The sequence below is a fragment of the Peromyscus maniculatus genome, chromosome 3 (genome assembly GCF_049852395.1).
Source record: "Peromyscus maniculatus bairdii isolate BWxNUB_F1_BW_parent chromosome 3, HU_Pman_BW_mat_3.1, whole genome shotgun sequence".
Classification (NCBI taxonomy): domain Eukaryota; kingdom Metazoa; phylum Chordata; class Mammalia; order Rodentia; family Cricetidae; genus Peromyscus; species Peromyscus maniculatus.
The window spans coordinates 53,808,138-53,952,316 of record NC_134854.1 but is presented as its reverse complement, the minus strand read 5'-3'; the positions used below and the strand labels follow the sequence as shown (position 1 = coordinate 53,952,316).

The 144,179-nt window shown below is 46.6% G+C and overlaps 1 protein-coding gene across 1 annotated transcript; it reads right to left on the bottom strand.

The window, feature by feature from the left end:
* Positions 1-23,223: 23,223 nt before the first annotated feature.
* On the bottom strand, positions 23,224-139,247 carry Creb3l2 (cAMP responsive element binding protein 3 like 2). The gene is made up of 12 exons (XM_006996657.4): positions 138,768-139,247; positions 74,154-74,370; positions 56,224-56,399; positions 54,630-54,717; positions 51,544-51,728; positions 48,735-48,881; positions 47,826-47,884; positions 46,595-46,663; positions 32,586-32,685; positions 32,180-32,306; positions 30,774-30,990; positions 23,224-28,754 (listed from the first exon to the last, which is right to left on the bottom strand). Exons 1-12 carry the CDS (start codon positions 138,867-138,869, stop codon positions 28,679-28,681), a joined length of 1,563 nt encoding a protein of 520 aa, XP_006996719.2. The 5' UTR covers positions 138,870-139,247; the 3' UTR covers positions 23,224-28,678.
* Positions 139,248-144,179: the final 4,932 nt, after the last annotated feature.

Here is a 144,179-nt window from a genome sequence, read left to right as displayed (position 1 = left end):
ATAGAACATCATGACCAAAGTAACTTGGGAAAGAGAGGGTTAATTTCAGCTTACAACTCTTAGGTCACTGAGGTAAGGACAGGAAGTGATGCAAGGGCCATGGAGGAGTGCTGCTTACTGGCTTGCTCCTTGTGGTTTTCTCAGCCTGCTTTCTTATAGCACCCAGGGCCACCAGCTCAGGGGTGGCCCCACCTACAATGGGCTGAGCTTTCCTGCATCTGCCATTAACCAAGAAAATCCCCCACAGGCCAGTCTGGTGGTGGCATGTTCTCGATTGAGTTTCCCTCTTCCAAAATGACTCTAATTTGTGTCAAGCTGATATAAAAGCAGCCAGCACAATTAAATCCTTGTCATTTTGATATGCACAAACACATAATTACTACTACATAACTTTTCCTTTCTTGTTCATTCCCCCAAATCTCATATTAGTATCAAAATTACAATATAAAACAGTGGAGAATTACAAATTTAGAACTCAGAAATGCAGGGACAAGGAAAGTGTACTTATCTGTGCTGCATTATTATGACTAAATACCCAAAGTAGGCAAATGTAATAGAGAACATGGCTTATTTTACTCATAGTTCTGAAGTTTCAAAGGCATGATGGATTCAGGTGAGGACCCCATGGATGATGGCAACATAATTGTGAGAACACGGGCAAGAGGGAATAAGAACTGCAAACAGGAAACAGCAAGATAGGAAGACCCAAGTTGCACTCTTTTGTTGTTGTTGTTGTTGTTGTTGTTGTTGTTATTGTTGTTTTGTTTTGTTTTTTTCAAATAGGGTTTCTCTGTGTAGTTTTGGTGCCTTTCCTGGAACTCACTCTGTAGACCAGGCTGGCCTCGAACTCACAGAGATCCACCTGCCTCTGCCTCCCATGTGCTGGGATTAAAGGCGTGCACCACCACCTCCCAGCTAAATTGTACTCTTTCTATCATGTTGTCTAAACAGTGTATTCAGCCTGTGCCTTGCCCATTTTACAAACAGCTTTTGAATCCACGTTGAGGGAGAGAGATGACTACAGCCCCTGGGTAGACCTATGAACCACACCTTCTGTCTGGAACCACCCAGGCAGCACAGACTGATTCATGATTTGTTCTTAAGCAAAGGGAGCCACCCTAAGTTTATCAGGGTGCAATGAGACTGTAGGGGCACGCAAACATATTCAAATCAATCAGAGAAACCAAGAGCTTACCACACTCACCGGACCAAGGAAAGAGTGTGACTTCCTCACCTGGACCCCATAAAGTGGTAGACACTTAGCATTGTGACGGTGTGACCCCACGGACCTGATATCCAGTGTACATCAAAGACACGAAGGCAGAGAACACCTGATGGTCCCTGGAGCTTCAGCTAGGCTGAGTACCCTGCTGTTGGGACTGCCTGCCCATCTGCCTGTTGGTCCCCTTCTTTCACATCACAGCTGGACTCTACCCTGCAGCTTCAATTTGAGCCCTGACCCAGGAGCTCAGTAACAGTCACTCCCAGCACTGGTCTTGGGTTTTTATCTTATCAATACAGATTCTATTAACATCAGTCTGCTACTGAAATCTTATGCACTCTACTGCCTCTTTGAAGTTGTATTCATTCTGTAAACCAGAGAGAGAGAGAGAGAGAGAGAGAGAGAGAGAGAGAGAGAGAGAGAGAGAGATTGTGTGCTTTGTGGTGTGTGCTATGAGAATTAATATTAGTAATTAAGAAGAAGCTGCACTTGCCTCGCCCAGTCTACCAACACAGGCAGCATTATCTGGCAAATTGCTGCCATAAAAACTGTTGAGCCTTGTGAACTCATTGTTATTCCATGAATTCCAATATTGTAGAAAGACACACGTTTGTCTATGTTTCCATCATAGAGTTCACAGCAAGAACGCACATTTCTCTACTTTCATATAAAGTTCAATCAAGAGTTCTTCCTGTGCATCTCCCGAAACCCTATCAAAGAAATGAAGCCAGTCTCACTTTTTAATTAATCCACCCTAATTTTCAGGGGTCACACGCTGAACTTTTCTTTTTATTACAAACTTTCCTTGGGTCTCTTCTCTATGAACATGATGCTAAGGATTCAAAGATGAACAAAATTTGATAGCTTTTTTGCATTGCCATGTAATTATAATAAGTCAAAACCATTTCCTTCCTATTTCATTTAAGCTTTGAAGTCATGCAGCAAATATGGCAGCCTTTTAAATTAACAATCAGTCACATCCCTTTACTTCCCCGTCATTCTGGGCAACAGAGACATACATGGGAAAAAACCCTCATACCCACTTTAAGTGAACTGTGAGAATGTGAATGATGAACTCAAAGTCAGACTACTTAAATGGGGCTTCCTGGGATAGATTTTGATCAGAACATAGAAATAGCATAGACCCCAGCCTTTCCTCTAATTCCCACATCAAGCTTAGAGAGCCAGTTCAATGTATGGAGATGTGGTAGTTACGAAGCTAGATACCATGTACTAGGATGGAAAACTCAGAAGTGTGCCCTTGGTCTTCAGTGACTTTCTTGTGTATTTCCCGGTGCAGGACACCCACTCCACAAGACTTTTTAATTATATGAGAAAATTAAACTCTGATCTGTTTAGCTACCTGCTGATTGTGTTTTAACTTGTTATTTACTAATTGCTGAAAGCATTCCTGTTACATGGCACAAATAAATTTATAGAGGTATTGAAGATAAAAATTCACATATTCACAAAAAATGTATCATATGGGATATTTGGACTTTATTCCAATAAGATTGTACTTTGTGGATATGTTCCAAAGTTAACTACAAAATTGTCAATATTACTATTGAACTAAATCATCCTACATCTACAAACACGTCCTGAGAAGACAACTGCTGGATAAACAAGGCAGTCAAAGAGGTCAGCAATAGGAAAATAAGTACAGTTGTATCAGCACAGAACCAATACAAATTGCTGCTGGGATGCTATGTAAAATTATGGGCACATAAAATTAAGTGAGTCCATTAAAACTATAAAATAAGGATAAAGACAGAAAAGGAATACCCAAATAAGAAGAATTGGTTTTTAGATACTAGCTTGTTTTCTAAAATTATTCACAGCATAAATTATAAGACACTTTAAGGGCTGGAGAGATGGCTCAGAGGTTAAGAGCACTGACTGCTCTTCCAGAGGTCCTGAGTTCAATTCCCAGCAACCACATGGTGGCTCACAACCATCTGTAATGAGATCTGGTGCCCTCTTCTGGTCATACATGCTGTATACAAAATAAATAAATAAATCTTTAAAAAAAAGACACTTTAAATCTTAAATATTATTTTAATAAGCACTGTGTTCCTTCAAAATGCCTTGTTGTGTCTCTAGGGGGGACCGAAGTATCACAGACTATGGTTTGAAACATTGGGAGTAAAAGTAGAGCAAACAAGTGGCAAAAAGCATTTGCTTCAGTATAAGGGTGAATTTTCAGTATCAGAAAAGCTCATAATGAGCAAAATGGTTTCTCTCAGGAATGACCATGCAAGTAGGGCAGTGGTGGCACACACCTTTAATCCCAGCACTCAAGAGGCAAAGACAGGCAGATCTCTGAGTTCAAGTCCAGCCTCGTCTACAGAATGAGATCCAGGACAGGCACCAAAACTACACAGAGAAACCCTGTCTTGTATAAAAAAGAATGACCATGGAGTAAAGAGCCAAACTCATTAGATGCATTTGGGTTTGTTTCTGATTTCCTTGCATATTTCAGACAGTGAGTTTATCTTAATAACTGCAGTTGTCTTTTGCACAAATAAGATGTCAAAGATAAGAGGGAGCTTGGAGATCATCTGCCATCGCCATTTATTTCACAAATGAAGAACCAGAGATCTAAAGAAGTTAGGTGCCTGCCCAAGGTCACCCAGGCAGTTGATGGAGAATGCAGAGTGGCGTTCAGCTCGTCTGCCAGGCTATTTACTTCCCAGAACAAGGAATCACTGAATGAGCATTTACTTAGTAGGCTTGGTACCATTGTATTTGGACAGTATTATGCATATGATGTAAAGAGGTGCATATTCTCCCCTTCAGGGATGAGAGCCTAGTGTGCTGAATAGTAGTACAGTGAGAATTATAAGACATGTTGGCATCAATACTTGTGTGGTAAGTTCCAAGAGCCTTGGAACACAATCTTGCAAGACCTAGCAAGGCTGAATAACCAAAACAATCTTGGAAGAGCACAAAGTTGGGGTATTATATTTCTTAATTTTAAAACTTACTATAAACATCTGGTTATAAAAACAGTATGGGCCCTGCTGAACTTTACTGGCTGTGGATGGATTCTGAGTAAGGGGGGAAGAATAGTCTCTGTCCTCAGCTATGTATCCACCCGTGAGCCAGGCACCAGCAGACAGTTCCAAGCCCATGGCCACACAGATGGCTCTGCTTAAAGTCAGTGGGTTACAGCAGAGAATTTCGTCCCTGCTAGCTAGATTTCACAGTGCTGGAAGGTACAATGCAGGCTGGGGAGAAAAGTTACAATGGTCTTACCCATTGGTGAACTGTGCCTGCTACAATACCAACCTACCAGGCAAGATATGCTCACTGTTGCAATAGAAGCATGGTTGTTATGGGGGCAACCAATATCTTTCTGATTGGATATGAGGCCTGCTCCACAGGAGGCAATTCATACCTGGTACAGTAAACCTGATCTAAATCCCTTTGCTTGAGTCATAGGCCATAGAAGTGGTATTACTGATATTTTGCTAAATGGACATCTTGTCAAACTACCTTCTAATACTAAAGGACGTACATGTGTAAAAAGGACCTGTAGGGAGGTGGAGATGACATCGTGGGAGGGCAATAAGAATGGATAGAATTATAAATGTGCATGAAGTTGCCAAAGAACAAATTTAATAAAAAAAAAACCTCGAATGAGGCATATCAAATAAAAAAAATTTAAAAACCTTCCTGTCTCCATCCCTTTAAGTCCACTCACATTTTACTTCAGCCATCATGTTCCCATCACAATGCTGTTCCTAAGGGAAACTTGACTTGACTTCAGTTTTAAAACATCAGTGTGGGACTTGCCCAGAGATAGACATACAAATCAGTCAAGTATTTCTGAGAAGTAGACCATGGCAGAGAGGGTCAGAGGATCTTTGACAGCCACAAGAAAAGCACAGTGTGGCAGGAGGAGGAGGAGAAAGAGGAAGAAGAAGAGGAAGAAGCAGCATTGTGCTTCAGCAACTTTACTTCTGCATACACATCAGAAGACCCCAAAGTAGGATTTCAAAGGGATGAGCACACACCATGTTCACAAGAGTGGTCAGTATTTACAAAAAAGAGTCAACAGGTGGGAGCAACCCAAATACCTATGGATGGATAAATGGATAAGCACAGTGTGGTACATCCATTCAAGAGAGTACTGCTCTGTCTTCAAAAGGAAAGAAATTCTGATGTGTGCTACAATGTGGAAAGTAACTTTAAAATGTTATATTATTATATTATTACATCAGATTAGCATGTCTTAAAATATGGAATTTCGGGCTGGAGAGATGGCTCAGTGGTTAAGAGCAGTGACTACTCTTCCAGAGGACCTGAGTTCAATTCCCAGCAACCACATGGTGGTTCACAACCATCAATGAGATCTGGTGCCCTCTTCTGGCCTGCAAAGACACATGCAGGCAGAACACTGTATACATAATAAATTAAAAAAAAAAAATATGGAATTTCACTTAAATGAGGTACCTAAAGCAAATTCATGCTTTGGAAAGCCTCTGAAACAGAGATTTAAAAAGAACTGGGCACCGGGAAATTATGAAAATAAATTCTCACCAAGAACAGGTATTACTGACACCTGTCTCTGGCTCTAATGTCTCAGTCCATGAGCAAGGACACTCTATCCTCTGGAGGAGGTGAGTCCAAACAACCAGGAGCCTGGCGAGGGCCATCACAAGGCAAAGAAAGAAAGAATTTCTTGGTGGAGTTGTCTGAGCCACGATGCCAATCTCTGAACCAGACTCTCCACTGCAGTCTGCTCATCCCTCTTTGTTAATCAAAGACAATGCAGCATTACAAGGTAGACTTCTTCTTCCGTGTTGCCGAAGAGTTTTGCACGTTCTGCTTCTGTGCCGCTGCTCCCTGAGGACAAATGTCCATGTTCTCAGGACCAGTGTTGGCTTGCAGCAAAAACAGAATGTTCGGGACCCACCTCTGTTATTCTCTCCCACTCCCTCTGATTGCCCAGTGCAAGCAACAAAGCACACCCAGGCCAGGCAACCATTAGGGAGACACAGAAAAGAACCTCTCCTGCTTTGGTTTCAAACAAGCGTGCTCATTAATTGAACTGGAGTCATTTAGCCCTCTTAGTCCAGCATTGCATCTCTTGCCAATGGGCCTTGTAACATTTGTTTGAACTTCTTCTCAGTTGGTCCACCGTCTACCCTGCAGTTGCTCAGTTTGCACACACTGACCTCTCTCAAAAGAGCACAAGAATTCTTTGGAAGTCTCAGAGAGTCATTTAAATTCTTTCTATTATCACTAATACACTTTTTTTTTTTTTGCAAACAAACCATTGGTTATATAACAATGAAATCTAAGTAGTTCTCAAATGGCATAGAAAAGTATAAAACCCAGATAAGTCATCTGAACCCACAATGTCAGTGCTGAGTGATGATGGATGACGTTGTTGACAAACTGGATCCCTTCGTTAAGTCACAGCTCCGTTTGCTGACAGAGACGAGTCTTTGGAGACAGGTGCTGTGAAACACCCTCTGTTGTCTGGTCATATCTCTAGGCAGCAATCACAGTGACCCCTCTGCTCCTGACCTGCAGGGGTGTCATTTGCCTGCGCTTAGCAAAACACCATCTTGTCATAATAATTCTGTCTCCCTTCTTTACTCATTAGTTCACAATCATGAAACTGTGCCACTTGGTGATCAGTGCCCAGGGGGCCCTGTATTCTCACAACAATGACTAAAGAATGGTCTAGCTGGTGCCGAGTGTATGTGCCCTGCATTAATTTTTAATTGACCATAAGCATGAAAATAAAAGGTTTAATATTGAAGAGAAATAATAGAAGCTCAGCAGTCTGCTGAGGAACATTATTCAACACTCCAATCCACTCATCAACTATGGAAAGTTCTCCACTGTTTGCTCTTCATCTGTCAGTGCTAACTCCTCCGGGGCAGTAAGCCCATGGTTCTAGCACATGGCCTGGGGTACACCTTACAGTTATGCCCATGATCCTGACTGTCACTGATTGCTTACTTGCTTTGGTGACTGCTCAACTGAATGACTAAATCTCCCTGAATTTTACCGCATGGGAGTTTGTAGCAGCCGGTTCACTCGATTAGAGAAGACAGCGTTATTAAAAATTACAGCAATCAGGCTCTGTCTGGGTTAGCCATTTGAAGGCTTATGCTGACCATTGTTCTACCCACCTCACCCCCAACATGCTTTTAGACCAAGCCATGAGCACTCAGCCCTCTCTACTGTCATTCAGCTGGAGCCCTGAGCTAGAACATGGATCCTGGATTTAAAGTAACGCAAAGTGAACACAGAAAATCCTGGAGTAAACCCCCACCCCAAGAGGCTGTCTCAGGAGGACTGGTTAGTAGAAAGGGTAAGGAAGCTAGAGCTCTGGATCCTACCTTATCACCAAGCAGCCATTTGGCTTCAGGCCCATAGCCTACCATCACTAATTCATAGTTCTCCAATTGGTTAAAAGACTGAAACAGGGATTCTCTAAGATCCTTTCTTGCTCCAAGAGTCTACACCCGTGCAAGCAGCTTTTACTAAGCTGGGTGGATGCACACCACACACAACATGAGAAGAATTAGGGGGTTTCAATGGGAGCAGAGGAAGATTAAAGACGGCTGAAAAATGACTGCAATACATTATATACCTGTATGAAATTGTCAAAGAATAAGCTTTATAAATAAAAACAGAAGTAATCTAATCCATATGAGCAAGGTGGACCCCTGGCCTTGGAGACAAAAGGCTACTTTGGCATATACTTTGCTGTTCTAAAAGAGAAAGGCTGTTAGCACTCAGTTGCACCTCCCTTCTCTGCCTTTCCCCTCTTATTCCTCTCCTTCCACAAATGGAGACCTCCATGCAGGAAGAAAAGGCCGGAGGCAGCATTGAGAAGAGTGCCCTCAGAGGGCGTGACTGCACAGTTCCTTAAAGACACAGGAGTCTTCCCCGTCTCTCAGGAGCAGATATGGATCCTTCAGTCGTTTTCTGGGTTGGTTTGTTCATTTATTTTATTTTTTTTTTCATCTCACAAAGCAGTATCCAGAGTGAGTGTGCTACTTTGAACTATTTCCAGAAGATCTCCTCATCAAAGCTAATGGATGACTGGAGTCTGGTCATCAAGAGCTTGCAGATGTGTTTCCTGCCCCTTTACTTAATGAACATTAAAGGCCAATGGCTGAAAAGACACTGAAAACAAGCCCTCCAGGGTGAACGCTGTGAGGTGGAAGGAGGTCTCAGGAAGGAGAAGACACGCGCAGAGCTCTGGAATCCGGGGAAAGGCCCGTTTCTCCAGCACTGGGATTGCCCCCATGGACCTGGGTTTGCTTTGCCTGAGTCGGTGCTAACTTTGGAGGGTTCCACTGACAGCTGGGGAGATGGGCCTCTCTGCCCTTGTTATTTGTCCACACACACAACACAGTGGCTCAGCTGGTTAAATTGTTTGTAGTTTTTAAAAATATTTAAAGAGGTTTAAGAGTTCAGAAGCAGGTAATGAAGATTACTGGGGGGAAAAAAGATTAAAGTCCGGGAAAGGAAAGGAATTAGAGAATGGGTGACGTAATTACTATCTTATGGGATTGTCAAATTTGTGAGAACATGCACATGTGTGCACATGCACACACACACACACACACACTTTCTGCATTTCATAATAAAATTTTAAATTCAGAATTTCTTTTGGTTCTAGAAACACTAATTTGTTCTTTAAGCACATATCCTTAAGAGCCCTCATTATGTTTTTATTAAGATTGTCTTCAGTTCCTACATTAGCCCTGATTCCAAAGAAAACTAATCTGATTATTCAGCCTGAGCTCCCCTCTCAGACATCCCTGTCTCCCTGGATGTCTGATGATGTTTCTGTGCCTGCCTGCCTACCCGAGGTAGGATCCTCAGCACTGGGGCGCTAAGATTGTTGGCTTCCTCAGAAGTGAGTAGTCAAGAGGAGGTCATCTCTTCCTCCTACTGACCTGCAGCAAAACCTCCGGTCAAGAGAGGAGAATTCTCAGCTTCCATCTCTCTGGTGCCAAGAGGTCTGCTGGAATAGGCTTTAAAAGGCAGCTTCTCTTCCAGGCAGCAGACTTCTTCAGCACCTGCTCCATAAACTCCTCCTGCTCCAGCCTTCACCTAAACAGATTCTAGTGTCCATCCTCTATCACTGAACAAGGGCCTGGCCTCCTTTGTCGCTTCTTGCTTAAGGGATTATTCTGTCTAGAGCATGGCTTTCCACTCCAATGGACAATGCTATAGAATACTATCTTCTGGGCATAGGATGTTCACTGTGTCTTATGATCTGAGCATGATCTATGATCTATGATCACCCCATAAGACCCTCATAAGACTGGGACTACCAACTTTACCTTGTGGTAGGAGAAGTGAGTGGCCCTGAGGTGTATGTACCAAGCAGCTCATGGGGCTGTCTATTTCTGGGGGCGACAAATGTGGCTAACAGTTGCTGTAGGAGGGAGTTCCCACAAGTGGGTAGACAATGCTTTTGTAAATAACCTCAGTTAAACTCACAGGCAGAATTGATTTCTTTTTTTTCCCCCCGTGTTGTCATGGATACTAGACAATTGTTCACAACTCTTCCGAAAACTCAACCATAGTTTACATGGTGGCTGTCCATCAACTTCCAGGTTTGGGGTTTGTCCCACGGGGACTGCCCACCAATTGCCACAATTGCCGACAACTGGTCCATGGTAGCTTTAATTGCTGAGTTGCACATTAAGAAAAAGAATCATTTGGGAACTTGAAATCTGTGCCTAACTTAAATCCTTTAAGTCCCTCAATGACGATTATTTAACCTGAAGCTTAAGAAAATGTAAATATCAAAATCGAGGAATTCTTGGGTGCTGTTCTTTATTTGATGATTCCTCTCTCGTTCTCTTCTTTCAATTTTACACACCCATTTCCATTTGGTGGTTACTTGTGCCTTTTAACTGTCTATTCAACTAATCATTTTATACTCCTGTCTCACCCCTTAGCAGTACTGGGGATGGAACCATAGGCTTTCCACACGCTCAGCAAGTGTTCTACCCCTGCCCGAGCTATGGCCAACCTTCTCCCAATTCTGTTTGGTTGGTTGGTTGGTTGGTTGGTTGGTTGGTTGGTTGGTTGGTTGGTTTTGGGTTTTTTGTTTTTGTTTTTTGTTTTTTGTTTTTTTTTTTTGTTTTTTTTTTTTTTTTTTTTTTTAGTTTTTTGTACATGTAGAGCCATTAACTGCATAGCAATATAACTTGCTCAGTGGACTCCTGTAATAAGTACCTATGCATGAACTTTACCCCTGACCAAGTTAATCAGACACTCTTAGAATGGGGCCCAGCGGTTAGTATTCTAAAAAGTTTTCCAGATAATTCTAATGAGCTGCCAGGTTATGCATCACTAGTCTGGAAGCTTGCTGGTTTCTCCTGTGTACAACTCACTGAGTACTTGTCACAGAATATTGACCTCTGACAAAGCAGGACAGTTCCCCCCAGGCCCTTATTACAATATTACATATAAGAACACTCCCTGAGAACATATTAACCCTGTAAAGTAGATGCTACTTTTATTCCCCTTTTACATACAAAGGAACTAACGTAGAGAAGTCAAGAGACTTTCTGGAGGAAGTAAAAGTTTGAACCCTGGCTGTCTGGGTTCAGGGTTGGTGCCCTGAACACTTGACTAGAGTTTCTCTGTCTTTGAGTTCTAACCTTGACTTTGAAAATAAATCTGTTTCTTTGGGTCAGGGATATGTGTATATAAGAGTTAGAGCTGGAAAGGGTGTCACGAATCAACTGCATTGCCGACTGCATTTCTAGAGGTATTTCCAACTTCGTCATCTACTTGTGATGCTACCTAATCTGTTGTGTCACTAGTTGTCTTCTTCAGAGGCAGATGCTGGGCAAAGAAATCAAGATGAAATAGAGTCCCAACAAAACCCTGAGTGGCCCAACAGGGAGCTTTGAAACGTGTGTTTCCTAAGCTATTTGTCACGCACTGAGATGAAACACTAAGGTTATTTTCACCTGTCACAGTTCAATCACCGGATAGTGGCTATGACTGCTCCAGTTACCTTAGGAAAGGTAGCTGGTGACCTCTGAAGTGGAACCAGAAGCTGTAAGCAACAGAGGCTGTCTGTTGGTCATCTGACTTGCAGTTGGATAGGTAGGGAGTGACAGCCAATAGAGAAACAAATGTGAGAGTTAATATTATAAATAAAATGAGTTCTGGAATAAAAGAACTTGGCATTCCACATGAGTTAACAGAAGGAGAGGGGAGTAGAAACTATTTTCAAAAGATAATGTCAGAGAATTTCTAAAATCAGTGAAATGAACAGTCACCAGATAAAGGAAACACAGTGAATATCAAATCAAGTTAATAAACACATTATTGCGTTTGCTATTAGCCAAGGAGATTACAAAGTTGTCGGAAGAAAACGGCCAGATTACTGTCAGATAACTAAGTACCAGGAAAATAGTTCTTCTACAGGTAAAACTAGAACCCTGAAGACAATGGAATCAAGAATCAAGTGGAAATAACTGAATAACTGCTCATCTAAAATTATATACCCAGCAAAACTATCTTTTTTAAGAGTTAGGAAGAGGGCCAAGAAGATGATTCATTAATTAGGTAAAGGTGCCTACTACCAAGACTGACAACCTGATTTCAGTCATGAAAAGCCCACATGATAGGAGAGAATCAACATCCACAAGTTGTCCTCTTACCTACACACACACACACACACACACACACACACACACACACACACACACACACACACACGCAGAAATATTTAAATTTCTTTTGAATAATTAGGAAAAGTAGAAGACAGTAGTAGACAAATTAAAGCTTTAAGGAGAATGTTCACTTAACCTTTTCCTATACAACTTCAGAAGATACGTCAAAAGTCCATCCACAGCCTCCTGAACTACTGCAATGCCTTCTTTGTCTACAAGTTCAAACCCTCTCTCTCTCTCTCTCTCTCTCTCTCTCTGTCTGTCTCTCTTTCTCTCTCTCTCCCTCTCTCTCTCTCTCTCTCTCTCTCTCTCTCTCAGAGGTAGTTTAAAAAGATATTTTAACATAGGCTTAAGCACAAGAAATCAGAAATAGAGAGGCACTCAGAAGAAAATGAAATATGCCTGAAAGCATGTGGGCCCACACTCCTCTAGGACAGGGTTACAGCAAGAAAGTTATACCCAAGTATGGGTACAGGCTCCTCAAGGGCTAGTAGCCAAGTCCAACAATTGGCATGGCTTGTAAGCTTTTGAACTGTGAGAGATAGCCAGGTAGCTGTGATTGACCTTAACATTGTCCTTACCCTATGTAAGGAAACCTTTAAGACTTCCTTGGTCTCCAGTCATATAACAATGTGCTCCACTAAGTGAGTTTTTTTTCCTCCTGCTCTTCTTCTTCTTCCTCCTCCTCCTCCCCTCCTCCCCTCCTGTTTCAAAAGTCAGCATCTTACAAATTCACACGCTTAACCACTTTTCCATCACTTGCTGTAGATGTTACTTGAGCACTTTGTCCAGAGTGGTCTCAACCATAGATTGCTACTACTTCTTCCCTTGTTTGGATGGGGAGTGCTCTGTGTTCCCGACTCAACAGTGTTACACTAATGACCAACAGCTCAGTAACACATGTGAAAAGGTTGCTAAATTTTCAACGGAAGTTCTCGCCCTTAATTGTAAATAATATTCATTCTCCAGAGATGCTGAGCTGCTTTACCTTTGTGCACCATCTCAAGAAGCTCTAGAACAGTGCAAAAAGTACCTAAGACCACTGTAGGCCAAGCCATGAAAGTGAGATGGAGTTTGGGCAGTTAGAGAGAAACTCGCACACTGCGCTGTTGCGATCAGCTAAACATGTTCCGTTCCGGCCACTTTCCACCACCAAGCGCTTCAGTTTCACAGCAGGCTTGCCAGTACTAGTTACTGGGTTTAAACTGCTGCCTACTTGATGGAAATAAAACGATGCCTATGGTTGTTACTGTGTGTGGTGCAATGCACACTTTTTTTTCTCTATTGACACACGTGATCTGTTTTATTCTTTTAGTGTTTATGTAGTCTAGACATCTAAAATAAGACTGTATTTTCACTCTCCCCTTCCACAACGTAAGGACCTTGCAATCTCTTGATTGTAAGCAGCCTTCTCATTTTTTTGTGCAATTTCTGACTAATATTTCAGCTGCACAATCAATCCTCATTATTCACAGCTACCATACTTGTGATCTCACCTACTCTCTTAAATTTACTTGTAACAATCTGTAACCTCCAAATCAGTCAGGCAATGGGGAGGTGAGAGCAAATGCTGAGTCACCTTGGAAATTCTTGGAGGTTCTTTGAGGAAGGAATCAAAATAGAACACAGTGGAAGCCACCAGAGGTAAGTAAGCGGAACTGGAGCAGGAGACAGAAATAAAGAACAGAGTCGAGTCCAGGTTAAACGGCTAGGTTCTTCCCAGCTCCCCTGACCACTCACCCCAGAATGCCAGCACACAGTTAAGCTCCTATTCTGGCGTTTTCCATTTTCTTCCATACAATACCACTCCACCTTACTTTATTTCACTTCTTTTTTTGAATAGTTGCCTACCTGGTTAAACTTTTCACTCTCACTTTTAATAGGACTAATGGAAATGAACACCTACCTACCAAACACATATTTTAATAAAACAAATAATTGTCTGTCATTAATGCTCTTTGATACATGTGAATGAACAGCAATATCCATTCAGTTATTTAAGGAAGAATGGAAAAAATGAAAGGCCAAAATAAACGAATGGGAAAATGAAAGTAGAACAAAGCAGACAAGAAAAATTAAATTTTAAAGTATTATATTTAATACACTTGGAATACTGCTCTATAAGGTAGGGTAGAATTCTAGGCCCAATGAAATAGTGTAAAATAAAAGCAGAGCTTTGAGCTTTAAAACTATAATGGCTTGCAAGGTTATAGTAGAAGAATTGGAAGTTAAGGGAGAAGTATAATTATAAACCAAAAGGTATCAGGAGAAAATATTTAACAATTAAGGACTCAGGCCATTGACAATGAAAATGAAAGGATATTAAGCAAATAAACATTCAATAGTATTCTAAGAACAAAACTGCAAGAGTCATAAGATAATATTTAATATGCTAAACAAACAAGCCTTTTCTAAGAAATGTCATTTTGAGACTTTTGAGACAACAAATATAGGTGAAAAGGAAGCCATCGTGAACAATAATCAAACTAGCACTGGAAGTTAGAAGCTGATAGGGTAATGCCTACAAAACGCTGAAAGAAGGGTCTCCTACTCAGAACTCTAGCGGCAGCCAAATCCTCACTTACATAAGAACACAGACTAAGATATGATGAGCCTCACAAAACCAAGTAATTAACCACCAACCAACCTTTTCTCAGGCAACTACTAAAGAATGCGCTTTCGCTAACTAAGGCAATGAGCCAAGAGAAAAGACATACGATCTGGAACACACAAACTCCAAGAGAGCAAAATGGGAAGAAGAGGGCTGGAGAGATGGCCCCGTGGTTAAGAGCACTTGTTGCTCTTCCAAGGGACCGAGTTTGAGTCACAGCCCTTTACTCCAGGGAATCCAATACATTTTGATGCACATACAAGCATGCAGGCAGAATACTCATATATAGGTAAAATAGAAAAAATACCTAAAACAAATAAAAAACAATAATATAAATCTTTTTTAATGGGTTAAAAAATAGACACAGAAAATAAAATAAAAAGCAAATGGATTGAAGCAGGCGATTTAGAGGAATGTCACGAAGGAAAAAGGAGAATGTTAATAGATTATCCAACTCATTTGAGTATTATGAATATAATATTGATAGACACTAAAACTGATGAAACAGCCTGGGTATTTTCTGCTTATTATTTATATTATCATTGTAAAGATTGCATGATGAATACTTTTAGTATTACATATTTGTATGAGATACACACACATAGGCACACTAGAAAAATTAGGCAATATTTCCCCTGCTCTGGGTTGCCCACCAGAACTAGATAATAAAAACCTATGGCTGAAGACAGTTCATGCTTTCATTGCAGAAAACAGAGATGTCAAACTGGAACTAATCTGGGTGCTTCTTCCTCCCTGCTGGTTAGCTTTCAACGTTTCAGAAGATGTTATGCAGGCTGCTAGGGGGAGAAAGAGCATCCATGGTGTTACCCAGCTATGAACACTACATGCTATACAACTGAACCACCAAGTGGGATGCACCCACAGATGCAGTAGCGGCATGACTGTTACAGGACTAACCAACCACTTTGTGTTTGGATTTGAGGCCTGCTCTGCAAGAGAAAATGCTTAGTATCATAAACCTGGACAAAAGCTCCAACTGGGAATATCATAGACTGAAAGGGGAAGACACTACTGTTGTTTTGTTAGTAGACCTGTTATGTCCATCTAACTGTCTTCTAAATATTCATGTCTATACATAAGGGCTGTTCTCAGACTTGGTTAGAGAAGGCTTATTTTGCTGTGAACAGCAGTCCCTTTAGAGACTCATAACTGGTCAAAGTGCAGAGAATATTTGATCATTGAGAACCCAGTCCTAAGTGGGACATCTGTATCACCTCCTCCAAGCTTTAAGGAACATTGCAGGAGAGGGGTCAGAAAGAAAGGAGGATGGGAAGCAGTGCTGTGACAAATGGCCTGATGCACATAGCATGGCCCTCATGAACTCAGAGCAGCTGTGATGACCTGCACAAGGCATGTATAATGGAGCCTGTCAACGTTCTATCACAGATGGGGTTGGGGCCCATGAGACCCTACTTCTTTCTGGGGGCTGTTGGAAGCTAATGGTTTCTAGAGGGAGAGAATATATATTCTTCAGCGGTATATACTCTTCAGTCACTGGTAAGTGTGGTAATATTGTGTTCCCCAAAATATTGTGCACCCTAATAAACTTATCTGGGGTTAGAGAACAGAATAGCCACAATATTAAACATAGAGGTTAGGCAGTGGTAGCACATGCCTTTAATCCTAGCATTCTAGAGGCAGAGATCCATCTGGATCTCTGTGAGTTCAAAGCCACACTGGAAACAGCCAGACATGGTAACAAGAGCCTTTAATCCCAGGAAGTGATAGCAGAAAGCAGAAAGGTATAAAAGGCATGAAAACCAGGAACTAGAGCTTTGTTAAGCTCTTAGGCTTTTGAGCAGCAGTTCTGCTGAGACCCATTCGGATGAGGACACAGAGGCTTCCAGTCTGAGGAAACAGGGTCAGCTGAGGAATTGGCAAGGTGAGGTGGCTGTGGCTTGTTCTGCTTCTCTGATCTTTCAGCATTCACCCCAATACCTGGCTCCAGGTTTGTTTTCATTAATAGGACTTTTTAAGATTCGTGCTACAGGTAAGTTACTCATGCTTCAGTAAATAACTCCCCACTGTAGGTCATGCAGGAAGTCCTCGATAAACTCAGTGTGTTACCAAAGCAAAACAAAAGTGACATCAAAGTAGAAAGGGGACTTGATGGGAAGAAGAGGGACAACGTGAATGGGAGGAGAGTAAGATGGTCATGGGTGTGACTATGATCACAATGCATATATACATATATGAAATTATTAAGGAAATAAACCACTTAATAAAAGAGTGTCAAAAAAGAAAGGAAGAAAAATAAGGCAATTATTAGTCCCAGGAAAGAGATTTATACACAGAAGAAAATCTCATCTTAAAATGCTACAAGGCCCAGAAGAAAACATCTCCATCATTATATATGAATGCAAACACTAGTGGGAAATCAAGAGGCGATATATGGGTATGTTTCTCTGTTGGAAATGGTCAAATTCTTACATATTGTAATATGCAAATACAAGACTTCAAAATTGGTATTTCAAGTAATTTTTAGAAATGTAGATGCATGATTCAAACATATAAACACAAGAAACTGAAATTAGTAACTTCTAAGTGGGGCTTGTTTGGAAGGGGAACAATGGACTGTTATTTTTCTGACAAAAGCTTTTTAAGGCTCTATTATTTTAAAGCTGTGTGTAATATCACATTAATGTTTTAAATTTAATTGTTTTGGAGGGATTCTTCCATTGCTTCTAGCACACTCTCCCTAGCTCTTTTTCTCTACTTGGTTGGCCATCCATGCTCTCCCTACCTGGTTTTCTCTGTACTCTCTCTCTAGTTCAGCTTGGGTCCCCGATCAAGGACTGGGGTGCAAATGCACAGTATTTTCCATGTGACTTGGCAAATACAATCTCCACTGTACTTTCTTAGCTTAGCTGTGTCTATTTGCACTTTAAACCACTTTAAATCGTGCTTAAAAACTGTAGTTCAGGCATCGAAAGAATTTAAATGACTGAACCAAGCCCCCCCTCAAAAAAAAAAAAAAGGAACCATTATGGGGATGTAGTCTACCTTTTCTTTCCCTGAGATCCCTAACTATACAGATAGCTTTTCATTTACAATTTGACTTTAGAAGGCTTTTTTTTTTTTTTTTTTTTTTTTTTTTTACCCCAGGCATGTGGAAGTCCTCATGCATCCATCAGGACCTGAACTTGACTTCTGTTTTGTAGAAGTACTGACGAGGGTATTAGTTACTGGTGGCATGGGTGCCCAAATACTTTTCGGTTAAGAAACATTAAACATTTTGAAACAGACTTCTCAGAGAACAGCACAGCAGCGCCCTGGCAGCGCTCATGGTATTCCTCAATGGGTATTTTTATCCCTCCATCTGAAAACAACAGCCTAAAGGGAGGAGGAGAACACATGGCCTCCTCTTGAGGCCAAAACTCTGCTTGAATATTGCCAAGTGATCTGCAACAGCTGCGCCCGTCGGGGGACAACATCAACTTGTGCCATCTGCCCGTCCCACCAAAGGTGAGGGATCGAGTGTCATCAGCTCCCCAAGTGACAGCGTGGATAATTCTACGGGAAGTGGCGCAAGTGTTCCTCCTTCCTTCTTTTTCTCTGTCCACAAAGGTGGGCACCATGGGGAGGTTCCCAAATCCTGGGTTAAAACTCAGTTCTGAAAATATTAAGAAAAAACACATGGCAGAGGTATCATCCAAAGAAGTTTTGCTTCCTGGATATACCTGGATATCCAGTAGTCCCACTGGAGGCTTTTGGGCAGCTAGCTTTTCCCCTGCCCAAGTGAGATGTGGCTGATGGAAACTGTTCCAGGGAGAAGTCGGAACAGTTGGCCCATGACTAGGCTCTGTGCACATCTGCTCATAACCTAATAGGGATCACTCACACGTTGATGAACCTATTTCTAAGCTATCAACCCAGATTACATAGAAAACTGCCCAGTACACACACAACAGGCTCTCAGAGACCAGCAGTTACCGAAAGACCTGCGGGTAAGGCACTTGCTCCTAATGGCACAGGAATCATTCAGATTGTATTTATTTCACTTTTGTGACAGGGTCAGGGTCTCATGAATCCCAGTCTGATCTTGAATTTATTATGGAGCAAAGGTTGACCTGAACTTCTGATTCTCCTGCTTCTACCTCCCAAGCACTGGGATTACAGCCATGCACCACCAGGCCCAGTTTTCAGATTTTTCAAATACAATTTTTAAGATTCATGAAGGTTTTATCCCTGGAAAGAGGAAGAAAAGGCTCCAGATTGCAATTCCATTGAAGTGTCATGAAAAGAGAGACAAAGACAGTGTAGATATCTTTATATTTCATTTTTTGTCAGGCAGGATAAAACTAACCACCCACCACACCTCCTTGTCCTCCACCAATCCAGTTTCTTTCCCTTCGTTTTCATTCTCCTGATCCCTACCCCCAGCCAACCATCACTTAGCCCAGAGGCCATGCATTCAGATGACAGATGAACTATGGAAGTAACAGGCAAGAAGGAGTCACCCTGGCTGTGCGCCACCCAGCTCACTTAGGAGGTATGGGGCTCCATACATGGCAGGCCAGCGCTCTACCAACTGAGAGAGACCCCAGTCTGTACTCCTTTAGTCTTAAAAAGAAAAGTCTACAAGCGACTAAGCCCAGAATGGAAGAGTTAAAAACCCATACATCTAGAGTCAGGAAAAGCCAGGGCTCAAACCTCCAATTTATTGTATGTCCTTCCTTCTCTAAATCCCAGTTTCCTCCACTGTAAAAAGGGGGGGGGCAATTATACATCCTTCATGAAGCTTTGGAATGAATCAAATAATATAACAGATAATAAGTGTACACACACACACAATCACACAACCACACATATACATACAACCACATACACACACACCACACACATACACATACCACACACCGCACACACACACATACATACATACACACCACACACATACACACACACCACACACATACACACACACAAACCACATACATATACACACACATACACATACACCACACACTGCACACATACACATACTCAAACACACACCACATGCATACACACACATACACATACATACAGACCACACACCACGCACACACACCACATGCATACACACACACCACACACACATACCACACACTGCACATGCACATACACACACACACACACACACACACACACACACACACACACACATACACGCACTCCATAAATACACCTCCGGTGTGCAACAGGCACTCAATAAGGACCTCCTTTTTACTCAAGGCCAGAGAGTTAATAGTGACCAGTGTTAGAAGCCACAAACATTGCTGTTCTGAACCCCACCTAACATTTCCTCTCACTAGGTCCCTGTTTCCCAGTCTATGTCCCATCTTCAGAAGGGTCTGGTCTGGTTTATTCTGGAACCTGAACACTGAACTGGGAACTGAGACCTGGGGACCTGCTTTCTTCATCCAGGAACCAGCCAGGATTTTCCCTGTAGGTCCCACTCTTCCTCTTGGCACTAAAACAACCACCAGTGTGAAATGAGATAACAAAAATCTGAACTACAGCCACTGGAATCACAGCAGGCCACTGTGAGATCCCCATAGGTCTGGAACCAGTCTCTAATTTGCTACAGAAATGCCCAAGGAATATGTTCTAACAAACTATAAAATGATTCCAGAAAATACAGCCTTGAGGGTATGCTTTTAAAATACAAGTTTTATTATTTTTTGAGTATGGGGAAGCCAACAGATCAGAGGACTGTAGCCACTGGAAAGCAAAGATTGCTTGCTATCCTTGGTTCCTAGATGAGGCTGCATGGAGAAACATGAGAGCCAGCCAGCAAGCATGGGAAGTAAGGCTAAAATGTGGGCAAAGCCTCAACTGTGCTTCAGAAAGGAACAACCGAGGTGAGCAGACTTACAACTGGCAACTTTGAATGATTTCAAAAAGGTCTGGGGTAAAGGACCATCTCTAGTTGCTAGTACCTAACCCTGTGGTACATGGGCCAGAGGGATGATGTCCAGCATGTCAGAAACTTGTGAGAGTCCATGAAGGTGGTAGATGTGATGTAGGCTATGACTGGGCTGATTTGTATATGAAAGGTATGGTGGTTTGAAAGAAAATGGCCTGTGGTGGTATTTTATTTGTACTGAAATGTGATTTTAATTGTATGTTAATAAATAAAGCTGCCCGGGGGTCAGAGCTATTAGAGCCATAGCAAGAGCGTGGAGGTGGTGGTGCACGCCTTTAATCCCAGTGCTTGGTAGACAGAGCCAGGTAGATCTCTGTGTGTTCAGGGATACAGCCAGCATTGGAGACATATGCCTTTAAGACCTGGAGGGCTGTACTTACAGGCAGTGACGAGGCAGTCATGTGTTTGGCTTTACAATCAATGAGAAGGCAGAACAGAAAGACTATGAAAAGACATACACACAGGAAGTAGCTCTCTTTCGGAGCACCGCAGGAGGAAGGGTAAGATTTTAGCTCTGAGCTCTGACCTCTTGGCTTTCTCTTTTACACTGGTTCTGTGTTTCTTATTTAATAAGACGGTTGATTACATCTACAATGGCCCCCATAGGGAGTGGCACTATCAGAAGGTGTGGCTTTGCTAGAGGAAGTGTGTCACTGTGGGGGTGGGCTTTGAGGTCTCCCAGCCTCAAGCTACGCCCAGTGTGGAAGTCAGTTCACTTCCTGTTGCCTGTAGATCAAGATGTAGAACTCTCAGCTCCTTCTCCAGCACTATGTCTGCCTACAGACCGCCATGTCCCATCATGATGATAATGGACTGAACCTCTAAAACTGTAAGCCAGCCCCAATCAAATGTTTTTCTTTATAAGAGTTGCTGTGGTCATGGTGTCTCTTCTCAGCAATAGAACCCTAACTGAGACAAAAGGTTTGCACATAGGTAGGGATGGCAAGGATGGTAGAAGCAGCACCTCCAGAACCAGCAAGACCCGCGGTGTCAAAGCATCATGTATACCCCAAATGTAGAGGCCTGTTTAAGACATAATGTTCAATTTTATTATCTTTAGAGCTGAATAATATTCAATGCACACACATGTATATGCAAAGATACACATGCATATATATTAATATATATTTTTTCACTATCCATTCATCTATTAATAGACATCTAGGTTGGTGCCAGTTCCTTGCTGTAGTAAATACAGTGGCAGGTAAACATGTATGTGCCATTATCTCTATGGCAAGAGAGGGTAATAAGAGATAATCAGTGAGGATGGCATGCAGAAAAAAGGGCACATGAGCCCTAAGAGGACATCAAGCTAATTATCTCTCCAGCTTCAACTCCATCGTGGCTGTTTCTGTTTTGTGTGGTGGGTGGGTGTATAGAAGTGTAACTGACAGTACAAGTGTAAAGAGAAGCTTCATAGCTTTAGAATGGCTGTTCAGTCCGTGTAGTTCATCGAGATGTATAGAGTGTGGGACTGGGTAAGCGTTTGAGTGACTGCGATAATCTAGCAGTGTGGTATATTTTTGTAAGTTCAATATAGTAAAGTGACTTCTATCTTAAAGGATTCTCAGTCTGTATTAAAACATTTTATATTTTTTAAAAAAGAAGAAGTCAAAAAGCAAACAAGAAGACCCATCCCATTATGTTCTCAAAGCAGAATGGTATGTGGGCCAGGAAACTTGCGTAACCAGGCAGTGAGGGTAAGGCCTCTCTGTAAGAGCAGAAGGAGGCCGAGTTGCTCAAGGCGAAGGATAAGGGAGATTGTTGTACACCCAAGCAGGAAGAAGGGCGAGGCATGACACTAAGAGAATGAAAATAAACTTTTTTTTTCCTCCAGGTAAACATGGTCCATGACCTTAGAGTGCATGGTAATCAGTTTTCACTGTCAGCCATGAGGGGGATTAGAATCACCTCGGAAGCACATCCAGGTGTCTGTGGGTGTTTTCACAAAGGTGTAACCGAATAGGGAAGACCCACGTTATTGTGAGTTACATAGTTTCCTGGGCTTGGATTCCTTCCTAGGCTGAACGAAGGTGAGAATCTGGGGTGGGCAGCAGCATCCGTCCCTCGCTGACTACAGATGCGATGTGACAGCTGCCTGGCATCGACTCCCCCACCGTGCTGGACTGTACCCTAACCTGGGAGCTAAAGCCAGCCCTCCCTCCCTTAAACTGCTTTTGTGGGGCGCTCCTTCTGGGGTTCAGTGAAACCCCGGCTCTCTGAGTAGAGAAAAACGATGTGGAGAGCGCAAGGCCATGAAGATCGTTGCGCTTGCAGGCGCTGACCTTTGCCAGCCATTTCATCAGCATTTCTGGAGCACAAGTCTGCGAGGCCTCCTCCGCAACTGCACCTAGGAAGAAGGCCAGTTCCTTCTTGGCTCAGGTCCGACGCATCCGTCTCAAGCCTCCAGACTGGGGCAGAGCAAAATCCAACCCATAGATTCTGGAAATGTAGTTAGGGAATAGCTGGAGGAGACAACAAACAGAGCAGCGGGGCGGCATGAACCCCAGGAGAAAACTGATTCTCTGCCAGTGACTGAAAAAACAATTACGGTTTTCAATATTCCTCCAGTGGAGACTCAGATTTAGCACCACAGAACGTAAAAATGGCTGGCCTGAGCCTCCCTTTTCATTTTGTCTTGGTAATCAGGAGAAATGGTTAGACACACACACACACACACACACACACACACACACACACACACACACACACACAGAGAGAGAGAGAGACAAATGCCTTTGAAACCAGGTTACCAGGATTTAATGACTGGACAACATTTGACTAAGAAAAATATTTATTTGCAAGAAATGGAAATACAAATGCATTACAATTTCATTTTTTTTCCCAAACTAAGTACAAGTATACTACAAAGCTTTTTTATTATTATTTTTTTTTGGTATTTAATTCGCTATGATGAAGGATAAGAAGTCATAAAACAGTGCAACAGGTCAGGTGACAGACTTGCAATGTACTTGGATTTAAACAACGCTGATTTAAGTGTTTCAAAAGAGAGCAACAGTCGGTTGCCAGTCCAGGCAAGGAAAGCTGACCGATGACTCCACCACCACCTGGGCTCTGCTCTCTCCTGTATAGGAAGGGTCACCCACAGTGTGTCCGAGGGCTGGTGTTTCCCATAGACTCATAATGGGCTTTATCAGAGAGGGACAGTCTCTAGGCTGTGCGGGCCGTGAGTGCCACCCTGCTGCTGAGAAGCAGAGAAATGGAGTCTGAACCCCTGGGTTCCCTTCACCCAGATGCAAAGCCTATGAGCTGTGCTCTCCAAAGGTAGGATGGGAAGGGCAGAAGACAGACCTGCAGATGGCATCTCTGAGGCTGAGGGCTGAGCACTGAACAGTGCTGAGTGCGGCCACTGCAGCGGGTGAGCTGCTTCTGCCCAGAGAGCCAGACACAGTCTGTGTGTCCTCAGAAACAGCTCCACAAACTACCATGCCTCCTGCTGCTCCTCATGGCAACAAGCCACCCTTGCTCTCCGTGTCAATCAAGTTCAGAGGCTCAAAGCTTACTTAGCACAACACTCAACACTTCAGTAAACACTCAGGAAATAATATCTCCTTCCTTCTAGAAACCACGACAAAGTAAGGCAGTCCGGGATTTTATGATGCTACAAACAATAGTTAATGTTTTTCTCCCTAGCGCTGAGTGCCGACCTTTTGGCCCAGAGGCACAGAGCATTAATCTTCAAATGGGCTAGTGCCTTTGCGTCCAGAAAATGCTCTGTGGTGAGGATTTAGAATACCTTTAATCCTGGCTGGCCACATTTTTGATGTGATTGCACCTCCATCTACATTCTCCTAATGGATATAACCCCATTTCTTCTCCCCTGATAGGCAAATCTAATAGTGGCTCATTTGTAGGGAACCATCTCTGAGTCTCTGGAGAAAGAGCCCATCCCCAACTTCAACCTAATACTATATAGTAAGTAACATGTGACACTTTCCAGGGACAGGAGATTCCTGCCATCCTGGTTTCAGATGTAAGGCACATTGGAGGCATAAGAATCTAGGAGAGGAGTGTGTGTGTGTGTGTGTGTGTGTGTGTGTGTGTGTGTGTGTGGAGAGAGAGAGAGAGAGAGAGAGAGAGAGAGAGAGAGAGAGAGAGAGAGAGAGAACGAGAACTAGCATTAGTAGTACTTGGGTCTTCCGAATGGCTATTGACAAACTGGTTTTCCAAGTCCCTCTTATTCTCCAACATATCCTAGGTCTCAGGAAGCCTGCTCTTCCTTAGTAAAACTGCAAAGTCGAAGGAGTGAACAAATGGATGGATGAATGAATGAATCAATGAATGAATGAATGAATGAATGAATGAACGAATGAGCATCTGACTCCTTCCAGCCCCACCTTACTGTTCTCTCCACTCTGCCTTTGGTGGGTGGGAGCGTAACGTATCCTGTCACCCTGTGCTAACTGCTTCTGTCTCGAGTTTTCACATAAAGTGGCTCTCACTAAGACCCCACCAGGCTGCAGGCGGGAGTGCCGAGCTCATCCATGTTTCTCCAACCCACGGCTCAACAGAAACAAATCACCAACTAAAAGCGTCTTCTCCCATTTCCATGCCTCCACGTTGGCAAGGATCAGGCAGATGTCCACTCCTCACGTGGGGACAAGATGTCTCCATTTCTCTGCTGGGCTCACATACACACCTCACAAGGCACCTATGTCTACAGGAGCTGGTGAGAGACACTTCTAATTCTGTTCTGCTGCTTTCTCTGGGCCTGGACACATGGGATGGAGGGGATGGGAAGTGCTGGAAAGAATTTTAACAAAATGCCTGTGGTAAAAATGATGGATGTGGCCTCTGTACCAGCATGAAGAGGAGTCGGTCTAATATCCCTACTGTATGTAGACGTAAGATTCACAGCCACAGAACTGGTGATTGAAAGGGAGTACCTATTAACCTGGTATGTGTAGCTTGTAAGTAATGTGGCCCCAAAGCTGTTTTCCCAATCCACAAAATCACGTCCATGGACCGAAAGGTTATCTAATTGCCTGTACTGATGCCAGATCCCACCCCCACCTTCTGCCAGGAAGGAGCAACTGAGTTCAGCTGTCAGATTCTTATAGAATGCTTTCTTTCTGTGAGCTACACTCCAGAGTCCTGACACTTTAGACTTTAGAGGCTCTCCCTCAATGCTGGTGCTGACTCCTCTCATTTGCAAGATCCATTTCCCAGTGTGAAGCTGGGGGCTGTGAAAAGACCCGAGGGAGGGAGGGGCAACTGGGTTACTCAGGTCTCATCTACAGGAAAAAAAAAGAGAGAGAGAGAGACTTGTTCTCTAAATCTTTGCAAGACATCTCCATCACTAAAGTGATTTTAAAGTGTGTGTGTGTGGGGGGGGGGGGGGGTGTTTATAGAATAGAAAATCAACCAGCAGACTAATTGCTCTGGCTTCTCTAAGAGTCTAGCAGTCTTGGGTATTTTCAAAATTTTAATTCAAGGTGTTAAAGTCTGCCACTATTCAAAACCTTCAGATACATCCATAAGTTATTGACTAGTCTGGGGCCCAGCTCAGTTGGTGGGGAAAACTGATACTCTAGCCTTGAACTTTGAGCACACATCCATTAATGACTTGCCACGCACCCTGTCTGATGCCACTCTGGGTCCCCTGACTGCACTGAGTATCCCAGAGGGATCACCGCTTGGTCCCCTCTCCTCACCACGCCAGGAGCAGAGGGCAGAGGTTTCTCTCAATAGAGTGGCAGTGTTGGCTGCTGAGGGCTCCTTTAAAGGGCTGTTTGAGTTCTCTGGCTAATGTCCCACGTCTCTAGTTACAGACTCGATTCTGGAAGGCCCATCTCCCACAGACAAGGGCCCTGCTGTCTGGAGACAGTGGCATCCAAAAGAGCAGGTAGAGAAGAAAATAAAGTCCTCAGAGAAGCAGATAGGACTGAACAGTTCCTTCGCCCTCCTCATCCACACACGGGGTCTCCACCCTGGCTCTCCAGGCACATTAAAAAAAAAGAGGTTCAGTTCAGCAGATGTATACAACAGCCTAAAACTCCACGTCAGCCCTTTACTGCAAACTCTCCCGTTCTCATCACACAAATACCACCTCATCCTGTTTTTTCCCCCCCTTCTTAGGCTCTCATCAGCATTTTTTATGTTTACTGTGCATAAACATCTGGCCCTGTAGAGAACAGGATGGGCCAGGCCCAGAAAGAGGGAAGGAAGAGAAAAGACCCAAAGGAGGCAGAAGCAGGTCACCAGCCACTCTCCTCTCTGTACAGTCCAGGCATCAGAGTGTAAGGGACAGGGACAGCCCTGTGGGCAGCAGGGCTGCCAGGATCACAGTGGCCTCGAGGTGGGTCTCACACACCACAAGTGAGAGTGGATATCTGCCAGCTAGGAACCCACTGCAGAAGGGAGGGAGGGAGGGAGGGAGGGAGGGAGGGAGGGAAGGAGGGAGGGAGGGAGAGGGAGGGAGGGGGAGGGAGGGAACACTCGCTATGATGACCTGAGCAGACCAAACAGGAAGCTGCTCATGGGACATGACAGCAAACACTAACGACACCGAATCCTGTATGTGACATAGAACGCAAGGGCCAGTGTGGTCATAATCCCTCTTATACAGGCTCTAACGGTCACATAGATGACAGAGGAAAAAATGAGAGAGAGAGAGAGAGAGAGAGAGAGAGAGAGAGAGAGAGAGAGAGAGAGAGAGAGAGAGAGAGAGACCAAAACTAAAGGCCCTTTAGCTGCTGCTAAAAATAAAATACAAAGTGTAAGCACATTTCTTACATAAAATCTTTTACAAGCCAGGGAGAAAAACACTTAAAAAGAGTGTTCTATCTTATACAATAAAAGAGTAATTTCCATTTCTTATTTGTATGAAAGAGAAAAGGGCTTTTTTTTTTTTAACTACAAATTTTACGTTTTAATCATAAAAAAAAGGAAAGGAGTTTGGGGGTCCGTTGTATCTCTTTGGGTGAGCTGCAAAGTAGCCAAACCTGACTGTAAAAGGTATGACTGTGGGGGCACATGTACCACCAACTCCAGCCCCCCTAGTTAAGGCAGGTGGAGAGAGGGCAGAGGGAGGGAGGGCGCGCAGGATGCAGGACCAGCTAGCAAGGTTGTCAGCAATGCCTATTGTCAGGGCGTGGCTTCCCATCTCTGATCCAGCAACACAGAGAGAGAAAACGCGCGGCCATAGAGCCCGGCGCCCAAACAAGAAGACAGTGTCCCATCACTCCCCGTGAGTTCATCCAAAAGGGGACACGTGCTTAAGGGGAACCTCCCAGCAGTGATTATCTTATAGGTCCCCGATTTAAAAAAGAAAGGAAAAGGAGAAAATAAGGCATCAACTAGAAATACTAGGGGTCCCAGATCCTGGGGACTCTCCTGTTCCAAAGGCCAGCAGAAGACTTTGCTTGTTGCAAGGGGTCGTGGAATTTCTTTGCTATGGTCAGCGGGGAGCTTCAGCAAGCTAATAAATACTATTTACAAATAGGAAAGGGGAGGCCAGGGAGACAGAGCTACTGTCCCGTGGGGATGCAGGCTCTGTGTGTGTGTGTTTGTGTGTGTGTGTGTGTGTGTGTGTGTGTGTGTGTGTGTGTGTGTGTGTGTGTGGTGGGGGTATCCTACAAGCAACACAGTGGGCAGGGTGGCCTGGAGGAGAAGAGCCTGATGCCTTCAGGAATTGCACTTGCGGCCTGAAAAATATGGTGGGAGTCCCGTCTGCCTGTGCCGGCAGCCAATAAGGGCTCCAGGGTGCAGAACGGAGGGAGGGAGAAGAGACTGGAATGACACTTTGGTACTCTCAGTGGGGGCAGGGTCACACTGGAGTCCCAGTGAGCAGGAGGGGTCAGGAGTCAGTGCTTCGCCACCCCCACCCCCGGCGCGTGGGTGGCATATTTGTGGCCAGAGTCTGGGGGTCTCAACTGGACACGAGGTCTGTCTCCTTCGCAAGAGTCAGACCTCCCCGGGAAGGATCAGGCAGTACCTTCTGGGTACTGGTGGAAACAAGCCTGCTCGTCCCACCCCTCCCTCACCCCTAAAACAATTTCCTATGTCAGTAAGAGAAAGGGATGGAGAGGTGCCGGCTCCCTTCTGGGTAGAGCCACTGGGGGCAGACGTAAAGCAGAAACCCCCAGGCTGGCACTAGTCCACATCCTCCTCCTCAAGATCCAGGGGTGAAGGGGAAGGGTATGGGCAAGGCGGTCTGCGGATGCGTGCGGCTGGAGTTAGGGGAAGAGGAGGGCGGAGAAGGCGGCGCCTCAGAAGGTGGCGTTCACTCTCCTCTCCAGCTCTACGACTTTGAGCGTTTCGTTCCCTTCCAGTTTGCTGCTGACCCTGTGGAGGCATCGGACGGAGAAAGAAGTGTTAGCCACTGGATTCTGCTACAGTTCTCAGACTCTGTACCATGATTCGGTCAGCTTTGTGGGCTGACCCTGGCAGACTCTGTCAAACCCCTAGTGTTTTCCTTGGCTCCCCAAATCTCCCACTAGTCACATGCCCACCTCCACATTCCCAACCTCATCTGGGCCCAGAGGAGACCCACAGAAGTTGTTTTTGTGTTTTTGTTTTTGGAGATAGGGTTTCTCTGTGTAGTTTTGGTGCCTGTCCTGGGTCTAGCTCTGTAGTCCAGGCTGGCCTCGAACTCACAGAGATCCCCCTGCCTCTGTCTCCCGAGTGCTGGGATTAAAGGAGTGCACCACCACAGTAGTTTGATGCTGACTTATTTCACATTCATAGCTGTTCCCTGTTTATGAATGGCCTCAATGCTTTCAGTTTTGGGAAGGAGAACCCAGGAGAAGAAGGGCTGACATCTGCTCTAGAATTAAGAGTCCAGACAAGGACTTTTTTGTTTTTTAAATGAATCAACTTAAAATAATACACAATATATACCATAAAGTAGATACATGATCAAAGTCTCCAGCATTATGAAAGGAGTCAGGGAGGCTTTATGATTTGGGAGACATCACGGTAAACTGAGAGATCTGAATGGGGCTTCCAAACACTGAGCTAGGGGAGCAGACTGCTATGAGCTGTGTTATCCTACAGCTCAGTCTCCCAGGGCTTCCAGTGCTGGCTCCAGGTTCTCTCCGTAATGGGAATAAGGTTAGGGCTGTATGTCTTGGGATACTGACAAGGTTTATGATGACACACACAGGTGGTGGTTAGTACTCATAAGTGTTAAACATGCGCATGTCATGTATACATACAAAAGTACACAGGATTATGAACTCTGCTGCACAGAGTTAGGAAGAAGTGAAGAATCCCAAGTGAAATCTTTGCTACTGATCCTGGAGCAGCCCTATTTCTGGGCCATCGAGGAGCACAGATTAGCTAATTCATCAGTTTCACTACACGTCACCCAGAGGGTAGAGGGTGCACACGTGCTCCCCATGCTGATCAGCGTCCCCAAGTGCCGCCACGCACAACAGTACCTTAAGATCACATCATCCATGATGTTTTCAAAAGGGTCCTCACCCCCAGATATGTGAGCGGAACAATGTGTGGAGAATTGGAGCCATATATGGATGATTTTCAATGTGGGAAAAATACAGTGTTTCATCTGCACTGTCCCTCAATATAAAAGTATAAATGTATACAGGCTGAGCATCCCCAGCCCCCAAACTGCTCTAGGAATGGAAACTTTCTAACCTAACATAGATAAACTGCATGTTTAGACTTGGGTCTCATGCCCAGGATACCTCATGATGTATATGCAAATATTTCAACACCTGGAAACTATTCCAAAAACTTTGTGGTCCCAAGCATTTCACACAAAGGGCATTCCATCTGCAGTTACAGCTAATTCCTGTGCACTGACATGTAATCAATACATTAATCAATCATTAATTATATTGATACCCAGCATGACATTCTTTTCCTCTCTAGTTAGAAGGAAACTATAGAATTGGATCAAAAGTGCATTTGCAGAACAAGCTCTCTGATGTCACCAGGCTTTTTTTTTTTTTTTTTTGAAACAGGATCTCATGTAGCTCTATGAACTAACCATGAACTCACTATGAAGCTGAGGCTGGCCTTGAATTACTGACTTTCCCGAACGCTAGGATTAAAGGTATGAGCTACCACATCTGGCCACTCCGAGAGAAAAATTGAGATCGTGACTGAAAGAACTCACATCCCCTCCTGCTCTGCGGGGTCATCGCTGCCAGCTCTGGGTTGATGATGTGGTTACTAGATTAGCTCAACCTAGACCTTTTCCCTGCTAGCAGCCACAGCTGACTGTCCCCAGTGCTAGCGCTTGAGACGGGTCCTGAGAGAGCTCTGGGAGAGTGTGCCCCCTGCCAGGGCTGACTCCGACTCCAACATCAGTCACCAGGTCTGCACTGCGCGACTCACAGGTGTTGCTGAAGCTCCATCAGCACTGACTTCTCCAAGCTGGTCTCGTTGGAGATGATGAAGTGGGGAAGATCCACCTCCGGCAGGGCCTCAAGCCCCGACGCCCTGAGCAGGGAGGAGCCTCTGTCCCAGCTCCCAAACTCTCCAGCTGAGGCTGGACTGGATGACTCCTCCACGGGAGAATGTTCCTCATAGATTAGCAGGTTCCTGGATTTCACTGAAGAAAGAACAGAGCCACAGATCTTAGCAAAATAACACAGGATGCCCACACATGCCCTTCACTCTAAATGCCCAAGGCCAGCGGCAGATGACAACATGCTCCCATCTTCTGGGATGGGGAGTGCCAGCTGGGTTTGGCTTTCTGTAATAGCTTCAGGTTTCAGGGTTTATGCATCAAAAATTATAGCAATTATACAGGATGGAAGAACAACATAAAGCAAACCAATGCAAAGCCAAATTCCCCCATCACTGGCATTAAGGACAACTTCTCTCATCCCTTCCCATAACTGTCTCAGGGAAAACAATTCATGGAAAATGTGGGTCAAACGCTTGGAGCTGTCAAAACCCAGCTGAATGAGGAGGCATCCCCAGAAAGCAGGTCTTAGAATCTGCAGAGACAGCCCAAAGCCAGCCCGGCAAGTCAGAGGAAGACAATCTCTGCTGCATTATGGGACAGTCACACAGCTAGATGGCTCTGTAGGCATTTCCTGGACATAGAAACTATGTGCCCATTAGCTTCCGAAATTTAGAGCTATTTCCCTCAGGAAAGAAACTTTCCAACAAGCCACTGAAATTATCTTAATGGAATCCATTTTATCATGTATGTGGCCTTGATATACCTAACTGCTGAAATCTACAGGCATTTTGGGGATGGCAAAAATTGTCCCTTCCCCAAATCCTATGTCTCCTAACTCTGTGTGTGTTGTTACTAACACAGCTGTGCCAATCTGTGGATAGTCCTTCTTTGTCATCCTTCTATTCTCTAAATACTCCAGAGACATCACTGGCCAAGGGGAGAACAGGATACGCTGCCTACGAGAACACCAGAGCCTCCGACTTCTCTAAATCTCCGGGATGAGACAGACCAATTCTTTAATTTTGCTGTAAACTCTTACTACAATAGTATATAATTCCGCTCGGGGAGTCAGAGACACAAGAGTGACCACGGGAGGTCAGAAAAACTAAACGTCCTCCTTACTCTCCAGTCTTCCAAAACCACACCCCCCAAATCAGAGCTCAATGGTGGAGGCAGGTCAGGGCTTTCCTGGTGCTACACAAGGGAGGCCAGGGGGCACTCTCAGAACACCCCACCTACAGATGGAGAAGCTCCACTTCTATACATCGGGCTTCCCGATGAGATTCCTTGCAGAAAGCCAGGAAAGCCACAGAAAGAAGCTGAGACTTACCCACGGAGGCTGTGTACGGCTCGGACAGGCGATGCTGGCTGGGCAGGGCCATCTTGGTGGCAGAAGGATAGGGCCCGTAGCCCTGGAAGAAGCTGCCGAATGCAACGGCGAAGCACAGCACAACGACCTGGAGGCGAGGAGAGAACACGGGGAGCTATAGACCCCAGACTGTGGGGAGCGGACCTGCAAAGACAAGCGATCCACCTGGGAGCACTTGGAGAAGGAAGAACACCCCTCTGTCAGAGGACAGACCATACCCTCAGTCATGTCCCTGCAATGACACGCAGAGGGGAAGCCCGGGAATGGGATATATGGTCTCTCTGGCTTCCTTCACTCTTAGCATTATCAAGGTAGGGGAATCTGGAAACAGGGAGCTGGCTGGAGGGAGTCCCTCCGGGAAACTCACCATGAGGCAGGTGCTGGTCTGCGTGCCGGCTAACTTGCAGGTCCGAGAGACCTTCCCCATCACCAGAGTCTGAAGCTTCTGAAGTTGCTGGAGGAGAGTCCTGCCAAGGTGACAAATGAAAACCAGGACAGGGCATGTGAGATAGCGATGCTCTGAATGACCCTCCTGCCGAAGTCACGGTGGCTTCGCGTCTGCATCTGAGCAGGGTCCGGAGGTGCTGTTTCCTTGGGGGAGAGATACTGCCTGAGGACTACACCTGCTGGTACCATTACTGCCGAACCCTCTGGAGCTTCAACATCAGCCTCAGTGACAGCACTACAGCCAGTCCCTTCTTTAGCTCCTCTGAGGAAGAGGGGAGCCCCCAAATAACCCCCTGACATGCAGAAGCTGGTCTGTCAGCTAATTAGCAAAGAAGAAGGGCACTCTGATTGGATGGTTACCATACTTTAAAGTTTCTGTGTGCCCTCTCTCCAAGTCCACATATTTACAGTGACCCTGCAATATGGTGTTAATAGGCGGGGGCATGGTGGAGGTGACTAGGCCTTGACGGTTCAGTCTTCATAACAAGATTGGTACCCATATAAGGGGCTGAAAGTAGACATCTTCCCTTCTACTACCCAAGAACACAGTGAGGAGCTACCTTCCTTCCATGCACCAAAAGGCATCCCTCACAAGACACCACATCTGCCAGCACCTTGATCTTGGCTGCCTCAGCCTCCGGAACAGTAAGAAATAAATTTCTGTTGTTTCTAAGCCACACCATTTATGGTATTGTGTTACAGCAGTCTGAGCAGACTGGGGCAGTGGTAATTGCAAGGAGACTCATTTCACCAAGAGATGAGAAACACTGATCTATAAAAACAAAAACGCGAGAAGGAGAAAAACAAAGGCCAGCTGAGAACAATTGAAGGAGTGGCCTTGGGTGCTGGCTGTGACTGGAAATGGCCCGTGCATCACTGAGTAAGAGTATACAGCGCACACTGCAAGTGAAGGGAGGAAGAAGAAGAGAGGGAGAGAGAGGAAGAAGGGAGAGGTTTTTATTCCCCAAATAGGACAACAGTGATGGTTCAGAGATGAGCACAGCAGTGTATGCTCTGTGTAATATCAAGATGTAGTCAGCGAACTGCTCTGCAAATCCTGAACCAAAATGGCAAGACATGGCAGGGACCTGGCAGCACACCCTCCGGGATTACAGTGTCCCCCAGGAACCCCGTGTGACCAGCATGAGGCACCGGAGCTCCTCCTCACCCTTATCTCCTCAAAGCCAGCTTACATGACAGATGGAAAGGCTTTATGAGAAAATGTGGTCTCCTGAGCATCAAAGATTTTCAGAAAAATGCTCACCATGACGTGAGGCGTCAGAGCCAAGCAAGAAGAATTCTGGAATATCCTCGAGGGCTTGCTGCCCATCAAAGCTATCTCCCCGCAAATGGCTTTCAAATGCTGGACACACTCACAGGCTTTCCTAAGGTTTGTAATCCTTCCCTGGCCAGTATCAAAGACTTGAGTTCTCTCGGTTTAAGGCGGCGTTAAGGAGAGTTTTGCCTTCTGCAGCGTAAGTAGTGGTGGGATTGGTCGGTGAATCGAAACAGCCCTCAGAACACATGGTAGAAACTTTCTGAACTCAAAAGAAAAACCCCCCATGATCCCACCTACTCCATGTTTTTTCTTTGCGGGATAATTTATAGATAGTGAAATGATATTTACTACAGAAGGCTATTGTACTAAATCATACTTTTCACTTTGGTTATATAAAAGCATGGCCAGATAGACGTGGTTAGACATGACCTGTATTTATTTATCAAAGTAGGATACGCTTTAAAAGCACACTGTATGTTGCTCAAGGCCACGAAATCCTGACCGAGCATCTATTTAAATTCTACTTTAGAAGTTCATAACCAAGAGCTGCTGTGCTGTACAGCCTTCTTCTGTCACTGAATTTATTCCCTCCTCTACCCAAGCTTCTTCAGAACAACTTTGCACTGCCGAACAGCACAAAGCCCCACCACAGCATCTAAGACTGAGCGCTTTCCTGCCTGGCCACTGGCCGAGCAGACCTCCTTCTGCTGACTTGAGAGTCTGCGAGCCAGAGCGTGTGTGGGACAGACTGCCATCTGTAGTGCCAGCCCCCAGTCCCTTGTGAGGTTCTCCCCGAAGTTCTGGGACATCGATACAAGCAAGTACACAGGCAGGACCACATCTCCCGAGGCACCAGTTCCTAGGGTCATGGCAAGTACACAGGCAGGACCACATCTCCCGAGGCACCAGTTCCTAGGGTCATGGCAAGTACACAGACAGGACCACATCTCCCGAGGCACCAGTTCCTAGGGTCATGGCAAGTTCACAGACAGGACCACATCTCCCGAGGCACCAGTTCCTAGGGTCATGGCTGCCTATTAAGCCACAGCGGTGGCCTCGCTGCTGCCAGTGTTGCCTGACACTTTCACTGGGTGCCTCAGCTCTGCCTTGAGCACGCGGGAGCCAGGATGCAGCCTCGGCTGCGCCCTGCACAGGCGCAGGTGTCCTCTCTCCACCCAGCCTTCGGCTAGACAGACCCTTCCCAAGCTGTACCAACGCCATCTACTTTGCTCCAGTGTCCTCTGGTGTTTTGGAAGCAAAACTGTCCTGGCTATTTTTTTTTTCCAACAATCCCTGTTTACCATCAAACATTCCATACTTCTACTCCACCCACCCCACGGTCCTTGCCCAGCTTCCATATTGCTTTTTTAAATTTTTTTTTTATTAACTGACTAATTAATTCATGTCTTCCCAGCCTGGTCACAGCCCCCCTCCCCTTTCTGCAGTCCCTCCCCTACCCCCATCCACTCCCTCTCCCCCAGCCACAGAAAAGTGCAGTCTTCCCATGTACATCAGCCAGCCATGGCACACCAAGCCCCGGCAAGACTAGGCACCCCCCCTCACACACACACACACCAAGGCTGGATGAGGCAACCCAGTATGAGGAATAGGGTCCCCCAAAAAAATAACAGAGTCAGAGACAGCCCCTGCTCCCACCGTTAGGAGTCCCACAAGAAGACCACGTTACACACTGTAACATATGTGCAGATGGCCTAGGTGAGCCCCATGCAAGGTTTCTGGTTGGCGGGTCAGTCTTTCCATATTCGTGTGAGCTGCTGAGAAAACAGATTTCCCGGGACAGTAGAAATGCCCCTCCCTTCCAGTTTCTGGCTGAGATGACTGGAGTTAGTATCCCCTTCCCTAATTTCTCACAGAGGACACCAGGTCTCCCCCTGAAAAAGGACTTCTAGCGAGGCGGAATCTCCTAAAGCTCCTTGAGAGAATAAATCCACAGGTTCTAAGCCAGTGCTCCATCCCACCCTCCTGGTCACAGGCGCCAAGCACTGTAAGTTTGGGGGAATCGCCGCAAACTCGCTGGAGGACGCCAGGAGGGCTGAGCTCACTACCCGGAGGGGCTTCACTTGGGGTCCATCAGCTCATCCTTCCCAGACTCAACGCTGATCACACACTGAGTCAGCTGCAGTGAAAACAGCCATTTAATGGGTCCCGATTCCTAACAGTTTATAATCCAGATCCTGAAGATGAGCAAACACGTAGATTCAAATACATACTTCTAGTCTGGCATTCTGGCAGAACGCAGCAGCTTGATGACGTGTGGTTTGCTGCTGCTTTTCCTGCTGGGGTTGGCGGGGTGAAACGAAATGATGGTGCGTGTATGTGCATGTGTGTACATGTGTGCAGCACTCCAGAGGCCCTGCCAGTCGGCACCCCTGAAGCATCCTGACAGGGAAAAACAGAGTAATTCATCCGCCTCAGGCTTTCACATAGGTTCCTGAGAGCAAACAAGGTCTGGGGAATTCACGTATAATGTCCGGGAGCTGACAGGCTGGGGTAATGAGTCGTCGCCTCAGGGAAGTGTGACCAGTGAGCCCCGGGGCCACGGCGTCAGTCCAAACCACCCGACTCCACAGCTTGCATGCCTTCTGATACGTACCACAGAGTCCCTTCCTCAACACCCTAATGAAATTCACAGTAAAACTCGTCTCAATTACATTCTTTTAACATCCAGTCACGTTAACGTGACAGTAATGTGGCTGGAGTATCGTGTGCGCTGTTAGACATGAAACGTCACTATGACAAATGACCACAGAATGGAGAACTGTAACGAAACTCGGGCGAAATTAAAGGGCTATGGTAACAGCCAGTCTAATGGCAGTGAGGTGTGTGCCACTAACATTCAGTTAATAATGACACAAATATATGTGTGGGGGTGCATTTTTATATGTGAGTATGCATGTATGTGATTGTGTGCTCAAGTGTACCTGTGTGTACAAATGTGTATATGTATGCGTGTATGCGTGTGTGTGTGTGTGTGTGTGTGTGTGTGTGTGTGTGTGTGTGTGTGTGTGATAAAAGCAGAAAGGGGACCATGAGAGAGTTGTAATGAACACAGGTGACTGGGACACAGAAGAGAGACAGAAGCAAACAAATAAGCAATATGAGAATGCCATAATGGAACCCATTCTTCCTATGCTAACTTTAAAACATTCATAAACATAGAGGAAAATAAGCCCCATGGAACCGCTAGAGGTGTATTAAAGACAGTGCACGTGACAGACAGACAGACGGGCTCCGATGAGGCCTGCACAAGCTTCGGGGTCAGGAAGTCAAACTCAGGATTGATTGACTGATTTATATAACTTATTTATTTAGATAAATGGAAAAGATGAGACCTGTTCCTCTGTCAGACGCCGAGGAGACGGATTGCCCGAGTGATGCTGAGCAGGTGCATGGATGGCAGGATGGGAAGGCTGGCTCTGAGTGCGGGGGAGCCCAGTTTAGACCTCACCATGACAACTCCGAGCCTCTCATCAAGTCACGGAAGCTGTGCTTCAGCAGCTAGGCAAAGCTAGTTTCCCTCACCACATCAGCTAGCGGGATCACAGAAGGATCGCTCTGCCTGGAAAGCTGATCCGCTGAATGATGCGTCTCTGAAAAGCACTCGCTACCTCTTCATGGCTAGCAGAAGAGCAAGCTTCCTTCTCTGGAAAGCCTCAGAATGGATATGATATTCCGGGGTGATGAGGGGCATCCTGTGATGCACCAGGACGGGCATCACCACCCGCAGCACTGAAAACCTGGATGACAAAAGCCGGTCAACCAGCCTGGAGGACTTGATGTAAGGAAGGCAGCTATCAGGTGAAACGGAAATACTATTTTAAAACTATGAAAAACAGATCTAAGACCCCAGCGGTCCCCCAAAGCGCCATACACACTTCCCCATATTACCGTATTTTGAATCATCAGTGAGTATGGCCAATTATGGCTTAATGAATTCTTGGGCTTCGGGGATCAAGGTCTTAGTTTAGAGGGAAAGACACTCTTAAATTTTTATCTGGGCCAACAGATTTTTCACAACTTGTTAAATTGGCATGTCCCGTGCTTGATTGAAAATGTAGATTCTTGTTGGATGGTGAAGTGTGATAATAAACCTAGTGGCATCTTCATGCATGTCCTTGCGGAAGAGCAGTCAAAGGGAGCTGCAATCTTGCCCCAAATAAAGCATCACGCTGTACCCTACCCAGCACATCAGAGAAAACCAGGCAAAGCACCAAAAGCATCCAAGAGAACGAGACGCAAACACGCAGGGGCTGGAAACAACGTCAGGGATCCGGTTTGTTATCTTTATATTTGGCTTAGTTTTGTTTTCCTCGATATCCTTTATTTCCAAGATGGAGAGGGGGCAGTAGACAGTGCAAAGGATACACAGCTAGTGTAGGCAAGCTTTTGAACAGTGAAGGAATTCATCCCCTACTGGAGTCAGAAACCAGGAGAAAGAATACGCAGATGGATCCCAGTTACGGACTGGGAAGTTCACCCAACACCCTCTCCATGGACATGCCTTCCGGTAAATCCCACATCACACCTTCCTAGAAACTGAATTAGGTTGTGCTGTGTGTGGAGTGTGTGTGTGTGTGTGTGTGTGTGTGTGTGTGTGTGTGTGTGTGTGCGCGCGCATATAAGCCACTCTGTAGGTGAATCAGCCTCCTTCAGAAGACGATGAAACCTTTTTCTTCTCTTTCTTTTTTGTTTTAACATTCTTACCTAGAGCAATACTTTCCATATGCCGGATCATGAACCTTCAGTGAGACATGAGATCAGTTGGGGTTTAACTGGTGTATTATTTGAATAAAATGAAATCAAACAGAAAACATAGCATCAGGGAACAACAGACAGTGACAAATAATAATGAATACAAGATACACATTAGTTAGTTACAGCATATACAAATCTGTTTTGGGTTATGTCAGCTGTGGGTAATACAAAATGTGAAGTGATTTCCAAAGAAAAGGTCTCAGTGTAACTTAACCATTGTGTGCGTGTGCTCATGCACACACACACACACACACACACACACACACACACACACACACACACACTATACCCACTATACCAATGAATCAGAGACTCAGTGGACTAGATAAGCACTTGTGTCCCTCTGAAGCAAACCCACCCGCATCCCCACTTTGGCTCCCTCCCCACGCTACCGCTGCGCAGTCGTACAAAGCTGTGTCTGGCAAATTCTGAGCCCCCGGGGAGTGCAAAGGCCCGAATATCCACCCCAGTGGGTGGCGGAATGCAATATTCACAATTAGAAATTCCAACCAGGTCTTTCAGAAGGAACAGGAACCATCTCAATACCTTAAAGTGGGACACCTGCAAAAGGCAACGACAGCTAGCACACTAAAACTCTAATTCCCGCCATTTATATTCTTTTGCTCTCTGAGAGTCATTTATGGGGCTCTGGCCTAACTACAAAAGAGGAAGTGGTGTGGGGGGAGGGGAAGCACGGTGAGTACTGTCTCCTTTTTCTGAGTGAACTATTTTCTTAAATTTTTATTTTTATTTCATGGGTATGGATCTTTTTTCGTCTCTATTATATCTGTTCATCACATATGTGCAGCGTCTGTGGAAGCCAGAAGAGGACACTGGATCCCCTGAAATTGGACTTATAGACAGTTGTGAACCATCGTGTGGGTGCTGGGAATCAAACCTGTGACCTCTGGAAGAGCATCTCTCCAGCCTCCTTTCTGAGGGGTTTCTATATTATAGGACATTTATTTTAAAAGTACCAGAAAGCATTTCTGAATTACTATATTACCTACTGCCCTAGAATATTTACCAGGTCTGAGAGATTTCTAAATTCACTACTAAGGCACACTAAAATGCTTTTCTGATCTTTCTGGGGGCTCTACGATAGAGCTCTCAATACCTCTTTGAAGTTTGAGCTATTTCCATATGAAAAGAAAACACACTGCATATACAACAGAGGGTGTGGATACTGGAGAAACGAGAAATGAGTTAAACCAAGACGAAAATCTAGAGAAACGTAATATGAGTCATTTCTCCATCCTCTATGGCTCCTCTGTCTATGGCGGAGGGTGGGCTCAGCCAGTAACTGGTCCAAAAGAGACGAGACGAACTCACACACAGAAGACACAACAGTGTGTGTGGAGGAATGTACAAAGAGAGTGCAAACGAACACGGCTTTGTAGGCTCAGAGGACAGCCCAGGAGAGCCAGGACACAGGCAGAGCCCAGCAGACTTAACTGGGAAGAGCTGCGATAGGAATTCTCACACAGGGTTTAAAGACTAAGAAGAGCAGACCTGAGAGAGGACTCGGTCACAGAAAGGTCAAAGAGCGACATGGGGTGATTTTTCACTGCTAATCAAATGCATATCCCCAGCCCCCGTGGTCTCAGGAAAGGCTTTTCCTCACACCCTCGACGCTGGGTTGCTCTGTCTATAAGGCACTATCAACTCCTATCCCTTGCAGTTTTCTCTACACGGCGTTTGGCTTTGAAATTCTTAGACTCCCAGACGTCTTCATCGCAGTCTTACGCCTGGATCCAGGCTGAGCCTGTGTCTCTTCTCTTTCCACCTCTGGCTCCACCCCACAGCACAGGGTGGCAGAGGACAGTACTCGCTGCTGTCTTGAAGAGACATCAGAAGTCTGACAGTCAACCTCCAGGGTCAACGTGAGGAGGTTTAGAATTGCTTAGGAGACACACCTCTAGGAGCGTCGGGAAGTCTTTCCAGAGAGGGTCTACTCAGGTGAGATGATCCACCCTGGATGTGGGTGGTACCAGCCCACAAGCTGCAGTCCAAGACCAAACGAAAAGCAGAAAAGGAGGAAGCGAGCAGAGCGCCACCACCACAGTGTGACCACCTGCCTCCCCCTCCCACCACGTCTTCTTCCGATTAGACTGTTGCCTCAGACCACGAGCCAGAATAAACCCTCCTTTCTCAAAAAGTTTCCGTCAGATGTTCTGTCACAGCCAAGGAAGTAACTGCTTCCAGAAGGGAGCAGGTATTGTCCTCTGGGCATGCCAGGGCTGAAAGGCCTATCTGCCCTTTCACGTGGGCCCATTCCCAGGGCTGATGAACAAAGCTGGCAACCTAGAGGGAGGAAGTGATATCTACCCCTGGGCAGAAAAGCAGGCTTATTTACAACCTGCTAAAAAAACCAGGGAGTCCTCAAGCCCATGGCCTTCTTAGCCCTAGCCACTGGGAGGGCAATGCCCACCTGGACCTTTTCTGGAATGTGGTGGCAAAGAGAACTAAGACAAACATGTCAGGGGTCACACTGCCTGCTGTGCTGGGCATCACAAAGCCCTCTGTCTCGGACTCCGCAACCTCAGATCTTCTGCAGTAAGGCCAAATGAGACCCCAGGCCTGACACTGTGAAGGGACACACTCTCACTCTCTCCCCGCTTCCCTGACCCCCCTACACCCGTCTCAGCTCCAATCACACAAACAACCTTCACAAAGAACAATCTCTGGTACCCGACTGACCTCAGGGGCCCATGGGTCCCCTGGTTTACCCTTCAGAGAACAGACATGGGGTAGAAGTCCACACAGACCCTGGAAACGGGTGAAGAGCATCTGGACAGAGAATTCCGGGATCCTGGACACCAGCGCAGAGTGCAAGTTCTGGGGAGACACATCCTTGTGGTCTTGCTGACGATCCCTCCCAGGGTCCTCTCTAAAGGCTCTCTTGGCCAGGTCTGTCCCAGGCTGGGGAGAGTGAGGGGGCAGCAGTACAGCATGGGGGGGGGAGGTACATAAAGATCAGGGCCACAGCCAGGGGGCTGCGTTCCAGTCCCTTCCACCTCCCACTACTGTTATGACTTTAACCTCCCTGGGCCTTTCTGGGACTAGCAGGGAGACGAGTTATCTAAGATGCATTTTAAGACCGAGTTCCGGAGAATCTAAAAAGTCAAGGCAGGAGGAGAGGGCCTGGCGCCCACAGCCTTTTAGAGGCAGAACAAAACAAGAGATGAACGTGGTCCAAACTGCACCCCAAACCCTTTCTCGTGATGGGCTGGGTGGGATGTGCCTCGCTTACGCGAAGTGGCCAGAGGGCTAGAGAACAGGATGTCTCAGGAGTGAGTCAAGGGTGGGGCCTTCCTGAGAGCTCCTGTCCTGAGAGGCCAGTGGTAAGCTCAGAGAAGCAGAGGAGTCTCCAGCAGCCCCGACGGGCACCGCTAAGTGCGAATGTACTTGGCTGATTGAGCTGAGGAGAAAGGGTCCCCTGGGACACCATCTCACTCCGCTCTCTGCCTCCTTGATGGCATGCAATTAGCGGATCATCTTAGGGAAGACGGCACGAAGGTGCGTTCACACCGTGTGCCAGCTCTGGAGAGAGAGAGGACACAGGGACACACAGACACACACCCCATGCCTGGGTGGCCTCCATCCAGTGTCTCGAGCTCAGAAAAAGGAGTCCTTTCCCCTAGAAACCAACATGCCAGGAGTCTTTGCTGAATTTGGGGCAAACAGGATCCAGATTGGCTCACCTCAGTACTCTTCATCTGCATATCTTAGCTACGAGAGGCGTTATTTTCCTCTAGTGATGAAACAGTCACTCACCGTGCCCATGGCACGTGAAACCGATGCCACTCTGTGTCTCCCACCCACTTCTTGCAATCGTGTTGCCATCAACGTTTGTCATGCTTCTACTTCCGTCCAGCTGCCTCCAGAGGACAGCGACGGGAGAAGCGTCAACAGCATCGCAAACACAGCTGTGTGTTCATTCCGCCCAGGTCTGTGCTCAGTTCAAACAGCATGTGATGTGACCAGGGGTCCAGAAGCCTTCCCTGCCACCTGCTTCCCGGCAGCTGGTGTTGGGGCACAGGGTCAGCGGTGTTTACACCATAGTCGTTTTGGTCACTGTGGCCTTCCGAGCAAGGGGAGGCCCTTGCGAGAAACAGGAGGAGGGCAGGAGAGACGAGGTGGGGCAGCAGGCCCCACCAGAGACCATGCTTCAGCAGGAACAGCTCTTTTATGTATTTGCCTTTTAAGCCAAAATACATGAACTATGGGTCCTGGATATGATGACCGGAGGAACTCCTGGGTAAAATTATCTGCAGGAATGTTATACGGAATCAAGTTCCAGCCATCACCACCATACAGGTTGTCCACCGGAAGTTAAGTCTGAACCAGGAGAAGTGGAAGAGAGCAGACAGAGACTCGGGAGGGAGCCACAGGGAGGCTCTTGGCACTCAAGAGGCTGGCTAAGTGGGGGTAACCAGAAAGGCTCCCTGTTTGTGAAGCGAAAGAACCCAGGCAGAAACAGAAAAACACTGGGGCCCTGCTTATGTACAGAATGGTTTCTAAAACTCAGAAACAAGGATGTGCAATTGGTTCAGAGGACTCGGGGGCTGGGGGAGCAGGGAGACGTTCGTTAAAGGCTTTGAGGTGACGGACAGCAGGTCACTGCTAATTCTTATTTTGACCTAAAGCATTTGCATGACAGAAAAAGAGAGCTAACCACATGCGTGTGTGGCGGGGTGTAATTTACTCCACTGTGGGAATCATTTTACAGTGCACACCTATATTAAATGACGACACTCAAAAATGCACAGCTTTATCCGTCAGTCACACCCAGGTAAAGGTAAAGACACAGCGAAACAAGCAGACCCGTTCCCTGCTTTGGCCGGTGCCCATATACCAGTCCTGACTGCATTCACTGGCAGCCACTGGCAGGGAAGGGCCAAACGCCAAGGTCCTGAGGCAGAGGGATGAAACAGTTTCAGATGAGGATTCAGTGGAAACACATCCGTGGAGAATGACTCCAGTGTTTGTTGCTCAATGAAAAAAATTTTAACAAGGAAATATGAATTATCCTAAGAAGTCATGATCAATCCAATGTTTGGGGTTTACGTATGTATTCTACATAAACGTTATTGGATTTGTGTGTATCTGGGGTGGGCAGAGGTGTCATCCTCAGGAGGTGTCCACCTTGCCGCACACCAGTTAGGCTAAGCTGACTGGGCAGTGAGCCCCAGAGAGCACTCTAGCCTGAAGAATTTGGATAGCCAGTACTCCTTCAAAAGACGGGTGTGGGAGCATGCTCTAGTTACCCCCAGCACTGGGGTTTGGGGAGTTATGGGGAATGGAGACAGGCATATCCTGGGGGCTCTCTGGATAGCCAGGCCATAGAAATGGCAAGCCCCAGGTTCAGTAAGAGACCCTGTCTCAAAAAACAAGGTGGAGAGTGATAGACAAAGATATGGATTTCAATAGCTGGCCTCCACTCCCTCCCTAGCCACACGCACATGCATGCATAGATCCCCCACAACATTATTAAATAGAAATGCCCTGCCAATAACTGAAGAAGAAATGATTGGAGTCTATAAAGCTGTTTCTAAATGCCTTACACACTTACCTATCTAGGTAATTACTAGAAACTGCTGATAACCAGGAAATGCGTGTTCACATACCTCCCGGGGAGGGTGAGAGGAACCTAGGAGGAATTCATACTTAACTTCAAAGCAAAGCAGTCCACAGTGAACACGGGACTGTCTAGAGGGCACCACAGGCATGCAAGACTTGGGGAGGCCATGGCATGACTGGCTGGGCTCTGTATTAAGCAAATATGGACACGGAAGAGAATCTGCAGTTAAAGATGGGAAACACACAATGGATGCCTACACCAATTCGAACCTTCGGATGTGTGGATACCTGATTTAAGCCAGCAAACAACAAACAAAAAAAAGTTCAAGCCTGGATGTGGGGGTGCACCCCTGTAATCCCGGCGCTTGGGGGGAGGGATGTGTGTGTGTGTGTGTGAAAAGCATAGAGAAATAAACAAGCAAAGCAAAGTGTAGCCAGATGGAGAGGGCCAGAGACCCCATGCCAGGCCAGGTGGCTTGTGGGTCCTTCTCCTCAACAGGCTCCTTCTTGGTCCTCACACAGCCCTGCTGAGGCTTTGCTGCACCCGTGTGGCCAATGGGAGGCCTAACAGCTGAGTCCCGACGCCCCAGGAAGAAAACAGCAAGTTGATGGACTTCCTCCTGGCCCTTCCCCAGCCCAGAGCCAAATCTGCTCTGAGCAGCAAGGACAGGCAGGAGACAGGATGCTAAAGTAATGGCTGAGGTGCAGGATCCAGAGGACCAGAAAAGCCTGGACGTCACCTCTGCTGGAAAGAGGGGGGCCAGAGGGAGATGGGGACTCAGAAGATGGGGCCAGAGAGGAGCAGCAGTGAAGACGTTCCACCAGGTTGGTGGGAGGGAGGGGAAGGGGTGATCCTGCCTCAGGCAGTCTGAGGGCACAGGGGTCAGATAGAGGGCACCTGACCCCCTCTGTGAGTGCCCTTCGGGATAACCAAGAGGGGAGCGAGGGGACTCCCACTGAGAAGAGTTCATCTTCGCAGCCTACGGTTATAGCAAAAACCAAGAGACACTGGACATGGCCTTCAAACGCAAAGCGGCCGTGGAAAGCACCACGTCACTGCTGAAGACTTACCCGACCCCTTGGCCCTTGAAGTCTTATTATTAGGCATCAATGCTGAACCCCATATTGACTAATCCCTATTTCCTTAGCTCTCAATGAATTTTTCTCTGCTTTATTGATTGGACCTATAATGTCACTAAGGGTAACAGGACTCTGACCAACGCACGACATTTTCAGAGCATGAGTAAACACCCTGCATGTCCAGGAACACACACTGACTCAAACATGATTCAGTCTTACCCATCCTAACCCCTGTGTGTGAGCCACAGTTAAACCCAACAGGATCCTTCTATATTGAAATTCGCAGAACTGCTGGGTGATGCTGGGCAAATCACCAACCTTCTGCGCCCCAGACTTCATCTGTATAATGGGGGTAACCTCACCCCACCTCACCAGGATGAGTGAGTCACTATCTATAATGTGTCCAAAACAGCAACTGACATAAAAAATGTCAAAAGAAATAAGCAACTCAGAGCCACAGCTAATTTCTCAAAATGGGACTGAAATATAAGTCATTAATTTTTTGAAAACAGGCTTACAAAACCATTGAGTCTCTTTTTAAACTGATAGACATGATTATTGCTGTAATTAACTGTAATTAAATCTCTGTGTCTCCTTGTCCACCTCTAAAACTGAGTGTCATTTTCAGGAGACTCAGACTTAGGGACTCCATTCTGCTCTAAGGTCCCTTTTTTTTTTTTTTTTTTTTTTTTTTGGTTTTTCGAGACAGGGTTTCTCTGTGTAGCTTTGTGCCTTTCCTGGAACTCACTTGGTAGCCCAGGCTGGCCTCGAACTCACAGAGATCTGCCTGCCTCTGCCTCCCGAGTGCTGGGATTAAAGGCGTGCGCCACCACCGCCCGGCTCTAAGGTCCCTTTTAAGATTTCTTTATTAATTTGGTTTTTTTGTGGCACTCGGGACTGAACTGAGGGCTTTGTGCATGGTAGGCAAGCATTCTATGACTGAGGCACACTCCCAGCCCACTCCCTTTTAACTCCCTTATAGAGTCCTCACTATGATCATCCTCCCACCAAACACTCAGAAGACCATGTATGTGTTATGTGTGCACGTGCATTTGTGTATATGCCTGTGTGCATGTGGGGAGTCCATGAAGCAGAACCAGTAAGTGGAGCCCAGCTACTTGAGCATCCAGGTACAGCCCCATTTTCAGCGGAATGCCTCCCGCTCTGGTCTTGCACTATGACCCCTCCCACCATCTTCCGGCCACACCCACCTATTGGTGTTCTCCAGCACCTCCACCTTCTTCCGAAGTTCCAAGTTCTCAGTTGAACAAGACTCCACTCTGGGGAGAGAGAGCAAAGACACTCCGTCACTCTCCAGCGGGCAACTGCTCAGCCAGGGGCTAGGGTTGAGGTGAGTGGCACCTCAGAGAGAGACGTAGCGGTGGCCAGTGAGGAAGAGCTGAGAGCGCCTGGGTGGAGAAGAGAACGAGAGTCCAGAGGGACAACCCAGCGGGCCAGCTCTCCTCAGGAAGGAGTGCGCGCGGGACACACGCAAGCCCCGTCAGGCATCTCAGTCTGGTTCTCACCTCTTCCTGTTGCTCTCATCCATCACTACACTACAGGATGGAGAGCCACCAGCGAGCTGCACTCCTGGCCAGGTCTGATAGAAAGCTGAGAGCTGTGTGAAAGGCAGGGAGGACCAGAACCCAGGACAGTGATGTGCTGGAGCCCACGTGCCCAGAGAGGCAGAGAAGAGGGATCCACAGAAATAATCTTGGGTATGAATGCCTTCAGAACACAGCAAAACAGAATGGGCTTCCTTAATGCTACTTTACCAACACCTAACTCAGGTCATAGACACACTACTTCCCATAGAAACTTCTAGAACCAGTTAGAAGTCGGCCAGGGTCTTATCTCACATGCACAAATGAGAAAGATTCAGTTATGGGTCTTCAAGCGTCTCCTTCCTATCTCAAAATCACCCCAACTGGTCAGCTGGAGAACTACTTTCTAGGGTCGGTAGAGATGGAACTTAATTCACACTTCTCTTGGAGCCCTTGGGGGGCATTCCAGGGCTTTCTCAAAAGAACAAAGGGTGCCTTCATGTATTTTTGCAAAAAAAAAAAAAAAAAAAAAAAATTTTTTTTTTTTGTCTGCCCACAGAGTACAGGAAATACCAGAGTCTGATTTGTGTCATTCAAGGCCAATAGGACCTGGGTCAGCAACACTGCTCCTGTAGGCTGAAGCCAGGCATCTCAGAGGAGTTTCAGGAATGTCACTATCTAATGCTTGCTCAAGGAGCCTAGAAGCAAAGACTCAATCAAGACCATGGCCAGAAAGCTGTGATTCACACACCATAGTTATAAGCAGTTCCCTCACATGACCACCAGGGGGCAGGAAAACACTGCTGATGCACGGGGGATCAAAGACGCCAACCTGAGCCCCTCAGCCTGTTTGGTGGACTATTTCCTAAAAACACAAGCAGTCAGTGAGCAGGCCTACTTTTTCTCCAGGCTGTCCATGTATTCTTTCTTCTTTCTCCTGCTTTCTTGGGCAGAAATCTGTGAAAGAGGAGAGGGGAATGAATTTCCATTTTTATAAGTAAAACAGGGTGCATGGAAAACAGGAGGCCACCTGCACAACTTAGGTGGCCAGCTCCCCTTTGTTTAAACTGTGGACTCTCATCTATTTATTACCAACTCTGTTTCTGGCCCCAGCAGATCCTCCCAACCCGCCATCAGTCCTGGGTCACAGACTGATTGTTGAAATAGCTCAGAAAGATGATGTCAGCTCTCTGGGCCTCAGCTGACTCAATTATATATAAAATCAGCCAGCTGGGCTTGGATGTGTATAAACCGTCTGCTGGCTCTGCATGAGGGTACAGAGGTGTAACTCTGGTTCTCTCTCTGCCTTCCTTTCCTGCTCTTTGCCTGGGTCACAGGCCTGGGCCTCACCAGCCCCCTTCAGGCCTAGAGGCAACAGATGAGCCCAGACAGAGACCAGGTGGCTACTGAAAGTTTGTTTTTAATCACAGACCACTACCAAGAAAAACAAACCTTTAAGTAACCTAGCATAAAACTACAGTTGTTTATAAATTACACATAGGGCAACTAGAAGAAAATATTACATACATCGTAAAAATCGGAAGGCTGAGATATATAAAAAGCCACGTAAAGGGAGATTCTTGTATGTCCTCCTGCTTCTGAAAGGCTATCATGCACCAAGGAGTCTATGTACCAGTGTGAGAGCTCACACCCAGTGGGCGGAAAGACCTGGAAAGGATGGGCAGATGGTGTCTACGCTCCTGACCTGGCTACCAGAAGTCCCGCTATGGACTTTGGGGGGGTGGGGAGGGGCGCTGCTCAGTTCTTCCTTTTCTATCACAGAAATGCCTAGCGTGGAACAGCTCACCTTATTCTTGATTTTTCTCCGGATTTTCTTCAGGGCCTTCTCCTCAGATTTTGTCAGGGGCAGTTTGGTGGGAATCGGATAGCCCTCAGCAATCAAGGTCCTCTTCTCTTCCTCCGTCAGGACCAGTGGGCCAGACCCCTGCAGCTTCTGCACAGACAGGGAGCAGAGACAGGTCAGAGAGGCGTGGCTGAAAAGGACCTCAACACCGGGTGTGGAGAACCTGTCACAATGGGTCGCTAACAGCGGGCGCTCCGAAGAAAAAGACAAGAGAGAGAAGAGGTGCCTGTGTGGGTGACTCATTTATTTACGTGTGTGTGTGTGTGTGTGTGTGTGTGTGTGTGTGTGTGTGTGTGTGTGTGTAGTATGTGTTGTTATATGTGTGTGTGGTGCATGCATGTAGAGTACATGTGTGTGTGTGCCCATGTGTGTGCATGTGGGGGCCAGAACAGGACACCGGGCATCTTCTCAACTGTAGTGAGACAGAGTCTCTCAATGAACCGGAAGTTTGATGTTCTCACCTAGGTTGGCCGGCCAGTGAGTTCTCGGGATCTACCTGTCCCAGCCGCAGGGCTGGTGTTACACAAGGTGGCACATGGCTGGCAGCCATGCCTGGCTTTTTTAAGTGGGTGCTCGTGATTCAAACTCAAAGTCCTCGCGCTTGCCGAGCAAGTGCCCTGCATTACCTCCCCAGCCTCCCACGAGGGGACTTTAAACCCAAGAGTTCTAAATCAAAGGGAAGGCTGGAGAGGCCTCCATCCACCTTTCCCAGGAAACACCCCACTATGTAGCACACACACACAAAGTAACGGTGTAGAATTCGCACCCCACATCCCCGGAGGCTTAGGGGTAATGGGAAATCCCCTTGGAGTGCAGCTTCATTCAAGACTTGTATTGCTCGCCCACTGAAGGGCTAATTTTATAACTAGCTCTATCCACACCACACTTGCTCTTCCCCTCCACTGACAGCTAAGGGGCCTGAAGTCCCAGAGACACCCCAGGAGGCATTTTCCCAGGAAGTTCTGGTTTCCGGAGTCCTACACTGCCCATCAGCAATGAGCATGAGAACCACAGCTCATCGCATTTAGCCCAGGACACAGTGATGTGTGTATATTAGTCACACAAGCTGACGCACTGGTGCCTAATCTCCATGCTCCCTGCCACAGAGGACATCTCTGAAGTGGCTTAGGATCAAGACTCGGAGCTGAAGGGACACCCGTAAAATCTCGAGAGCCGTTCAGTGCCCGGCTGGAATGTTGACTAAAGGAGCATTCAGCTTTCAGAGAAAAATAATCCTTGTGAGTTTACGGGATGAGAAAAGGCTTAGAGGAGAAGATGAGGCTTGGACGCTGCTTTCTGGAGAAGTGATGCCTTCTAAGGACAGAGGTGGTGTTCTGAGCAGAGGGCAGTGCTCTATACTCAGAAAAGTAACGGGAGATGCCTCTGCCCAGAGCAGGTGGGCCCATGAGGCTGAGACAGCAAAGGATGAGCTGTTTAATACAAGTAGAGGTATTAGGGCCCCACGGGGCATTTAGAGAGCAGGAAACACTGCCTGGCTGCTAGCAAGAGTAGGCGGGTGGGGGCTTCCCTCAAAAGTGTGCAAAGTAGGTAAATCTTGGAGGGAGATGCAGACAGACAGGATGAAAGGAATTCCAACAATCTAAAGCCAGGTTCAAGCAGAAAAGGCAAAGAAGGGGACATGAATTCCTTTGTTCTCAGTAACGGTGACATGTTGTTAACATCTAAAACTTATGGGGACAAATGAATCTCAAACTTTCAACATTATCCTGACAGTTGGTTCCCACACCTTCTTAAAATATTTCATTTATATTTGTTAGTCATAAACATTGCAGGCATGTATGAAATTCTCAAAGAATAGAATATTATCTTTAAAAGGTGTTATTCATTATAGTTTAATTTTAAAAATCTGACTGCAAATTTTAAGACCTCATAGAAATCAGAGTCCCTCTTTAGAACAACAAAATGAGAGTTCTCTACCCCTCCTTTTACATGTGTGTGGGATGAATGATGACCTGTGATTTTTGTCCCAGGACCCTGGGTTAAGAGCCCCCAACACACACAAAGATTAAACTATGATTTTGAGCTCTTGACATCAAAGAACTTGATCTCAGAGAGACTTTCTTTTCAAATTTCACCCAAGAACGCTTATCTAAAAGATGAAAGGCATTCCCTAGTGCACACTAAGTAAGCATCCTCTCCATTAATGGCAAGTGTTCATGGTGGAACTTGGAGAGAGGAAAAGAACAGAAATGGTATGCCTTAGGCTTCTGGGCCTGGAAAACAAACAAATAAGTAAGGACTAGAGATGTGTGTACGAAAAAAGAATTACTGAGATTTGTAGGCAAGTCTTTACAAACATGTTTTTTGGGGTTCCTAAGTTCCCTGGTGACTCGGTCCCCAGTGGAGTGCCATTGAGAAGTGTGGATGTGAAGAACATGCTGATGTCTTTTTGCAGGAGTGAGTTGGGTGTCACTGGACTGGATTTGGTTACCATGGAGGTGTGCTGCTGCAGAGGGTCCCTGTCCTTCCCCCTCCCTGTTTCCTCTGTCTATCTTTCTGCTATGCACGGAGCACCCTCCCCAGAAGCTAAGTAAATATAGGCACCATGCTTTTGGAATTCACCACCTCCAGGACTGTGCACCAAAACAAACATCTTTCCTAACTTCCTCAGTCTTGGTTATTTTGTTATAGCAACATCGCATGGACAAAGACTTCTAACCATTAAACAAAAATTTCATTACAAGAATGAAAAATCATTCTGAGAGGATTCCTGGCCACCCAAGATACTTACGTGTGGAGCTGTGAGGAGAGGAGATGTGGACAAGGCAGAGGGGCCCCGGGGCATGGCTCTGGCGGGGCTGTGGGCCTGAGACAGGCTGAAGGGATGCAGGCGTGGATTAGGGCTCAGGCTGCCCTCTGAGTCACTGCTGTGGCTACTGGGTGGTGTCGGTGGTAAGTGCAGCTGATCCACGGAGGCTGAGGACGAAGAAAGCGCATTTCATCCATCATAGAAGAGGAACACGAGACTGGGGGGGGGGGGGCAGTTACACACGTGTGTGTTTCCACACTAGGAGCTTGGGGTAGGTGCACAGAGTGGTGACTCTCTAGGCTGACCTGGAAAGTTCTTTAAGATGTGATGTAGCGAGAAGGTGGGGGGTGGGGGGTGGGGGGTGGGAAGGCACAGAATAGTGTATCCAGTTGTCCTCTCTTTGTAGGAAAAGGGAAAGTGAACATAGAGTCATACTTCCCGGTCTTAGCACAAACCTACCCTGGGCAAGCATGCATGAGACACAAACAAAGGGGTGACCCTGGGGGGTAGCCTGGGAGGGGGGGGTGCCCCTGACAGGGTGTTGACAAGACTTTTCATGATGTTCCTTTGTCATTTTATTTTTGCAACATATTTTGAGACAGGTACTCCTCTACCCCAGTCTGGCCTTGAATTCTGGATAGCTGAAGAGGACCTTGAACTTCTGATCCTCTTGCCCCCCTCCCCCACCTCTGGAGTGCTGAGATAGAAAGTGTGCTTCACCATGCCTGGTTTTGTGTGGTACTGGGGGTGGAATTAACGGCTTCCTGCACGCTCTGCAAGCATTCTATCAACTGAGCTACATGCCCAGCCACTCTGTATTCTTCTTAGACAGTTTACACAGGTTGATGGGCAAGTCGTGTTAGTAGTAGGCAGTTTTTAAAACAATCTTTTAGGAAACTGCCAACCCGAGAGTGCTGTGGACGCCTTGGAGAAAAGCCCCTTTGTTTCTGGAGGAATGTGCCTGGTGGGGCCTGCGGGCAGGAGGCCAGGCATTCTTCATTCAGAAACCCTGCATTGACCATTAGATAAGTAGTCACAGGAAAAAGAAACAGGGTGCAAGGTACCCTCTCCCCTAAAGCCTTTCTTCAGGGCACATTACCAGGGGTGAGAGCACCCCATAGGTGTTGGGCCAGCACCCCCAGGGCAGTTGGAATGAGCTTCTGAATGGAGAGCATCACCTGGGGTCCACCCCCAGCTCCCTCCCTCTTTTTTTTTCTGAACAAGATTTTTCTGTTCTGCCAGCCACGGTTGCTGAGGGAGATTACATTTGAGGGCCCCTCACCCCAAGCCCCTCCTGGGGGCCTGGCTCCATGCAGCATCTCTGTATCTGCAGAGCACTTGCATGCTTGACACACCTGAGCAGCTCAGGGGAGGGCTGAGTATGCCCTTTCAACACATCACATGCCTGGCTAGAAAGTAGGCGTGGCATAAGTATTAGCCAGGGTTGCCAAGGTTTCACCCATGCCAGGAATATGTGACACTGTATGTTTAAAAAAAGAAAAAAGCAGGGATCGCATTAATCTACCAGCAACTCCAGCTGAACTCCCAAGGACACCAAGAGTTCTTCTGCCCCCTGGCCCAGCACCGGCTAAGCTCCAAAGCTCCGCGTTTTTCCTTTCTGAGCAGTGAGTAGTCCACAAAGGAAAGAAGCAGGCTGACAGGAAAAGCCTGCCCATCTGGACACAGGTGCCTCAGGATCAGATTTCTAAACATCATTTGAAATGCTGCTCCCAGGCTGCAGAGGGAGCTGGGGACAGCAAGCTATTCTGCCTAGAAACTTTGATGTACGCCAGGATATTCAATTTCTTTATCTCTTTATCCAGGATAACGAGGGAGGATTGCCATGTCTCCTCCACTGACCCCAGATCCTGACGCCACCACCGGGATCTATTGTTCAGGTTGTGACACTTTCTGAGCCATATCACAACATAGTGAAAAGAACAAGATACGTTGGGTGGTGGTGAGCAGCCAAAAAGATGAAAGAAATTGCTTGAAAGCAGACACTGGGGCTCAAAGGCATGAATGTGTGCCGCTCAATGCTGAGAAACAAAGGCTTGATACAGATGCAGATGGAAAGTATTAACTTTTTCCTTCTTTACAGGTAGTAAAGGCAGTGATGGCCAATCCTGATTCAGTGGTCTCAAATACAGTCCTGAGTGGAGTCCTAACGGTAAGGAAGGTAAATTGTATACAATGCTCATATACAATGTGGACACTGTAGCACACACACCTTCTCTGTAATCGTGGATACTGACTCCTTTGTTGACCATGCAACAAACTGTACATCTAAACATATGTTGACCATGTAAATAAAAGGAAGGTGCGGCACCAACAGACACAGAATTTTAGGAAGAGTGGGCTCCATGCTGTGTATAAATGAGGTGCTGAGAGCTTCCTGTGCCCGCCTGAGGCGGAGGGTCTGCATCCAGGATCCCAACTCAGCCTCATACGAGAACAGAGTCAGGAAAAAAAAAATGATGTAGAGAACTAACAAAAAATAAACAATTCCAAGGCATGATTGGGTTCAAAATGAATGACAAGAGGCCCAAAGAGGTACACCATCGGGACCATGGACATTACCAAGCAGGAAAGGGGTGCACCACAACTGTTACCCAAACAGGACAGCTAAAGCCCCACCCTGATTGTGCAGACACATTCCGACTTCATTTACAGAGGGTTAAAACTCAAGCTTCAGCTGAGCCACTCAGAACTGCTGTGTACCCGTGGGGTGCTAGTGGGTTCCGACAGGGGGTCTCATCAACCGCATGCAAGTCACAGCAGTTGATAATGGGTCTAAAAACCCATCCTTGGTAAGCGTCAAACCACACTAATGCTTAGCTGAAAATAAAGGACGTAAAGAGAAATGACCTTATTATAGAAATGTTTCGCTTTCAAAATATTTCTTTGGAATCAAGATTCTTAAGAACAGGACTACTCCGTACAGCCAGCTACCTCTGTAACCCTCTACTGCACAGTGCTCCCTTCCCTTTAGAATGGGCACCTAGGGTGTGGGAGGAAGGGGTGGGGAAGGAAGGGGTGAGGGAGAAATGAAGGGGTGAGGAGCATACCTTCTTTAGGAGAGAAGTTTAAGAACTGATCCACTTCATGAGGCTCCAGTTTAATCTTAGGAATAACTGTCTGGCACGAGGATTCCACCTGGAAAAGGAATTTCAAACGTGAGTTTTCAACTTAGTTACAGACTTTCCAGAACAGGGGCTGTTTGTCAACTGTGTCTTATTATGAGGCCAGCACAGAAAGGCATGGGCCTCATCTTACCTCCTCCCAGCCAGACCTGGGAACTGACAACTCTAGTGAAAATCCAAGGCTCGTTATATTACTATTATTACTATCATATCATCACCGTTGTTGTTATTATTGTTATTACTAGTGGTGGTGACAATGGTGTTATGATAAAGACATTTATGGTAAAATACTCTGGTAAAACTTCAGAGTCACAGGCTTCCAGTTTGTCCTACCCCTCCGGACTCCTCGATGATGGATGACAATATCTAACTATAAAATACCCACCAGGGAAAGGCGAGAGGGAGCCAGAGGACAGGATCCTGAACCGTTAGTTACATACATACTTCAAAACCAACTAAGGCCGGAAGAGGTGACTCAGTAGCTAAGAGTGCTTGCTGCTCTTACAGCCCTGGGTTCAGTTCCCAGCACCCACACAGTGGCTCACAACCACCTGTAACTCCAGTTCCAGGGGATGCAATGCCCTCTTCTGACCTCGGTGATTTCATGTATACATGTGGTACATACATACACAATACACACACACACGTATAAATCAACTGGGCAAATCTTCTGGAGCAAAGATCTCAGGATGCAGATCTCTGGAGCCCACCCAGCGTCTAGATAGGCAGTAAGAAAGGAATCCTGGGTCAACTGCAACCCAGATCTCCTCAACAAGGAGGCTGTGATGGGTCTGTGGCTCTCCCAATATGTTACCTTTTCAGGACCAGACATTACATCCTGCGGATAGGAGATGTGACTACATGGAGATTTCTGGAGACACTATAACTGGGGCTCTGAACTTAGAACTGGAAGATATACAAGCGTGATTCTGGTCCATCATCAGACACTGGAAAACACTCAGGGAGATGTGGAGTACAATTAAATTCTACTTCCCGCAGCCAGGGGCTTCAGCAAGAGGGAACTCCTGCCTTCCTATAATCTCCACTAGTAACATGGCATGCGTGAATCAGCAGGTGGGAGGTTCCTGGATTGGGAAAGAGCAACTCAGCAGCGTTCTAGCAAAAGAGAAGTCTATGTAGAACTGGCATTCACAGTCACCCTGTTGCTGAACGGCGTGGACTGTACCATAACCTCAACCATTCCTCTCCCACCAGGATGAAAGTCAATGTCATGGACAACTCTTCTCCTTCTACTATGTTTTTAATTTCATAATGGCAATTAAGTAAAAAAAAAAAATGGAATCATCTTTGCTACTGATTTTTCTATACAACACCTTCAAAAGTTGCCATAATCAACGTGGATAACATATTCTTGATACACTCGTGCATACAAACACCCATGAATGCATGCATACATTCTCCCTCAAACACATGCGTCTCCTAGGATAAGTGCTTTACTGGAGACCAAAGATCTCTACCTTTTGATAGCTATATTTATAAGGAAGAAAACTGGATATACCCCAGCACTCATATCCAGAGGGGACTCTTCTTTCTCAAAAGGAGTAGAAATGGCTGTGATGGTCAGAGTGACTGAGGGAACGAGCCCTGGGGGTTGCTCCTCCGTGATTGGCTCTGTCTTGATGGTGGCCGAAGGGAAGTCTGCAGACAGGTACCACTTCTCACTCTCCACTTCCTCTGTGGGAAAAGGACAAGCCACACATGAGCGCATCTGGGCAGCGGGTATAAATGAGACACGGGACCACTGACGACTCTGCAATCACAGCTCCGACCGAGAGGAGACTAAAGGGAGACAAGTTTGTGAGAGGAGAGGTACATGGATGAGGAGATGGGCAGCAAGAAAAAGATCTCCATTTGCGTATGCCCAGACATGATAAACAAGCCTGAAGAAGCATTGGAAGGGTTACATGGAAAAGATAGAAACCGGGTGTGGTGGTCCACATAAGAATGTCCTCCAGAGGCTCACATGTCTGAACACCTGATTTCCAGTTGGTGTTGCTGCTTGAAGCTGAGGGGGTGTGGCCTTGCTAAAAGAAGTGTGTGACTGGGGGCGTGGATGTTGAGGTTTCCAAAGCCCATGCACGCCATTTCCAGGGCACTCTCTGTCTTCCTACAGCTCCAGATGTGAGCTCTCAGCTCCCATCTGCTCTTGACGCCATCTCTAACACTTGCGGCCTGGATTCCTTGCCCCGGGGGACTCTAACCCTCTGGAAACACTCATCCAAGGAAACCCTTTCTTCTATAGGTCATCTTGGTCACGGTGTGTCATCACAGCCGTAGGGAAGGAGCTGGTGCGCTGGACTTCCTGGTCACAGCAGGAGGGGCCTGAGTACACAGAGAGTAGGATGGAGGGAAGGTTTTTAACCGCGTAACATGTTATACATTTGGTTTTCAAACCAAGTGAGCATGCTATCTATTTAAGAATAAATTAGTATAGTCAGAAGAAGGAAAAGAGAGGTTAATGGTCGGCAAGCAAGGCCTCAGGACAGAGGACTTCTCCACAGTGATTGGTCTCCTTTCTTCCTTCTTTCCTTCCTTTCTTTTTTCGGTTCCCACTCCCTAGTTTTTGCCCTCTTCTGTGTCCCCGCCTACATCTCAAATTTAACCAGACTTCCAGAGATGCTGCACAGACCCCTGGGAAAGTTCTGGGTTTACTTGGCTGAAATGGATAAAATACTCATCTAGGGAGGTGGGCAGGGTCTTGGTGAGCCTGGGTTCTGTCTTGTTACCGAGGCTTTCGTGGTGATCACTGGGCCTGGGGAGAGGTAACGACTAAGCAGCAAGATGGAGCCAGTGGGGCTCCTCGGCCACTGGACACATGTTGCCCTGGAGTTTAAGCAGTACCAAATTGCTTTAGAGCAAATTACTCAGCCCGACCCTGCCGAACAGAGGGTGGAGAAAGGAAGGAGAGCCAAGACTCTGGAAACATGCAGAGAAAAAGGAAAGACCAGCAGTTCCCAAAATCCACAGCCCTCAACGGACGGACACCAGCTTTAATAAAGGGGCGCACACAAAGCAGACCTGTTCCTCTGCTATTTGAAAACAAGCCCCGCCTGCTTGGCGACCTATAAAATGGTTCAGGGGTGCAAAGCAGTTCCCACCATGAACATACACTCAAGAATTTGGCTCCAGTTTTAGACAAAAAGGGGGTTGCATGAAAAATCGTACAGAGAAGCTTGGGAATAGCGACAAAAAGTGGAAGTTCACAGAGATAAACTTGAACTCCATAAGCTGCTTCCTTTGAACACAGAAAAGGCTAGGCTCCTGCTCACAAGGCGGCATTCTGCTTTCAGAGTGAGTCCTATAATCTGCCGAGTGTCTGTCTAGTGCGATGGGGGGATTTCCGTCAAAGGGTGTGGGCGACATCCTGGACCAGGAGGGGCTCCTTGGGAACAAAGGGCCTTTTAATGGCTGCCAGAGGAGGGAGACCACACTGTACTTGACACATAGTTCTGCTGGCCAGATGGGCACCCTGCTCAGCTTATAGAAACAACCAAACCACGAGCCGAAGGAAGACTACTGACTCTCCACAAGGAGGCTCAGATCTAGAAGGCTGTCCTCAGGAAGGAAGACGCGGGGAAGGCACGCTGAGGACAGAATGGGGAAGGGAGGGAGAGGCAGAGAGAGTGTCCAGATCACTTAGGACAGAACGGGGACTGGGGGGGGGGACCCCTTTCTTCACTCAGCAGTGAGATGCTGCAGCTGATGCCTGTAGAAATCACACTGACAGCCCAAACTGAACACTATTTGCCACCAGAAGAGGATGGAAGAGATACAGTAAGGAGAAATTTAGCCCTAGGTATAATAAAATGAAGAGGAAGGGGCACTCCTGGGAAAATGGCCCCACGCAATGACCAGCAAATGGTGAGGTAAGGCCACATGTCCGATTGTTATAATCTAAGTGACTGTGTCCCAATTTAATTCACAATACACGCACCAGACAAAATTAAGTGCAGAAAGCACACTTGAACTTGAAGCCCGAAAGGAAGATGAAATTGGTTCTTCTATTGGAGTAAAACTGTTGTCAACAGACAAGAGCATGTAGGACACAGGAAAGGACAGTGTCTGCTCTTCATGCTCAGCCCCGTGGTCCTATCTGAAAACATAATCACTGCTGTCTTGGGAGCAGAGGCTACAGAGCCAGCAATGGTACCTGACTGCAGAAGGAGGCATCCTCTCCTATAGACTATAGGAGTTGTGACTCCAAGCTCTGCTCCCCTAGCTTAGATGAGGAAAAACAACTGGCGTTGCCACCATGCTTCCAATCCAGTACTGCAGTTTAGTCCTCCATGCTGACGATGCTTTGGGTTAAAATGAAGCCCACGCTCAAAGGCATCATCTCTGCAGACGAGGAAACTGGCATATGTAAATCTCCTTCACACTGCCATCTGAGGTTGGACCCAGATCGCTGCGTTCCTACTAGCATTCTTGCCATGAAGGAAACAAGTCAACACATGGATGAAGATTTATGCATAAATATGCTCACTACACTCTGATTTAGAAGGACAAAATGTGGGAAACAACCAATCCACGAAGAAGGTGAAGATGATGAGGTGAATTATGGTATATCTATACAGTGAAATGTTTACAGACATTGACATATTTACAAAGCCTTTTCAATAATAAAGGAAAGTTCCATAGTACACTAGGGAAAGCCTTGGTGTAATAATATACGGTTGATGAAGAAAGGAGACTGTGGTAATTTGAATGAAAATGCCCCCCATAGACTCTTAGGGAGTGGCATTATTGGAGGTGTGGCCTCGTAGGAGGAAGTGTGTCTCTGGGGTGGGGGGTGGGGGTGGGCGTTGAGGTTTCAGAACCTCAAGCCAGGCCCAGTGGCTCATTCTTCCTTCCTGCTCCTTTGGGTCGGGATGTAGAACTCTCAGCTACCTCTACAGGACTGTCTGCCTGTGTGCCGCCACGCTTCCCACCATGACGACAATGGACTAAACCTTTGAACTGTAAGCCAGACCCAGTTAAATGATTTCCTTTGTAAGAGTTGCTGTGGTCACGGTGTCTCTTCAAACAACAAAACACGGACTAAGACACTAAGAAGCAAAGGAAACTCGCCTGAACATTAAATACAGATCAAGATAATTGATCACTCAGAACATTGTGGCCTTTTTCTTATTCTGTAACCTTTTTATAGTATTTCTAAAAGCCTATATTTGAAACTATTAATATTATTCCCAGTTGTCACACATGGACATGCCTGCCCTGCCTCCTCTGTTGATTTGGGATTACCAGACGGAAGCTGGAGTAGCTGACAGGGCCCACAGCTGACTCCAGTCGGGTCCCACTTTGTATTAGTTACTTCTGCTATTTCTGTGATAAAACATCCCTGACATAGACAACCTGAGAGAGAAAAGGATTTGGGCGGTTACAGTTTGAGGGAAGTCCATCAGGGCGGGGAAGACATGGCAGTTAGAATGTGAGGCAGACGGTCACACTGTATCCATGAAGTAGAGAGTGAATGGTGGCGCCCAGCCAGCTTTCCCCTTTTTAGGCAGTCTAGGACCCCAACCCAAGGGGATGGTGCCACCCGTATTTAGGGAAGTATTTTGCCTGAATTAACCTAATCAAGACCATTCCTCACGCATGCCCCGTGGCTCCTTTCCTAGGGGAATCTTGGTCTAGCCAAGCTATCCCGAGATCAGCCATCACACCCTCCAATGGTGCCTTTTGCTATATGAGTTTTCAATACCCCCAGCTTTGCCCTGTGACTTAACCTAACCCATGGCACGTTAGCTTCTTCATACAGCAGAATCTTGAAATGTGTTAGCTAAGATTGGGCTTACGCTCTTATGGATTTTACTATCACATAAGAAGGATGTGCCAGGGTAACTGATCTCTTGATCCTAAAGGAAGGAACCCAGCCTCACAGATCAAAGGCATGCCGAGAAGAGCTGAGCCGAGCCATCCAACTCTAGCCTTAAGAGGAGAGGGACCACGGCTAGTGCTCACAGTTGCTGAGCCGATCCCGTGTCACCCAGCCAATCCCCAGCAGTAAAAACGCACAAAGTCTAGCAATAAACTGATTTTTACTTCAAGTACTCAAGTTTAGAGCATCAAGTTTGACCCCCAGGACCACATAAACACTGGGAATCCCAGTGCTCAAATTCAAAAGGTAGAGGCAGGAAGATCCAAAGTTCAAGGTCATCCTTTGACTATAGACCAAACTGGAGACCACTGTGGAATAGACTTTGCCCCCACATTCACACAGAAAGTACAAGTATGGGGTTTGAGTTGGCTTCTTAGACAGCATTACTAGCTAATACAACACGGCTGAATTAGGACATCAGAATCTATTGCAATAAGATAACTGCATTGGTTTTTCCAAATAATTCCTCCAAGTCATCAGCTGGAGATTGTGTCAATAAATATTTGTAGGGGCAGGCGAGAGGGCTGAGCAGGTCGGAGCACTTGCCTCACAAGCCTGGTGACCTGAGTTCAACTCCTAGAACCCATATAAAGGTGGAAGGAGAGAATCAACTCCCAAAAGTTGTCCTCTGACTTGTACATGCATGATTAATAAAAATAAATAAATATTTGTAGTTTGGCGAATCGGACCCACCAGACACTTGTAAAAGAACCAATTTCAGATTAAGGAAGTGCAGTCAATATGAAGTTTGATGAGAGCAGCATTCCAGTGTGGTTGAAATTAGAGAAGAGAGCTTGCATTCCCAATTCTTGGCTGTTGGCCTAAATTTTGTCCCCGGTGGAATTAAATATCAAGTTAGAAAAAAGAAAATTGCAAATGTAACATAAAAAGTAGAAGGTTAACAAAGGATAGAACTAGGAAAGAAGTAGGCTCTGCAACTTGCCCAGGGCCTTAGTTTTGTAGTTGAATTTTATTGGCAAAAAGACCACTAAGGCTTAGAATTAGACCCACATCCTCAGCTATTTTATAACTGGTGAGTGAGTGAGTGAGAGAGAGAGAGAGAGAGAGAGAGAGAGAGAGAGAGAGAGAGAGAGAGAGAGAGAGAGAGAGAGAACGAGAACTAAGTGCAAGAAATACTACAGTCTGTAACTTTTCTAAATTCTATAATTCAGACTTTGAACGAAAAAAGGTGTTTTCCTGAATTGTATCTACATACAATGAAATAAGTTTCATTTCAAATGAAAGACATCCTCCCCTAATTTTAATAGTGCATATTCTGGATGATAAGCACCTCATGATAGCATCAGATTTTATTTGCACGGCTTCCCCTAACGGTCAAATTTCAAGGCTGCATCTCCTCAGCATCAGTCTCAGTTATCAGCAAAGATGGAAAGACGCCACTGTCTCATGGTAGAGAACAAGTCCTTCACTGAGCTCAGAATGGAATAACCATCAACACTGTGACGCTAAATGACTAAAACATCAGGTGGCCTTGGAGACCAAAGGACAGAGCTGCTTAAAGCCAACAAAATGACAGCATCAGGAGCAAAGCCTCAGTCATTTCCATGTGCACAGCCAGGTAACACTGCACAAGACTTGTGCACAGACATATGCACAGGCATGAGCGTGAACACACACACACACACACACACATACACACACACACACACACACACACGCACGCTACAGAACACAGAATAGTATTAAATGTACATTAAGAGAAATCACTTGATACAAATAGCATCTATGACATAAAAAGCTCTACATGTATCCACTTATCATCTAAATAGTATATATAAATTGAAGAAAGTATCTAAGTTACATGTCTCCTCTAAACCTTCATTTTATTTGTTTGCTCTTTGAACATGCTTAAAGAAATTGACCAACCTTACTATTTTTTCACATAAAAATCTCCTGTGCCTAAAGAGATGGCTCAGTGGCTAAGAGCACTGGCTATTCTTCCAGAAGACCTCAGTTCAATGCCCAACACTCACATGACAGCCCACAACTCTCTGTAGCTCTGGTTCCAGGAGGACTTGATGTCCTCCACACAAGTGGTGCACAGATGCACATGTAGGCAAAACACCCAGACTAATAAAATAAGAAAAAAAAATAATCTCCTTTAAAAATTCCAAGGCTGAGGTCTAGAAGGCAGGAGGCTGCGGGGCAAGAATTCTGTGAAACATGTCAGAATAATGAAAAAACTACAGCCTGTCTGCCCATGTGCCCTAAATTCTAAATCAACTTCCATATAGAATGGTGTGAAGAGGTGTTCACGATAGGAAAACCAGCAGTAATGTAAGCATTTGCTATGGGCTGGGCATTGTTCTGAGTACTTTGGAAATATTAACTTAGTCCTAAGAGTAACCACAGATGTTAATATAACCATTACTCCCACTTTAAAAACAAGAGAACACCCAAAAGTGTATAGCTTGTGTACAGCAGACATGAGAGTCCCACAGCCTGGGCTCACTCTCACGTGCACACACTGCTTTCCAAGGGAGCAATGGTTCCATATAGCTCTAGCCTAGGAGGATTACATTTTAATAAATGTTCTTTTCTGAGCCCACCAGTAGGCATAGGAAAAAATAAAATACGGATCACTCCTATACTATAGACCACCAATCCATGTTTCTGACATGAAGAAACATCGTTTAAGACCAACTCATAATAGCTAAAACGTGCTGCGCTTCGTCTTTGGCAGACACCCAGCCTGTACTGCACGGACCTCCGAGACCAACACAATCAGCTCTGTCTGTCACTCCATGTTCTTTCTGTGCCTGTGTACACAGACGCTCTCCCCTCAGCTCCTGTCATTCCTATCACAGCCACTTGGTAAATTATGTATTTAATTAGAGAGCAATCCGCAAAGGAACAATAGCAATAATGGCTGATACTTATTTGGCGCTTGCAAAGTGACAGGCACTGTTCTAAGTGCGCAATAAATACTAACTCAGTGAAACCCTCCAGCAGTGCTGTGGGGGTAAACATTATATCTCGTTTTAAAGTTCTGGATGGTGAGATGAAAGAGTAAAGCAACCCACCCAAGATCACGTCATTCATAATCTGGGCAGAGCCCAGACTCAAATCTACACACTATGACTCCAGAGATCCGTGCTGTACTTGACCGGTGGTCTTTTAGACTCACGATTTCTCCTGTTTGTGTTTAGAGCATGAACCACATAAAGATCCAAAGAACAAAGGGCTGATTTGAAAAGATTAATTTAGTACACGGATGTACACAAAACTGTCAATATGTCTTATTTTTCATCAATGATAGAGCTGTTATTTGTGAATAATCAAAGTAGTTTTACTCGATCAGTGGTTGTCAACTTTGCTGTTAACTACACTACTATACTAACTATACTACTCTAGACTGCAATTGGTAATTAAGCAAAGGGATCACTACCTCACTGTTGGAAGGGGAGCACTGTTTTTCACCTGTGTCCCCTGGTTTCTCCTACCCAAACACAAGTAGGCCAAACACCATCCACCCATGGCAGAGGACCCAGTATGGAAGGAGATGATGAACACATCATCCTTTCCTGTCCCTCTGGGATGACTCACACTGATGCTCTTGACACCAGCACAGAGTAAATGTGATTAGCTATTTATCTCATCTCTGTGTACTTTTTTTTCTGGGTCCCACTTCCTGGGAACACGTCAACACCAAGATCCCTCTAAGGCTACAGAGCAGAAACCTAAGTCACCTATGACTCACCCTTGCCCTTTCCACACACACAACCCTGGATGAATCCTGCTGCCTATTGCTCTAAATCTTAAAAAAAAAATAACACTTTCTTTGCCATGCATGTCACACAGCTTCTCATTTCTCCGCAGGTGACTCTCTCTGTGCACCCCTTCCCTGCTCTGGCAACCTCAGCCATGAGCCATCATTACCTCCTCTGACTCTTCAACAACCACGTTTCCCCGTCATCCCACAGTGCTCAGTCCCCGCGTCCTTTCCCCCAGCAGCTTGTCTCACCGTCCCCAGGGACTTCCCGCCAGCACCAGTGACTTCCCTCCAGCTCACCAAGGACCTGCTTTCATTCGTAACAGTGAAAACAGTTCCATAAGTTGAAGGCATCAATACCGAGCCCACCTCAGCTATCTCTAGCTTTTGCAAACCCTAAAAAGCCCCAGTGGATTCATCAGCAGGACAATTGGTCACAAGTGATGTCCCTGGTCTGTCTGTATTTTTTAGACCTGAAACAGCAATAGTCTGTCTTCTTATAAAGATTTATTTTTATTATTAGTTTTTAAATTGGGTGTGTGTGTCTGTGTTGGGGGAATAGGTATGCACACATGAATGCAGTACCTGTGAGGGCCAGAAGAGGGGGCCTGGTCCCCTGGAGCTGGAATTTACAAGTGGTTTTTCAGTTACCTGAGTGCTATGAACCAAACTTGGGTCCTCTGTAAGAAGCAGTGCATGCCCTTAACCACCGCGCCATCTCTTCAGCCCGCTAGTTAGTCTCTGAATCCAGCCCAAATAAAGTTACCTCGGCACAAATGCATTATATATCCCTTCTGATTAACCTGTTGATCATTTATGGACTTTTAAACCCTATTCTTACACAACCTTGGAGGACAGCAGCCACATCAAGTTCTCTCTGAATGCCCCCAGAACAAAACAAATGTGTGCCTTGTGCCATAGTTTTCAGAGTCTTCACCTGCAAGTCACATAACTCAATGTGGGGATCACGACAAGTTAGGTAACAGTAAAAGGCTTCTGGGTGCATAAAAGACAGAAATTAATTAAAAATCAAACTTATACTGTGGTGGTTTGAATGAAAATGGTTCCCATAGGCCCATGGGGAGTGGCACTATTAGGAGGTGTGGCCTTGTTGGAGGAAGTGTGTCACAGGGAGTGGGCTTTGGAGGTTTCAGAAGCTCAAGCCAGGCCCCCTCTTTCTTTCTGCTGCCTTTGGATCTGGATGTAGAGCTCCCAGGGACCTCTCTAGCACCATGCTGTGAGCCTCTGTGTCTGCCTGTGTGCCGCCAGGCTTCCCATGATAATGGACGAAACCTCTGAACTGTAAGCCAGCCCTAATTGAATGTTTTCCCTTATAAGACCCTGAGTGACTTTACTGCAGCTTTGGTTCTGAACACAGTGCATGTACCCCACACTGCGTAGGCTTTTACACCACAATCACCAGCAACTGAAGCCCCAAACTCCTGAGCTCAAATTCAGGGACACCCTATGTCACAGGCTGCAGTGTTTTCAGTGTCCATAAAAAGTTTCTTGCTCTTATAGAGACAGAATGATTTAATTATAGAAAACAAAGGCTTTTAGTATTTTCCAATGTCATTCTTCAGCATGTAAGTATCAAATTAGCGTGGCTTTGGATTCTATTGTGTTAGTATGCTTGATTTTAAAAATTGATGTTATAGTTTCTGACTTGAGTTTCTTTTTCTTTTCTTTTCTTTTTTTTTTTAAATTGGTTAGAGGCTGGAGAGATGGCTCAGTGGTAAAGAGCACTGGCTGCTCTTCCAAAGGTCCTGAGTTCCATTCCCAGCAACCACATGGTGGCTCACAACCATCTGTAGTGGGATCTGATGCCCTCTTCTGGCATAAAGGCGCACATGCAGATAGAGTACTCATATATAAAATAAATAAATTTCTAAAAAAAAAAAAACAAAAAACAAAAAACAAAAAAAAAGGTTAGATGAATTTGACTTGGGATTAGGACAGGATTTCCAGTAATTTCTGAGAAGGCCTAAACATGCTTTTGCCGTGCTGGAGTACATATTCATGCAAAACAGCATTCCTAGCACTGATGATTTTAAAATCAAAATACTTATCAACTCTGAAAACACTGAAGACACACTATACCTTGTGGTGGTTGCCCAAAAGATTATTCTTTATATGATGCTTTATATAAAATATGCTTATGTAAAAATAAACAAGTATGGCCAATTCTCCTTAACTGATTATTGGTTTTTGTCTTTAATAAATGGTAAAATTACATGTATACTAAAGAACTGTTTTAAAATCCATTTATCATTTATTATGGTAAATGTTTGTTTTGTTTGCCTCTCTTATATACCTATGCACCAAGAGTCACACAAAAAGGTGCCATTGAGTGGGAAAAGTTTGAGAAGTCCAGCTATAGTGTGGACCATGTCCTCCAGTGTGTGTGTGCTTCTGTGCCCAGCCTGGCACTAGGAAGAGGGTGAAACTATAGGAAGTGCAGCCCAGGGGGAGGTTTGGGGTCCGTGGACATACATTCTTCAAGGGGCTTATGGGACCCCAGTCTTCCTTTGTTTACCTTCTGGTCCCAAGGAGAGCAGTTTTGTTCCACCATGCATTTCCGCTGTGACATGCTATTTCATCACACCCCTCAGCAACTGAGGACACAATGGAACCTCCAACGCTGTCCAACAAAACTGCTCTCCTTAGGAGGTGACTACACCGGGTATCTGCTGTAGCCACAGAAAACTGACTAACCAACCCAGCATCCCAATCCGAGTACAATGGAGCATGACCCCCAATAGGCACTGATGATGACGACCCCTTGGGGTGGCATACAAGGCTTGCTCACCCCAACATGGTAAGCGTACCCAGGAACATTGTACTGGGGAATTTCTCTTAGTCTCTTCCTTTTTCTCCTTTTTTCCACTTTACATTTTTGATGGACAAGAAGCGCCCTCAGCAACTGGTCACCAGCCTGTCCCCTGAGGAGAGGTGGCTGAATGGGGTGGACACTGCCTCCAATGGCCGTGAAGGTCAGCCACATTCCTGGGCTTGGCTTCTGTGGCCTGAGCCCCATAAAGCTTTGTGGCTCCAGTGTTCCAGAGATGTTTCCAGTCACCTCTGAACTGGATGAGTCATGTGCTGTAGCAGACCAGGGCTTCTTAGCCTTTTATTTTTTGGTCATAGACTCTTTCAAGAAACTAAAGAAAGTTATTGAAGCCCACAATATGGCTCAGTGGGTAAGGGCACTTGCAGCTAAGCCCGGTGGACCTGAGTTTGATCCCCAGAATCCACTTAGTGGAAGGAGAGAACCAACTCCCATCTCAGCATTCGTGGAACATGTAGATGTGTACACCCTTACATGGGCATACACACACACATACATACCATATACACACACACATACCATACACACACCATATACACACATGCACACATACCGTACACACACCACACACACACACCACACACACACACCATATACACACATGTACACACATGCACCATATAACACACATGCCATACATACATACCATATACACATATACACCATATACATACATATACACACATGCACGCACACACACTATATACACACACAAACCATACACACACCATACATACACATGCACACACATGCACCATATATACACATATACACACATATACCACACACACACAAACACATATACAATAAGTGTAAACAATAAACTAAAGAAAGTAATACAGCCTCTTACCAGGAAAGTGTAACAAACGTAAATAGCCCCATATTTTGTGCACAGTTTTAGAGGTCCAGCGTCCACTGGATGGGGTACAAATATCCATTTGCTCTGTATGATTGCCCTGAGACTTGGGAGGGGGGGTGGCAGGAGGAAGGGAAGGTTAGGAGGGACAGGGAGAGAAGACAGAAGGGCTAAGGCAGAGGAGAGAGGGAGATGTATAAACAGGAGACTTTCCAGACGAAGCCTCGACTTAGCTGTATGTCCTGGTGGTGCTGTGAAGTTTAGAGGCAATTACAGCAGAGCAGACTTTGTTCTGAGTCAAACTAGACAAGGAGAGAGGAATCACCGGCTTTCCCAAGGATGAAATTCTCATTACCCACCACTGGAAGTTAGGCCTCCTAGTACGATTTCAGCTCTTGGTTACTAAGAGGCAAGGAATACTGGATTTGGTGCCAACCGCTGTTCTTAAACACTGCACATCTGCATGTTTCCTAAAGAGAAATCGTACTTTACCAGAGCAGTCATGTGCTCTGAACGCTTGAACCTGGAGGGGTTGACTCCTCCTTGGGAGGGATACAAGGTATGGCTCAAGATCATAAAATAACATTGTTACCACACACTTGCTCATTCTCAAACCTCAGCAGCACAACTGAAGCTAAGACCCAGGCGAGGCTGTGCTGGACCAGCCCACCCTCGTCGCCATCACCCTTGTCACCATCACCCTCGCCTCTGACGTCAAACAGCTCCAACAATTCCTACCCCACATTATCATCTCCTACTTATAAACATGAGAGAACAGACCAGAATTTCACAAAGATGAGCTGCGGACTGTACGCCCTTTGCAAAATCCATCTGGACCCCCTCTGCCTCTTTTTAGCACACAGCAGCACAGCCTGGGCCAGCACAAAAGCTACAAACAGAACTGGGTGTCAGCTGGGGGCCCCAACAGTGTGTCCTTTGGGCTCCTGCACAAGATCTACGATTGTTTCTCCCACACTGGGCGCTAGCTTAGGTGCCCGGACAATTCCTTCATCTTACAGGTAAATCAATGAGAACGAGAATGGAAGACCAGTGACTCCTTGGAAAGAGGGTGTCGTCTTGTATTTGTTGTGTTTCTTCACTGTGCTTTGAAAGTCTGTAGGGCTGAATGAGTCTCCTACTTTCAACTCCACCCCCCAGCCCCCAAATCCCCCCCGACACACACTTCCAATTCTGTTTGGTTCTTTGCTCTCTGAGAGTCCTCCAGAGGGATAGCTTCACCATGACTCATTCCCACACTACTAACTCCCCATAATGAAACCCCAAATCTCCAAGATGGCTGAAATGTCCATGATGAATTCAGAGTCCTTCTTTGAACAAGAATTAATGAGTATACAGATGACTCAAATAAGCAGGTGTGCTAAGGAAGTCTATTCCCTGACAGGACAGTCTCCAAAGTGAGCTAAACAGTAAACTGGAGAAGGAAGTTCAAAAACAGAGGGGGAAAAAATCAGCAAGGAAATTGATACACTGAAAATGAACTATGCAGTTCTGTGAGATTCCATCAGTCAAATAAAAACGACATCAAAAAATGTCGACACCAAACTGCACTACACAGAGGAACGGATTTCAGCGACAGAAGACAAAGCAGAGACAATATGACCAGACACAGACAAAGGAAGACAGCTAATGGACGCAACAGGAAGGAACCCTGAACCTTTGGAAACCTGCTTTGTGAACAGTCTTTTTACTGCGGATCTGTTTTCAAAGCACTGGTGTGTCCTGGCCTTCTGCTCTCCATCGGAGGCCCTGGAGCAGGCTCCAGGGGGCTGAGTCCAGGCAGGGAGCCAAGGCCCAGCTGAAATCCTGCTTCATTCAGGCAGCTCTTCCTGACTCCTCAATGGGTGTGCTCTCTCTCCTGGAAACTCCTACAGTTTAATTTCCTCTTGGAACACTGCTCAAATGATGCCTAATATGGTATTAGGTACATAATGTTTGCATCAGACCCTGAATTCCTCCTCACAGGCAGGGTCTACGTTTTACTGCTGGGTTTCGTAAGTATCTATGCTAGAGTCGGACACATAGTAGGTGCACAACCTACATGTGGAACTGAAGCAAAGTTAGTCCACTGAACTTCATTGAGCCCTCTTCAACTTGGGTGTTCTGAACAGCAAACTACAAGTTTGAGAAGTACACCTGGTTCTTTCTCCCTCTTCTACTGGCCCTTGTTTATGTCATCTGTCCATGCCCACTCAAATTTCAGTGCTCTCTCCCTTCCTAGAAGTCCCTTGTCCTTTCATTTTTCCATATGTCACTGATTGGCACCTATCAGGTACAGTACTAAAGAAAAAAACCAATTGCAGCCAGGTGGGGGTGGCGCATGCCTTTAATCCCAGCACACAGGAGACAGAGGCAGGCAGATCTCTGTGAGTTCGAGGCCAGCCTGGTCTACAGAGTGAGTTCCAGGAAAGGCTCCAAAACTATACAGAGAAACTCTGTCTCAAAAAACAAAACAAAATAATTGCTATGATATTAATTTGAAAATGAGCCACCAAGCGTTAACAGCACACCCACTTCTCTTTGGCACCACGCTTAACCCTGCAAAGGAAACCTGCTGTCCGCGGGAGCTAACACTGGTGGAATCCTGCTTCTGCAGTGTGAGCAGAGAGGCAATGAGAGAAACAGCAATGGCCTCCACCGTATTACCCCACAGGTCTGAGATGGATGCTCCATCTCTCGTATCTTCTTTTTTAACAACTGGCTATACAATTCGATGATATAAATGTTCATTGAACATCTTCAAAGTACCAAGCATCATGCTAATTGCTAGACAGAGAACAGAACTTGCCCTCACTCAGCTCAAAATACAGAAGAGACCCAACATCTACATGGGTAACTGAAAATACAAGGATAACTAATAATTTCCAGGCAAATAAAAAGTATTATGCATACAGTTGATTTCTGCCTCCTAAACAATTATAATCTCTGGATCTAGCTGATATATAAAAAAACTAGCAAAACTAAAACAACCTACTAATAAATTAAGTACCTACTAAGTTTCCTAGGCTGGTAAATTGAGAGATCCTCTTTCACAGGACCAGGAAGATGGCTCAGTGGGTAATGGCACTGTTAACTAAGCCTGATGACCTGAGTCCAGTTCCTGGAACTGACATGGTGGAAAGAGACAACCAACTCCTCCAGATTTTACTCTGACCTCCACACATGCGTGGTGTCTGCACACTCCTGCCCCCCAAAATAAAAAAAATTAAGGTTTAAAAAAAATCCTCTACAAAGTCTCCCTGCCTTCTTACAGATCTTAGTTGTAACTAACAACTGCAATAGAGCTAAGAAGAACTTCCTTGCTATCAGCCAGACCCTGGCAGGCAATGAAACCTATTATCATACTTAATCCTCAAAAGAAAACATGAAAAGCCATTCTTACCCCATTTTACACACAGGGAAGCTGAGCTGGATAAGTTAAATGACCCTCCCAGAGCCAGTTGGTGGTAGTGTACAATTTGGAACTGGTGTGCAAACTTCCACTAGAGTTGACACACGTACACTGTATTTACAGTCAGTTGTGTATTGTACATTTCTAATCCTCCCCTCCTGACAAATTCTGGGAGAGCAATGGACAAGCTTTTTTTTCTTTATATTTCTTCAGTGCCTTGAACATAAACATGAGAGCCACTGGGCGAATGAACGGAAAGAGTGTGTGGCGTAGCAATTCCAGGTAAAGGAATCCAGACACAACTAAGTCACTTCAGTGTGGCCACCAGCATGCAAGATGGGCTCCGGTGACTGCACCTCCAGCTAGATGTCTCTTGTGCAATTCCCTACCACAGTGCATCAGTGCTGTCCAGGATGGGGAGCTGAGTCTCTTCCCTGGCTGTGACAGGAAGGGTAACTAACTGGCAGGAGATCTCTCACTGTGGGAGAAGCCAGCAGCCCCACGAGGAGACCCATATAAAGGGCAACCAATTTACCACCAGTGGCTTGTGACTACTCCAGGTGGCTGCTTTTAGGGTGGTGTGTCTAAGCCTGGAAACGTCTCGGCCAGCATCTGATTCCAATCTCATGATAAATTATAAACCCAAACCACACAAGTATTGCTTCGGAGGACTTATGTACAAAGATCATGACGGAATAAATGGCCATTCTAAGACATTGATTTTGGGAGGGGACATTTTTTACACAGCATAAATAGCTAATGCATAAGACACTGAAGATTAACCCCACAAACGAAGAGGGCTAGAGATGGAGGCTTCAGAGGAATTATGAGACGAATATAGACAAAGCAAAGACAAGAACATGAGGGAACCTTGCATGAAGCAAGCACATCCCCACCAAGAATCTCAGACGTAGAAGAGAGCCTAGCAATCACTTTGCCCAACCACTCACCTGTGGCCCATTTAAAACATAATAAAACTAACTCAGGGCTTGCCTGAATTTAACCTGAAACCCAGACACCTGACTTCCTTGAGGCCTGCACAGTGAGGGATGGGGATACAGCAGCTCCCCATTATCCGTGGTTCACTCTCCATGGTTTCAGAGAAATAAGCAATTCGTAAGTTTCCAATAACTCCCGCTGTACTATGCTGTCACAGTAATACACCATTTGTGATGAGGCTAAGGGAGAGCAGGGTCCTAGTCACTGCAGAGAGCACGTTCTGCATCTGATCTGAGGGCGTCTCTGAAATGAGGTGAACACACTGCAGGCCCTGGGAGGAGGAGAACATGGTTCGCTGGGATGCTATGCAGTAGACATTGCTCGGAGTTTTGTAAACACCTCATTTTACCCCCAAAGCACCATTAGGTCCTAGAATCAGCTCAGTTCTCTTTTCCTTTCTTCCCAGGAGGCGTTACACCTCATCCTACTGGTGGAAGGCAGGATAACTGCCAGACTCCAGCAGAGGGCTAAGTCCTCATGCTCCTAAACTCCCCATAAAAGAGGGAGAATCGGAGCATCAGAGCGAGGCTCCAGCAGGCTAGAGAACCCACTACCAGCTTCACAGCATCCCTTTCACGGAGCTTGTATGCACACACTTCCCCCACACTGACTAGTGCGATTCTTCCATGAAAGAATGTATCCTAGAGAAGAATGGGAAATTTTCACACCCACAACATTCTTTGTCCTGAGGGGGGAAAGGTGTTTTACTGATATCCAAGTTAATTATTTCAGAGGCTAGTAATGGATTCCCCTGTAGGAGTGGCCCCTCCCTTATGCATGTGGATACAGGCATTGGCCTTTAACCACGGGGAAGCATGAGGAAATGCTTCATGTGGGGAGCAACCTGTAAAAGACATCGCCCCCCCCACACACACGCACACACACACACACACACACACACACACACACACACACACACACACACGGCGTGTAAGGGATGGCAGAAGAGGGCTCAGAGCAGAACCCAAAGGGGTCAATTTAGTGACTACTTCTCACTGTGTCATCCGTGTGTGTGTGTGTGTGTGTGTGTGTGTGTGTGTGTGTGTGTCAGAGAAAGAGAGAGAGAACACATCTGTGTATGAATGCATGCACATGTGGAGAACTGGGAAGGTAGAAAACACAGCAAATACAGGCTTATCGCATAGTGATCACGACACCTTAGCACCTCTGGAGTTAGAAAAGCCAGTCCTTCAACAACGACGGGTAGCAGCATTGCTGACGGGAATAGGCATGAGAGGGATACCAACAAGAGAGTCCAGAAACGTTCACCAAGATCCCACACGTGGAGAGTCATAGCACATGCTGGAAAACGGTTAACGCGATGCCTCCAGAGGTTTCCCCAGATAAGAATTACCATAAAAATCCTTTGTCAGGAAAATGATATGATCCCTTAGAATAAGCGGCTTCCCGCACTGCTGGATATCATCAACTGAGAGGCCAGCTTGATTACAAAGGGCTGCTCTGCTGCCCAAGGCCCAAGTCAAAGAGAGCAAGACGATTCAGGGACAGCAAGTTCACTGAGATGTAGCTTAGCACAGAGAAGAGCATATGCTGTGCCTCTTGGCTTTTACCACATCCTTAGCACCAGGCAGTGGGTGTGTGGCTAATGTTGATGCTGACAATAACAGAGCCCACACCTGTTTTCTCAACCAGCTAGAGTCAAAGCGTTTAAGGCCCCCAGTGTTTTGTCCCGCTCGGTTTTTACCGTCATTGAAGCCATCGCTGGTAGTCACATGGGTGAACGGTGACTGAGCCCGGGGCTCCTCGCTCAGGGAGTAGCTGTGTTCAGCCTGGATGAGAGGCGCTGGTGATGTTGGAGATGGCTCCACCTCCATCGACACACTCTTCTCTGAGAGGAAAGGGTCATTGAGGAGCTGACCCAAGACGTTCTGGGAAAACTCATCCAGAAGTTCTGAGAAGTGCTGCAAGAAGCAGAGGAGGAAGAATTCAGGTTTTTTGGCTCTTGATCTGACACCCAAACATGCATACTTCAAGGCAAAGAGACGTGTAGTCATTTGCAAAATCCACTTGTCTTTCTGTCTGTCAAACCATGGCAGTGGGGGCTGGAGAGACGGTTCAGTGGGTAAAGTACTGGCTGTGCAAGCCTTGGGACCTGAGTTTGATCCCCAGGACACATCTGGAATGCCAGTGCTGGGAATCAGAGACAGAGGAACTGCAAGGGCAGTAAGATACAAAAGCAAGAACTGATCACAGCCTGCCCATTTCCAAACCACAATTCTGTCCCGAGCTACACGGTCAATGCTGGCCAGATAGGCTGGCTCTACTATGCCCCTGGAATTCCGTTCCATCGGGAGGCAAGGCGAAGCTGCCTAGGCTGGCCTGCTCTGCTGACACCCTGTTTTCTTTCTTTGCAGCAGCACTAATGAATGTTTTCATGAACATCCTCTCGATAACCAATAATAAACCCCCTGGCTCTGTTCGCCCTCCTCGGGCTGCCCCTACTTTAGATGATACAGTAATTATCATGTTATGAAACAATTTAGCCCTAATGACAGGCAGCCCTGAAAATTCACAGTTGTTACACTATAACCGCCCCCTCTGGAGAAAGGCAGCTCCCAAGAGGCAAAAACTAACAATGCCTAACCACCCACCTCGGAATTAACGAAGGTAACTGCTGAGTGGGTTCGGGGACCAAGGAGATGGTGCCCAATCGGTTCCACCAGGTGCCATGACTCAGTCCAGCAAAACCGTGTTGGCCAGGTCTACTCCGCAGCTTTGGTCTTGGGGACTCAGCAGACAGGCCAACCCCCCACTGCTGGTAAAGAGCTCAGGCCAGTTTCAGCCCATCCTTAACGCCAGCCAGATAGAGAAGCATTATGGTCTGGTGGTCCAAACCCAGAGAAAAGAACAAAAGTGGGCCTCAAAGGGAGAGACCTTCTGGACCCTTCGGATACTTTAGCAAGTAACTCAAGGGTTATATAAATGTAGTTTAATTGTTTCAGAGATAATAGCACCGCATTTTACCACGTTGCCTATTAATCTAGCTTTACTAGTTTACTTTCACAGCCTGCTCCATACTCAGTGAGCACAGCAATCTTGTGAAGTTGTCTAGTAACCCACAGTCCAACATCTCAGTCATCTACTAGGGTCCTCTTCTTTCTAACTGATACGACGTTCCCCACCTTGCTTCTCCTAGGAAAGAGATATTTGAGTCTCCCAATCGAGCTGCATGGAAAGTTCTTCAAAGTAACTTCCGTGGTGTGGTAGGCTTGCCTGATGAACTGAGGGACCGACCCATCAGAGACACTCCTACAAGAGAGACACATCTCCGGATCGATGAGAACAGTGTGGATTAGGATGCTCAAGTACCTTGTCCAGGGCTGTGATGTTGATCAAGGATGGAACTGAGGCTGCATGCCAAGCCTAAGGGTTTCCACATTCTGTGCCCTTTCTACTACAGCATGCTGCCTCATTGGAATCTGCCTCTAATGCTAAGCAGACAGACTCCCCGACAGTCCATCTACTAACCAGCACACAGTCTTCCACATGAAAACTGCACAAACACACCAAGAGAGTGCTCAGTGTAGAGGGACCTAGTATTGCCTACTAGGATCCAACAGCAAAGAAGGTGGAGTTATTGTCTGGTCCCTAATATGTATTTCTGCTACAGGGTGCAGAGTCATCTGAGTTACAACCAGGTTAAAAACCTACCTCACAACACAATATGTTCCATCCAGCTCAATGAAGACACTGGGTAACTTCTTTTAAAGATTTATGAATCATGTCAAGAGCAATAATAAAGACCCACTAAGGGAAAACGATTTTTTTTTTCTGGTCAAGAGGATGAAATCTCTGACCTGGGTAGAGACCTAACCTTCCAGTTGGGCAGGTCAATGACCAGCTTAGGAGACCAGCCTTAGGAAGGTAGTCTCACCTTAAGTCATCTTAAAGAGACAGACAGATCCCTTTAAAGAGATAATGTACTTAACCATTCCTTTCCAGACTTCCACCCCCTGCCTGGCATGGTGTCTTACAGGGCTGCAGTCCTACGGCTTCTGAAGTCAACCCACTTTTCTGATTTACTCAGAATATTGCCTTTTCTTCTTCCTACCTCTGTTCTAAGCAAGCTTCCACTGGTACTTCGGGCTTCTTCCCTCCTTCTCAAAAGCTCTCCTTCCAACCTTATGGTTGCTTGTCTACCATGTAGCTGGCTGAGCTCCATGCCAGCTTAACTCAAACAGCATGGCTTTCTGTCCCTCTCCAGATGTGGCCACACATGTGCGTGCCTATAATCCAAGAGCTATAGTAGTGGAGACAGGAGCCAGCCTAGCTCCAGGTTCAGTGGGAGACCCTGTCTCAAGGGAATGAGGTGGAGAATGAGAGAGCAGGACCCCCAGTGTTCCTCTACTGGTGTCAGTGCATGCACAGGTGTTTGTAGAGATGGATCTGAAGTACATCCTGCGGCCCACAGTCCTGGGTGCTCACAGCCTAACAAGAAGAGAGCAGACTGGGACTCTGTAGCTGTCAACCCATTGCTTTTGAAATCAGTTTTTTTTTCCCAATGTGAAGCTCGTGTGTGTGTGTGTGTGTGTGTGTGTGTGTGTGTGTGTGTGTGTGTGTGTGTGTGTGTTGGGGGAACAGGGTGTGAGGATGATTGAGGAGTAATAGAATGAATGTTGGACTTGGTCAGTACTTGTCTACCTCGATGAGCAGGGTGTTAGGGATGGTGGAGCAGATGTTGGACTTGGTCCATACCTGGTATCATGCTTTGATTCAAGGACCTACCGGACAAACTCATGCATGTGCTGCACCATCCCGCCTGAGACACACTCACAGTCACAGACACACAAGCCCTACTTACCCAGGGTTGCCCACCCGTGAAGTCTGCCCCAGATAGGAGAGGGGTATTCCATGCACTGAGGCTAAGCACTGCCAACAGAGATAATAATAACCTCTCACAAATTCTGGCAGGCCATGGTTAGTAACCTATTTAGCTAGGGCACTCTATAATTTTCTAAAATGTTGCAGGCATGATGAAATGAGGCTATACAAGCTTTTCTACCTTGGAGGAGAAGGGACAGTGCCCTCTTCTGTTGTGGGTTTGCTTTGTTGTTGTTGTTTTGTTTTGTTTTTATTGTTGTTGTTGCCCCTGTAACCTCTACCCTGGGGGCATCAAAGCAGCTATGGCAGGAAAGGGGGTTCAGAGGGAAGAACCCCAGGGCCAGTCATCAAAAGGCCCCAATTTGTACTCACTAAGCATCCTACTCTCTGGGCCCGTGGTCTGGGAGTTAGACCTGCCTTAGCTGTGGGCCTCTGCCTGAAAAGACTGCACTTGGACAGAAAAAAAGAAGGCTTTGTACTTCAAAAGTCAAAACTCACAGCTCTGAGCCTTACACACAGCACAGTACGCCCAACGACTGGAGCCGCAGAAGTGGGGGATGTGGTGGGGCAAGCGGTCCAAAAGGGATTTGGAGGGCACGCCTCAAACTGACTTTAGAAGTTTGCAGAGGCCTCCCTCCAGCAAAACAGTCCTGTGCTGGGAGAGGAGGAGCTGTCCCGGGCTCTGGAGACCGCCAGGCTGCTCTCCCTGTCCCCTGAGACAGACGCCTGAGACTGGAGAGGTTCTGACTCAGGGCTCTGTACATACACAACCCGAAGGAAGAGTCGGCATTGTCAAAGTCACAAGCCAAAAAAAAAAAAAAAAAAAAAGGCTGATGAGTCAAATCCCATTACAAGAAAATTCCAAGTGTGCCCAATTTGTTTCTGGCACTAAACTTTAGGTAATTACAGATGTCTCTAAATTAAAAAAATAAAAGAGGGTCAAGTCTGGGAGCTCTTTTCATTATTAAAGGAGTTGGGGGTGGGGGTGGTTTTGGGGGGGGTTGGTTTTGCATTGGTAAATGTCATTTCTTTTATTGAAATCTAACTAGCAGTAACAGAAAATGTCTCGAGTCTACCCTAAGACATACACACTTAAGTATGTCGTATCTAGATGTGCTTTTATTTGTAGCTAAAACAATGTAGTAGACTTAATCAAATTATAAAGCCACGGGTGGATTCTATCTAAGAGAGCAATTATGAATCCACAGATAGGTGCAGTCCGTGGTTTATGCACATAGTTGCCCTGCAGGGGAGGAACAAGGGCACACTGGGATTGAAGGACAGTTAACTCCTTACATGGCACTGTAATGCTGACACACGTCAGTACACATTTCTCCACAGCCCCAGAGCACACAACGCTGAGTGAAATCTAACGTAAACTTCAGGCCCTCATGTCAAAGGTGTGGCGGCGCTCATCAGCTGTAACACATGGGTCACTCTGACCCAGCTGTTGATCATGAATATAACTGTCTGGGAAATCTTCAGTGTTTCTTGTTCAATTTTGCTGCAAACCTCAAAATGCCCTTCAAGATTTCTTGTCACCCTTCATTTATTTATTAATCTAAATGTAAATTTTTACAGATGCTATTTGTCTGACATCGTGCACCAGTGTAGGAGCAGCTTTTAAACTGCATACCTTTCCATCATTAAAATAAGAAATTATGAACTTTTACCAAATGTAGCCCAACCCTTAATGGCCCACAGCAGCTCTTCTTGAATTGGCTTTAGGGAAAGTCCGCTGTTTCCTTCGAAGACTGTCTACTCTGAGTGTATACACACATACACACACAGAGGCATGCATGCACAAGTTAATGCCTTTAAGTGAGGAATAGCCCGCCCGTCGATGGGCAACAGGGCTCCAAGAGTTTCATTCAGTTAGCACAAACAAGTTTCATCTGCCTTCTGCTTGCGTCACTGACATCTAGAGCTGCAAATGACCCCCAAATGTGTCTCTGAGTAATTTCTGAACCCGAACTAAGCCTGACAAAGAGCCTCTCTTTCCACTGTCCAGGGATATCCATCTAGTCCCCCGTGGGGGCTAGCGAGAAGATACAGTAATGCTTACCCTCGATGTTCAATGTTCGGTGCTTTGCAGAGCACACACTGCCTCCACCCTTGCTGTACTTTCTCCACAACACTGGGATAAGCCAGAGGGCAGAGACAGGCAGGATCCCTGGCCGCTAGCTTGCTTTCCAACACTTCCATCACTGTCCTCCACCTCCACATCTCTGCCAGAAAGCTAGCAGATCAGATTCCTGGTTGTTGGAAAGAAATGCTTTTAGAGCTTCAACTTGGGCCCCACTGGCAGGACCATCTCCTTGTGGTAACAGAGAAGACCCTTAGGATCCTTCTAGAGTAGTAGAATCTTGTGCAACAGAGGAGGCCTCTTGGGTTTAGTTTGAGCCTGTGAGTCCTCTTGCTTCTTCTATTTCAGCAGGCAGCTGAATCTGACCATCAAATGAAAGTCATTCCAAATCATGACGGAGCTCACCACTCCATGCTAAGGCAGTATAGCGTCTGCATTTCTGTTCTCTCCCATTATAAAGGGGGGATATGGAGCCTCGGGGTATGGGGAACAGCTGTCTTCATGGCCAGTCCTCCTCCTTTCCTTTCTCTCCTTCCAAGGCAAAGTTCAGATGAGTCACCTCCACCCTTAGATGGGAGTGCTGAACAGAGGGCCCCATGCCTGGTCTGCCCTACACACTGGAGCCAGGAAAACATGCATTCTTAACTCTTCCATGCCTAGTAAGCAGCCTCCAACACGGCTCAGTCTAAGCCCAACTTACCCACAGGTAAAGTTAAAACAGATTTAAGTTTCTGATTTATCATCTTCCAGCTAAATTCCCTCAAGAGTCTCTTCCTGGTTTCTGTTTTGTCCCATGTTGATGCCCCTTCTTGGATTCTTTACATTTTCGTGATATTAGTAAATGTGGAAGGTGTTTTGCTCAATCTCTTCTAGAAATATCTTTCCCCTTGTCCACTACAGCTTTTGGGTTCCTTGTATTCTTCAACAGAAAGTATACCCACCCACCCTCAGCTATCTTCTATTGCCAACCTTTGGGCTTTGCCCCAACAGTCCAGGCTGTTCCCTCATATCCTTCAGTGAAGACACTGTTAAGATACTTGTTCTCACTATCTCGAGTCCACTTTGAATGACGAACATCCGCCATTCCCGAAACACCTGTGGGTGATAGCACAGCCCGAGTCGGAGCCTACTGATAGTGGCAGGAACTCTGAAAATCCAACTTGATCAAAATCCAACAATCCAGATCATTCCAACTTGAGACAAACAGAGGCCAAAAGTGGTATATGAATCAGAGTCAAGGGCTGACTAAACACAAGGCTTGCCAAATGAGGGAGTTGAGGAGGTTCCCACAGTCGCCCCCCACGCCTGCTGCCACCCTGGAACCTTCAGAACAGGACATATACTTTGTCTATGCAATCTAACCTTTATGTCAAGACCTAATGCCAAAGATGTCAGGTAAGACAAGGTAAAGAAGTCACGAAGTTCATACACTTCACAGATTGTGTCTTATCTATGAGCCAACTACGTCCCAGGGCGGGGGTGTTTGAGATATACAAGGTACCATCTTGTTCTTGTTTAAACTCCCAGGGAGTGGCTCACTGCCAAAAGCAGCTCCATCACCCTAGATAAGGGCAAAAGGAATCCCACAGGTCCTGGCTTTCAGCCACGTAGTCTCTCGATCCATTAGACTTTATAAGGATGCCCCACCTCTCTGGAACAATAGTGACTACCTCACATCAGGGGACCTTAGCCGAGTGACCCAGTGTTTCACTCACTGGGCTCACATATACATTTGTGGGTTCTCCATCTGCAAACCATGGACTGAAAAACCATAGACTGAAACTGAAAATGTTCCAGAAACAAAACAAAACAAAGACCAACCAACCCTCTCTGTATTGAACATTAACAGACTTCTCTTCTTGTTGTTATTTTCCCTAAACAACACAATGAACATCTATTTACATAGCATTACTCTGTAAATTATTTAGAGATAAAGTACATGAAATGATGTGTGTAGGTTTATGCAAATATTAAGCCATTATGCAAAAAACTTGAGTGTCTACAGATTTTATTAATCACAGAGGAACGAGGACACTCTGCTGCTACCAACCCTCCTTTGGTTTAGTTTTAGTTAAATACAATCCAGAAGGATGGCTGTATTTTTAAGTCAGCTCTATTATTATTAGCTTCTGACCTTGGCCAAATCATTTGTACTTTCTATCTGATCTGAAAATCAGAAATACAATCTGCCTTTTAGAATTGTAATGACAACAAACTCAATACATGCATACTTTAGGCATGACATGGTAAAAGAAAATTGGCTGAGGAAACCATATGAACATAAACATAAATATGAAAGCTATGACCCAGGACTCTAGAGGGTCACTTCTTACCTCCATCTTGGCTGGCCAGTTAGCAGTGGCAAAAACTTAGACCACAATAGCCATTGGCTGTCTGCTCCTATATTCCGATCCTTTAATGGACTTAAACCAACAGAGATAACAAACCCTTTTCCACCTCCAAATGCTTCTAGAACATAAAGGCTGAATGGCCTGCTCGGGACAGACTATCCTGAAGCAGGGGAGAGCAGAGAGCATCCTGTTAAGTCCCGTTATCCTGCTCTGCCAGCCTCAGGAGAAGCCACTAACGATGGCCAGAGATGTGAACTCCATCACCTTCAATGAAGCCTAGGGACTCCCGACCTCCTCTCAACCAAGCAGAACGTGATGTTTCTCTCACCACGAAGAACAGCTCCTTTCACATAATACAAGCGTAGTAAGGTTTGCCGCTTTATTGCTATCATTTCCGTTGCATGCTAAAGTTGGGACACAAAACCGAGCACTTCTCTGACTTGTCCGTAGAGTGGTACTATAAAAATGATCAAGCTCATTAATTAATAATATCTTCTTCTTCTTCTTAGTGAACTCACACCAGCTTCCCGTTGGCCCATTTTACTAAGCAAGGGATTCAATGTTAAGGTCATTAATTTATTTTTAAAATTAACTTATTGATTTAGACAGGTTATCATGGGTTCAAACTCACTATGAATTCAAGAATGTCCTTGAGCTTCTGCTCTTCCTGCCTCCATCTCCCGAGAGCTAGAATTATAGATATGCGCGCGCGCGCGCGCGCGCGCGCATACACACACACACGAGTTTATGCAGTGATCAAACCCACCACTTTGTGCATGCTAGACATCACACCCACGGCTTTGTACATGCTAGGCAAGTACTCTACCAACTAAGCCACGTCCCGGCTGTCAGTTCTTCAGTTTGTAATGGATATGTTTTATTTCCCCCTTTCTGCAAAAGGCCCACATCTCCACTCTCAAATCATCTCTCTCACTCCCTATGACTGCTTCTCCACAAATCAACTATGATCACATCCAGGGTATTCTTTGGTGTTCTTCTAGCCAGAAATTATAATTTTATGCAAACTTTCCACCTATGTAATAATTTTCCTTTTATTTTTACTTTATGTATGGGTGTGTTGCCTTCATGTGGTCTATACATCACATACATGCAATGCCCATGGAGGCCAGAAGAGGGCCTCAGATTCCCCGGGGACTGAAGTTACAGATGGTCCTGAGCTGCCCTGTGGATGCTGAAAATCGAATCTGGGTCCTCTGGAAGAGCAGTCAGTGCTTCTAATTGCTGAACCATCTTTTCAGCCCTCACTTAGACTTTAATAAGGGAACTGGTCAGCGCTAAGTAGCATTGCCAAACTCCTGTTTTGGTGAAACTGCTGACCCAAAAGACCTAGATGACTTACAGCAACCATTATGAATCCTGAGATCCATCCCCATACACTGGGAACTGGGAACCCATGACAGGGCCCAGCACAAAAGGAGTGAACTGCAACAGCTTGGTAGAAAGCATCATGGCTACACCCAGATGTGTTTCTTTATTCTGAGTCTAAGCAGCAGAGGTCACATTGCTGTCTTTCTAGGGAAGAGCATAAATGGGATCTTGTGATCATAGCAGGTTGTTATAAGAACAACCAAACCAGAAATATTCTGTAGAGTCTCTCTGGGAACATATGTAAGCATCACATGTTAAAACTTGTTAATAAACCGCTTACTTGAGGTGTCGTGTGTGTGTGTGTGTGTGTGTGTGTGTGTGTGTGTATCTGTGTGTGTACCTGTTTGTGTGTGTATATCTGTGCGTATCTGTGTGTGTCTCTGTGTGTATGTGTGTGTGTATCTGTTTGTGTGTGTATCTGTGTGTGTACCTGTGTGTATACCTGTGTGTGTATATCTGTGTATGTATGTGTATCTGTTTGTGTGTGTATATCTATGTATGTGTGTATGTATCTGTGTGTGTGTATCTGTGTGTATATCTGTGTATGTATGTGTGTATCTCTGTGTGTGTGAGAGTATGAGTGTGTGTGAGTGTGTGTGTGTGTGTGTGTGTGTGTGTGTGATCGTCGTCATCATCCTCTCCCTTCCCACACTGAAGACAACATAGGGCGCTGCTTCTGTGTATTGTTTGTGGTTAAACAATGGTGGAAAACTGCTCACTGCAGCACGATCAGAGAGCGACCTACTGTTCATAAAACGTTCTTCTCCCCCATCAGGCAGCCCATGGCCTTAAGAAGCACATGTGGCTTGAACGGGACCGTGATGCAATGCCTTGGTGGGAAGGAGGGGAATATTTTAGAAAGAACGTTGGCAGAGCTTCACTAATAAATTAGCAGAAGTCTGCCTGTGTACTGGAAAGAATGCTTCATTGGGAATCCAAGGCTTTTCGTGTTAGACATACTGTCACTACCTGATTCTGTGACTCCAGATGAGTCCTTGAACCTTTCTAGGTCTCTTTTCTCAGATTAAAAAATAAAGGATGGGCCTGGTCTCTCATGCTCCAGACATTCAGAAGGCAGTAATGATGCAGTTGGCCTCTGCTTCCCCTTACACCTAAGGGAATATATAGCCTGAAAACAAATCTTAAGTCTGAGTCAGTGTTCCCTTCTCTTTGGCCTTTTCTGGGCCTCTTGGCGGAGAATTTGCTCCCCTGAGGACAGCTGAGCTAACAGCTGGACAGTACTGGCTGATTTCCACCCTTCCCACAGCTGGTCTTAGAGACAAACAACCAGAAAGGCATTTATCAAGAAAACAAAACCATGACTCAACTTCACAGGCCAACTGCAGATGAAGACTGAAAAGCCATGCACTACTTCCCCCTGACCTACAAACCCAAGATCTTCCTAGCCTGGCCTTCCGTGGGGAAAAGGAGGCGGGACAGTTTCCAGAGCAACCAAGGGCCATGGCTTCATGTTCTCTACACCACTCCCCAGGAGAAACCCAACTGCTGTTAAGTTGCTAGAGGTACTCAACCAGGCCACGCTGTAAATGACTGTCCATGCATCAGGACTCGCCTACACACGACAGGGCTCCTGAGCATGAAATGCTAGTGGAGTCCCCTTTCTCAACATGATGACAACCAAAAATGTCACCATACAGTGCAAAAAGTCAAAAAGGTGTACTATCACAATGGAGACCCTGGGCTAGGGATGTTGCTCAGTTGGCAGGGTGCTTAGGTAGCATGCCTGAAGTCCTGGGCTTAATTTCCAGCATCACATGAAACCGGGTACCACACACTTGTAATCCAAGCACCCAGGAGGCTGAGGCAGGAGGATCAAATATTCAAGGTCATCCTTTTCTACGAAGTGAATTTGAGGCAAGTCTAGTGTACATGAGACCGAGCCTGAAAAAAAAGGATTGACATGTGAGCTGATGACTACATGCTCTGCCCTGCCTGACACCCCACTAGAATCCATGTGCCACACCCCTCCATGCCTTTCTCTTCGGCAAAGTCGGGTTTCCAGCTAAGCTTTCAAGTTGAGGCACTACCATGATCCTTTGCTCACTTCCGTTTAAGCAGATGTCTGGCCCAGCAGCCCATTTAGAAGGAAAAAGGAAAGACAAAAGCTCAGTTCACCAAGCTGTACACAGAGTCTGTGTGTGGAACCAAGGTGCAGCCGGACCACCCCGCCGCCTCCTGACGTCTGCCACACGCAGTCCAATTGGGAGACTGCGGCAGCATCAATACTCGTAGGTTCAACAAAGCGGTTTGTTTATTGGGGCTGCTAACTCACAAAAGAGGCATTTAAAAACGCCGCAAGGAACCTTGGGAACCGAGCAGGGAAACCTCAAATATACAGCAGGAGTCTGGCCTTTGCAAGCAGCAGGCATGCTGCACCAAGGAGCCCTGGATCAACACACAGGATCCCAGGCACCAAGGTGGGTCTCCTAATGGAGCTGATCACCCTGCACTGCCAAGCTCCTGTGTGGAACAGGATAAGACTGCTGAGATAACTTAAGGTGTATCTAAGGAACTGTTGAAAATGCGGTGGCAGGAATCCATTTATGAACACATTTTTAAAAGCCCTAGTACACATAGGCATTGAAAAACCTGAATTCCCCGTAGTTTTTCAATGATAAAAGAGAGAGCTGCTTACAGAATGCTGGGAAGTAGGGGTACACAGACAGAGAAATGGTAAAGTAATGGAGGGTATCTACACAGGAAACCAGATATGTGATTTTCCTGGTCTCTATTTTCTGCAACAAAACCTTTCAAGTTTATGATAGCAGAAGAAAAACAAAACAAAACACTTTTTTCCACCTTGAAAACAGACTCCATTAAAAGAATTAAGTGAAACCTGGTTTAAACAGTCCTCAGGGAACAAAGATCAGTGAGGATGTCTGACTAGAGGCGACGCTTCCTGTCCAGAGAGCGGATATTGGATATTACATCCCTGTTAAATAAGTAAATGAAGAGCCCACTGGGGATCGTGGGCTTAATATACAGACAGTCTCCAGAGCAGGAATACCCCAAGTCACCAAATGTCTAACTCTTACGCTGTTAAGTGGCCAGAAACCTCCCCCTTCAATTTCTCCCCAACAATAGTAATTAGTTGTTCTGGTCAAAGTATAGGCCTGCGGGGCAGCTCCAGTCAGCAACTCTCCACAAGAGACGCCCAGGCCCCACAATGGACCTTTCCCTCACAGCTCCTCACCAGGCAGGCTCCACCAGGGCTCCCAGCATCACTCAACCATGGACTCTTTTTCTTGTGCAAATCCAAGGCTCCAGCCTGAACTACTTCAGTTAAGCTCATATTTTTGAACTGTATTTAGTGGTAGCTCCTTGCTCTCGTGACTTGGGACCACCAGCCACAAATATCTAAAAGCATAGGACTGATCCTACAATCCAAATACCCATCCCATTACTGCCAGCCGAGGCACCAGACAGACCCTGGCCACTCACCAGATCAATCTCATCTGCCTCAGTGGGCCGACTTCTAAGCTGACCCCCAGGGCCCTGCTCCCTATTCTGTAGGTAGTAAGTCTCTTCCCCAGAATACAGCCTCTGCAGTAAGAATAGGGTAGAGAAGGTGAGACTATGATCTGAGGGCTACTTTATAGATGTAATTAATGCTCCGGTTCAATTGACTGAGTTCATTAAATGGGAGATCATCCTGTCTAGGTGTGCTGGCTAATTTTATGTCAACTTGACTCAAGTTAGAGTCATCTGAAAGGAGGGAGCCTCAATTGAGAAAATGCCTTCATAAGATCGGGCTGTAGGGCTTTTTCTTAATTAGCGATTGATGGAAGAGGACTCAGCCCACTGTGGGTGGTTATGTCCCTAGGTTCTTTATAAGAAAGCAGTCTGAACAAGCCATGGTGAACAAGCCAGTAAGCAGCACTCCTCCATGGCCTCTGCATCAGCTCCTGCCTCCAGGTTCTGCCCTGGTCAGGTTCCTGCCCTGAGTTCCTTCCTACAATGTGGAAGTGTGAGCAAATAAACCCTTTCCTCCTCAACTTGCTTTTGGTCATGGTGCTTCACTGCAGCAATAGTAATCCTAACTAGGACACTAGGACTCTCCTAACCAGGAAGCCCTTTTAAAAAGTATCTCCAAGTAGAGAGACTTCCCTCCTGCTGGTCTAGAAAAGGCAGTCCAACTGTCCAAAAACATACACAAAAACCTCAACCCAGCTTACAACTGGCTAGAGAACCCAAACGAGGGACTATAGAAAGGCTGAGGCTCCAGCTGCCACCTGACTACAGGTGATAAGATCTGAGAAAGAAAGTAGCTAGGCCATGCCCAGACATCTGCCCACAGGAAACAAGAGAAGAGAAACGTGATATTTCAGATTGCTATGTCTGTGGTCATTTGCCATGATGCTAAAGACAGAACTGGATTATCCCACAGCTTCATGTGTGGATCTCTAATGCCCAATGTACTGGTATTTCGGAGATGGGTCCTTCAGAAGGTTTTTAGGTTTAGATGGCGTCACAGGGAAAGGCCCTCATGATGGGGCCAGTTCTCTCCTAAAGAGATGCAGAAGAGCTGGTTCAGTTGCTAAAATACCTACTGCACAGGTGTGAGGATGTGAATTCAATACCCAGAACTAATGTCACACAAGCTATGTGTGGTGGCTCGCTCTCTCTCTCTCTCTCTCTCTCTCTCTCTCTCTCTCTCTCTCTCTCTCTCTCTCCTTCTCCTCCTCCTCCTCTGTCTCCTTCTCCTTTCTTTCCCCTCTGCTTCCTTTCTTCCCTCTTCTCCCCTTCCTTTCTTTTTAAATTTAATTTTTTAAATTTCCTTTATTTACGTGGTGGGGAGGGGTAGGCACACCATGGAGGGCATGTGGAAAGTTTGCTTCTGGGAGCGGGGTCTTTCCTTCCAGCACGTGAATCCCTAAGATCGAACTCCAGTTACCAAGCTTGGTGACAAGAGCGTTGACCTGATGAACCATCCTTCTGGTCCCTGTTCCTCTCTCTGAGAACACAATATGAATCTATAAGCCAGGATCGAGCCTTCAAACAAATCCAAATACACAGGTGCCCTGACAGGTCTTCCCTGTAAAATCTGTGAGAAGTCTCCACTCTGAAGCCAGCCAGGCTGCGGCGCTTTATCACCTATGGTACCCTGGCAGACTAATATGCGAACAAGAAACTCATAGACCCACCATCTGGCCTCATGTCTGTCCATTACTGCACCTATAGCCTCTCTCCTTTGTTCACCCCTGAAAATGGTTATGTGATGAAAAGTGAACCCTGAAACAAGCGTGGCAATGGGGGGAGGCTGTGTGCCTCCTAGACAGCCTCTAGCCTGGAATGAGAGGCCAGGCTTCTCCCTTCTGCACTGGTTTCTTGTTGATATCTGCTTACTACCTGTCACTTACCCCTCTGAGAAGTCTAGTCACAATATCAGTCTGGCTGGAACTTCACCTCTGGCCTCCTAGACAGCAGGCTTGCTGTTCTGCTCTGGCCTTATGTATGCGGGGATTGGAGATATGAGGAGAGGGGGGGTCTATTTTCCTAATGGTCTAAGGCAGCAAGAAGTTGATCTCCTTTGAAAGAAATGTTGACAAGAAAACTGAAGGAAGGAAGAAAGGAGGAGGGATTTTTGATATGCACAAAAGAGACATATTTGCATAAGACATGTTGTACTCAAGACTGGCCAGAGCCCAGCTTCGCTTGCGGATGCTCCCAGAAGATTCACCTCTACCACCACTTCCTCCCTCGGCCTGTGTACCAGTCTCCCTCCAGCCAGTTTAAGCTGGCTCCTTCACTAGCTCTGCACCCTCCTGACCTCCATGCCACTACCCTACCAGGTCCTTCTACTCTGGTCCCTGGCTCCATGCAGGAACCAGGTCCCGGTGTGACCTGAACAAAGCCTCTTCTACACCTAAGCCCAGGCACCTTCAGGACCACACTCACTTTACTCACTGTCTTGAGGCCTCCACGGGGTCTCACTGCTCTCTGTCCACTTTGTCTTAACTTAGAGAAGATACATAAGAAGGCAGGACATGTTGGGGAAACTAGACTAACTTCTAGATACACAAAGAAACTGTCTTACAGCTCGGGGCCCACCAGAACACTTAAAACATGCCTGCTTATCCACTATGGAGCTTGGTACTATGTTCTGCCAAAGCTCTATACAGGATTCAATTATCTTCCCCCAGCTTCAGCTCACTGGTAGCCAGAGAAAGGCTATGGTGGGGAACAAAAGTTACCTGTACTTTCTCTCCTCCTCCAACTCTCTAACTCTACAAGGAAAACAGATGTGTTGAAGTTTTGGTGTCCCCACTTGGCTCTCACTAGCAGATACCTGTTGCAACTACCAGCAGGAAGCAGAATGTCAATTCGCCTTAACCAAGACAAGTATTAAACCCTAAGAAGGTCCTCTTGGCTGTTTAAAGGCGTGGTTGGGTTTTTCAACGAGGGTTTTCTAGTTTGAATCTTCCTGATGAATTGATGGAACAGCATGTATACTGGGAACTATGGAAAAGCAGCCTCATCACAGCAACCTGCCAGCCCGGCCATTGCTTTAGACGGTAAGATCCTGGACGTGTGTTAGATGCATTGCATCATCTTTGTTCTGTGGCCTACACAAAACAATAGATGGGTATTGAAGGGACGATGCCAATCAGAATGATCATGGGACACTGCACATGTCCACGTAAGTGTCAACTATAACAGGGCACACAAATATAATGGGAGATATGGTGGGACCTTCCCACAACGTGGAAAAGAGACCAAAACAGGTCTATAAAGAAGCCTCTCTCCTCTCTCTTGTTGAGAAATGAGTCAGCTCACATCAGGGTCCAGAGATCATCATAGCCCCAGGTAATCTCAAAAGTCAAGCCAACATGAACAAATGCTATTTTCTCTCCTGCAGATACCAGCTATCAAAGTTCAGAGAGAAACAGCCACTTGAACTGGAGTTTAGCATGATTTTGATGAACCTGTCGTCTTTGCCGTTGTGAGGTTGATCTTATGATGTACTCTGGTAGTTGGGTTTCATCTGCCAGCTTCACATACAAGTTTTTAAAAGATTCTCATGGGCTGAGAATGAAGCTCAGTAATGAAGCATTCGCCTAGCATACCCATGAACCTGGGACCAATCCATAGGATCAGAAATAGGTTGAAAAATAAAATATAAATCATGGAAAATGTCCTTCTTAGGTGTAAGGTAGAACTCCAAACTCCACAAAGAAGCACACAGTACCATGTAATTGTGAATAATCATAGAAGGGGGGGATCTTTATGTCTAGTACCTCAAAGCCTTGGCTACTGGTCAGGATCCTGTGCTTTAAGTTATTCCCGGTACCACACTTCTCCCTGGATGAGAGGGCACCACACTGAAGGAGTAGCTTCTCATAGCTTCCATTTGTCTGTCACAGCAAGCAAACCCTGGGCCCTTTACTCAACAGCTGACACACACCTGGCAACCCCTCCTTCAAGATTAGAGAAAAAAAAAAAAATCTAAGGGAATCTTCCTCCATGCCTACTCCGGAACATTCGTGTTTAGAAGAAAGAAAGTAAACAGTGACATCAGGTGAGGTGTTTGCTGATGCAGAAGCCAGTGTACATTAGCGATGTGATAATGGTGTGACCGAGAGTGAGCCTTTCCAGGCAGAGCAGCTGGGACACAAAGGTCACTGTCTAGATGATGAGCCACCGATGAGCTAGCTGTCCACAAGCACCTAGCCATGGAGGTACAGTGAGAGAAATGGCTAGGTATATTACTTGAATACATCTTCAGCACAGACATCTGAGTTAAGTAATTATCCCAGGCAGTTTATCAGTGAGAAAATGTAAGCCCAGAGAGGCTCTCTACAATGGACCCGAAGGCCTGGCTAAGGAAGGAGTGGAGCCAGAAACTCAAAATCTAATTCCTTGAGGAAGGAAGATTCCATCCTTCACAGTGAAAGGTCGGCATCCACAGCTAATTCATCCTTCATGGTGGAGCATACTCACCATAAACACACAATTTTTAAATAACGGAAAAGAGAACCAATGCCTGTCTGTGTTACCCGTGCATGGGCAACATGAGATGTGGTTTTCCAGTATGGCTATCCTTACCAGACAACAGTGGTCAAGGAGGGGATCCGGAATCACTCTTGTAGACAAAATACCTGTCAGTCATTTTTGGTGAAGTCAGGCATGATTCTGGTTAATTCACATCTGTGTCCTTTTCTGGGCAGTTAGTCCACAACAGAAATTCATGCATGCTGAAGCCTCTCCTAAACGAAAGGCAACATGGCTGCCATCAACCCTTCTGAGACATAGGGGGCTGTTTCTCACCTACCTCGGCCTTTTCAGCTGTCTCCTCCTAGGGCTTTCAAGATTTGGCTCTGTGAACAGAACCATGTTCACAGTGGGCCATTCACCACACTGTCAATCACCTACCACCAGTCAGTAGGACAGTGGGACACTCTTTGCTGCCCACAGACTCTGTATTTATGACTCATTTGCTTGCTACAGTTTACTTGCCACCCCCAAATTCCATGGTCTCTTGTGAATCCACGCAAAGCATGGAGAAGAGCAGTCATTTGCTGCCCAGGCTCCTGGCGCCGGCTGCCTGGCTCCATCCTCACACTGGAAACAGTGTCCTCTTGAGGGGCTGTGCAGTGTCATGTTTACACATCTTTGCACTTTTGATGAGTTTTGCTGTTTGAAGCAGCCCCGGGCACAGTTGTGATGTGATGTCATGTGTCCCTAAAGCAAGGAGATTATGATGTGTCTTACAGAAAACATCCTCGGGACAGATTAAGTTCCGTTCAAGCAAGGAATGGAGCTCTTGGCTACAGTCCAGTGTAAATAAGCCAATAGAATACACTGAATGAGGTGTCTCTAAACAGAAGAACATACAATCAAGGTTATGTATCAACTGACTGATATCAACTGATGAGAGGCTTATAAGAATCTCCGCATTTTTTTTCTCTTGTCTATCAGCTTATTCAGTGACTTTGTGGAATGTGTAACCACTGCAAGAAGCAATTATGAGAAAAATCTACATATCCTTATCGTCATTTGTGTGACTAATACCATGCCAGGCTTTCCCCAAAAGGTGATTAAAACCATCTGGGGAACTTGGAAATGATTTGCTGTCTAAGCCCTGCACGTCCTCTGCAGCTGCATTTCTGCTAACCATGCCCACCGCAATGCTCCACCGTGCCCACGCCCCGGCTGCTGATTCCAGGTCGCCCCACCCTGGCCCATATCAAAAGCCAGCTCAGGAAGACAGTACCCATGCCTCCACCGGGGTCACAGGCCCTGTTTTATCATCCACATTTGCATCAGTCATTATCTGAAATTAACATTTATCTGTTCTGAACTTTATTATCTGACTCCCTTTTTGTTGACTGCTTGACAGCGACCCTACCCCACCTGTACAGGAAATTCCATGCGTAGGAGGTGCTCGGTAAATATTTGCTGACTTTACTAATGCTAAGGCTTCCTGGCATCTCTTTCTCCTTTGACCCCGGGTCCAGCCACAATCATTTATTTCCCTGATGAGGAGTTTAAGAATCCTTCAACCTTTTAAGAAGGACTTTGAAAATCTCCCCGTTGGTATCTCCTGACTCCGTCATGATTTGTTTCCTGGGAAGTCGCAGGGTTCAGGGTTAGGGAGTTTGTCCCTCTAAGTCACTGTGATTGCTTTAAAAGAGGATCCGCTCCTGGTGTTGCTCTGCTGAAAACCTGCTTATCACGGGCTGATTAATGGCCACTCCACATAACACATTCCTGCTTCATGACCGACTTGGGGCACCAGCATTCTTACAGCACACACGCCCCGGTCTGGCTGAGCTCCGAGTAACTGGCGGATGAATAATGGTGTCTGGGATTCTCTGCTGTTTTTTTTTTTGTTTGTTTGTTTGTTTTTTTTTTTTGCTAATGTCCTTTAGAAGGGGCCAGCAATTCACAACAGAGTCGCCTTGAAGGGAAGGTAACGTGGGCTTATAGTGGAGGGAAGGTTTGGGTTATCCATGACCATCTCAGAATGTTGACTACAGGCACAAGGCTGCAAGTCCATCGATGGTCCGGGTCTCACTTTTCTATGTGCCTTAAGGCCAGGGGGATAGATACACCGAGCTATTTATAACATCAACCTTAATCAGAAAGCACCTGTGATTAAAAAAAAAAAAGGCTTTACCCAAGCCTGTTTTCATGATGGTGTCTAGGCAACTCTTGATGCAGACTAGCTCATAAACAGCTGGCAGCTAGATAACCAAGTGAAGGAGAGATCTTAGACGGTAGTCAAACAAAGAGGACCTTTGCTGAGTGGAAAAATATCATCAAGACTTTCACACCAGCCAGGGATATCACACAGACATGCGACCTAGCAACTTCTTCAGAAGGAGAAAGCAGAGGGGGTTTGTGAGGTGCAGGCTTGAAGAATAAACAGAGCTGTCCTGATGAGTCACTGGGTTAAAAAAGAAAGAAAGAAAGAAAGAAAGAAAGAAAGAAAGAAAGAAAGAAAGAAAGAAAGAAAGAAAGAAAGAAAGAAAGAAAGAAAGAAAGAAAGAAAGAAAGAAAGAAAGAGAAACTCCCATCACTCTTCACTGAGAGATCCCACCCAAGAGGCCCCTGCTGGGCGTCTGTTATTTTCAACTTCCACAGTATAACCAGACTTCTGCCCTTTGACCCTGAGATGCGGGATGGTATCTGTCATACTTGCATAGAATCGATAAGCAAGATGACCGTGGAAATTGATCCACAGCGTGGAATGATTCTAGGAGACAAAGTGTAGCATTTAGTGCTTGGTGACATTCTGTCCCAATTGGGTATCATTTGTTCTAAGAAGAAAAGACTAGAGTACTAAGGATCTAATTAAGCAGATTGCAGACACCCTTCCAGCCTGCAGAGGATCAACAGTTGCCTGGTAGGAGTGAGGCAGGCAGAGGCTGCAGGCTTGGGATCACCTCTCAAGTGCCTGCTCTCCCATCAAGGTCCTCAGCTGGCTACTATCAGGAAACCTACAGCACATGAAAAAGGTTTTGCCCAGAAGCAGTCAGGAGAATCACACAGGTGTCACTTTCCCACAGGGAGCTTGTGCTGACATCCAAACATTTGAGAGGCACCCCTATTTTTAAAGCGGATCATATAGTCTAAAGTACCTATAACTCAGCAGTAGAGAACTCACCTAGCATATGTTAGGCTTTGGATCGAATCCCCAGCACCCGGGCGGGGTGTGTGTGTGTGTGTGTGTGTGTGTGTGTGTGTGTGTGTGTGTGTGTGTGAAAACAGATTTTTATCTTTTTTTTTTTTTTTTTTTTTTTTTTTTTGGCCAAACTCTCCAGGGCCCTCGTGGTTGAAAGTTATTCTTCAAGGGAAGCAAGGAGTCTGGAAGTTCCCCGCCTTCTTTGGCCATGAGTGAGGAGAAGCAGGAGAGCAGGAAAGTAGGGTGACCTATTGCCCCACTTTGCCCCCAACTTTCCTGGTACACGCCCACCACAGTCCTAGAACACCCAGGGACAGTTGTTTGGCATACAAAGGAGGAGAGAGAAGGCTGCAGCTTGCCTCGGCACAGTCACTTGGCACTCCTAGGGCAGCAGGACCCAGATGCAGGAGGCCCTGCTCCAGGCGGATGCCGCTCTGCCCTACAGCCGCACCCCAGCCCTCTGCTGGGATACAGGAGGCCAGGTTCTTACTGAGCATTAAACAAGATTCTCCAGTGTTTCCCATACTCCCACCATTTAAACACACCTTTGTGAGACAAGCAAGGTCTCATGTATTCCAGGCTGGCCTCAAACTTCTTATGCAGCCAAAGGCAACCACAAACTGCTCTTCCTGTCTCCATCTCTCAAGTTCTGGGACAGGGTTGTACCGCCACACCTAGTTCTGCTGGGATCAAACCCAGGGTCTCATGTCTGCTAGTGAGGCACCGTCACTGAAGTGCATACCTAGTCCTGTTTTGACATACTTGATAGATAAATAATCAATGGCTGTGAGAACCCCCAATATTCCCCTGACCTTCCAGAACCCTACCTGCCCTCTTCTAAGTGGTTAAACACACAATCACTAGATACCATGTAGAAATTCTTGCTCATTTTCCACCCTTGTGGTATAGAGTAAGAAGCCATCAAGCAGGCATAGGAGAAGCCTATGTTCGAAGACATTTGTCACAACCAGCACTGACTGGTAAAGGGAAGTGTCTGGAGATAAGGAAAATCTCAATGACCATGCTCTGATTAACTCGTTAGTACCACCACCTCACTCATCTCCCGTGAACCCCGGCAGCCAAACACAGACATGTTCAAAAGTCCTCAGAGCCTTAGACATGTGCGTGAGGGTGCTTGTCCCTTTCACTTCCAGCTGAGATTAAAAGTCTGTGCATTTTAATACTTCAAAAATAATTTGAAGTTCCCTGGGGCAGAAGCTTATCCACAGGAAGTAGTGGAGGTGCCTTCTCTTCTGGTCTCTTTGGCCTACACGTCAGAAGCAAGATGCTGAAAGGAACCTCATGCTTTGGAAAGCAACGATGTGCCACTGACTCTAAAGCCTACCAAGTCAGCAAATGTGGCTGCCCTGATAAGCACAAGAGAAAGCATACATGGGGTGTCCAGGCTGAGCGACAAAACTGTTGGGACTGGGTGGACAAGGCACTTAAAAACTGTCTGTGGCAGATTCAGACATGGATTCCACCTAAACCTAAGAAAGAGGGCAGTTGTTGCAGCACACAATTCATCTTGAGGATTTCCATCAGTCATAAAATAAATGTTGTGGTTTCAAAAACAAAAATCAAAAACAAACACATACACCAAAAAAAAAGGAAGGGAGGGAGGGAGGGAGGGGGGAATGAAGAAAGAAGAAAAGGAAAGGGAAAAAAGGTATTTCGGGGGAAAAATCAACAAAGAGCTTCACTCGGTTTTCAGTTATGTAACTTTGCTCTCTTAGCTTCATATTTTTAGAGAAAAACTGAAGAATTATAGATAAAACTGGAAACTTCTGAAAGAACCAATTCAAAAAGGATAATTAATGTCCCCGAGGCCATCTGAAGGGCACAGTCGACTCCAGCCTTCCTTGCTACATGGATAATTTATCCTCTCACCTGAAGTATCTTCAAGTCCCTTGAAATAATCACCAGCTCGATATTTAAAACACCAGCCAAACCCCACGAGCTCAGGACTCAGATCCACTGCCATCTTATACTAACATGCGAACCCAGGGGTAAGGTAGCAACAAGACAACGTGGAGGCCTTTCTCCGGCCTTAAGTGGCAAGCAGGAAGCTACAGCATGGGCCTATCTGATGTGTTTTTATTGACTGTTCTATTAATGCCTTGGCAGGGGGCAGAGATACATGTCACCTACTTAGTTCATGTCCCCTGCTTCCCCTGTGTTCTTTGACAAAACTTGTGGAATGGGTAAGTGGAAATGAAAGGAGTAAGGAGTCATTGGGGTTTCCAAAGTAGTCTTCATCTTCTTAAAATGAAGAAAAGTTGTCCACACTTCCTTGAGCTTAAAGGTTCATTACTAGCTGAGGCACTGGTCCGGTTGTTTAAGTTGGAAACTACCCCCCTTCATACACACACACACACACACACACACACACACACACACACACACACACACACGGAAAGATGCCAGGCCTGAGTGCAGATTATATCGTGAAAGGTGGCTCTGGGGTTATAAAACCAGGCGGCGCTGAGGGTGGCCAGGATGTGGCACAGAAGAGCAAGGAAAACAATAGGGTCACGGCGTTCATTAATTTATCAAGGGTTTATTTGCCTTTCGCCCTGGCTAGCTTTGGAACCTAAGGCTTTCCCATAAGAAAGCTATGGGTAACAGGGTCAGTGGCCACGTCCATGAAGAGAGGGGAGCCGGGCAGAAACGCATGAAGCGGTGACTGTCGTAGCGGAAGGAAAGGAGTGTTGGGAACATGCTGGGCGCACAGCGTCACGAATGGGGGAAGGCTGTGTCGTGAACGTGGGAGACAAATGAGGAAACTCATACCAGGGTTTTCCAATCTAGGGTTTTCCAATCGATTCCAGGATGTGCAGGGAGATTTGGTGACCCCCTTATCTCTCCCTCTGGCCAGACTGGAGTAGAGTAGAGGGGCAGGAAGAAACAGAGACAAAGCATTCTGAGACTTTTCAGGTCAGGGGGGGTGGGGATGAAGTACACACACACACACACACACACACACACACACACACACACACACACACACACACGCCGCTTTTAGAAAAGCGTGGGGTTGACCAAGTGCAATGCTGCCCCCCTCGAACAGCTATGCTTTGTCGTTGCCGTTACTCAGCCTTGGCACTTCCCTGCATGAGACAGGTCGTTTGTTTTTGTTTTTCCCCCTAAAGAAAGGTGAACACATCCTCTTAACATGGGGACGGTTTCACCTGTCCTAGTGCAGTGACATTTTACAGGAAGCATTGTTCTCCACGTCAAGCCAAAGGATTTAGAGTCTGGACGATGAAATATGAACTAAACTCAGATAAACACTGTTGTTCTCTTGTGCTGTTTTGGTAAGGCTTATTTTAGCTATGGCTTCCTGGCTTGTAAGCATGGCACTCTATATGGATGGGGAGGCATGCAGAGGAAGAGCTGTGTGGAGGGGGCTGAGGTCAGAGCAAGACCTTGGTGAAAAGAGAGAACTCAGTTATCATTCAAAGTCAACGTTCTTTGGGAATTAGTTCATCACACAGAGCCAGAGGACACACCCCAGCAGGACCCCCGTTTCTCTTGGTAAAAAGGGCAGTTGGAGGGCTAGGGAGATGGCTCAGTTGGCCGAGTGCTTCTCTTGGAAGCAGGAGGACCCGAGTTTGCTCCCCAGAACCCGCCTACACTTTTTGTTTTGTTTTTTAAAACCAGGTGTGTTGGTGTGTGCTTGTAATCTCAGCAGTGGGGAGTTAGAAACCCATGTGTCTCTAGGATTCACTGCCCAGCAGCCTAGCCCACCTGGTGAGCTTCAGACTTGGTCTCGCAAAAATGATAGGCAGTGCCTAAGGAATGATTCCTGAGATTGTATACAGACACACAGACAGACAGACACACACATGCGCACGCGCGCGCGCACACACACGCACACGCATGCACAATGATACTTGGAGCGGCAAACAGATGCTGCCCCAAGAAGTTGTCACTTGAAATTGTTTTATAATGGAAAGAAAGGTTCAAATATCGAATTGTAGTATACTAAGATTGCGTTGACTTCCAGTTACCACCTTTTAGTCTCTGGTCCTGAGGCAGTAACAGCCACACAATGGGGCCTCTTCCCCCCAAGTCTGCCGTAGTTGGTACCCTGAAGTCCTGAGGATCTATTAAACTGAGTCGGTCACTTTCTCGACTTTTCCTAAGCCATCACCACTCCAAACCTCCATGGTCCCTAAGGGAAACAGACATCCCTGCTTGCTCATGCAATTCTGTGTAGTGGAGCCTTAGTGAAAATAGAGTTCAGTTTGTGAGCCAGGAGGGAACTGAGAATTCCCTGCAAGCACAGAAGACCAAGGATATGAGAAACTTAACTTCTATGATGGTTTTTATACCGTTAATATTCACCCCAGGGCTAGGACTCTAGGCTCTAGAATCCCCTAAGACAGAGGCCTCTGGACAGGCCTGTGAGGGCTTTTCTAGATTAGCTTAACTGAGGTAGGAAGACCTACCTTAACTGTGGGCAGCACCATCTCCCAGGCTGGAGTCCTACACCGAATAAAAAGGAGAAAGCTGGCTGAGCCCTCACATGTACTGTTCTCTGCTTCCTGACTGGACCCAACGTGACCCACCACCTCCTGCTCCTGCCGCCAGGAACGCCCAACCATGACAGACTGTATCCCCATGCTGTGGGGTGGCTTTCTGTATGCTGCGAATATATGCTCTTCCCACTGGTTAATCAATAAAGCTGGTTTTGGCCCATGGCAAGAAAGCTCACAGCCAGGTGGGAAATGCAATCAGAGATACAGAGAGAAGGGCGGAGTCGGAGTCAGGTGACACCATCCCGCCACAGTCCCGGGAGCAGCATGTAATGGCACACAGGTAAAGCCACGGAACACGTGGCGACACACAGATTCATAGAAATGGGTTGAGTTTAGTTATAAGAGCTAGCTAGCAAGAAGCTTGACCCATAGGCCATGGCCATACAGTTAGTAATTAATATAAGCTTCTGTGTGGTTATAAGCGCCTGTTGGATGCTGGTGGAAGAGATTTGTCCAGACCTCAAGGCCGGGGAGGACGAGGAAAACTTCCCATTACTTCCCCAGGAACGGTAAACCCAAATGAATACTTCTTTAAGTGGATTTTCCCAGGTATTCAGTCACAGCAATGAGAAACCCAACTACCACAATGGTCTAACACGGTTAAAGTTCCAAGGTAAAATTCATGTTAAAAGTAACTCCTGTCAAGTGTGACTGACTTCAGGACTAATCACTAACCTCCTGTGGTGGTTCCAATGAGAAACACACCCCATAGTCTTGGTTGGACATTTGAACATTTTTGGTTCGTAGTTGGTGGCACCGTTCTGGAAGGTTTAAGAAGTGCAGTCTTGATGGACGAAGTATGTTACTTGGGGGAGAGCTTTAAGAGCTCAAGGTCTTACCCTACTTGCAATTCATTCTCTCTCTCTCTCTCTCTCTCTCTCTCTCTCTCTCTCTCTCTCTCTCTCTCTCTCTCTCTCTTTCTCTCTCTCTCTCTCTCTTTCTCTCTCTCTCTCTGTCTGTCTGTCTCTCTCTCTGTCTGTCTCTCTCTCTCTCTCTGTCTATCTGTCTGTCTCTCTCTGTCTCTCTCTCTCTCTGTCTGTCTGCCTCTCATGCTTGGGGTTCCACATGTAACCCCTCTGTTTCCTGACCCCATCACCATGCTGTCCCCACCATCCTGGCCTCTAACCCTCTAGAACGGTAAGCTCAAATAGACTCTTCCATAAATTGCTTTGGTCATGGTGTTCTATCACAGCAACAGACCAGTCACTAATACAGAATTTCTCCTCCCTCCAAAGAAGCAGAAAATTAACGCTTAGCTACTTCAAGCCAACCAGAGACATAAGATCATCTGATGGATAATGAGAGCTTAAAATCGTCATATACTAGGAACTCACTTATCTCCCCCAGCATCTACTGGCATGACGGTCACTACTCCAAGGGATCCAGTGAGTTCAGGAGGAGCCTGTTTATTCATGTCACATCTTCTGCTGCATCAAAGCCATTGAATAAGCTGCTTTGAGCCAGAGAACTTGGACAGCCTCCAGAGAGGTCACCCAGCTGGCCTCTCCACTCATCCTGGCCACCACTCAAGTACGCAGAAGTGCATCTTGTCAGGGTGGATATCCAGGAAAGGTCAGTGGGGGTCAGACCCAATTCTCCAGCAGTAGCACTTAACAAACTTGAGCTCACGCTATAATGGAAGGGATCTGAAAGTTTCCGAATTCCTCTCAGCCTTCAGAAGGCCTGTTTTGTTAGGCAGCTTTCGGTTGCTATGACAAATGCCTGTGATAAGAAGCAAAAGGAGATTTACCTTGCTTGGCTCACAGTTTCAAGGGTTTCATTCAGTACATGGCTTCTCAGCCCTGGTGCTTTTAGGCCAGCGCTAGGTAGTACACCACAGGAGAAGCTTGTGTCAGAGCTTGAACCACTCACCTCATGGCAGCTAGGAAAGAGAAGGGAGTGGGGCTGGGACCCCATATCCCCTTCAAGGGCGTGCTCCCAATTACCTCATGCTTCCCAATAATGCAGGCTGGCAACTAAGCCCTTAGCGTGTGAGCAACATTTAAGATGCAAACCATGAAATCAAGGCATTAGACCAAAAAGGACTAAAATAAAGTAGAAGATGCCACGGAGGCCTTGGAGAAAACAACTAAAGCAATCATGGACTCCCAGAGACTACAACTGAGGTCAACAGGTCTACAGAATCCTTGATGGAAGAAAGAACTACAAAAAAAAAAGACTAATACTTTGCAGCTGTTCTCCAGGAGAAGGGGGTGCCCACCTACTGCTCCCTAAATCTGGGATGACTTTTTGAGTTGCTTGGGCCACTCAAACACGACGGAAGCATCACTGCCCAACTTCTGAAACTGGGCCTCCGGAGTCCTTGGCATTTTCAGTCTCTCTCTTGGAAGCCCAAGGTGCCCTCAGAACAAGCCAGAGGTTGGGTGATGAGAGGCCAACCTCCGCCACTCCCTTCCTCTGTGTCCCAAGCTGATAACCTGAGAGCCAGCCTCCCTAGAAACACAGCTGGCTGCCCACCAACAGCTGACCCACGTGACGACCCAGCTGAGACCAGCAAAAGAACAGCGCATCCACGTGAGCCCAGGCCAAAACACTGGTCCAGAATCTTGGGTTAAATTACTTATGGTTAGTCTAAGCCAGAAAGATGTGTCATGATTTGAGATACAGGAGAAAAAAAAGAGGGGGGGGGAGGGACAAAAACAGCCATACACTAGCCTCAGATTTTCTCTTCCCTCCAAAGAACCAGAAAGTTAATTCTTAGCTACTCAAAGACTTAAGATCATCTGGTGGATAAAGAGAGTTTAAAATTGCCGTATTCAAGGAACTCATTTATAAATAGAAGAAATGTATGTGAATAGCATTCAATTCTTCAAAGATGGAGAACCAAACCGATGATTTCTCAAACCCTGCAAAGTGGGGTAATAAAAATCAGTCATAAAGTCCAAATTCAATCATCCTGGGTGAACCGTACCCTTTGCTGCCCACGGAGGAAAGTAAACGCGCTATCTAGAATGCATAAAGTGAGTTTATTATTGGTTCCTAGGCAGAGCAGAAAACACAGTGGTAAAATACGCCCCTCAATAACGTCTTGCTTTCATGATCTTCCCTTGATTTCTCAGAGGTCTACCCTTCCATGTTCCCTTTCCCTATCTTTAATAAGGGTTCATACTTGACATTCTCATTATAGCCCTCAAACAAAATAACAGTAAAAGCATTTTACTAGGTGCTTTTAACATCTAGTAAAAACATATATAGTGTGAATTTACTGTGAATTCTCACAACTACCTCATTAGGTAAATATGATCAGACCCATTTTGTACCGCAGTAAACCGAGACTTGGGTTAACATGCTGTTGGAATGTGTGGGAGCTAGAATTTAAACCGCCAGATGTCTGATTACACGGTTAATGAATTTTACATTGTGTAATACTGCCCCTAAAGAATAATGAGAGCTGAGCTTATAAGCCTGCTCATGAGGATGCAGCATTATAAGACAGTGACCACAAATAAAGACAAAACTAAATACACATATGCCCACGCGCATACACACAGAGAGGTCAGCACGGAGAGAGAATACGGGAGAAGCGACTGTGCCACGTGCAGTGTGCCCAGCTCTTACACACATGCTCCTCACAGCCACCACCCTCCTGCTCATTTCTGTACCTGGCCACCCTCCCCCATCTTTAAAGGGTTGGTGGTCCCTGGAGAACTGAAGCTTTTAGATTCTTTTAAAATTTGTGTGTGTGTGTGTGTGTGTGTGTGTGTGTGTGTGTGTGTGTGTGTGTGTGGTGTGTGTGCACGTGCATGTAGGTCAGTTCTCTCCTTCCACCTTGTTTCCAAGGCAGGGTCTCTTTTGTTTCTGTACTGCATACTCTAGGCTAGCGAGCCTGATTCTGATTCCCTTATCTCTGCCTCCCAGCTTCTGTAAGCGTGCTGGAATTACAGATGCATTCCTAAGTCAGGCCATCAGGCTTGACCAGCAAGCGCTGACCTACTCCATCTCTTCTTGGCCTTTTTTAAATTAATCTTGCAATACACAGGCCAAGACAGATGGAAAGCTTAAGTGATCCTGCTGCCTCAGTCTCCCCAGAAGGTAGGACCTATAGCCATGCATACCAAACCTAGATGAAATTTGGGGAAAATCGTTGGTTTGTACCATGATGGACACAGAACCTAAGGATCAAGCATTCTAGGTAAGCATTTAAACCTCGGCTGCATGCCCAGCCTCATGATGCTTCTTCTCTCGCCCAGTGACTCCTCACCAGTCTCTAGACCTTGGCCATGACCACTCATTTCTACACTCTGTCCCTGGAAATTCTCAGGCTCATTCTCTTGTGTTTCTTGGCAGACAGAAACAATCCCAGCAACTGCCCAGAGTCCCCTGAACTTAAGAGCCACACCCCCTAATCCGCCACTGCTCAGTGTCTTTACAGCTGAGTCTTAACCTTTATGATCCACACATAGGACTCCTCTCCTAGAAAGCGCCCCATTCCCTGTGACTGAATTCACTCTAGCCCCCCATCTCACCTTCCTGCCTCCCTCTCCGCCACCCCACCTAACGTCAGGCCCAAAGTCAGGATTTTAGTGGATGACCTACTTCGAGGGACCTAAGAGATTTTCAGATGAAAAGCCACACACTGAACTCACAAAGTAGGTTGAACTACCTAACACAAAATTTCACCCGGTTGACCTCAAAGCATCACGTAATGTTCTCCGATGGCCAGGGCCTCACCTTCAACATTGTTCCGGTCGCACATTTGAAAATGGTCATAAAGGACCCAGAGTGTTTCCTCTCTCTTCTGTGAGAAACCCCCACTCTCAATTAGGACCAAGAGCTGCTCTCCAGGCCCCGCTACCTCTCTCCTTCCGCCTTCTCCAAGTGCCAGTGCCTCCCCCCACTTCCCTTGCTCCCTCTGTCCCAGCTGTCCGAGGCCTCTTCAACCCCCCACCCCACCCCCACCCCACACTCGTACATTTACATATCTTGAGAACTTCTTTCCCCAGCCATCTGCCTTGACCATGTCTTTACCACCTTCAATATCTAAGAGGCCTTCCTGCCTCTTCCAACTTATGTAAAGACATGCCACCACCAAGTCTGCCTTCTCACACCACACCCTGCTTTGCCATAAAATGAGCCTCCTCCTGAGAAATTCCTGTGTTTATTTCCTATCTCTCTCACTACATGTCAGCAGCCTAGGGGCCAGACCTTCATCCATGTGAATAACTATTGAGTCTAGTACACAAAACACAGCCCAAGTCCGGTACTCTCCAAATACCTCTTCTAGAACTGAATCCCTCCACACTATCCTCACAAATGACCCCATCACTCATGGCACACTTGCTTTTTGTAACCAGCCAAGTGATGAGGAACATGGAGTCTTACATGGTATTCAGGTAGCCTCTCTCGGCGTTTTGGGTCCCCTAGCTCTTCCTGGAGCCGCCTCCTCCCTTCTGGATCTCACTCATCCCAATGCCCTGATCCGTCCCTTGCTGGTCCCCAAGCTCCAATGGTTTTTCCACTTTTACAAAGCCTTGTTCCTGCAGCACTAGGCTGGATTCTACCCTCTCTGGACGAACTCTACCAAGCCCCTGCATACCTCAGCTCTGCTCCCTGGCTAGTCACAAGGGCCTGTTTAACAATCCGCTAATGTGGGTTTTCTAGTCACTAATGTCATGGATCAGAACCGCACCCACCCTTGCAGTTCGCAGGCCCCTCCTCTTCGCCTCCCCTGCTCCTCACAGGAGCTTCTAACAGCCCAAGCTCCCCTCACCGCTGTCCTAAAATGAACACCAGTCCCTCCGCCTTCCAGGTACACGCTCTGAATTCTAAGCCTACTGGAAAATTTTCCAGATTAATCTATGGTGTTATTACCGCCCCTGCTATCGCTTTTGTCTATGTCCTGGTTTGTTTGTTTGTCTGTTTGTTTGTTTGTTTTCTTGTATCAGACTAAATTTAAAATTTCCCCTAACTTCCTCCTTCATGAACCATATTTATACTAGAATATCTAGATGTGGAATTCACCCAAGGTCCCCCCAGTCCTTTTGAAACCCTCCTCCCTACATTACAGACGCAGTGGGAGCCTGTGACCAGACACTACTTGATTTATTTATTAATTAAGAATTAGGTGGTGCGTGTGTGTGCATGCATAGGTCAGAGAACAACCTCGGTGGTGTTATCAGAGCCTCTCACACACCTAGTTTTATGAAACAAGGTCTTTCATTGGCCTGGAACTTGTCCAGTAGGCTGGAATGAACGGCCGATCAGCCCCAGAGTGTCTACCTGTGTCCACCTTCCCAAGCACTGGGTTAATAAATGGTACCACCATGCCCGGCTTTTTTTTTTTTTTTTTTTTTTTTTTTTAATGTGGATTCAGGGAATCAATCTCAGATTCTCATACTTGAAGGCCAGGACTTCACTAAGTGATCTCTCCAGCCCCTTGATACATTTTTGTGATATTAAAATAGAAATGCTTTGTCTTTTATCACCCTTTCTTTTTTAGCTATTTTTCTCGGTGCTTAGGGTAGTATTTGGCATATCTGTTCAAAGACTAAGAGAGAAATAAGCATTAACAAGCGATGACATCAGAAGATGAATTTGTCACAACTTGTTTTCTGGAAAGGTACATTCCTCGAAGCTCTAAACAGATCTCTCATCCCTTTAAAATCACCGTGCTGGAGAAAGCCTCACTTTACCCAGCAGCTCCCAACACAGTCCAGACATTTTCCCGTGTGTTAATCCTTTCATGTCATCAGTGCAGAAGATGAAACACCCAAGGCTCCTGACTTAACCAAATGCAAGAGTTTTAAGCCACTTCAAAAACTCACAGCATCACCATCTCATATCACCCCGTCCCACCCCACCCCACCTTGTCCCACCCCCCAGCAACCCCACGCTGAGGGACTGGAGAGAAGCAGATGTAATAGGAAAGGAAATCCAATACTGAATTTTCTGAAAACACAACTTACAAATTCATTACATTCTTTTTTTCATTACATGGCATTATTTTCTTCAGATTACAGAAAGTTACAAACCAGTAGTGAACAAAATCCACTTCTGTCCCAGAGACTAACCTACTATGGAAGTGAGTTAGATAACGGAAGGACTCACGTATTGGCCCTCTGAAAACAACCATCCCTAATCTAGGTATCAAAGGGCAGGACGGTGAGCCCTCCCCCCACCCCAGTACCACTCCTTCCTCTCAGATAAGTGACATTTTTCCAAGGAGCAAGTTCAGTCTGCCTTCCTTTTGTCATTCAGACACAGAGCACACCCACATCTACACACACATCTACTCACAATCATTGTGAGATGGAAAAACAAACGCTTAAAGAGAACAAAGCAAGGCAGAACCCCAGGGAATGTTACTAGCTTAGGCATTCAATTTCTCCCATAGAATAATTATATCAAATAAATTAAGTCAAGCAATGGCAAAGCCCTTGATTTTGGGGCTTGGGAACCCCCATTGAGATACTGGATATCACTAACATTAAAATGTTAAGAGAGTCCATGGGTGATTGGGTCAGTGCCATTAGGTCGTCTGGAATATTTCCTTGTGTCACCTTTCAAAGAACCCTCGTGTTGGAAGCACTGGTGACGCCTCTAAGGGGTGGCATGGCCCGCATTCAGGAGTAAGAACAAAGAAGCCTTCAGAGCCCGAGTGAATATTGCCACCATCTGCCACACTTTGGCGCAAATCATAAGCTCTCACCTAAACTGAATTGATGGGGTAGGGGGTGCCACTCAGTATCTCACTCTACTTACAATGGTTTGGTGTCTAAAGACAACCCAAACAAAATGCTGTTACTTGTGAGAGCAGAGTCAATAAGGAGAGAAATATCCACAAACTCCATCTAATCTGATGCGGGAAATCTTAACCATTGGGGCGCATTAGAATCACCTGGAGCACTCACTAAAAACATGGACACCGAGTCTCTCCCCTGGAGTTTCTAATTTACTAGGTCTGTGGAGGGGCCCGAGGCTCTGCCTCTCTATCAAGTTCTCATCCCTACCTAGAGTCTGACAAGCACACAGGGAGAACCTCTGGTCACCAAGGAGAGAAACCTGATGTTTACCGACAGGATGAGGGATTTAGGAGAGCAGGGACTGGGAGAGGAGTTAGATGAGACATTGGCCAGAGACAAGAGGTATGTGTGTGAACAGCCATGAGTTAGTTCTTCCAGACAGGCGAAAGATTAGAACTCACTGCATCTTATATCATCTCCTAACCGATATCACTATATAATCCACTCATTGTGTGGTATGTGGATTATATGACCTGCTTAAATACTTCTTTAGAACTATGTTCTGATAAGCTTGCATGATAACAGGATGCTCTTTCAGAAAACAGGAAAAAAAAACAAAAGCAAATTCTGCCCACAAGGAAACCTGGAAACGCTAGGCACACTGGGCCCTGATACTTCAGAATCCTATGTTGATTTTAGCCATGGCTCAGTGGGAAGAGGGAAAGCTTGGAACAACGGAGTCTATTGAAGAGAGGTGGGAGAAAGGTCTACTTGAGGCTATAAAAAGCTCAATTTGGAGGTTTTACAGAGAATAAGCAATAACATTTTGCCTCAGGCTCATGTCTGGAATAAGAAATAGTATAAATAGGAATACATAAGAGGCAGAAAGGCAGGCCCGATGCAGTATGGGAGCTCTTGTGAAACCCCTGCAAAGGCTCGAGAACATTTTGGTAGCACTGTAGTTCCATATCATGCCCCTGCCTCCACATCAAGGTAACGTTCCTATTAAACATAGATTCCCAAATGTGGGGAGATAGGCAATGGAAGGAGAGGATAACCACGCCCTCCAAACTTGTGTGTTGAAACGCTAGCCTGCAATGGGATATTTGAAAGAGAGGCCTCGCTCGGGAGGTGCTTGTGTTTCTGTAAAGTCAGGAAGCCCAGGGTCCTAGTGATGGATTAGTGCTCTGGTAAGAAGTAACCAGAGAGCACATGCGGCATGCTCTCCCTACCCCTTCCCTCCCCCCACCTCCCTCCGCCTGTCCTGTGAGGACATAGCGGGAAGAAGTCACACGCAAGCCAGAAGGTGGCTTTCACTAGAACCACACCTAGGTAGCCTGCCCTAAACTCCATCCCAAAGGTCAATCTCATTTTGGTCACCTGCATGAACTGGCAGCCATCCACCTGGGACTTCCCAGGTCCAAACACTGGCCAGGACGTCATGTAAGTACCCCTAATGGTCACCAATTACTGAGCATTAGCTGTGTGCCAGGATCTTTGCTTTGAGATGTATTTCTCCTAAATTTTAACACAGCCCTAAAAGGTTGATATGACTCTTCTCATTGTGGGAGAAGAGCGCTTGGGGTTAAATAACTTTCCCAAGATCATACCAGACAACCACTCAGTAAAGACTTGCTAGTCTGATAGGATTGTGTGACTGTTAAGAGCCCACACTTCCCCGATACACCATGGTACCCCTTGCTTCTACCTGTACATCCGATCCCCTCCTGCCTTGCACTGATGGTGCCTCCCTGGACTAGAGCTGACGACCCATATGTCTCGCAGTCTCTTCAGCACACAGGGACATGTAAGTCTATGTGCATTAGGATAAGTTAGTGGGAAGAGGGGGAAAGAGAGAGCCAGGGAACAGGAAGAAAGAAAAATGAGGACGGGAGAAAGAGAAAAAAAGCAAAGAAAAGAGTAGAATCGAGCAAAAAGAAGGTGTGGAGCCCAGTGAGAGAACACGTGTCACGTAAGGCCACTGGGTGGTCAGAAGGTCCAGAGTGCTACAGTCTGGAACCACAGCAGCACCTACAGTCTTCAAAACAGCAAAGGAAAATGGTTCCTGGCTGGAGATGAAGATGCCCATGACAACAAGTAGGTAAATCTGATCTGTGTATTGAGTAAAATAAGAAACATTCATAAAGAACATTTTGGGGCTAACTGGAACAATTTGAACGCGGAAACAAAAGGTAACAAAGTAAAAATTTTTTGAGCAATATGACTTTCATGATGTCATTATGTCTCAATGAGCTTTCAAAGGGTCATTAAGCAAATACATAAACAAACAAACAAACATCTGTAACATAATCCCTATACCTAAGGGCCAGGGAAAATCACAGAAGAGGAGACAAAAAAGACTGTAAGAGCCAGATGCGCAGGAAGCCTGCTGCCAGCTAGTGTCCTCAAAACCTGATAGAGAAGTTGTACCAATGAAACCTAAACAATAAGGCTGCCTAGGCAAGACCTACAGAATGACACCACTAGTTGGGATGGCAATGTGGAAGGGGAAATGCCACAAGGTACCACCCCTAGATGAAGAGCTACAGACAGGTAATGGCTGATGAGAGAAGAACCATCCTTCAGGGATGAGATCCCACATAGGTCAGCCCTGGACAAGTACATCCAAGCATTATAAATATATGCAGTAGGCTGTACATACACGTGTATCTGTATGTAACAATAATAAAGAAAGAGGACAAGGTCATGAATTTAGAAGGGTGGACATGGGAAGAATTGGAGGTGAGAAAGAGGAGCAGAAATGATAGAGATGTGGTTTTCATGTGTGAAGTTCTCAAAAAAAATTTAATGAATAAAAAAGAAAATAGGCCCCTATACACACACATGGAAACACACAGAGATAAGCTAATGTGATGAGTATTAGCAACTGGAGAATTTAGTTGAAAAATAGGCATCCCTCTTGCAGTGGGCTTTCGTTTGCTTTTTGTTTTTTAAAATTTCTATTACTTCTATTTATTTACGTGGGGGTGGAGGGCACCTGTGTGCCAGGGTGTAGCGCCTGGAGGACACACTGAAGTAGTCGGTTCTCTCCTTCCACCATGTGTATCCCAGGCTCAAACTCGGTCTGTCAGGCTTGGCATCAGGCGGCTTTTCCTCCTGGCCCTGAAGCACTGTTTATATGACTTCCCACGGGTCTGACCTTTCTCAAAATGAAAAGCTTAAAGAGGGCCGGATAGATGGCTTAGTGATTAAGAGCGCTTGCTGCTCTCTTGGAGGAGCCGGGTTTAGTGTCTAGTACCCACACAGTGGCTCACAACTGTCAGCAACTCCAGTCTATGGATTGCCGTGTGGATGCTCGGAGCTGAACCTGGGTCACTCATGGCTCTCAACGGCAGAGCCATCTCTCTGTCTTCGCTAATGCACCTTTAACACGGGAGTAGGGTCCTGCATCTCAACCAAAGCTTTGTATAAGTTCTTACAACCTTTACCTTCTGCTTCACACTCTGAACAAAGCCCATGTAATAAAGAAACCATAAGAGAAAGAAGAAGAAATTAAAAAAAAAAAAAAAAAAAGAGCTTCCATAGGTAAGTGGGCAGCCTCTGGAATGAGGGGGATGGCTTAGGGTGAAACCCAGTTTTCCAAACAGATTTCTCCCTGTGGCTGGGGAATGGGCCAAGGGCCTAGAGAGCAGACTTCGGCCCTCTCTCTCCAAGTCAGGGCCTGGCTGCCTGGGAGTCCAGCCCAGACAGAGCACATTCCACAGGGCTGGAGGGTGGGCGTGAGGCCAGCAGGACCGTTAAACACCACTTGTCTGGAACCAACAGCATGTGCCTTGTTCTGAGAACAGCTTTCTCCTTCAGCCGTGCCTCCGGTTTACAGGAGGCCCCCCCCCCCAACACCAAGCATACACACCTAGCCCCAGTCAATTTAGAACTGTGTGCCCCACTGTGAGATTCTGGGAATACCCACACTTCTCAAAGACCTGGGGGACGGCAGGCCTCCAACCTCAGCATGATCTAAGTCCCTAAATAAAGTTAGTGTGATTTCTGAGAGCTAAACATGAACTAGAAGGAAAATAATCAAATCTGCATCGAGTTTAGCATTGCTTGCTTATTCTAAGAGTTTGAGTTATGTCAAAAATTGGAGGGCATAGAAGGTGCTATGTGGGATTTATGGGGTTGTGGGAGGGCAGTCAAGCAGAACTCACTTGGTGTGACAATGCGCTAGTGTACACAGAACTCATGGCCTCAGCGCATGGCCTGGATTGCCTTCCGTGTGGCAAACGGCCTTGCCTTAACCCTGGGCTTCTCAGATAGTCTCAGAAAAGCCACCGAGTACGTCTACTTCAAATTCTGACAGTTCTCACCTTCTGAACTTATTAGTTAGAAACAAAGACAATGGATTTCAAAGGGCAAAATACGGAAAACAGCCGAACATTGTAAGTGGGTATTAATTAAGAAACTACAAAGGATGGACACAGGCACTAAAAAGGGTGGATAAGTACTGAAACAGGAAGGTTTCTACTACTGAACAAAAGGACTGCAGCCCTACAGACATGAGAAGATTACAGATCACAGCCCCGTCAGAGACTTTCATAGAAATCGATGGTTGACGGTCTATTGGAATAAGCGGCCGCTGGGGGAAGTGGATAATGAATTTTTGAGGGATGCAGGGCTTCGCTTTTTAGTTTCTATGACGAGGTAATACTTTTTATAATGAACAATAATAACGGATTCTTTTTCTAGCTAAGAAATTGGGAAAAGCATGAACCTAGAATAAGGAGATTTCTTATTTGGAATTCCATGCACATCTGCGGGAAGTCAACACTAAGGCCGGTGTAATATTCATGGACAAATGCTTGTGCTCTCCTACCAGCAGGTACCCAGATGGAAACCCTGGCAACAGAGTCCTCCTGCTTGATTTGAGGAACATCCCCAACCCCAGTGGAGACAGGAAGAAGGCTCATTCTCTCCCCCTCCCTTCCTTCCTCCCTCTCTCCCTCTGTCCCTTTTTTTTCCCCCCGAGACAGGGTTTCTCTGTGTAGCTTTTGGAGCCTTTCCTGGAACTCACTCTGTAGCCCAGGCTGGCCTCGAACTCACAGAGATCCGAGTGCCTCTGCCTCCCGAGTGCTGGGATTAAAGGCATGCACCACCACCGCCCGGCTGTCCCTCCCTCCCTCCCTCTTTCTCTCCCTCCCTTCAGTAACTTAAAACGGTGAAGCTGGTCTGAAAACTTAAAGTGGCTTAAACTCCTCCAGCTAATGTTGGCCTGAGTGCTGCAGACTGGCCTGTTCCCTCACAGGCTTGCCTCATGCAGAAGACTTGGGTCCACCAAAAAAATCCATAAGCTCAAAGTGACTACGGCTTAAAAGCAGTGGACCCCGAGGAACCAGTTCAATACTGCAGCAAGGCATACAGTTTCCTGGACAACCCAGGGGTACCAAGTCTCTTTGAACAACACAATGGAAAGCCGGACAGCTCTGGGGAGCTGGAGAACCCACCTCACCACGAGTCACCGTCTCTTGTGCTCCTCAGAAGGAGCAAGCAGCAAACGGTGACAGGAGATGCCTCCACACCGAGAACAGGCAGACCTTGCCACACAGGTGAGTGACTTTTCCCAGACTTACCCAGAAGATCTGCGACGCGTGTGCCATGGGCCATGCAGGAAAGCATGGGAGTGAGCGGCAAGGGGGGCCTCAGCCGGCCTTAGAGTTCGATCTTAAATCGCTCCTCCTACAACCCCGCGCGAGCATTGCGGCATCAGCTATCCACACTGAGCGTGTAACCAATGGCTCCCCGTGCAAACGGACACTTCCACTCCCCACCGAGTTTACTGTGCAAGTTGTCACCTGACTTCCAGCTATCTGGGAACATTTTATGAAACAGCGCTGTGCATTCTGAGGAGCAATCCCTTAAACCAGGGATTAGGCATCGCTGACTCCGGTGGAGAGAATCATTTATGCCACAAATCTTTCTGAGGGCTGGGCACGGCAGTGGGCGACAGTGATGGAGAGGGAAGAGACCCCCTGCTCTGTCGGAACTCACATTAACAGCAGGCAAGATGTCGATCAAGTAAGAGAGAGAGAGCCAGAAAGACAGCACACCAGAGCCTCCCTCTCTCATCTTAGGCAAGAGCCGTTGAGTGTTTGCTTATGCCTTGAGCTAGACCAGAAGGACGAGTACCTGTTAACTGATCAAAGGGAAGGGTAGAAGCGTTCAAACACAGGCACCAGGTGCAAAGGCCCCAGCACAATAAGGACTACGTTTAAAGACCTTTAAGGAAGGAGAGTGGGAAGGGGCTGGAGAGACGACGCTCAGCAGTTAAGGGCACTTGTTACTCTTACAGAGGACCTGGGTTGGCCTCCGAGCACCTACATGGCAGCTCACAACCACCTGTAACTCCAGAGGCTCCAACGCCCTCTTCAGGCCTCTGCCGGCACTGCATGCATGTAGTACCATGCATGTACAAGCGGACAAACATACATGTACGTAAAATAAAATAAAAAAAAAAAAAGAAAGGGAAAGTGGCTCCTATCTGAGAACAGAGATGACTGAGGTCACCCACAGAGGATGCTCTAGGCCTCACTGGGTGCCATGTTTCTATCCTAACAGCCACGCAAAAGCCATTGTGGAGTTAAAGGGACGACAGCGACATACGCAGAGCCACAGAGTAGAGAAGCCAGAGCACATTCCCAGACACCCGCTCACAGGCTCCTCCGCTAGAGAACCGGGCTCACCATGTCCTACCCAGGTGGCCCAGGGAACGGAAGTCCCTGGAGTAGCGAGCAGCAGGAAGGGAGGTCACAGACCTGTGGGGACAATGGGATTTAAGGGTCAGGGGAGATGACGACGTCAAGGGTGGGTGCTCGATGCTGGTCTGTGCAAGTGGAGAGATGATCTCTCTGTTCGTTCAGATGGGAGATGGGTCTGGGGCAATGCTAGAAAGGAGAAGCATCACAAATTTAGGCTTGGAGAGATTCAGTTGCAGAGCCTTTGGACAGCCTGATGCAGGGCTACACTGGCGACTGGATGATCGGACCTTGTAGAGAGACCCAGGCTAAAGAGGTAATGAGGTGTCCGTCGTCTACAGACAGATGATAACCAGAGCAACAAAAGTGACAGTGAGAAGAGACATGTCACCATCGAGACATCCAGCCTTTCTAGAAGGCTGGATGAAAGAAAGGAGATAGTGTTAATGGGTGTGTTTTATAAACAGAAAAGCTCTTTAAAAAAAAAAAATCAGTTACTCCAACAGCTGAGAGGAACCGGCAAGGAAGCTTTCTCTGTGTTTTCTAGATAGAGACGTTGATAAGGCTACAGGTCAGGCTTCCCAAGGCCGTTCACTGCATGAACCCAGCAAGAGTTTAACTTGTAACAGAGCTCCAAAAAGGGAAGAGTCTGAGCTCCCTCTGAGCTCCGAGGAGGCTCCAGGAAGGGGGCTGAAAGTTCCATAGCAGCAGCAGCAGCAGGGGAGTTCTTTTCCAGAACCCACAAGTGAGCCCCATCCTTAGGCCTCTCCCCACCACCCCGACACACTGTAACCTCACATCTGCACTCCTCTGGCCTGTCTCCATCTTAAAGGCCTTTGTCACTTGTTCCCAGGCCTCCAGGGCAGGACAGAAGGGCCTTTGCTTCTGCACTCTGTAAAAGCAGAAGTCAGGGGAGCCAGGGAGCTGGGAGGAGGTGGCTGGGTTTGCGTGGGTGGGGGATGGGGATGAAGAGCCGACAAGAGTGAAGGGCATAGGACACCGCTCTCCTTCGGGTACTGTTCCTCCTACAGACCCCTCGGCACTCCATTTAAAGAGCAGGAAGAAGGCCATCAAGTGTTACATAAGACGGGCTTGGAGACACATCTGCTGGAATTAAAAGTGGCTTCTTTCTCAGAACAGTACCCCAGAGTCATTCTGCCCAGCTGTATAAACGGAGGGTAATTCACCAAGAGACACTGAGTGGGCGGCTGGGCCAAATGGCCCTCTGTGGTTCCAGATGTTTCCCAGACATCGACCCTGCTGAAGGAGTCAGCCTCTTCCAAAACATCCATTCTCTCTATGAGAATATGTGGATTCCTGATACTCTGGGTTCTGATTGAGCAAGCTTTGGCTTCAACAGGGATATGTGAGCAACCAAGAGCCTCCTCCTACCAGCCTCCTCTCCAGGGCTTTCTTAGGTTCCTGTTAAGTAATGCACCCCCCCCCCCCAGCCAAACCCACAGCCACCAGGCTTGTGCTCCAATACGCCTTCTCCATAAAGCTGGTGCTGTTCCTCTCCACTCATCTCAGCTCTCCAGCTGTGCAGGAATCGGCCCCAGATGTCATGCTCTAAATATCTCACAGTCATGGTCACCATTTCATACTTTAGTCCAGGGATCGTCCTCCGGAGAGGTGTGGCATGTTTCCCCCATCATTCTCATTGGGAAAATGTAAATAACAGAAAAGTTGTGGCGGGGGAGGGAGTTGTAATACTGCATGCCCACTGCCTAAGGCAGTGGTTCTCAACCTGTGGGTCACGACCCCTTGGGGGGTCAAACGACCTTTTCCACAGGGGTCTCATATCAGATGTCTTACGTATCAGAGTGTTCACACTATCATTCATAACAGCAAAGTTACAGTTATGAAGAAGCAACAAAAATAATTTTATGGCTGGGGGTCACCACAACCTGAGGAACTATATTAAAGGGTGGCAGCATTAGGAAGGGTGAGAACCACTGGCCTGAGGGCTAACAATAACATTTCACTGTTCTGACCTGTCACAAATCTATCGATTCTACTGGAGCCAAGCAGCCTGTGGCCCCCAGGTTTCACATAATCACTACCACAAAGAGCAAGGATGTGTGGTGAGGAGTTACAGGGGAACACTGCCCTTTATTCCAGACACTCGGGTCCACAGACGCCCCTAAGTGTCCACCCTTGGACATGGCCACTGCTTTGGACCCTCACTCCCTCCTCGACAATCATTCCTCCCCTCACACTACCTCTCACCCACAGAGCAAGGCAAGTGGGGTGACAGAGCTGCTCAGAATGTCGCAAAGGGAGACGCCTGCTTAGGTTTACTAGTCTCCAGAGGATCCTAACCCCAAATGCTTTGAAGTGACAGGAGCAGCAGGGACCCAGTTCCTCTCAGAGACCCAAACACACAGAGGAAAGGGACTGACTCCAAGAGCACAGGGGCTGCAGACACACCAGGAGGGGAGGGATATCCCCAGGGGGCTCAGAAAGAATGAGAAGCTGTGACTTGGGGGGGGGGAAGGGAGGGGGCTTCATATAATCCATTGGTCATCTGACTGAATCACTAGCAGCAATTTCAGGATGGCCGGGACAATTTCATGGTGAAGGTGATAAATGATAGATAGATTGTAATTGGGAGATAGGTAGAGATATAGAGAGGTAAGAAAGACATTGATTGATGATAGGTAGGTAGATGATTGATATTTGACAGAAGAAAGGAAAAACAGGAAGGAAGGTAACATGATAGACAGGTAGGACAGATGGGTGGATAGATAAACAGGACAGGTAGACAGTCAGACAGAATAGATACATACATAGATAAATAAACAAGATAGATGGGTGGATAGGACAGGCAGACATACATAACAGGCAGATACATACATAGATAAATCAACAGGATGGGTAGATAGACAGGCAGACAGATAATCATATATAACAACAAACACGTTTTAATTTGTTTATAAAGACATGGAGAAGCAGCTTCCAGGAACGCTTCATACTTTGGACATAACCACCTGACAGTTGCAGAGGTCACTTCTCTTCCTCCTCAGAAGTAATCTCAATTTGTCTTCATGCCAACGTCGTGAAATGAAAACCACTATTATCACTGCCTGTTATAAATGAGGCCAATGAGGCCAAAATAAACAAAATTACACAAGACCACCAAACTCAGCAAACCCAAAACAGAAAAGGTCCTGACTTCAGGCCACTTTTCTCCAATTTCAAACCATTTTACAGAAAATCTAACGTCAGGTAGAACAGAATGATCACTCTAAAAAAGACTTTGTAACAGACAAACACGGGCTTGGAAAGTGTTTCGTGCAAAGGAAGAAAGATGTCCTGCTGTCATTTCTGGTTCCAGTCTTAGGAGACTTCCAGTCAGTTGCACAGTAACTCTTTTTATGAAACATGGAGAGACTGCAGTCTGTGGCTGGCTAGAGCTCGGCCCAGTTTGGTTTATGTACGTAAAACATATGCTTCATTTCCATGACTTTTCCAACATCTCCAACTTACCCCTGGATAGACTCTAAGACATCCCTCCATGGCCTTTTCTCACACTTGTTGGCAGGCTGTTGAAGGGGGGGGGCAACTTTTAGGAAGCAGAAATCCTTTGCACACCAAAAACCTGTACTTTGATTTAGCTCACCTGGCATCTCAGGGTTCAAATGCTGGCTAGGGAGGCAAGGAGCTGAGGGGCCACTGCTTCCTGTGAAGATCCTAAGCCCTCCCTCCAGAGCTCCTGGGCCACCTTTCCTATATCTGTCAGGTTCGTGAGGGTTGTCTGTGGGAGGCAGAGAGGGGAGCAGGAAACGCCAGGGCCCTGCACCTGTCACCTGTACCTGCCTATCACAGCTCCCAGACACTTTATCTGTTTTCTCTTGTAATACTGTTTTGCTTGAGTTTCCTGCTTCCACCTTGTGAGGTCAGGACAGGGCAAACTCTACCAGGCAGGCTGAGCAACACAGAGCCAGGTGAGGCCATGGGTTCAAACTATCAAAAAGTACAAGGTGTACAGTCCTGTCAGACTGATTTCAAAAGAACACCGACCAGATCCTTGCCTCGACACATGCAGGGGTTCTGAGTGGACAGAAGCATGAAGAACTGGTCGAGACACAGGGATGGGGAGAACCCAATGCAGATGACGAGCTGACCCTGAAGGTGGCATTCTCCAGGTGAGTCAGTTGGCTGAATTCCCTCTAGCTTCATCTGGCCTCGGATCTGAAGCACTGAGGAATGCCGAGGGTCCCGGAAGCCACGTGCCAGGGTGGGCAGGCTTTTAGAAGGCTCAGCCAGCAGTTCTCAAATTTGACAAGCACAGACTCACAGGTAGGGTGGCTCTCACCCCTCAGTAAGGAGACCATCACAGATAACACACACACACACACACACACACACACACACACACATACACACGATCAAAACACAGAGAACAAGCGATCACGTGGTACCCAGCCCCACCTGATCCATCTGCAACACAATTCCTGCACCCAAGGCTCAGAGAACATGGTAGAAGACGGGGTGGAAAGATTGTACAAGCCAGAGGAACAAGATGTCAGCTGTGAGACTCAGTCTACTAAAGAAAAGAGGCCAGAGGCCATGAATTTAAGAGAGAACAGGACAGGTTGAGGGAGGAAAAGGAAAGGGGAAAATGATATAATTATACTTTAGTTAACAAAAAATATTTCAAAGTATCAAAACACAGCGACTAGAATACGAGGAAACTGCTAAACTTAATCTACCTATACCCCAAAGTACACAGTATCTAACTATTTACGGTATTCGTGTATATTTATCTGCAGCAATTCAATGTGGTTTTTTTTTTCTGTTGCAATGTGCTTACTTAGGCATTACTTTAGTAATAATTCATATGTATAGTGGAAAACAATGTTAACATGGTCTGGGATCCTGTGAGGAAGACGAACTCCCAAAACCCGCCGAACCCAAATCGGAGGCTGGGACACCAATGTCACTGTTTTCTAAGCTCCTAGGTCACTGTGACCTGCATCCAAGAGTGAGCACCACTGCTGTAGACAGTGAGGCACAGTGGAACTTCCACAGCTCCAAAAGGGTTGGAGGCAGCCAAGGAGGTGACCAAGGCCCAATTAAGAAGGTGCCACCGGCAGGGGACCCCCTAGGCCTAGATAAGTGCAGCTGGAGAAGAGGGAAGGAAGGGTAACGGCTGGTGCCCAGGCCTTGCTCCAAGCTTACAGACATCTGTAAAGAGCAGCTGAGTTTCATGTGTCTCCATCCTGTAAGTCCAGCTCCAGAAATACACAGCAGAGATCTCTTAACTTGGGCTGAAAGCCTGGTGGGGCTACAGACCCAGTACTTCAACTAAGCAGAGTAAGGAAAAGGGAAAGAAATTATCCACCCAACCAGCAATCAGACTCCTCATCCACCTCTAACTCGAAGAGCGCCTAGCTCCTTCCTTCGCTGCCCCCAATGTTTATTCATTAGCCCCCGGTCTTGCTGCCCCCGATGTTTATTTATTAGTGTTCCCCCCATCCCCACCCCCACCCCCAGTGCACGCCTACGCACCCTCCCCCCCTCTTGCACAGTGTGGCTCCTCCTCTGGTCCTAGCTATCCCATACATCCAGGATGAAAATCATGCCGTTTCCATACACCAGAGAGAAAGCCACCCCATCAGGTAAAAATACACACCTTGTGGGTGGTACCCTCCAAAACGCTGTGGACGCCAAGTCCTTGCCATGAAAGAGGAGGCTAGCTAAGAGAAGAAGAAACCCAAGTTCAGGGCTACTAGAAACAGAAGCAAAGACCGAGTCCAGAGAAGAAGGGACAGGCAGACCCAAGAACAAGGAAGGAGTGCAAAGAGGACAGAGGAAGAGAGAGGGAAAGGAAAGAGCAGTGGCCTTATGGGAAGGGCAGGTGGGGACGGTGGCAAACGCTCCTGCAGGCTTCAGGGACTTCGGAGTGTCCTGGACGCAGGGGTGACTCAGCCCTCAGCCAGGCTCGGAGTCTCGGAATCTAACTCTTCAAGTGCATTCCTGTGTGCCAGGTTTTGAAAGGTTCTTAAGTGACTTGAAGGAAACTTAACAATTCGAGGTCAAATAAAATTCAAAATGGGTGTAGAAAAGAATCCTCAATGCCAAGAACAAGAACAGGATTAAAAATAAGCGCGAGACTGGAAAATACTCCAGTCTGCACCACAATCAACTCAGAAAAGTCCACCGATGCTCCAAATCTGCGAGACTGGCACAGCCAGCTAGCCAGGGTACATGTACCAGACTGGAGGGGAAACAACAGATTAACTCAAGGAAGTATGAGTGAGCACGCGGCCAGAGCCCACCACTGATGGTCAGAAAGGTCACTTTCAGCCTATGTCTCCATTGAGTCAGAATCCTGAGATTCTGATGATAGAACATGGCTGCTTCTTTTGCTTAAAAAAAAAAAAAAAATTCACTCCAAAAAAGCAAAGTCTGAGGATTAGGTTTTGAGTACAGATGTTTAGTGCATGGTGTAGCTTGCTGATGTGTGTCTCTCTGGTCCTTGGGCCATAAGCTCTCACCTGTCAATAGCCAGGGTCTAATGGGTGCCCAGCAGCAACAGAAAGCAGAGCTTCTTCTAACAGATGCTCTATAGGACACAGCAGTCCCAGCAGGCCTGACACATGCATCCAGGACACGGGTGGTAGACTCACTCTATAGTTCAAAACAACTTTTAGAGTTGCTTGGCTCAAGCCTACATTTTTCAGAATTTCACGAAAGATGCCAATACACAGTACACATCCAATATCCTAAAGAGCATTTCCAGAGGGTCCATCCAATCTGAGCCTCAGACCAAGTTGAGAGCCACTGGGTGTTAGTCCCCTGGGTGGTGAGTCCCCAGTGCTAACACCCCTGAGCACTGGCAGCTCAGGCTACTCTTACAGGGAAAACAAACCAGGCTTCTCTCCAGCTGGTTATGGCACTGTTTCCAACCAACAAAGCTGCTTACCCTCAGAGCAGGATTTCCCTACACCACATAGGGGAGCTTCACAAACCCCTGTTCCAAGACACAGAGAGAGAGAGAGAGAGAGAGAGAGACAGAGAGACAGAGAGAGACAGAGAGAGAGAGAGAGAGACAGAGAGACAGAGAGAGAGACAGAGAGAGACAGAGAGAGAGACAGAGACAAAGACAGAGACAGAGACAGAGACAGAGAGAGCCAACATCTGGGCCTGGCTACTCTGCCTCCATGGCCTTTCTTCCTTCTCCCATTGACCTCTTCTGTGTTTCTCCCATGCAGCTGTGACTGTAGGCCTTCCTAGCTTGCACTCCTCAAGGGCAGGGCTGAGTCTTACAACGGCTTTTGTGAACATTCCAGAAGGCCAGATTCCAGGCCCTGCACTCAGAGGCGGCCCCTTAATTATTGTTGGCCAGCTGCTTTTCCTGAGAAAGCATAATCAGGCCTTTTGATTCCTACACACACACACACACACACACACACACACACACACACACACACACACACACCGCCTGTTCCCTGCTAGCCACCTCTCCACTGGAAGAGAACCTCTCAGTCCACACACGTTCCAGCCAGTTAAGAGATCAGGACATAAGCACCCACCCAGAAGGGTCAAAAGTACCACTGAGGACTCGCCATGCCACACCCAGAAGCAAGAGAAGAAAATGAAACAGTTCCCTAATCTGTGGGGTGAAGGGGCCATGATCAGCTCACAGGTCATCTCCAGACCATTGACTATAGAAGCATGGTCAAATGCCACTCTGACGCAACAGACACTGACCGTGAAATATCCACCCTTCCCTTCCGCTATCACACACACACACACACACACACACACACACACGCACGCACGCACGCACGCACGCACGCACGCACGCACGCACGCACGCGCACACACACACCAGTTTCTGTTCTGGGCAGGAAGGCACTCAGCCACAATAAAGGCCTCCTGGTCACTCTTTCAGGTAGAGGTGGCCAAGGAAAGATAAATGGGATTCTGTTTGAAGGTCTTGGAGGAATCCTTAGCTTCTCAATTCAGGCTTTCCTGCTCTGCCTTTCCACTTCCTCCCACCAGCGAGGCTAAGGCTGGGCTAGAAGTCAAGCAGATGAATTTGCAGTCATAAAAACAAACATCACTGTGCTACAGACGGACGAACAAATGCAAAGGAAAATTCCAGGCCCCTGCATACTGGCCAATGGCATCAGTGGGTTCTCACCTGTTTAAGTAGCTGAACTTTCAAAACATCGATCAATGTGCTTGTGATTATAGTTTTTAAATTGTGACTGGTATGTTTTTTGTTTTATTTTTCTAAACGCAAAATGAGTCTTTGGCTGAAGTGAGTTTCTCAAATGAGCAAGAAAAAGAAGAAGAAAAGTCTCTCAACCAGGATATTTCTCCTTCAGTTGGCAAAGACCAAAGGACAAACTTTTCCACGAAAAGTGTCTACATTTCATGAAAGACCAAAGACATCAGAAAGCCTCCAAAAATCGTACAAGGTTTTGCTGTAATGGAGTTCACACAAAGAAGAACCGTTGAGTAGCTGGTTAGAAGATAATAATAATATAATATGTCAGCCTGCATAGCCAACGCCATGATCAGCAGTGATCTTCTAGTGAAAATAAAAAGTGTAACTGCCAGGGGAGAGGGAAACTTAGACACAGGTTTCTAAAAGCTTCTTCCCAAAGCTCTGCTGAACCGACCCAAGTCATACAACACCATGGAAAGGGTCCGTCCTCATGGCTGAGTCTGTGAATTGCTGCTGGAGGATGGGGACCGACAGGTCCAGACGAAAGGAAAGACAGATGCCATCTGAGAGCCCAGGTCTCAGGAGGCTCTCTGAGGAAGAGGGTCTATCACCTTTCATGGATATGTATTTATTATTTTTGACAGGCTGTAACCACGGCTGACCTCCAAGTGTGGCGACCCTCTTACCCCTGCCCGACTAGTGCTTGGATTAGAGGCATGTCTTACACTCCAGGCTCCTTTTATGAACTTCTTCAGAAAGCCCAAGAACGGAATGCAGTCCAGGCCAGAGCGACTCCATGTAGTTTCCCTGTCCTCCCTCATGCTTCTCAATGGCATGGCGGAGTCGCTCAGCTAGAAAGCTGGGAGTGAGAGGGTAGAGTCGCGAAATGGAGAGATTATGAGCTTTGCGAAGCCATGGGTGGTACCTACCTGGGCCACTCAGTGGCATGTTCATGGTTCCCTCCCCTACTCTCCTCATGCTAACAGATTCCTGACTAGACCACAACTGGCAAGGAAAGCTATTTATATAAGAAAAACCCAATGTTGGCCATCTCAGTGTCCAGCAATGGGCAGTTGTTGCAGAGGCTGGCAGGCATATGGAATGGGCTGTTCCCTTCCTGTCCCCTCCTGTAACTTCAAGAATACAAACACCTGCTTCAACCCTCCCCAACCAAAACTCAGAGAATTTCAGTTCCTCGGGAGCAGGTGCCTCAGAAATAGAAGCGTGAATTCAGTCATGCAAATCACCAAAGGGCCTGGGGCCCAAGAGGATTCAGGAGGGAGCCAAAGAAACTCCCAGCACCTCTATATTCCCTCAAAGTCTGCTCACAACTGAGCCACAACACACAGACCCTGTTCTGTTTATTGATCTTTTCACCGTAAGTTCATCATTCAACAAGTTTTCTTCCTATGTCTGTCTGAAATTACTGAAATAGGAAACTAGAGGGAAGGAACTTGGTCCCTTCTGAGAAACAAGGAGCTTGGTGCCAGGCACAACAGTAGACATTTACTCCATATCATCTTTTCTCGCTCATAGCCTAGTGAAACAGCCTCAGAAAGACACTCGGGGTTTAGACAGCCAGAACCACGCTCACTTATGACATTTACCCATCATTCAACCATTTTCTGAGACAGCTACAAAGTGTCCAAGACTGTTCTGGAAGTTGGGGGCCCCCACAGTGATTAAACATATGGAGATATGCTTTCATGATGTTTATTCTTTATCGGAGGAAGTGCCTGGTCAACCGTAATTCTTAGGGATTTCCATCAAGTGTGCTCCGGAGCACCCCAGCTCCAGTAGTATGATTGGGAATGGGGAACCAGCAGTGGAAGCTGGAGCCCACATCACTTGAGGGGGAACCCTCCTGCTGTGACTTGATTCATCCAAGACTTCGGGACATCTTATGGACACCATAATTTTCTCTGTGTCATGACAGCAGAGCTTAAACACTCTCAACAGTTTGTCAGTGACCATCAGGGCTATGAAGATGTGTGGAAGCCAAAATCCCACTTCCACTTCTCTTTCCCCAGGGGCTGAGCCATCTGCAGACAACAGAGCAAACAGAATCCCACAACAGAATCAGGAAGAAGTGGAACAAGAAAGCCCAAACTTCACCTTTCTTGGTCCACCTGACCTTCTTGCTGGTCCGGTTTCTTCCCATAAATCAAAAGCAACACTAAAGAACCTCACGTTCCTCACCAAAGGATTTGCTGCTGGCGGCTACATGTCTGCCTCTCTTTCTCACCATACAAGAAAAATGTGCACCTCTGGATTGTCAAGGTCACTGAGTATGTTTATATAGCCCATGACGCCCTGAACCCAAGGGAGGGCAGACCTGTTTCCATGTGGGTTTGGTCCTGGTCTCACCCCATAGGCCCTCCCGCTTTCCAGGGGCTCCCAAATATGGGTCACAGCCTGCAGCAAGAATCCTGGAAAGAAAACTTGCAAACCCAGAACAGAACTAGAAAAACAACTTCAAGCAGCACCTCCCAAGTGAATACATGGCCGGGCAGGCAGCTAAAAGTCAGAGTGGCAAAGACTGGCTTGGGAAGTCTTTGGTTTATATAAATATCCCCCACTAGAATTTTATATAAATTCTCTGGTAGAGTCCAGTCCCTTTTGCAAAGGATAGTATAGAGTGGCTAAGTTACCTGGAATGGAAACGGGGAGGAAAACACTCTTAACTTTTCAGCTGCTCTCTACTGAAATCCACAGGTCTGCACCAGGGTGTTTGAGCAAGCCCTTGTCCACATAAAGGGAGAGGAGCACACAAATGCCAAGAAGCCGAAGGCTCTCATAGGCCAACCCAGATTCCCGCTGGCTAGATGGGGAAAATCGTTATGACTGATCTTAAGATACAAAGTTAACGTGAAATGCAGCCACAGGCACCCCCCGCTGATGAAGCCAAGGTCTACAGTGTGACATCAGGGGCTATCAAGTGAGGGAAACTGAATGGCAGGGCAAGGGCTCCAGAAACGCCCCCCACCTGTGCTCCGTTGTGCTATGTACCCATAACTGCTTTAAACAAATAGAGTCAGGGGCTGGAGAGATGGCTCAGAGGTTCAGAGCGACTGTTGCTCTTGCAGAGGACCTGGGTTCGGTTCCCAGCACCCACAGGGGCAGCTCACAACTGTCTGCAACTCCAGTCCCAGGGGAATCCAACACCCTCTTCTGGTTTCCTCAGGCACCAGGCACAAATGTGGTATATATTTGTACACACGGGCCTACCCATAAATTAAAATAAATTTTTCAGATAAGGTCAAATTTTTTTTAGAAAAAAAATTGTATAGATGTTTCAAATTTACAAGACGTTTTCTTATTGAAAGGGTGCGAAAGGGCTGGGGATGTGGCTCTGTTGCTTGAAGAGTGTGCACTTAGCATGCGCATGCCCTAGGTTCAACACCCAGCAACATATAAACCAGGTGTGTGTGTGAGGGAGGGCACATCCCTGTAATCTGAGATCGGAAGATCATCCTTGGAGTTGGAGGCCATGGCTGGAAAGACAACCTAGTGGTTAAGAGCACTTGCTGTTCTTCAGACGACCAGAGTTCTATTCCCAGCACCCATGCCGGGTGGGGAACAGTTGCCTAGGACTCCAGCTCCTGAGGATCTGACACTCTCTTCTGTCCTCCCTGGAACCCACGTGCACTTGTGCACACTCACACAGAGACACATACACATAATTTGTTTTAATCTTTAAAACAAAGTGTTTTCAAGGCCAGCCTGGACTATGGGAGACGCAGTCATAAAAATAAAATAAAATAAAATTCAAGACCCAAGGGCTTCAAGATAGTTCTTTGTGTCCTAGATAGGGCTCAGAAACACACACACACACACACACACACACACACACACACACACACACACACACACGGTAGGGTAAATCCCAGCTCCTTGAGGGAGCCCTCCTCGAAGCGTTGGGCGGCTGATCAGAAACCGAACTTTTCTCTACAGCCACATCTCTCTTCAGCCCCTATGTGCCTGACCTCGGGCCAGGATAAAGAACCCCTCGTGTCCCTGGGAGGCCTGGAGGCATGAAAAGAATATCCCTGGACTCAGGAAAGTTGAGAGTGAGGGCAAAATCAATCGGGCAGGGGTCTGCAGGGGAACCGGCATGTGTCCTGCCACAGCCCAGCCCTCTGCAGTGACGGTTTGGAATTGCTCATTCTCCTTGAAGTCACCCTCGTTTACTTTACCTACAGGCTGACCCTGCTGCAATGTCATCTGTGCTTACCTGCCCTGCTAGTTCACACAATCGGGAGCCAGATTGTTTGTGGAAGCTTTTCTTCTATTCTCTCTCTCCCTCTCTCCCTCTGTCTCTCCCCTCCCCCCCTCCTTCATTTCTTTCTTTCTTTATCTTATTGAAACAGAATCTCATGCAGCCCAGGCTACCCCCAAACTCCACCTGTGGTTGAAATTTCCTTTTTACTCCTGATCCTCCTGTCTCTCCCTCTCAAATGCACAGGTTTAGGCCACCGCACCTGGCTTTCTCTCTGTTTCTCTACAGCGTGAACATTGTTGATGACTCTGTGACCAAACTCATTTGAGACATGAGTGGGTGTGCCGAGTGATTTCTCTGGGAAGAGGAGGAGGAGTAAAGAAGGAAAATGGGCCAGGTATACATGCAGGCAGAACACTGTGTACATATTAAATAAATCTTTACAAAGAGGAGGAGGAGGAGGAGGAGGAGGAGGAGGAGGAGGAGGAGAAGGAGGAGGAGAGAAATGGGTTCTTTATGGCCATATGGCAAACTCCAGCACTTTTAAAAGTCTGTGGTCATCCACCTTTTTTGTGGACCACAAAGTCTAGGAACCACACACAGTGCAAGGGCAAATGAAACACACACACACACACACACACACACACACACACACACACACACACACACACCACTGCACTGACTAGAAAGGACATCCAGGGACAGACTCATCATGGACAGAATGGAAGCAGGACCACAGAGGCACCAAGGATGCTGCCAGATTTGAAAACTGGCATTAACCCTTGAATAAAACTCAGCAGTACTGTGTGTACAGTACTGCTAATACACTCTCCCTCCCTCCGGCAGTCCACACTCTGACCAGACACCTCTTCCCAGATGGAGTCCTGTGCCCTGCACAAAGGTTCTGCCGCCAGGGAAGACCTGTGGCTGCAGAAACACTGATACAGCCCTGGACTAACAGGCAAATCCATCCCTACAGGGCTTGGCAGTCAGCTGAAGAGCACACGTGGCCTTCGGCACCCTGACCACTTCCCCCACCCCCAGCATCTTGCTCCTCTTTGGGATCCTGCAAAGGAAGTTTGCTCTCTCTCTGCACTCTCTCTGCCCTCCCTCTCTGCCCTCTCTTTCTGCGCTCTCTCTGCCCGTTCTGAGTTCAGCAGTGATAGTAAACCGGCGCTGGTAGGTGGCACCGGTTACCGGCAGAAAAGTCACGGGCCACGGCCACCAGAGCTTTATTAGAAAGAAAGAGGGGAGAGGAGGGAGGAGAGCCAGGCCGGGACAGAAAGGAAGGTGGTGGGAGCAGAGAGAGAACACAGAGAGTGAGTGTGGGGGTCCGCGTCCGGCTTTTTAAGGCGCGGGGATTGCGTGACCGTGCAGAGGGTACGTAGTCGCCAGCGCCCACTGATGATGTAAGACACAGGACCCCGAGCTGCGCACAGACAGAATCCTAACAAGCAACACATTCCTCTGCCATGCCCATGCTCCTGTACCCCCCACTCGGTTCTCCCACTCTTCCCCTCACCAAGGGCCTGTCTGGACTGCTGTATATGGACTCCTGTCTTCACTACAAAGCCCCGGATTCCCAGCACCCCAATTTAGGTCTCCAACTGGAACCCCTCTCCAGAACTCCAGATCCAATTTCCCAAATGCTTTTCAGAGATCACTCCTGAATAGTCCACAAGTTCCCTCTGTCACCGAGTCTGAAGATGAGCTCATTCTCTTCCCACCAAACTCACTTGCTCTCCAAAGATTTCCATTCCAGGTCGATGGCAACTCAGTCACCAACGCAGGGGACAGGAAGTCTCCCATAGCCGACTCTTCCTTCCCATGGGTCATCAGGTCTCCAGATCTGGCTTCTAACCCTGTCACATACATTGCTCCTCCCTGTGGTTTCAGACCTCATGATGTTCAGCTCAAGGACGACCTTGCCAGCCGGCAGATCATTCTGCCGCTGTCGACTCCTTCCTCCAACCTTTATCTTTTAGCCACTTTCTAAGTTTCCTTCCTCAAATACATTTCTGCTTCCGTCCATGTCTTATTAACAGCCTCCCACCTTCCTATCTACAGAAAGATCTTGGACCGGCTCCCAACACTCCCTGCAGAGCCCCTTTTCTCAAAGGACATTTAAAAGTACTTGGGGGTGTCTGTGGGGAGGTGGTGGTGCCTCTCTGGACTCTCCGCACTTGAGGAGCAGAGGCCCTTTCTGAAACAAACTACTTAGGATTCCCGGATTCAACTCTAGCTTTTTATATCCGTCTACACTATGTACTTGAGGGCTGAAGAACTCTGGTTTATACGTCAACACCCACCGTGGATGCGTGGATACCGCATTCCCTGCAAAGAGTGCCTCAATTCTTCACCCCTTTCATCTGTCATTCCATTCCCCCGGCTGTAAAAAGAGCCTGAGCACAGCTCTACTGCAAAACACATCCCAGGTATTTAACTGCTTGCAATTCAATGACCACCTTGCTTTTCTCCCTTCCTACTCCATGGGAGAGCCACAAGGTCAAGAACGGATGTCAGTCTACCTACATGTGCAGGCTTTGAAAAGCAGTTCAGAAAGCAAGAAACAGAGAGAGAGAGAGAGACAGAGGGAGACAGGGACAGATAAAGACAGAGAGACAGAGACAGAGAGAGACAGGGACAGAGACAGAGAGACAGAGACAGAGAGAGACAGAGAGAGATCTTGAGATTGGAGGAGGAACGGGCTGAGAGTGCTGCTTCCCCAGGAAGTGTGGGCAGGAAGCAAGGAAGGCCTTGAAGACGGAACCCTTGCAAGGCTCTGACTGGCTGCTTCAGATTGTCTGCTAACAGGACTGACCAGTGAGGGAGACACTGTCTCCACAAATCCCATTTCCTCCACTTGTCTAAAAACACTGGCCTATCGGTTTGACTCCTGCTAGCTTGCTCTCTCAGCCAAAAGGAATTTCCCTTTACACAAAAACTATTCAGACATTTCCAAGACATGAAATGCTACAAACCAGGATTTTCCACTCAGACAACTTGGAAACTGTGGACCGCTTCTCCCCAGACACTTTTTATTTGCCAAGGAGTCTGAAAGGCCTTTTCTCTTTAATATGAAAAAAATGTCTCCTACCTCCCTGTTTTTTTCCACTTTTTATTTTGTCTAGGTTTCACTGAAGCCAACTTTTAAACCAGAAGGCAGATTTCTACATTATACAATACAAATCAGCCAGGTGCATGTGAAATGGTAGAACTCAGCAAGAGGAGGCAACAGGACCATGACCCTAAGACCAGCCGAGGCTGCAGAGAGACTCTATTTTAAAAAATAAAAATAGCACACACACACACACACACACACACACAAACTGTACTCGTCAATTAGGTTGTCCAAATGAAACAGTCAATCGACTGAATATTATTATTGTTATTTTAATAGCCCATTTAACTGAAGTTTGCTAGAGATTTTTTTTAATGTATTGTTAAGTTAGTGTGTAAAGTAACAGGTTTCATTATGGCATTAAGTAGCTTGTTTTTGTTTTTAGATGGGAGCCTTTTAGCCTGGTGTAGTGACTCATACCTGTAATTCTAATATTCCAGGGAACTGAGGCAGGAAGATTGCTGGTGTTGGCTACGCAGTGAGTTTGGGGCTAACCTGAACCAAAGAGTGACATCCTGTATTAAATACACACACACACACACACACACACACACACACACACACACACACACATACACACGAACACCTTTCAATGGTAGGTACCCAAGACATAAAAGGGACTTAAGTCCATTTAATTACAAACACACACTTCCGATTGGGTAGACTGCACAGGGTATGAAGCCAACTGCTTACGATGAGTTCCCACATCAAAATGCTTTAGACCCCAGCTGAGAGCTGCCTACCACAGATGCAGCTGACAGAGTGGCCACAGAGATTTGGGCAGTTCAGAGGAACCCATCCAAACTCTTCAGCAACAACAACAAAAACTAAAGCTCTTCTATAATGCTAGTTAAGTTTAGATCAATCACACCAGAGGAAACCAACCCAAAAGCAGGCAGTGTAACATGAACTGATTATCACCCACCCTAAGAGCAGCCATAAGACCCACAGGAGTGTAAGGGACATGATCTAAGGTCTGACCTTTACACTGGCCTTCCAAACAGTCAAACAACTCTGCATATCACCACCACACCAAGTCCACGAGGGATTTCCCTAGCCAAAGTGTATGAAGAAGTCCAGATAAAACACAGGCTGTATCTGGTGGGTGACATTGAATCCAGAAGCAGCTGTCTCGGGAATGACCCATGAGAACAGTGCATGGGTTGACACTTCGGGACTGCTAAGTCACCAAACATCCCTGCAATAACAACAAGGGCCCCTGATAACAGGAGTCAGAGTAGCCCTGGCTCTTCTTAGTCAGAGGAACATATTGTGAAGATTCAAGGGTTACACAGCCTGAACTGTTGTGCAGCTAAGGTGGACCCAGAAGAATCCGGGGTCATACTCCAAAGATCTCCAGCTCTGCATCAACAAACAACAGACTTGAAGAGTCGGTTACACGAGCAGGTGGGGAGTATACAAAAAGAGGAGACAGCCAAGGACCCAATGCTCATGTTTAAGATAGAGTCAAGAAGCCCGTGACAGAGAAAAAGCTAAGCCTCGCCCCATCCCCCAGTGTTGTGGAAAAAGCAAAGGCCACTTATAGCCAGGCATGACAGCACATGCCTGTAATCCCAGTGCTTAGGAAGCTGATGCTGTAAGACTCTAAGTGTGAGGCCAGCCTGAGCTACAGAGTGAGGCAAAGCCAGCCTGGGCTACAATGCAAGGCCCCAACTCAAATTTAAAAAAAAAAAAAAAAAAGAGTTACAAGGTAAAGACTATGGTCAATATTGCCAAATATTTCCACAAGGCCCAGCAGGTACACATGGAGAAGAGATGGTAGGACTTGAAGTTAGGGGGAGGTTGTAGAAGCCCACAATCAGTGACAGGAACCAGAGCTCGGGGGTGAAACTGAAGACGTGGAGACTGGATCTGATAACTACTTGTGTGAGGGGGAAAAAAACTGACCATGAACAAGTCTGACAGAAACATGAGCAAGAAGGAGCAGCTGGCAAGCATGTGTTGAAGGCAGAGACCTGTGTTTAGAGCTGAAGATAGAAGCTGGCAGGAGAGGAATTCAGATACACAAGAGAGAATAATTACAAGCCCCCTCTGCCTCCCACATGACACCAGACTCTCATGGTCGGGACAGCTCATCCTCAAACTGAAGACATTTGACATAGAGGACAGAGTAAAAATAAATGTGTCTATTACAGGCAAAGAAACAAATCCAACTAACACGCCCAAGGTCACCAGAGAACCAGTGGCCTGGATCAAAGACCCACCCATTCCACAACACAGGCCCCACTCCCAACCCCAGTGAAAGCCAGGGCTCTTTGGACAACCGCTCCACCCTCATTGTCTTCTCTAAACAAAAAGAGACAGATACCAATACCAAGTGTCCTGGCTAGTTTAATGTCAACTTGACACAAGCTAGTGATACCTGAAAGGAGGGAATCTTTCTCAACTGAGAAAATGCCTCCATAAGATCTAGCTACAAGGCATTTTCTTAATTAGTGATCAACAGGATTGGGTCCAGCCCACTGTGGGGGGCGCCATCCCTGGCCTGGTGGTCTTGGGTTCTATAAGAGAGCAGGCTGAGCAAGCCATGAGGAGCAAGCCAGCAAGCTCCCCTCCATGGCCTATGCATCAGCTCCTGCCTCCAGGTTCCTGCCCTGACTTCATTTAGTGATGAACAGTGATGTGGAAGTGTAAGTCAAATAAACCCCTTCCTCCCCAAGTTGCTTTGGTCATGATGTTTCATCACAGCAACAGAAACACTAACTTAGACACCAAGCCGGCTACTCGGAGTCTTTATCAAACTACATGTGCATATCTTAAAAAGCCTTCATGACAATACAGATCTGATAGATAGTTAGATAGATAGATAGATAGATAGATAGATAGATAGATAGATAGATAGATAGATAGATAGATAGATAGGTAGATAGATACATGGTTATATATTAACAAAAAAGACCAGAATCATTAAGTTTATCCATTTTCCAGGATGGCTGTGTGTCAAGGGACTATTATGGATTGCTTAGCATTTCACACTTGACCTCAGCAAAGAGAAGAGCATGGAAAAACCAAAGGCACATCTGGCCTCAAGAAGCCTGTCTTCCAGGGGGGCGCAAATTATTATTCTAAGTCTCAGATTCCTTATACAAAACTCACTCTGTCCCCCATGGCTAAAGCATACAATTCCATCCAGGGAAAAACCAAAGTCACCTGGAACTATGACTTGGAAAAGCTAGTGAATATCCAGTGAGCAGGGAGGGATTAGCTCAAGGTTAACACAAAGACGTAAGACGTAAGATGACAGGTCTCACCATTTCCTTTCAGTCCTTTAAGCAGGAAACAGAGGCCTTCACTGAGACAGTGCGGATGCCCTACAGCCATAAACTCAACCACAGCAAAAAGCCATCAGGGCCTTAGGGCCATGTCCCACAGATGTCAGCAGAGAGAGGCCAGGCTATGGCAGGAAGTTCAAGCAGCAGACAGACACACCATGCCTCATCAGTATTTGAATGGCCAACATGCAAGTGGGAAAACCTTTTTGAAAATGGCCTTCAGCTTTCACCCTGCTGGGGACCTGGAATGGAACAAGTCATTCTTGCCTTGCATGGTGAGCAAGATTCCTGGCCCCACTAGCTACCTCTAGCCCTGGTATTTGGCTCCGATGCTGAGAGTCTGGATAAGTAATTCTGCACGTCTCAGTCAATGAGCCAGGACACTCCCTCCCTGCACCTCTCTGACCCCACCTCCATGAAGAGGCGTCGTATGTATTTCATGGGTTTTCGCTGCCACTCCAGTGTTCCTTGGACACTGGTAGCACACCTAAACAATCAGACTTTGCAAGTGCCACAGAATCTGAGCTTGTTCTTTTGTTCTCACGGCTAATAATTACCAATTTCAAACATTTTTCTACTGCTATGCCACCTCTGAGAGCCAGCAGGCACACCTCTGTGTGTCAATCAAACATAACTTTTGACAGACTATTATACCAACAATCACACCTAAGTCTCTAGTACCTCTTTCATCACTAAATGATTCATCTAGGCCCATCCTTTCAACCCTCCATCCTTTTCCAGCTGTCGGTTTAGATACGGTCATATGACCCGATCCTTAACAATAAATTAAGTCAGCTGGCAAGCTGCTAAAATTTTCTTGAGGGTTGGAGAGATGGCTCAGCAGTTAAGAGCACTGGCTGCTCTTGCAGAGGACCAGGGTTTGGTTCCCAGCGCCCACATTGGGTGGTCCACAAACACCTGTAACTTCAGTTTCAGAGGATTTGATCCCCTCAGCCAAAGAGGACCCAGAATCCCCATCAGGCCTTGCAACAACAGGAGATGACAGCTGAGTGAGAACATCAGATCAAAGGCTTCACTGCCCATCAGAACCATCCCAGCCTCTGGGCCTGCTGGCAGGAGGACCAAACCTCTCAGCCTATGAGATGCGCGAACTCCTCAGCAGACAGTGTCAGCCAAATGAGAAAGCCAGATGCTTCCCACGGGATTCCATCGGGTTCCCTTAACTCCCTCCCTACCACTGGCTGGGACCTGTCATTTCACTTTAGAAACTGACCAGATGGAAAACCAGAGTAGTGGAACCCCCGACTCACTGTACATCTGTACACTACCTTTAAGACGGGCAGAACCCATGGCCATCTCTGTAAAGACGACTTCCTATCTACCCATTTTTAAATGGACAGAATCATGGCAAAAGTTGACCAAAATCTTTATTCACCAGGTAGAAGAGAAGAGGGGAGGTGACTAAGATGGCAAAGTTTGTTCTGCACAAGCCATGGTCAGCCTTCAACCTGGGAACGCCATTCCACCACGCGCGCGTCCCCGCTGCCCGGCGTCTTCACACAGTCTGCAGCACCATGAGCGGAAAGCTTTAATGTCGTCAGTACAGAGATCTCCTTTGCCCCACTCTTGGGAAAACTACCCCAGGTCCAGATTTAGATGAGTCTACTTTAGTCTCGTTTTAGAGTCCAGGTTAATTGCCCTGGTCTCTAAAACTGCATTGCGCCCCCCCCCCTTTTCTGGTCTTTTTAATAAAGCCTCACTGTAGCCCAGGCTGACATGGAACTTGTTAAGTGGCCCATGTTGACCATGAACTTGTGATCCTTTTGTGTCGGCCTCAAATACTAGGATTATAGACACTGACCATGACATCCAGCTCCAAGTCTTCATTTTCTAAGCATATTCAGAACATAAAACTCCAAACCGTGGAGGCTAAAAGGTTAAAAAGCTTTCTGTACCTGACAACCTGACTTCAGTGCCCAGAACTCACGGTGAAAGAGAACCAACCCCTGAAAGTTGTTCTTTGACCTCCACACATGCCCATTGGCACACACATTTCTGTCATACACACACCCACATGCGCACACACACATATATACACACCCACACGCACACACACATATATACACACACATATACACACACACATATATACACACCCACATGCACACACACACATATACATACACATGGACACTGGCACATACATGCCTATCATACACACACCCACATGCATACTAGTACACACATGCCTATCATACACACACACACATGCACACACATATACAGACACATGCACACTACCACACAAATGTGCCTTACACACATATGCACATGCACATACACACATGCACATACACATAAATAATAATTAAAATAAAATATTTAAATTGAACAGTGCCAAATATTACAGTATCTAGTTGGACCACCTTCCTTCTCCTGACTCCAGAATTCCAAATCCTTTCACCAGAAACAAATAATTTTCCATTTTTTAATCATATCCCCAGACAGTCTGTGCACAGATGCATTAATAAAATGTGTATAACCTCTTACAGGTTCATATAACATTAGAACAGTCCAACATCCAGGCAAGTCTGTAAAAAAGGGGGCAAAGTTTCTCAGAACAGTTCCCAACGGTAAAAGACAAGTCCCCTGTCCTGTGTCAGCCATCGTTTAAACACTTTCAGCCTGGATCAGTCTGGAAGCAGCAGCTTTCATGGAAAAACTATTCATTGAACTAAAATAACATGCCCCTTTAATCACAACTTTTTCTCTTCAGTGCTGGTGATGGATCTCCTGAGTCACACCTCCGGCTCAGGAGGCTTTACACAAGCCTCAAGAGGAAGCGTGAAACTTCGTCACTCGGGACCTGCTGAGCAAGGCCACATCAGCCTATTCATATGTCGCATTATTCAGGTGACTTTAAACCTGTCCCCCAAGCCTTCAGGACAGAGAAGTCTTCATGGCTAGCTAAACAAGAAAACCATTGCTCTTCGTGTTCACAGGGCACATCTGAGAAAGAAAAATCCCAGCCTCAGGCAACTTGGACATTTTTCTCTTTCTGAAACCAGTTATGCAGAAGTTTGCTAAAACAGAGCCTTGGTGACCAGATATGTTAGCTAAACCCCAACTTAAAACAAAGAGCCTGATCACAGAAGGCACGGCCAGCCCCAGTTAAACATTAGCTGCTTTGGGGCTCAGCAGTTTCTACAACCCTGTCATTCTCTCCCAACCTTTTAATCAGATACCTTTCTTTAAGTCAGGATTTTTCAACCTATAGCACATCGGGATTTGGGGGCAGGCAGAGCTGGATTCGCATCCAGGTTACATTACTAATTAGCCGTGGGGCCCAAATCCCACAACACACTCCAAGGCATCAAGCCTCAGTTTTTGTATATATAAAATAAACCTAATTGGGGAGGGGGTATGGGCTCAAACAGCAAGATGGCGCGGCAGGTAAAGGTCCCCGGACCGCACAAACCTGAGGACCTCAGTTCGACACTGAGAGCCATGGTGAAAATAAACATAGAAGGGCTCTCTCACTGGGCCATAAAGACAGAAGACAGCATCATTTCGTAAAGCACTCAACATAACCTCTCTTAGTGGGACCCCAACATAATTTGGGGGAGCCCTTACAAAATGAAAGTATAGGGCTGCTATTCAAAAATGACTAAGATTCTTAAGACGGCGGCAGTGGGACTGGAGAGAGGGCTCAGCCCTGACTCTGCTTGCTTCGCAGGCCCAAGGACTGAAGCTCAGTCCCTAGAACCACAGGTAACAAAAAACAAACAGACAGGCCTGCTGCTGTCTCAGGCTCGGAATCCCAGCACTGCGGAGGTAGAGAAGCACAGATCCCTGGGGCTCACTGGCCATCCAGCCTAGTCTGCAAGACAAGTTCCAGAACACCGAGAGACCCTGCCTCAGGCAGCAAAGGAGGTGGAGGGTGCCTCAGGAATAACACGCAAGATTGTACTCTGGCTGCCACAGGCGCGCGCGCGCGCGCACGCGCGCACACACACACACACACACACACACACACACACACACACACACAGATACATGGTCAAAAAATGATAAAAGGAGACCATCCAACCAAGCACAGGCTGGGAAACTGCACAATGGCCCATGCACACCAGGGGCCCCTCTTTGAGGCACAGACTATAGCTATCATCATCTCTTACTTAGCACTTATCCCAAAGACGATCTTTCCTATGCCCCACCCCACCCCCATGTTCTCCTCTCAGCACACTCAACTTAGAAAATTTCACTGGATCAGTTCAAACCCGGGCTCCAGTATCTTGGAAGCAGCTCGTATCTACAAAGAAAATAACTCACCAAGACAGGCTAACTACAGCAGAAGGTGATGCCGTAGACACAGTTCATGTCCAAGGTACCCTACCTTCCGACAGCCAGCCTGTGCCCAGGTTTCTCCTCCTGCTGAGATAACACTCACCTCCTTCAAACCCCTGTTCAGAGACTATTCTCTGTCCTTCCTCTACCCTGAGGACTCTATCCTGGTGACATCAGTCTGCTTTTACTTCTTCCATTGAACTTAAAATGTCGAGCATGCTATAGTGTTTGCTTCTCTTTATGCTCATCATGTGTTGTTTATTGTTTCCAACACATGTGCAAACACATGCAAAAAAAATGTAAACTACTCAGAGTCATGTGCTTTAGTCTATTTTTGTTCATTATGTATCCCAAGTGCTTAGAACAGTGTTTGGCACATGGAAATTATTCAATAAATATGAAGTGAAAGAATATCTTTGAATGAAAACATAATAAAAACAGACCATCACTTCATCCACATGGGGAATCAGCCCCTCCGCCATCATGGACAAACTGCACTAACAGCTCCTTGGCACATAGACATCTGAGTTCAAGAGGCAGCTGAGAAAAGTACCCGTTTTCAAATCATTTCCAAACTTGCGCTGGTTCAGAGGAATATGATCCAGCCATCCATGCCTCTTTCACCACTGACGCATACACATATACTAATGACTTGCAGCAATTGTGAGTGGCATTTTGTATGTGTGAGCTGTTCAAAAGGGAGACACTTGTCTGGAGACCACAATAGCCGTTGAAAAGCAGAGGATGATCAGAAAAGTGACCCCCACATCACTGCTTTACCACAAGGACTCAGAACACCTGAGTTGTTAATGTCAAAAGAATGCAAGGTCTCGAGCTCTGGAACTGTAAGGACGGTGGCTGGAGCCAAGCCAAGCTTTTGTCCTACAGTTCCTGCCAATCCCAGGTAGGGACTCATCTCAGAACCCTGCCTGGCATCTCTCAGGATCCAGCAATGTGGCTGTCTGCACATTTTATCCCACCAGCTGAAAGGGGGGCCCCCCGAAGTGGTGGCCTTGCGGCCGCTGGGCAAAACATTTTCACAGTGAGAGCCAATGCTGAGAACAAGCTTTCTCTCCACTCATGGTCAAGCTGTAGCTCACGTCAGTGGGAACATCTGGAGCCCTCGACGTTAGAAAACAGCTACAGGTCAGCATGTTCTTGCTGGAGCACATGGAGCACATCTGGGCTCCCCACGCAAAAGGCTTCTTCGGGAGGGACGGTGGGCAAAGGCCGGCGGACCAGGATCACACTCAACATCTGGCTTTTGCCCCAGAGTGAACCGCAGCTCCCTCTCAACCCTACACAGGGCTTCTTTTTTTAACCCGCCCTTCTCAGCCACCAGAAATGCTTTGGTGGGAAGCAGCAGGGAGGCCCCATCCCTTTTCCCAAAATACAGTCAGCCAGCAGCAGAGGCCAAAGAGGTGGAGCCTGCGGGCCGTTTTTACAAAAGTTTCAAATATCCTGGTACTGACCCCATTAACACCACCAAGACAGAAAAGCAGCCAAGCCTGTCCTTACCTCAGAGTTAGTCTCTCTCTCTCTCTCTCTCTCTCTCTCTCTCTCTCTCTCTCTCTCTCTCTCTCTCTCTCTCTCTCTCTCTCTCTCTCTCTCTCTCCTTTCAGGAGATCTCGAACAAAGCCATATACCAGCACTGGCTATCAGAAACAAGATTTCCTTTTGCAAATCTAATGCCAAAAGGCTGAAAGTGACATCTTGAAATGAGCCTTGCTCTGTGACAGTTGAGTCTCCCAAGAGGTCTCTGCGGGAAGGAACTGGTGAGCTGTCCCACCTCTCCCCAAAGCCTCTCTGAAATAAGTAGCTGCCTCAGATTTTCCGGACTTCTCGGAGATCTTTCCCCCTGAAAAGGGAAGAAGCAGATCTTCGAGGCCATGCAGTTGAAGCAGCTAAGCAAGGCAGCCGCTGTCCCGTGCGGAGAAAGAAGGCTTTTCCAACACGCGAGTACATTTTAAAGATTAAAAAAAAAAAAAAAAAAAAAAAAAGTTAAGGAACAGGAAAAAGAGAGAAGAAACAGATGGAAAGAAAATACTACATCAGCTTGTCCAATTTTTTTTTTTTTAAACAAACCTTACCACAAAAATCAATGTAACTGGGCGGAGGCATTACTCTCAAAACACATCCCCTTCCCAGCATTGCCGTGCCGTTAGCAATAGGAAATGGTGCTGCCGATAGGAAAACAGTATAAAACTACTTTGGAATACAAAGGGTCACTACTCGGAAGAAAGTTTAAAGGCCCCAGCTGTGCACCTTCGTGTGTTCACAGAGGAAAACTCCCATCCCCAGACCTCTTGTTATGGCCATGCCCCTTCCCAGACGCTGCCTTCCAGTCCCAGGTCTCCAGCTGGTGACAACAACCTCCTTTCTCTTCCAAGCCCCCCTGCCCGGGGCCGTGGGTCCTCACCGTGTGGTACATGAGGGCCTCGGTCTCTCCCGGCTCTGACAGCTCGCTCAGCTTACGGTCCCATTGCAGGACGCTCTGCTCCCCGCTTTCCAGCACCTCCATGGCGGTGGGAGCCCCGCGGGGCCGGGGATGCTGAGGCAGGAGGGGACCGCTCAGAGCCGCCACGGGCCGGCCGGCGAGACGCCTCTCTCCGTGAGTGCTTGAGTGTGCGCGCGTGGAACTTAGGCACTGGTGCAAGAACCCAGGAGAGCCCCGCCGAGAGCTCCGCGACCCGTGTTCTCGGAGCCCGGTGAATCCCCGGGGAGGACAAGCCTGCTGGGCTCGGGCCGGAGATGCAGGGGTTAAATCGGGCTGTGCATCCAAAAGGAAGGCAAGAAGGCAGCTCTCATGCCAGCTAAGTCCTCGTGCGACAAGCCCACTCCCCACTACGGCTCCAGACAAACTTTGAGACTCCCCTGGGCTCTTGAGCTGGGCTCCGGGACCCAGAGGCGACCCCACCTCCTTCCAGGCCGGTGACCAATCGGACGCCCGTCTTTGCAAGTATACCGTATCAAAAGTCCCTCTCTCATCCATATCCCGCCCCCAGAGGCAGAGTCGCGGGGAGTCTCCGCCCAGACCTCGGAATGTGGGAGGAGAGCATCTCTGACGTCACTGGGGAACTCCTCCTGCCGGAGCGTCGCGGCGGACCAATGAGGTGCTTGGGTCTGCAAATGATCGACTGGAACCTAGATCAATGAGAGACGGGGATCTGGAGAAGGAAACCAATCAAATAGCGACAAGACTACATTTTTATAAGAGAGGGCGTGTGCGCCTGCTGTCCGCCCTAAGAGTCTCCTCCATAGTGTGGTTTGTTCCCTGGCATAATTTCCTTAGAGAAACCTAGCAGATTGGAGCGCTGCCCACATTTCATACTCGCTTAGGTCGCTTGAGTCTGTCTGGATTTTAAAGAATGCACTACATATATACGAAAGTGCGCGCGCGACTCTTGCACATGAATCTGAATTATAACAGTTCTAGCACACACATTGCTTGTTTTTTTTTTTTTTTACCCTGGTTTTATGGACTTTATTAAGCAGACCTTAACCAAAGACACACTTTTCCAAGTCCTAAATCAGTTGGCTAAAATTCTTGAATTCGTAGGGGGTTGTTGTCGTTTTGTTCTGCTTTTGAGACAGGGTCGCATGTAGCCCAGACTGTTCTCAACCTCACTGTGTAGCTGAGGCTGGCCTTGAACTCCTGATCTTCCTGCCTCACCTCCGGAGAGCTGGGAGGGATTACAGGATTATGCCCCTAGTGCCTGGTTCACAGACCTTTTATTCCCAATAGAAGTGTCAGGCAAAGAATGAGAGGATGGGCAGGTGGATACTATTTCAGACACTGGTCAGGGAGCTGACATTTGAGTGCCATATAGATGAAGTGTGGCTTAGGGAAAAGCTGGTGTTTTGACGGCTGGAAGATGCACCCCCGAGTGAGTGGTGGGAAAGAGTACTGTGTTGGACCCCAGTAGAGAAGGAACAGTCTGTTGTATAGAATCCCCCCCACACACGTGATTTTTCTTCTTCCCTTTTCATGCTTCCTTTTATGAAAACAGCCCTTAGTTGGCTATAATTTAGCCTTCTTGCATGCACAGGAAATGCTGTGGCTCCAGATGCTTCTTACAGTGGGCAGTCAGGTATCGGTATTGTTTTGTCCTCTTTAAAGCGTGATTTTGCTGTGTGAGGACAGTCAAAAGTCTCAGAACTTTACATTGTCTGTAAGTAACATTTTGTTTTCATGTAAATGAGTCTATTGGTCTAGCCTGGGATCTTTTGAGACTAGTTCAATATTTAAATGCATACCTCTCTTATTAACAGTTTTCTCAACTTTCCCATAAGCCCTTGGTTTTTCTTTTCTAACCCGTTAGTCTCATTCACCGCAACTTTTTTTGGTAAATCACCCTTTCAGCTTTTATAGCCTTATTCCTGTGTGTGTGTGTGTGTGTGTGTGTGTGTGTGTGTGTGTGTGTGTGTGTGTTTTAAGATAGGGTTTCTCTGTATAAAAGCTCTGGCTGTCCCACAACTCACACTGGAGACCAGGCTGGCCTCAAACTCGGAGATTCATCTGCCTCTGCCTCCTAAGTGCTGGGATTAAAGGTGTGCACCACTATTGGAGAAATTATTTTGGCCACTCCACGTAGTTAAAAGGATATTTATTAAATGGCGTAACTCACAAATTAAGTAATGGGTAGGTCGCAGGGTCTGGGGAAGGTGTAATGCAGTCCAGCGGTGTTCTCCGGAGCTCTGCACAGTCAATCTGCACCGGTCAGCGTTCCGGCACCGAGAGAGCGCCCAGAGCGAGCGCTGGCCCATCCAGCTCTCGGGTCCCCAGGCGCCTCCCCTCGCCCCGCCTCGTAGGTGTGACAGTTGCCAGAGTCTCAATGGGGGTTGGAACTTCCAGAACCAAGCTGGAATGGCTACCCACTACATCTCCCCCTTTTTGTCTAAATAAGAAGGTTCTAAACTAATACAAGACTATATACAAAGGAATGGTTATCAAATATTGTCCAGAAATAATGAGAGATAATGACCTAGATAAGATGTAACTACAACCAATGTAAACAATATCAAGCAAGAAACACATACTAAAATCCAGAGAAGTATAGAGCATAGGTAAACAGCATGTTATAAAGATCATTCAAAGGTGCCCTATCCTAAAGAACCTGAACCTAATACTTAATATGTTCTATCTAAGATATTATATATACTAAGTTGTAACTATAACTGTTAGTCTTCAATCCCATCAAAGACCTGAGAAGGAACATAATGGTCCCTGAGAAATGGTAGATGGATGCAAGCAACTTTTGGGAATCTTGCAAGAGTAGACCAAGACAGCTGGCAGCCTGGACAGTCACCTAATGTTTCTCAGCATTGTTGGTGCATTCAAATTGGCTACAGGCCTAGAGTATATGACAGACCATTTTCAGAAGCAGGATTTCTGAAAGACCATCTTACCCTGTCTTGGCAGAGTACAGTGGTCGCTTTCCTTGTGTCCCGCTTGTCCAGAAAGGAGAGCATTGCATTTGTACTGTCAGCCATCAAGGCAAGGGCAGTTCTTTGCCCAGTAGGCCATTTTGTGCCAAAAGACAAACTTCCAAATGGAAATGTCTTAGAAGTCCAACATTCTCTCGGGATCAATTGGTGCAGCCAGGAGCAATTGTGTCTCATGTCAAGTTATTTAAATGCCATATTCTCAGGTCTTTGATGTGGTTGAAAACTAGATAGTTATAATTTCCTCAGTTATGATAAAAGATAAGTTAGCTATAAAACCTTAAACTCACAAATATAAGATAGATAAGACATCTTCTTTAATATTGTAACTATAATTCTTGCTCAGTAATTGTTTTGTTATATGTAATTTTACCATGTTAAAGTTAAAACCTTCCTTTTTAAAAAAAAGAAGAAAGGGGAAGTGCTGTGGATATCACTCTATATAAATAAAACTCTGATGGCCAGTGACCAGGCAGGAAGTATAGGCGGGACAAAGAGAGAGGAGAATTGGGGAAACAGGAAGAAGGAGGAGAGACACTGCAGCCACCGCCAGGAGAAGCAGCATGTGAAGACGCTGGGAAGCCACCAGCCACGTGGCAAGGTATAGATTTATAAAAATGGGTTAATTTAAGATAAAAGAACAGTTAGCAAGAAGCCTGCCACGGCCATACAGTTTATAAGTGATATAAGCGTCTGAGTGATTATTTTATATGTGGATTGTGGGACTGCGGGGCTTGGGGAACCTGGAGAGAAGCCCTCCGGCAACACACCACCACTGCCCTGCAGCCTTATTTCTTTTTAACATAGTATTTATCATGAGTGAGTAAGATTAACATAAGGGCACAAACATTTCTGTGCCCAACATAACTACTCTGAAAAGGTCTGGTCCTAGTAATGCCTCAGTGACAGGCAGTTTCCACAATGGCCTCCAAGTGTCACCTTTGGACATATCCCTCCCTTCCAGTGTGGGCAAAAAGGAGGAGACAATAAAAAGATTCTGACTCTATCCTCTTGATCTCTCTTCTCTCTCTTGCTAGTTTGCCCCAAGGAAAGACAGACACGGTGTTGTAATCTACCTTGTGGAGAGACCACTACATCCAAGGAACAGAGGAACGTGTTCAGTTACCAGCCAAGGAACAGAGGCCCTTCAAGCAACAGTCCATGAGCAACTGAATCTGCTGATAGCCACGGAAGAAGGTCCTTCTCGAGGTGGACCTTTAGGTGGCCACAGCTTGTGAGAGAACCTGAATCACAGATTGCAGCTGGGCCGCACAGATTCCTGACCCACAGGTTCTGTGAGCTAAGCAACACGAGGCTTTAGGCCACCAAGTTCTCCCTTTGTAAAGTGGGTAACAGGATCATCCATGCCCTGAGGTTTAGTTGATCCTGATGATGTCGGCCTGATCCATGGATTTCTTCAGCCTCCTCTGTTTCACAAATGGTTTCTAGATAATTGCACCTAAGACTCTTGGTAGTGAATTTTCCTGTTTCCCATCTTGAATACTAAAGTCACACACCACCACCCCCATTCTTAGGACTTGGCAGTGTAGTTGACTATTTCTCCAGCTTCTCAGTGGTGTCCTGTGGAAGTCACCGCACTTGTTCCCCACTCTATTGTCAATTGATAAATGACATGTGCATGACTAGAAGTCATGCCTTCCTCAAACCAAACTCAGACATACAATGAGCCAGAAGGATATTTTTCTGACTTCTCCTGATATTACATGTTTCCCTGTGCCAATCTCTTGGCAAATTTGCTCTCTGTGATTTCTTTCCTTTCATCTCAGTCATTGTTGTTTCTGAAATTGACACTTGACAGATTCTCACATCATGAAAACAGAATCCACCTTCTGTATTGACCTGGCCCCATTCATTGGCGCACTTTTTATTTGGTTAATCGGCAAATATTAATCCATCAAATCTTGGATATGAGTTTCATATCCAAGATTTTTAGTTCCTCCAAAAGGATTGGTTAAACATCTGGAAAATTCTGGACAGCATTTTGTGCACGTTTATCTGGGTATAAAACTCCCCTATTGAAATAAATAGGGTCTGTCAGTCGCCTGTTTCTAGACTCATACTTAAGGAGGAAAAAAGATCATGTTCATTCTAAGCATGAAGCTATGGAAGCCATCAGGGAGAGGATACATTCCAGCGTGGTGTTTCTCAAGCATTCCCAGGGTCATAAGTGACCTCTGGTCTGAAGACGCAGGCAGAGAGACTGAAGTTAACGACGGTCAGAAGTACATTGGTTCTTCTTCCTTCTTCCACAGCTGCAATCTTCCTCAGAACAGCGTTTGTTTATGTATTGTACATGGATGTGGGATGAGGGGCACAAATGTGCCGCAGGGAGCATGGAGAGCTCAGAGGATGATGCGCATCCTGG

What these genes read in the sequence shown, in the direction of transcription:
- Creb3l2 (XM_006996657.4), bottom strand. Translation starts at nt 138,869, where the DNA reads ATGGAGGTGCTGGAAAGCGGGGAGCAGAGCGTCCTGCAATGGGACCGT. An exon ending in AAACTTCTCTCCTAAAGAAG is followed by an intron (nt 51,729 to 54,629) that starts GTATGCTCCTCA and finishes CTTCGTCCTCAG; the next exon opens with CCTCCGTGGATCAGCTGCAC. An exon ending in CTCTCCTCACAGCTCCACAC is followed by an intron (nt 48,882 to 51,543) that starts GTAAGTATCTTG and finishes CTGTCTGTGCAG; the next exon opens with AAGCTGCAGGGGTCTGGCCC.